Here is a 102,090-nt window from a genome sequence, read left to right on the forward strand (position 1 = left end):
CCATGCTATAGCAGCTCTAGTTCCACCCAACTCTGATATATGTATATGTTTAAGACTGAGTTCTTTCATTTCCTTGCAAAAGAGATGGTTGACAAGCGCGCCAATATGCAATAAACATAGAAAAGAAAAGAAAGTCAGGAAAATTGAAAAAAAAACGTAGCGAAAATCCATTTTTAATGCTTGAATTATGTATTTAAATGTAGCAAACTATATGAAAAAAAAACAAAAGTAATATGAATATATATATATGTATATGTATTCATTATATGTATGTGAATTTGTATTCGTAATTTTTAAAGTCTTTTCGACATAAATCGTAAAGTTTCTCGAAATTTGTAGGCGCTCAACTAGAAGCCAATTTCTATATCGTAAACAAAAACCAATTTCTTCGACTCTAAACTGTGCTGCTTTCTTATGTATGTAGTTTTTAATTATGTATATATATATACACATATATACCCATATATATACATATATATAACTAATTTAGCGTACGCTTAAAGACGATATAAAATGAAGGAAACGAAATATGAATTCAAACTTTCACGGAGATCTCATAGCAAAAGAAAACAAAAAGGAAAACGAAACGAAAAACTTGATGAAAAGCGAAAATCGGAAAGTCGTTTGCAGTAACTGTAGAACCATATATATATATATTTTTATCGATATATATATATATATGTTGTTCATGTAGCTTAATAACGACGATTTTTCCTGTTTTCAATTTTTCACAAAAAACTTTTGTTTATAAATAAACAGTTTTTTCTTATATCCACACACACAAACACACATCTATATATATATGGAGACAACAGTCTTTCGGTCACACACACACACATACTCGAATAAGGCACACACACACACATTTATATACTTTTAGTTTTCTTATTGTAAACGCAAACGAATGCAATGCAAAACAATTTATAAACTACTTTAGCAGCTAAGGATATTTGACAAACACACACACACACACACATGCATACACTATATATATGTATGTATGTAATTCGTTTGACTTGATGTAAGCACCGTGTACATAACATTAACACCCCACCAATACTTATACATTAATATATGTAATCCAACCTAAAGCATAAGCCGAAACTAGTTTTCATTTCTTTTAGTTCAAGAAACAACAAATATATAGAGATATATATATCTATATCTATGCATATATAACTATATAGTGAATCGTATACATGTACATTTTTTTTGCACAACCTTCACTACATATATATATATATATATAAATATAAACAATACAATAATTATGATAAACTTTGTCTATGGATTCGTGGCGCTTATGTTTCAATAAGTTTCAACAATGTCTAATTGTTAGTTAAGCTAAGTAAAAGCAGAAGCAAACTAAGAGCTGAGTATTCGACCTACATAGAAATACAATATGAATATGGATATGAATATGAATATGAATATGAATATGAATATGAATATAAATATAAATATATATGTGCTAATTATACAGTAGAGCCTACGTATGAACTACCTAATCTAATATGACGAGTTGACGTTGGCTGCCGAGAGTGAAATAAAAATCGTGTAAAACTGTTTGTATAAAAAAAGAAAAAAACCGAAGCTAACTTTTTGTTTTCTTTTTCATTTCCCATATCAATTTCCCAGTTTTTCTTTTTCCTTCACCTTTTCGTCGCCACCTGTAAAACCGAATGCATTTCCAATTAGAATTTATAGCTATAAAATATACATATATGCAATTCTCTCCACGAATATATACTATATGCGATGCATGCTATATATATAAATATGTATAGGCATGTGTGTATATATGGACAATATTTGCAGATCAACTGAAACTCCCGCTCGCTCTCTCTATAGACAACAGTTATTCAAGTATTACAGGTAAAAAATCTTCAGTTTTTGGCAAGCGAAAAACTGAATTGAAGAAGCATTTTTGAGGCAGCTTGAACGGCTGCGCATAAATTTTATAAAACAAATGCAAATTATTGGTAAAATATAACTACAATTTATAAACAAAATGAAATTTGTGCCAGAAGAAAGAGACAAATTTTTGGCAAAACAAAGAAAAAAACGTTTTCTTAACAGAAAAGAAAATTGCGCTCAGGTTATAAAAAAAGAAAGAAAACTATAAACAAGATTCGTAATTCAATGAAAACAAAAACAAAAAGAAAATATATTAACACAAATATTGCATACGAAAATACATAAATGTTTAACAAAAGGCTGTTTGTAGAAATTGTGACACAGTTTTTTAACCCCAGAACGAAACCAGAAACAAGAAACAAAAATAATAAATCAGTAACGATAAAATTCGAAAGTTTTTGATGTAAATGTGAGTAGAGAACACGCTTAATGTAGAGATCGCAAACCCCATTCGAATTCTGATTGTGAGTGTACTCGTAGTTGCTTAGCCCACTAGTGGAGCCTACTTGTAGCGGGTCCTACGTAGGATCAACCAGCGAGAAATCGTGTAAATACAAATACAAATACAAATACAATAATTATATAAAGCGTATATAACATATATCTATCTGAATATATATAGTAAACTTTGTGATTGCTTCTCATTGATGATACCAACTCGAGTAGATGTCAGATGTAAGCCGGCGTATGCATGCCTCCCTCCAATGCATGGCCACTCCCCAATGATACCAACATGTATAAAGCACTCAAAACACACACACACCCAACACGAATATTATATTGGCCACAACCCCCTACCCTTACCCCTGCCCACACCCGCTTCCCTTCCTACCAAAATTCTCAGATAAATTTGATGTAGAACACAAACCAATGTACGAGTAGTTAACAAGCCATAAACAATATATATATAAATATATATTCATTATTCGATAAATGTTGTAAAAAGAACAGGAAAATCCTATATACTCCATAAGTGTGTATGTATATGTGAAAATATATTAAACAAAAGAAAAACCGAAAATCGTAGCACATTTTGAAAAGCTAAAAATATATATGAAAAATCCATTTCAATTAGATGCTCTCACTACAATTTGCACGCGATCGATAAACTGATCGATAACTGTATATATGTAATTATAATATGTATACCTATTCACACACACACACCCAGTTTAACACTAACTAAATTGATACAACTTGTAAATTATATTCAAAGCGAGCAAAAAAAAAATACTTTTCAAGAATTACATAAAACATAAATACTTAACATTGATACCATAATACACACTAACCCCATTGTATTAACTAAACAAAACAAAATAATTAGACTTACTAATATTATAACGTAAAACTGAGAAAAAAAAACAAATCGAAAAAGAAAAACAGTAAAAAATGCTTTCAAACTAAATAAAGTTCTTTGGAATTACAATGCAAAACAAAAGATACGAAAACAAAAACAAATCACATTTTCTTTTTAATGGGAAAAAAAATCAAAACGGAAAATTCCAATATGATTTTGCGTAACTGCCAGAAAATTAGGTAGGTCAGTACAAATATATTAACATTAATGTATTATAATCTATGTGGAGTCCATTAATAGTTTACATCAATGCGAGTATATGCAGATCTATCAATAGCTATACAGCTTGCTGTAAAAAACACATTTCATTTACAAATTTTAAATTTCGAACCAACTCTATAAATGCGAACTGCTTTGCACTGCTTGCATGTGCAAACATGTAAATGTTATTAACAGCGCTAGTTAACAGCCAAATGTATTCAATGCCAGCATGTTAAGTTTAGTATCACTGCCGTACAATAGCTGGCGCCACAGAACACTGTGCTCAAGACATGAGCTTTCAGCTCTTCAAGAAAATAGAAAATTCACATTTTATGCATTCAGTTCTTGGCTTAAAAGCTCTCTTGTATTCAGTGCTTAAACTAGTTTTGTTATAATTCAAGTTTATGGCTACATATATAAAGGTATGCCCAAGTCTCTTGTACGTTGGGCGCTACAAAATTTGCTTAACACTAACTTTAGGGGCTGCACCTGCACTGCAGTACTTACAAAATATATATATGCATATATATGTTACGCTTTGCATCAGTCTTAAACAACACATGTATTAAAGGGGTTTCTTATAAAATTGTCCTCAGTGGAACCTTAACGGAAATACTAAATGATAAACTCTATAACTAGTTGTGGCTACTCCTTCTTGCCATAGTGGCTGTAGCTCTCCTCGACGAAGATCTGTATGGAGCGCTTGACGTGCTGCTTGTGTGGCTCGGGCAACTGTTCCAGCTTGGGCAGAATCTTCATGAGAAACCGAAAGTCGGGTGAGAGATTGATGTTGGTCTCAGTCTCTGGTAAGGGGGGCGGCTCCTTGATCGGCTCCATAGGCATAATGGAGACACTGGTAGGTAAACTAATGCCAGGTGATCCTTCCAGTTTGACAAAGTTTGTGGGATTTTTCTTGGGCGGCAGCGTTATGTGCGGCTTATGCAGAAGTGGAGCTGGTTTCGTTGCCAGCGGCTCCTGCTTGACCGCCGCCTGATGCTTGATCGTTGGCAGCTTGACCTTCGCCTGGGCCTGCTCCTTGCCTTGTATGCAGCTGAGTATCTCGGGCAGAAACTTTTCCAAATGCTGTGTGAGATTTGCCTGTGGCTTATCTGTGACAATCATCAACTTCTTGGCAGCCGTGTCCTTCTCCTGCTCCACGACCACAAACATTTTTCGCTTCTGCCCATTGGGCAACGTGTTGCCATTCTTCTCGTCCGACTTTTCAGTTATCAAGTAGAGTTTGCGCTTCTTCGCCAGCCCGTTGCCATTGTGAGCATGTGCATCCACCAGAGCGGACAGCGGCATGCTGGCCTCGTAGTCAGAGCTGATGGAGTGCACATCACTCGAAACGGACGAGGAGGAGCATATCGAGTGAGAGCGTTGCGGCACAGGTGTTATTGTGGTCACCGACTTCTCCTGCATTGGCTGCTTTAGTGAATTCCCACTGGAGCTCTAAGAGATCAAAGCAAATATCTTTATCGATTGGCATTTGACTTGGACTCAGAATTGCAATCATTCTACTCACATCGACCAGCTCAATTGTTGTGCTATCTGCCATCGGTTTGGCAGATGTTGCTACTGTTGTAGTTGTTGTTGTTGCTGCTGTTGTTGTTATTTTGTTTGGCTTGTTTAAACGCAACGGCGTCGTCTTGATGCGCGTCTTGGCCATTGCCTCGCCCTGGCTAAAGTGCCTCAAGCAGATGCGCAGCTTTTTCAGACCGCCAAGTTCCTGCACCAGTTGGTCGCTTACTCCGAAATGGCGTAGCCAATAGTTGCAGCTGCAGGAATTACAATTGTCGATTGTTCAGTAAATGGACAAGCTACATACAAGCGTAAGCTTTACATGTGTATACTATGTATGGATGTGTATGAGTGTGTGTGCATGTGTGTGTATTGGTTGTGCAGCACGATTCTCTAGTTAGTCGAACTGCAAGCTCAGCTTGGGTCAACAGCGCAATTTGTACACCAATTGCGAAAAGTTCTTTGCAGAGAAGCTTTTGAATCAAACAACAAATGTACAACAGAACACAAAACAGCACAACATACGTTATACTAACTCTCTTTTCTTAGGCCAAACTTTTTTCTATGGAATTTACCCGAATACTGCACTCTAGCGCTGCTCAGCGTTGCGATCGCTTCGGAAGTTCTTTGTTTACTGTAAAGAACTGCATTGAAGTTTCGTTCTTTTGGCGGTGCTTTTCCTGTGCAGCTTTAAAATTAGATCCCATCTCGCTCTCTCGCACGCACACACCCGTGAAGTTTGCACAAGCTAGTGAAAAGTTCTGCCATGGCCGCCAAAAGTTGTCGCTGAAAAAGCGCTTTTATGCTCATTGCACTGTTACTCTTTGTATCGGTGTATGCACGTTTTTGCATGTGTGGTGCTTTCGCCGCTCTTGCTCTCTTCATCGTCGAGAGCGGAAGTTTGTTGCGTCTTGTGCCGGCTTCCACTTGCTGACGCCGCCCTCCCGCACCATTTCAACAATAACAAGAGTTGTTGCTGCTTATTTGCGTTATGGATAGGCCCAGCCACAGCTGAGACAATTGGGGTGGGTCTGGTTTTATTTTAAATATATCAATTAAGAAATTTTGCTACGAGACTAAATATTTTTTTTTTTTTTTTTTTTTTTTTTTTTTTTTTCGTTTTTATTTCTTTATTTTGTTGCAGCTTATTGTCTTAGACTCTATAGCGCATTTAGCTCTAAACCTTAACTAATGGGAGGGCAGATATGCCAATTATTCTGCACTTGTAGCTACTATCTTAATTAGTTCTAATATTGTCTAGAGGATGCAATCTCTTCAGTCTTCGCCTATTGTTGTTTATAGCCAGGTTGCTTGCGAGATGGTTAGGATGCGCTGCAAGTCTGTCCGCGTATCTTGAACTGTGTCGCCCAATGAGTTCAGCAACTGTGGGAATTGCTAAATCCCTATGTAAGACTGAGTTTCTTACAAACCAGCTGGCTCCAGTCCATCTGCGTAGTGCTTTATTCTGCAGGGTCTGAATTTTGTTCCTTGTAGTCTTCGCCGAGGAGCCCCATAGAGAGATACCATATACGAAGGTTGGGACAACTATTGCCTTGTAGATGGCGGCCTTGCTGCTGTAAGACAACTTGCTTGAAGCTCTCAGCATCCAGTCGAGGGTTTTTAGCTTGCTTTTGCATTTTGAGGTTACTTGACTTATGTGCGCTTTAAAAGTCAGCCTTCTGTCAAGAGTGATACCAAGGTACTTTACTTTTGAGGCTTTGGGAATAGTGGGCCCCAATGCAACGCTTGGGCAATCTCCTCTTCTAGTGGCGAAGGTAGTATGTACAGACTTTTGTGCATTAATGGTGATACACCACCGTTTTGCCCAGCGTCCGAAAGAGTCCAGATATTTTTGTAGTGAGTCTGAAGCTTCTTGCGCAGATACGTGACGTGATAAGATGGCGGTGTCATCTGCATAGGTCGCTATGAGTACTGCATCTGTACTTCCTATATTTGGCTCGGGAGTTGGCATATCTCCTGTGAATAAAGTATAAAGTGTTGGGCCTAGAACACTACCCTGTGGTACTCCAGCCATAATTGGTCTAGTCAAGGATACTGTTTGCCCCCTTGACACTTGGAAGGTTCTTCCAATAAGGTATGAGGATAGCAACGCGAAAAATGGGGCTGGAAGGGTGGTCCTCACTTTCTGCAGCAGTCCCAGGTGCCAAACTCGATCAAACGCCTGTTTGATGTCTAAAAAGACGGCAGAGCAGTACATCTTTTCTTCAAAGGCTCCAAGGATATGGTGCACAACTCTGTGAACCTGTTCCGGTGTTCCATGCTGTCTCCTGAAGCCAAACTGATGGTTTGGAATGGCCTCCTGGCGTCCCAGATGTGTCAGTACTCGTTCCAGAAATATTCTTTCGAATATTTTGGAGAGTACTGGCAACAGGCTAATTGGTCTGTACGACTCAATTTCTCCCACGGGTTTGCCAGGCTTAGGAATCATCACAATCACGGCGCGCTTCCAGCAGGCTGGAAAGTGCCGGATGCGGAGCATGGCGTTGTACACCATAGTTATGTAGTCTATGGTGGAGTCAGGCAGTGCTCTAAGGACTCTGCCGTTTATTAGATCATATCCAGGGGATTTTTTTGCCTTCACTCTTCTGATGTGTTCAAGAACCTCTTCTTTTGTACATCCAGTTATCTGGTCTTCAGCTGGGAGGGGCGAGAGAACGATGTCTTCTGTTGCTTCGATTTCTGAGGCCTCTGCGGTAATCACCGGCGTGAATTGGTCTTGAAGGTGGTTTGCAAAAGCCTCAGCTTGAGCTTCGTCTCCAATGTGCCAGGAACCAGAAATGCTCCGAATGGGATGACGTCGTATTGGCTGCCGTTTGAGCTTTCTTGTAAATTTCCATAATTGAAACTCTGCGTCAGTGGGCGATTCAGCTCGTACCAGCGCATCGCTGATACACCTCTTTTGAAGCAGGGCGAGAGCAGCTTTAAGATGCCTCGTGGCTTCGTTGTACATGGATTTGGCATCAGGCGTGCGTAATCTTAACCAGCGTCTCCTGGCCCATCTTTTGTGTATTAGTAGGTGTTGGGCCTCCAAGGTGAGGGGGATGTTGTACGGAGACTGTTGTCTTGTTTGGCAAGATGGTGGGGCGGCTTGGTGCGCAGCTTTGACTATTTCTTCCTGCAGTTTGTTTGCTGCGTAGTCCACGTCTTCAGGAGTGTTAAGTTCCATTTCTATGTGCAAAGAGTAATGGAGCTCGCGCCTAAAGACTCCTAAATCTGATCCTGCTGGCAGTAGTTGTTTCCTAATGGGCAAGGGCTGTGGCTGCGCGTGGATTGTGACTATTAGTGGCAGGTGGTCAGAGGATAGGTCCAAGGATTCTTCAATGGTCAATTGCCGGTCACAGATGCCTTTGTAGACAGCGAAGTCGATTGCCGAGGGCCTGTGTCCATTAATTGGGTAACGGGTGGGGGCTCCAGTCGCCAATATGCTGAATTGTAAGTTTTGAATCGCCTCAAATATGACTTCTCCGCGACGATTCGCACTATTGCTTCCCCAAAATGGGTGCCATCCATTCCAGTCGCCGCCGATGAGGGTCTTATTCAACCTTTGGCCTAGAACCTGTTCCATGTGATGATCACACAGACCAGTGTTTGGCGGAAGATAAATTGACGCAACTTCGATCGCTCCAATAGACGTAGGCAGGGTGATGGCTGAGACCTGCATTGTTGCGTTGCAAATTGGCAGTAAAGGTGTATGCGGTATTGTTGCTCGTATGAGGATTGAGGATCCACCAAAGCAGTTTGCTCCTTCACCATGAGCCTGATAGTGTTCGTATCCGAAAATTTGTGTAGTGGGGCACTCATGAGTTTCTGTTATTAACATTATATCTATGTTTTCTTGTGAGAGAAACGCAGCCAGTTCCTGAGTCTTGTTTCTCAGGCCATTGGCGTTCCAGATACCCACACGTAAAGCCATTATTTGTAGGCAAGCTTGGTTATGATGGCCATTAAACTGTTTAGCATGGTTGCTTGTTGGGATTGTACTTCTCGCATCGCTTTGAGCTCGGCATTAATTGCGTCAAACTGACGTTGTTGTTGCTGAAGCATTTCAGTGAACAAAGTGTCACTTGTGGTATTCTTATTTGACGGTCCACCTCTAGCGGCCTGTGCGTAAGAAACACCACTAATAGGCGTTGCAAAGCTCGTGGCTTGGGTAATGCTCCGGGGCCTTGTAATTTCGGAAGCAGTACTCGGACCCGTAGACGGTGTTTGTGTGGGACTCCTTTTTTGTGCTGGGGATTGCAATTTGCGCAACCGCTTGTATACTTGGCAGCCCTTATAGTTGGCTGGGTGCTGTAACTCACAGTGCACACAAGTTGGTGCCTGGTCCTTTTCGCGGGTGCAGTCTTTGGATGCGTGTTTCCCGGCGCAACGCACACATCTGGGAGCTTTGTGGCAGTAGCGTTGTGTGTGTCCAAATTCTTGACAGCGATGGCATTGTGTCAGGTCGTTGTATCTTCTTGGCAGTTCCACTGTGCAGCGTTGCCTGCAGACAACTCGAATGTCCAAAATTTCTTTGTTGTTGGGGGCCTGAGCCACGTCAACAAAAAATATATTTAGCGGTGTTTTGTCCATACGGCTCAGTGGGTTGTGCACATTTGTAATTGTGTGGCCTTTGGTTTCCAATTCCTTTTTAATTAGTGTTGTATCAGTGCTGGAGTGAAGCCCTTTGAACACGACTCTATATGGTTTGTCCTCCTTAAGCTGGTAGCAGTGGAACTCCAATTCCAGCTTAGTAAAGTGGTCTATAACTCTGCGATAGTCCTCACTGCATTGGGTTAATACACCTATGTTATTCTTCTTTGGCTTAATTACGTATGATTTAGCATCAATTACTTTATCTATTATCTGTTGAAGTAGGGCCACAGACTTGATGTTTGGACACCATATGGGGGGCGGACGAGGTTTCGGTGTAGTTTGCTGGTCGGTCAATACTGGGGCTTCTGGAGCTACAGGTGATTCGCTGTAGTCTTCATCTTCTTCTACGAGCAGTGAAAATCGATTTTCTGATATTAATGCTGCATTGCTGGTGCTTGGTTCGTCGAAGATGAGCCTTTTCTTGATGGTTTTTGGTGAATTTGGCTGTTTACGTTTCGTGTTTTTGTTGTTAGTGATGCCTTGCACGGAGGCGATATCTATTTTTGAGTTTATTGGCATGATGGAGGCTTGCCTATTTGCCATCACAACGTTAAGCTGGGCTTGCATTTCTGCATTTACCTTTACAGCTGTAGCGAGGTTATTGACATTAGATGTCATCGCGGATTGTGCTTTTGAGTGCAGGCGCACTCGCGCCAAGCGACGAAATTTCGTAAATTGCAATTAAAGCAATTGAGTTACGCGGAAGCAAGCGATAAGAAAACGCTGCGTGTGCGGTTTTTGTTGCTGTTGCGTTGAAGAATGCACCGCAAAGTTCTATTTTTAGAACTCTGCAGCAGTAGAGCTTAAGCGAAGGCTGTTCGAATTCACGTCTTTACAGGTCGAACGACTGATCGCGATTGTGAGACTAAATATTGCTATAAGAATTTAAGTATTTGAGCTCTCAATATTATAGAAAATTGTACTACTACATGCATATTACACTTTTCAGTGTTTGCCAATTTTCAAATTCATCCCACATTTTATGTCCACTCTAAACGCCATGCTGATGGCAATAACTCCAGTGCACAAAATTGTTTTTGCAGCACAAACTTCACGGCCAACAGAGCGCGTTTTGTACGTATTACAAGAGAGCCAGAGAGCTAAAAATAAACCGATGGGGAATATTTCTATGCGTTTGCCTGCGTCCGGCTGGGAGTGTGTGTGGGACGCAGCTTCTTATGCTGCTGTCGCTGTTTCCCTCACACCCACAATGTGCATAATTGCAATACAAATGCATGCATGGCTCGTACCCCGTACTTGTTGTTGTTATTTGTGTTTTGTTTTTGCCATGGCATTGAAATTTTTCTATGAAGCTGATGCGGGCGCCGAAAGTTCAACAACCTTTGACTTGGCGGGAGGAGCGATGCCAATGCAAAAGCTCATTCTCAATTTGGTAAGCTTGCCTGGAATATTATTTGTACACACGCATGACATACACATACACACACATACTAATTTACATAAGTATATACATATACATACATACATGCAGCAGAGAATTTGTGACGCGCATCAAGCTTTGATGCAAGCCACAACAACTCCATAAACAGGTTTTAATGTTGATCGGCTAAATGCAACAGATATAATGAAATTTCGAGTATTCACTTACCGATTTATGTCGTGCACTGGAAAGCGACGCAGCTCCGCAGGGCTGGCCATGCAGCCTTGCATTAGGCATATCCTAGAGCTGATATTGATGAAATGCTGTTTCGCTTCATGATTCGAGAGGTTTGCACTGGGATGCAGCGACATGGCTTTGCAAATGCGCAAATTGCTCATTGTGAATAGATCAGGCAGAAAACTGGGGAAATCTAAAAGAAATTCAAAATTTAATGAGAGCGATTATAAAGTGTAGACTAATTTACTAAATACATTTACATGACTCAAGCATAATAATCAAGCACGAAAATCAGAGAGTAATAAAGAAAGACATAACACACACATACTCACGCACAAATAAAAGTGGAAAGCTTTCAGCGCTCTCTTGTGCAGCTTTCGGTAATAATAATTTGCCGCTGCAGTTTCATCTTTATTTTTTGTAATTTAAAAAGAGCTTTTCTGTGCTAGAACAGCGCTTACGCTGTTGAAAGCTAGCAGCTGCTGCCTTCCTCCGATTGCTGCTGATGTTGCAGTAGTTGTGGAGTTGTTGTTGTTGTTCTTTGAGTTATGCTCCATAACTAAAGTGCTACTGATATTTTGGTTATCTATCTATACGTACCTGTTGAGTTGAATAACCTTCCTGCACGCCACAGTGCGCGTTGTTATTGTGGCGTGCTTTGGCCTGACACGATTATCAAGAGCTCTTTGTGGGTCGTTTTCTTGAATTCTTCTCAAAAGCTTAGCAAATGTAAGGCGTTTACTTGTGCAGCTATAGTATAGGTGTCTCTCAGTTAGCTCCGCTTGTTTGGGATTACGTTCTGTCCAAGCTACGTCATGGTATCTCAAAGACTGCCAAAAGTTTCGCCTGCGTCATTTCAAGTATAATGTAAAACGTATTGAAAGCTGTCGGGCTGGCGCTTTTGTTGCTCTTTCAAAGCTCATAACTCGTGTTTTTTCTTTCTTTTCGTAAGCTTGGTTTCCATTGTCGCTCAGTAGAGAGGAAAGCTTCCGTTCAGCGCTGAGAGCGATATATATTTGGAGGGTGGCCTACAAGGTGAAAGCTTTTAAATTGTGGTACGAGATCGTAAATATTTACTACAAAAGCTTCACACATAACTTTCTGAATAAGGCTCGCAAAGCTTTGTAAGATACGTATGATATGAGTATGGTATCAAAGATAATTTATATATTAACTAAAAATTCAATTTTAGATTTAAATATTAATTTGTCTTATCATAATTGACGACCATAAATTACAGTGAGCATTCGTAAAATGTTAATTAAAAGTGTTAAAAGCTTTTCATAAACAACATTGGTCAACGACAGGTGTTAGGTGCAGCGTCGGCCCAATCAATTTTTGTGCATTAATAATAATTTGCTGGAAGCACGCTTAATACGCTATTCAAAAGCCAATCAATTGGCCATAAATTTCAATAGCTGCTCACCCAGCAGTAATTATAAATAAATATATAGAAAAACTCTTGAAAACTGCAGATAAGCAACTCGACTTGTGCCATCATTCATATTCAGTTTTTTCCTCTCCACAAAGTTGTCAATTAAAATTGTGTAAACAATTTTTGCGGCTTGTCAATTGTTCGGCAGCCTCTTTATGACCAGCCCCAATGCTTCACGCCTTGCGACCGTTAAACAACTTTAATAGTTGGCGGGGCTTTTTTTATGGACACCAGATAGTATTGTCGTAAATTGTGCTATTAAAAAAAAACAAGTTGGAATTTGAGACGACTAATTCGCAGTTCTAAGCGGCTGATTGCATTTTACGATCATAATTACAAATAGGGCTCTAAGTTGTTTTTCAGCCATGCCAATGCCTAAACCATTAAATACAAAAACAATTGTCAGAAACATACAAAAAATGGAATAAACTGCATTTCAGTTCAGTCCGCGTTTCTCTAGTTTGATTGAATGAATGATTTGTTGCCGACTTGAAAGTGTTTGCCATTGACGGCGTCTCGCGGCGATGCCAGACGTCGATAATAATCATCAGCTAGCTGGCTGGCTGTCTGTGTGTGTGTGGTCTTTTAACTGTTAGCCAGTCAGCCAACGAGTGCTGCTTGAAGGCAAAACGTTTGCCTCAGCCCGCTGATTATGTGATTAGAATATTGACAATTAAGCGCACATAAATTGATTTACTTGTAATTTTTAATGGCCTCTTACGAGTCCAATTGAAACAAGTGCTGTACATTGTCCAGTGAACACACAGCATTTAGATACAAATGATAAACTACTTTAAAAATGCTTGAACACAAAAAGAAGAATAAATTAAAATTAAAAAGTTCTTGTCAGAAGTGGGATTCGAACCCACGCCTACAGAGTAGACTGCGACCTGAACGCAGCGCCTTAGACCACTCGGCCATCCTGACTGTTGTTGTGGTCATGCTCAAGAACCAATGGCATTCTTTGTGACTGACAGCCATTGTCAGTGGCTCGATGGTGGCTTCTCTATTTTTAGCATATATTGTTACTACATGTGTGCGTGTTTGTGAGTGCGAGTGTGAATGTGAATGTGAATGTGTGCTGGCCAATCACAGTTGGCTCTTTGAACTTGGGCTGCCTACGCAAAGCGAATGAAAAATTGCATGTGGCGCCCGGAGGCAAAGACAAATTGCACTCGTCGCGTCGCGTCATGGAAAGGTGTGTACACACTGACAACGTGCAACAAAATGAAACAATAATTATATTTCGAGCGTGATAAATGCAGCGATGCAATTGATAACAACAATAATAATAATGAAAAGTAACTTCAACCGAAATCAGGTCAGAAGCATTCATCACATTGAATAAGTTCGCCGATTGGCAACTGTCAGTTTTTATATTTATTTTCATTTGTTATGCAACCGGCCAGACGGACAGCACCACCCACTGGAGCAGTGGAAACTGTTGCAGTTGCAGTTGCAGTTTCTGTGGCTGTTGCAGTCTTGCATTTTCAATGAGTTATGCAAATTAATTAAGTTATAAGCAAATGTCAACTCTGGCCAATGGCCAATGGCCAATGGCCAATGTTTTTTCGCGCGCCCTGGCCAATGCTGTTGACATTTCACACGCAGCTGCTGCAACTGCAGCTACTTGTTGTTGCAGCCACTTGTTGCTAGTACCGGTCGCACGCACTTTCAATGCATTTCAATTAGCTTCGACTGCTATTGCTGCTGCTCCACTTTGACTTTGAGCGCCGAGCTGGGGGCCTCGAGTGATATTTTCATTTTTATAGCTTGATTGTAGACATTTGATAGGCATTTATATATGTTAATCAGTTGGCTGACCTGACAGCTAAAGTTAATTAAAGTTTACGCTTTCAGAAACCATAAATTCAATGCTTGCCAAGTAACTACTCCACTCGACTCTACTCCACTCAACTCTACTCTACTCTACTCTACTCTACAAGTCGTAATATCCATTAATTCGCATGATTACTTTGCAGAGCCATCATGTCATGTCCACAGACATACACACATACATACGCACGCGCATGTATGTAGGTATGTGTCAGCATAAATTCATTGTGATTAATGGTAGACAAAGTTCTTAGACAACTGACCCATTTCCTATGCATTTGTGGCTCGTCTAATAAAGCGCGCAAGCAAAAGCAGTTGAAATAAAATTAGCAAATTGCCCGAATGTCAATCAAAAGTCATCAATCAAAATTTATGCTACTGTCAGCTTGACACAATATGTATATAAAAATATATGGATATAAAAAAAACATAAATATTATACATATATAGCGCAACGGGGCGCGGCAGTTGCAGTTGCAGTTGCAGTGGCACTCTGCTCCACTTCCAATTGCAGCAGGCAATGGCAGTGGGTGCAGCCCAACACGGCGGCTGCTTGTAAATTAGCATTACAATGGCCAGTTAACTGGGTCAACAACCATAAGAACAACAACAACAACAATTATAACAGTTGTACAAAACTTCCTAAACATCAGCAGTCAAAGAAGACTTTAAAGGGCTTGCAAACACCTTTCTTAAAAACTTGTTCTTTAATAACTTGGCTTAAGCCATTAAGCCAGTGTTGGGAGAGAATCTTCAATTATTTTTAGACTCGAAGTACTTGAGTTATTTATCTACTCGGCTTTTTTGGACTGTCAATAATACTAAATATTTATCAAATCTTATCTAGTCTTATTCACGATGCAATTTGTCAAGCAAAATTCATAATTCTATCAATCATAATCCAAACTTCTGCTTAATATGTTATTTTTATCTATTTATTATTTATTGTTCACAAAATTAACATTGACAAATGTTTTGATCACTTCTAGATACTAGATCTTCAATATATAAATAAATATATTTTTAGTTTTTCATATATAACTTACCCTTTATTCCATAACTCCTGCAATACTTATTCAATATTTTTTAAAAATTATAAACATTTTTAGAAAAAATCTTTGCAGCTTAACAGATTCTTATCTAATCATAAAATCGCTTATTTGTTCAGCATTGCCACGATTTATGAGCTGTTCGCTTGGACACCACCCGCCCAAGAGCCAAAAAGCAGAAGTCAACAGACTCTTTCAAGTTCAAAGTTGGGAGTCGTAGACAAACGCACAGCCAAAGCGGGCAGACAGACAATTGAAAGACCACTTTAAGAGCTAGAAGCATTAATCATTTGTTTTGGACTTATGTACATATCTACATACATATTTGTATATATTCTATATATGTTCTTAGTGGCTTTTCTCTTAGCGCAGAGTCGCGACATTTTATGCCAAATTTGAGCAAAGTTAATTAACAGGTTCATTGTTTCAGATGTTTGCCTGTTCTGCGCTCTTTTCATAACACACACTCATATACACACACACAATATGGGCGATTATGGGGGCGTATACGTAATGTTTAAGCGAGAGCTCTGAGGCACAAAGAAAGCGAGCTGAAATCAATTTGAAAACACGTTTAAACGCTTGTTTCTGTTTTTTGTTTTTGCCGCTTGACTAATAGAAATTTAATTAGCCATGCAATTTTGTATTTTTGCCTCTTCTCTTCACTTTTTTGCTGTTTATTTTTGTTTTTTTTTTTTTAGTTTTGTTTATGGTTTTTGCGCTTTGAGAGTTCGCACTGCACGTGCAGCTAAAGCTTTGACATATGAACGCCTGCTTGTGCGTTTGTGTGTGTGTGTGCTACCCACGCATGCGGGCTTGACGCTGCCTTTGTATCAGTGTATCATTGTATCATTGTATCAGTGTATCAGTGTGTGAAGTGAAGAAGCCAAGACAAATAAAAAGACACGAAATAAAAACAAAACTTTATGGCGCACCACACAGCAAGCAAATGCTGTTTACTCACTCTCACGCTTCCCCTCTCTCTCTCACTCGCGCTCTCTCTAATATGTACATATGCGCGCTATGCTTGCTCTCTGTCTATGCCGATCATTGCATGGACAGAGTGCCGAGAAGGTGATGCGCAGCGTTAACAGCGACGTCACAGCTGTGTGTGTGAGTCTGAAACGCACTGCACACGCTCCAAAACTGACTGCTGTGACGTCACGCGAGCAGAGATAGAGAGTAAGAGTGAGCGAGGCTCGCTGCTCTGCAGAATCTGCACTCTTCACGACGCTTTGCCATCGGCTTACTTTGAGGTTGTTTGCTGCTTGCTTTGCTGTTGCTGCCGCTGCAGTCAACAGCGCAAAGCGCAACGCGTCGGTTCGAAAATTGTTTTAACGGAAAATTACAGCTACATTTAGTCAGTTACGAGTTGTATTGTCGCAGCGCTTGTGCGTCTTATCGCTAAACTATAGCAAATTACTAGTGAATCCTCCAGTAGTAGTTGAGCCAGCCAAGTGTTTCCGCAACAGTGGTTGTCACACGCTTGCCAAAGCCAAAGCGCATTTCCTATACTTCTTGCGTGCTTTGCAATTACGAAATCTTACGTCGAAATTTTATGTGTGTTCCATGTGGCTATAAATACAACGCCAGCGCCAAAATTGATTGTACGGAACATTTGGTCGGTCGGTCGGTCGCTTGGTCAAAAGAAGCAAAAAAATTACAAAAATAACACACACAAAAATAACAAAAGAACAAGAGAAACTGACGGGTTGATTGACTTGCAGGAATTTGAGACACCAACGGCCGTCGCCGCTGCCACCGACGCCAACCAGCGGCCAACAGCTAACAGCCGTCAGCAGTCGAGATTGAACATCCCATATCCACATCCATAGCCTCGCCTTCAGCGGCAGTAAACCGCAGCTTCCGTTGCTTATCTGCCGCACGAGATTCTGACGGAACGGAACGTCTGCCCGCAGCCCCCTGTGATTGGGATGGGCCAGCGCATGAGTTGCGTTTTCTGTAAGTTGCACATTGAGTTTATGATTATACTCAGCATATTCACGAATCCAATTCTCAAATATTTATAACACACACACACAGACACACAGAATCACAATAATATTCATAAATACAAAGCAAAAGTAAATTGTATACAAGTCGGAGCAGCTGAAGCTGTCTGGCTTTTGTTTAATTGCAAATCAATAGGATGCGCATAAAAATCAACATAAGACTTGCGGCGTGAATAAGGGCAGACAGATCTGAGGCATTGATAAATGATTGAATATAAATAAAAAGCGTAATTAAATTGTTAAACACGGCAGACAGAAACAGCTATACTAATTGATTTTGGCACTTTAAATGGCTTTTCAAAACAAAGTTTAGTTCAAAAACAACTGTGCAGACGACTGGCAATACGTACTAATTCACGGTTCCAGCAGGGCTGTTGTTGTTCTGGTTGTGGTTGTTGTGGTTGGCGGTGGCTGCTGTTTTCCATCAGCCACACAGATGACACCCACTCACATTCGAAAAAAAAGAGAAAACAAAACACAGAAAAACATATGCGAAAAAAATCTGCTTTTAAGTGAAATGTTTTGCATATATTTGGAAAATAACATAATTTAAAGCTTTTCATAGTTAAAGGTAAAATTATAAAAAGTTGTTTATTTAAAAAAAAACAATAAAAAAATCTTGTCAGAAGTGGGATTCGAACCCACGCCTACAGAGTAGACTGCGACCTGAACGCAGCGCCTTAGACCACTCGGCCATCCTGACAGTTGGCATGAGAAGAGCTAAAGCTCATTTTGTATTGCTCGAACATGCGCTGTTAATACGCACTGTTAGCGACGAAGTGCTCATGTGGAGAGCTCTTTCTGTTAAATTTCTCTCAGCTGTTAATATGTTGGCATTTTAAATAACTAAAAAATTATTCAGTAATTCGCTGGGCTTGTTCAATTTATAAAATATATGATTTAAATGCATTTTCATGGCAATATAATTGCAAATTAAACTGATTCGATCTGCAACATAAATATAAACGCCGACAAAGTATTGACGGTGTCTTATATTCTTCTCTAAATAAATCTTATCTCTGAGTTATATTGTGGGCTGGGCCCGGAGACATCAGGGCATTCAGGCAAAACAACAACAAAATAATAAGCGCCAGAGCTGAGCTGAGATTAGTCATTAAAAAACATTAACCGATTTATTTGTAAAAAAATAAACTTTCGCCTACTAAGCCTGTCGCTCTGAAAAAAACTTGGAGTTTCGAAATTTCGGGACCAGCCAGAAATTGGGTTAACCCGCATTCTTGAACCCAAATCTTACAGGCGTTTCCATTTCTCTTTACAATCCTCTCTCATTAAAGTCGGCGGCAGCTTTTGTTGTTCGTTTTTCTTTTTTAAATACTTCAACAAATATATATGAATATTATTTATGATATATATTGAGGTGTTTGTTCTACACAGATATATTTAAATGAGTTTCTCGACATTTTCAGTTGATTTATGTGTGGAAAAGTTCATTCATTCAGTTGTTGTTTTTGTCACTTGTGCATAAATTAAAATTGGAATGCTTTCAATTTCAGTTCCGACTGGGGTATATATTACATATATATATTATATGTATATATATATAATCGTTGCAGCTGTAGTTGTAACTGAAGAATAGCAGAGCTTTGTTTATAAGATTTGAAAAGAAAAACGCTTTGACTTAATGCCGACAACTATTTTATTTAGCTATTTATAGATGTACATACGCATACATGCACACATACATACGCACACACATACATATGTGCGTATGTTTGCCTATGCATGCGCATTTCAAGCTAATTGTTTGTTTATCTAAGGGAAAAAACCAAATGGCATGAAATGTTTTGACATGCCGCGAATAATTTTCCGCATTACCATTGAACTTTTGCCTCAATCGAAGATTTTGTATTCTCTATAAACAAGTCTAAATTCATTTGCAATATTTTACTATCAGCTATATACTATGTAGACTGAGTGAGACTTAAGTCACGCGTCTCTCCTGCGTGATAAGTCGTTTTCAAAGCAATTTTTATATAGGTCAAACATTTTCAGTTCTAACAACGCAATTTTCTAAAATTCAAAAGAAATTTGATCGAGTTAAGAATATCGATATGGGAAATATAAAGCTGACACCATTTTCCTATATATATAATAATATATATATATATATTATTATATATCAAATGAAGTAATGAAAGAAAAGATGAAAAAAAAAAGTTGCATTTGTTTATAAACAAAGCGGGGCGATATGCCAGTTGACATAGTTGAGACTTAATTTCAGGGCACGAGCTCAATGCCATTTTCGTTGGGTCAGTTCTGCTGTTGTACATATACCTATATGTATATACGTATATATAGCATATTATTTTGCAGAGTTTGTTTTCTACGAGGCGCAAAGCAACTGCGTCAACAGAATCGAAATCAAAGCGTTTGGCGTACAAGGTCTGAACTGTTTTAATTTATATATATATATATATTTTTGTTTTATATTATCGATAATATTTTTATCTGGGCTGCTTAAGCAGCAGGTGAAAAATGTTATAAATAAATATAGCACATTTTATATACAATAATTTTAATAGTAGTAACTTGGCTTACACGTGTGCCTTATTATGTCACTTTATCAAATGGAGCTCAATAGAAGCACTATTAAGCCCCTGGCGAGCACGTCGAATGCATTTTAATGCGATGTCGATGGCTATTTTCCTCCATTAAACGTTCGCAACTTGAAAAAGATAAGATTTCGTCAGTTTTTATAGACTTGGTTAAGTGCTTGGTTTTTTATAGCAGGTTATTCAACTGTTGCAAAACATGGCCCATGAAATGCACATAAAGTAAAAAATAAAATTAAGAATAAAAACAAAAGTCAAAACCATAAAAAAATAAATAAAATAAATCTTGTCAGAAGTGGGATTCGAACCCACGCCTACAGAGTAGACTGCGACCTGAACGCAGCGCCTTAGACCACTCGGCCATCCTGACTGATGGCGCCCTGCTGGCAAAAGCAGTATACATAACATAGCAGCAGCTGCTGGGGCAATCGAAGAAGTGTTAATCTTTAAATAATATTTATTTTTTTTGTTATTCATTTTACGAACAATTTGAATCGATAGCCGAATGAATGCCAATGCTCAGAGATCGTAGATGTGCAACAGAGCTCTCAATAACTCGAACAGAAATAAACGGGTAGTTGCACGATCTTTGTAGATCTTCAGATGGGCACGAATAACCTGCTCGAACAGATCGATGCGCTCCATGGTGCAGAGGCGCAGGTTAACCAGAAACCGCGACTTAAGCAGATCCGTGGCCAGGTTGTGGAAGTCTTCGACGAATAGTTTCAGCACGGGATCCTCCTTGGTGTTGGCCATGTCACGATGCTTTTGAAAAATCTCGGTTACGTTGGACTGCTGAATGTTGCCCTGCATAATCTCGAGCCAGGCCAGTTGCACGTACGGATTGTGAATCTGTGACTGCCGGAGCACATTTGTCTCGCGTATAAACGGATACTTGGTATATAGTTTAGACGTGCTCTCCGATTCGGAGAAAAGCTTGAGTACACTTTTGTTGATTGGATTGTCGCGGCACAGAACAAACTTGAGCGCGAAACTAGTCAACTGTGGTATCTCCGCAGATATCAGATTGGCCAGCAGGTCACACATGAACTGGCTCAAGTGCTCCATTTTGGTGTCCTCGATCACATTCATGTACAGCACATGGTAGAACTGATGCATCACTCCACACAGGCAGCAGAGGACGGTGCTGTACTTGAAGTTCAGAGGATAGATGTCGTAGCAGAGAAAGCATTCGTTGTCCACTGGATCGGGACGGGCGCGTTTTTGAATCTGTGAAGTGCGCTTGACATATTTGTTCATGATGTGCTTGGTCTCGAGGGGCTCGTTCTTAAACATTTCATTGCAGCGCTCCTGATCTTCCGCCGTCAGTTCCATAAATGATTGCAGATTCTTCAACTGAACCCGTTCTGTACCCATAGCTGTAATGTGCCTTTAAATATCGCGTGCTGGCAAATCTAAGCTAAAACAAAAAAAAATATATAAAAGTCAGATTTAGACAGAGCTAAAACTGCCTGCTACAAAAAAACAAAATCGCCTCATACAATACAGTTGAAAAAGCAAAGGGTATTCGAGCCTGAACTTGACCTACAGCGCTCACTGGAGCTGACAAACGGCAAATGGCAAATGGCAAATTGGCATCGAAATCGTATGGATTCCCGCCTAATCATTTATCAACAGCCCACTTGACACGCCTCGTCAATATCTATAATTGCTAAACTGTGCCCAAGTAATCGCCGTGATTAATGTTTCCATTTTATTTGAAGATTTAAATGTACCGGTTCTCGGCTTGCAATTCTCAGACTTCTCGGACGTCTCGCAGCTCTCGCGTTTCTCGCTGCTCGCCTCATTTGCATAATTGCAATTTATTGTAAATCCGTGTGCAAATATGCCAGAAATTTCAGCTAAGACTCTGTGTAAGGCAACGTTTGTGCCGCCAAAGGCCGACGGCTTTTCACAAATCACATCTCAGCTGCCTATGAAAAAGATTTGCAAACTCATTAAAAACGTATCCATGCCCAATGCTGTGGCCCAAGTGTCGCACAGGCCATGTCTCTGTCGCACTTGACAATCGACTCAGACACTATCCATCATCTGTGGCAGTCGCTTGACATTCAATCAGTGCACTCAGCTGACATCGTTGCTAATTAGATGTCAGTTCGCAGCGATTGATTTGCTAACTATCAATGCAACTGATCAACTCTGATTGACAAGCAAAACTAATTCAATTCAATTTCTGGTTGAAACTTGGAAGAGCTCAAGAATTAGGCTGGAAAGTTAAGAATTTGTTGGACAGAAATGTTATAAAGAAAACTAGGTCTAAGAGAGAGAGAGAGAGAGAGAGAGAGAGAGGGAGATGAAGTAGGACTAACTCTCGACCCACCTCTACCTACAATCTCTTATCTAAACAGCTCTTTTTACTCTCAAGCCTAGCCTTTCTATGCGATTTTCATAAACTAAAATGTTTTCTAGATATTTATAAAAAGTAAACGAGTCACTGAGTATTTTATACAAAGTAAAAATGGGCCTTTTAACTTAAGAATTTGTATAACAAAAGAGAAAGAGCGAATGAGTTTGCATAATGAAAGGCGAAAGACGAATCAGAGATCCTTGATAAGAGCTAAGCGTTAAGTAAGAAACAGTTCAGTTCTAGCTGCCTATGCTATTCGAGATTCCTCTTAAGTGTCGCCTTTCTATGCGATTTTCATAAATGAAACATCAATTAAAAATAATTATAAGAATATTCTAAAAGAAATAATGGAGAGAGTGATACTATATCTAAAAAATAAGTTATTCAATAGTCTAGGCTGTCTGGCACACATACTTTCCTTACAAGTTCCTACGATACCTTTAATTTCTAGATTTTTCGAGGTCAGTTGAGTCAGTTGTTTGTGATCGACCGACGCACTTTTACATATAAGCACAGGCAATAAGATTCATTTACGATTCTCAGTACAATTAAAACTAAAATGGATTCTCTTTCCCTCTCTCCCTCTCTCTCTTCCATATATATGTATATATATTACAGATTAAACACGCCATTTAATGCCATATGGACTATTATGGCAGCTCCCACGCAAGTCACGAAAATTGAGCAACGCGACGCGATTTCTCAGTGCCAGAATCTGAGACAGTATCTCTCCGTCTTCGTCTCGGCCTTCGCCTGCCTCGCCGTGTCTCCGCCAAGCAATTCGCGTCCAAATTAAAGCCGACCACGTAAAGCTCAAGTTCAGACCGACGGCAATCGAAACAATAAAAACTAAAGAACATTAAAATACCAACAAACAAGTCAACAGCCACAATAAATTGAGCGTGTGCTAAAAGAAACAACAAAGCAACACAAACAACAACAAAAGCACGAAAAAGGTGTTGGCTGCATTTTGCTGTCGCCTTCATTGGCTGCCACACAAAGTGGGTCACACAGAGACGGTCGGACAGGCGGACAGTGGGACTCTGGCAGAGCCATCGAAGACGCCGCAGACAGTGTGACAGCAAGGGGCACGTCCCAAGGCAGCATGCAGCAGTTTAGTAATTCAAGAAAATTCGACAAATTGCGAGGCGCGCTGTAAGCTTTTGGCACATATATTGTTTACACATAATTCAGTAATTCCCTTGTTGTTGTTTATGTAATTATGCAACTGCTGCAGTGGGGCGTTGAATGAAAAGCCAGCAGCAATAATAACAATAGCAACTCGTAAAACAATAACAATACAAATTCAACACGAATTCATTGATAAATACGAAAAATATCGCGCATACGCCGCGCTCTCCTTCAACACACAAAATCGCTCTCGCTCTCTCACGGTCGCTCTCTCGCTTTCGCTCTCGATCGTAAACAAAATGAACTCACCACAGCTTGTCAATACAGCTGCGCAAGCTCACCACAACAGCAGCAGCAGCGCCAGCGCCACCAACAACAACAACAGCCAGACACAAGCGACGTCCGCTAATAAATTTGCGCCTGCACGTAGGCTAGCAGCGCGTCAGACTCTGCGCCTGGCCATACCCAAGCAACAGGGTGATTCAGTGACGCTGCCCCATGCCCATGCCCAGACGAGCAGCATTTATCGGCACTCACCATCGCAGCTGCCGCCGGCGCCGCTGCTCAAGCGTCACACATCTACTGCCGCCGCAGCTGGCAATTGCAGTGGAGGAAATAACAGTTTTATACCCAAATCTGCATCGCCGCTGGAGTCGCACAAGCTGCCGAATGTCACGCCCACTTGCAATGCCAGCCCCTTATTATACAATGGCAGTGGCAGCGCCTCCTCCATCGCAAGTAACTCCAGTTTCTTGGGCGTACGCAAGCCAAGTCTAACGCTCAACTCATCCGACATACGCAACAACAATGATTTATTTGCCTTTGCCAAGGAAATGTCGCCCGCATTGGAGCTGAGTGGTAAGCCCCAATCTTATACATTAAATTGTATCTGTATAAGTATTAAGTATACTCTACTCCACAGATCACTCGCACTCGCACTCACCAATGTTCACAGATATAACCACTGCCATATCGCCAGCAAATAGTAATGGCTCTCCTACACATCATCAGTTGGGTAGACTCTTCAGCCTGAGTCCTTCCAGCATGAGAAATTACGGAAACGTAAGTAAACCTTGAAGTATAAGCGTGTGTCGAAGTATAAGTAAATATATAAGTATAAGTATCTGTATTACTATGAGTATCAGTATAAGTATAAGTACGAGGCTGGGTATAAGTGTAAGTACAGCAGTACAAGTATAATTAGAAAAAAAACTACTTCATACTCTTATAACGCAAGAGCAACGTAACAACAGTTTGTTAAGATTATAACTTAATTATAAGAGAGAAAGTGTTAGTTCCGCATTTCGAAGTTCCATTCCCATATGTTCTTCACTCAACAAACTTACAGCTGTAATAAGCAACACTCACCCTGCCTAATGACTATTAATAGACGCTGCCCAAAGGTCAGTTAAAGTACATTTTTTCGTTCTTTTTCCTCACACTTTGTGCCCCTCTTTCTTCTTTCGCTTTTCGCTATTTTGCATGCTCTGTTGACCCACAGCCCGAAAAAAGCTTTACAAACACAAACAGAAGGTCCAATCGTCATTTCATGCCATATATTTAATCATTTGTAAAGCTCACACCTCACGCGACTACACCAAAAAGAGGCGCGGAGTTAAGGGAGAGAGAGGGGGACAGCGAGGTGGGAAGAGTTTGGTTGATGACACTCCCAGTTAAGTTCGTGAAACCGGCTGCCGAGGTAAATAGGCAGAAAATAGCGTCAACTTAATTAATAAATAATATTTAGCACGTTTTAAAAGGGAAGGTGCGGTAAATAAAGAATCGGGAAGCAAGAGAAACGCCTAACGATGAGTTTGCCAGATTTCTTGCTGCCGGGCAGTTGACTTGTTTATATATAAATGTATGTATGTGTGCATATATTTGTATGTATATAGTATATGCAAACGTTATGGCTATATGAATAATCGGCATTCAGTAGACTTGGGTTTTGATTTTTTAGTATGGCTCGTGCGTCGTTGTCTAACTCGACTCTGTATGCCCTACAAATGGGGCTATTGATTTTGGAGATGCACCTGCACCTCATAAATAGATTAGCTCGAGTGTGAATCACTCAGCGAAGCGATTGTACTTCAGACTTTTGATTACAAAAATATACATTGATAATACGAACAAGACGACAACATTTTCATTAAAAGTCATATGTGATGACCCATATAAGAGTAGTGCAAGGCATATGTGATAACGGGAAGTTCGGCTAGATACCAAAACATTACCTCAGATAACTAAAATTATCATATGAAGGATCTAATTGGAGTTGTGAGCAAGTGTCATATATCTTGAGTAGCTAATAGACGTTGGCATACCCTTACGAGTGAGTGTATTATAATTTTTAGAGTTTATTTTATATTCTAAGCCTTTCATAATTCAAAATTTATTATCTTCTAGAATTATATATACGTCAATCATCGAAAATAGTTATACGAAAAATATTTCGATATTTTAATTTATGCGAATGCTTTTTGTTGATCTGTGTCGAAATATAGATTGAATGTAGTTCGATTTTCGAACTTATGACGAGCTTTTCTAACTTCAATTTTTAAAAGAATTTGGCTTTTCTCTTATTCTGTTATTTGTATCTCCTTTTACTCCGAGCTTCTCTACTGTAGAGTATTGAGTATTCGGTAAAGCTTTCGCTAATAAGCTTTTTAACACCTCGTAGTTTGTTGCTTTTGTGTTCTTAGAAAACTATTTGACAAGCTCTTCAGCTAAGGCAAAACGTGAGCGTGAGTGACTCTTGCCGTTTTGATGAAGTTGGGCGTGTGGCTCTATAGCTACAGGTACCTACAGGTAGTACACATGCATAGAGTATATAGCCAGCTCTGGGCATATTAATGTGCTGGCTAGCTAGCTAGCTGGCGAGGTGTACGAGCGTCAACCGGTATGGAGCAAGTAAAAAGAACAAAAATCGATTAGTACGCGAGCAAATGTTCGGGCAAAAGGAAGTTTTCGCTGTTGAAACACAAACAAAGTTGTGCTGCCGATGACGCCGAGCCTCACACACACACACTCGCATATATATATACATATATATCTGTTTTTTTGTTTTCTTTTTGGGCATTATAAAGCGCGCATACCATACAAATAAACAAACACACACACACGCGCAGAGAGACGTAGCTGACAAACGTTTTTGTGTAGCATTTTGTGGTTTTCGAAAGAATTCCATTTTCAGTATTTGCCGAATTGAGATGCGCGCCGGTTGCCTCTGTTCAGCATAATAATACATATATGTGTGTGTGTGTCAGCTTATATATATCTATATATATATTGGAATCGTCGTATCAATGTAACGCTTTGTATACAGTTTCGATTGCTCATTGCTGCTTATCATAGACTCGTTGTGCCGGTATAAGCCTGTAGCATGGGCAACCGTTTGAGTGGCTTGTGGTGTAAGAAGACAACAACATTACATATCAACAGCGAGCCCAAACAGCAGCAGCAAAGTGAAATAGTTAGTGAGTGTAGCATTGGTAAGAACAATAAGTCAAATCGAAAGAAATCGAGTGCTGCTGGTGGCGGTGGCGGTGGCGTTGGTGGTGCTGGCACCTTTCGTTTCGGCAGCGCACGTCGCTTATCGCTAACTAGCTGTGTCTCCAGAGATAAAAAGTCGGCGAACAAAGCAACAACAAACCCCGAAATATCGACGCTTGAACAACAATATCAAGAGCTGCTGCAAGCCAGCAAACCAGCTGCGCAGCCCCTCGACGCGCAGACTCAGCCGCAGACAGCCATGAAGGTTAATGCTCAATTGCCCACAGTCAAGGTGAGTTCAGCCACAATCCCAACCCGAATCGGTAACCCGGCCTAGCACTGCCCCCACCGGCCAGGCGCTACAATTCGTTGCGCCTCAAACTACGTGCATAATTATTGCTGGCAATAATCGAGAGTGCGAATGTAACAAGACGAAGTCTGTGTACCCTTTCGAGTGGAGCAATCTATAGTAGATGACTTGTTGGCGTTAGTCTTTTTCCATAAATTCATGTTTTACATATCTTTAGAGAAATTTGAATATTTAAAGATATATATATAATATACAGAGATATATCTTTAAGCACAAAAGTTTTCATAAAACAACTGATTCTAAGAGCAAGCTGTCATATAGAGTTCTAGATATAGTAACTTGATATGATTCATAGAGTAAAATTCCTGAATTATCTTGAAAACAGAAAACATTTTAGAGTGAAATTTATGGTAAGTCTGACAATTTAGTTCGATTCTGAGTAGATATTGGTTATATGGAATGAGAAGTCTACTAAAACTGGTCGATGACACGAAGTCAAGATATCTCTATGATGAAACACTTTTAAAATAAATATATAGGATATAATGAAGTGCATATAGTATATATGGTATATATGGTAATGTGATACGCTACTCTAACTCCCATCATAACAAACTTGACATGCTCTCTAGAGTACAGAGTATAGAAACAACAGTCAAAAGAAACGCAGCAGTAAAAACAATTATGTCATTTGCTGTTGCTTCTGGTTTGCGGGTTTCTCTCTCTGCCTGTCTCCCTCTCTCTGCCTGGCTCGCGCCTCTCTCTCTCTCTCTCTCTCTCTTCATCTCTTAATAATCTCCTATTCGACTGCATGCTTCTGCCGTGACGTCGTTCAGGTTCAGGGTCAATTTTTGTTTATTTGTGAAGATCGTTGAGATTGGAACGGGCGGAGGGAGCTTTGGGTCTATGTCATTAGCATGACATAGAGTCGGAAATGTGACTTGCTGTAAAGGCGGATGCTTATTAACAATTGTTGCTCTGAGGCTGTAGGTATCAGGTGCGAAACCGTATGCATTGAGAGCCCAAGCTCAGTAGTCATTGAGCTGGGCTTAGAGCCGCGATTAATGGCAAATGACAACGAATAGATTTTGTTATTTAGTTGTTTGTGTCGTATAACACTAATTGACAAAGTGTTATAAATAATAGATAAGCTGTGAAATATGCGAGGGAAACACGTGAAAAACAGGAAATAGAAAAGTTAAGACTTGGGCATAGGCAAAAGCGTCTGTCCATATCATGATCCTTGGCATTGTGTATATACATTTTAATCCCCTAATTAAGTCAATATCAATAATCAATTAACGCTTATCAACATCATATCGAATCTTATCTCCGATTTACTATACGCTTGCGCTGTCAAATATATTTCTGGAATTCCAGCTCATGACCCAAATTTCAAGGCAAACGAATAAATCAAAAGGTTCAACAAAACGTGTTAAGCACGCTTTGCATATAAAAGCGGCCAGAAGGGAAATGCATCAAAATCAATTACGCATGAAAATTCAACGAAAAAACAAGAGAAGAGGCAGAAGAAGCCGTCGAAGAATGCGCTCGAAATACCAATGAAGCAGCGATGGGCGCGTCTTATGTGGCTCTCACGACTCTCCACTAAATTGTGTGAACCGACTGAAGCTAGGCTCCACAGCGACTGCTCGACTCAGTTAGAAGCATTTGAGCAGCGTGGAAAGCCCGTGAGTCAGCGAGCAAACCTTTCATTGGCCTCGAGCCTCAAATTGAATGCAACACATGTGTTTTGATTGCGACTTGATCTGATGACTCAGCCAGCTGGCTGAGGAGGCGAACAGCGCGAGTTGAAGTTAGGCGAAAGTCACTCATTCATGCCTCTAGAAGCAAAGATACAAATTGTGATTGAAGACAAACAGCGGCAGCTAGATGAATCAGCAGCTGGATCTGCTTATATTTGGGCTTTAAATGTGGAGCATCGGGCGAACCATTTGTTTATGCTAATCGGGCTAGTGGCAAGTGGCCGAAGAGCTGCTGCTGACACATTTGTGACTAATTTGCCTGCCACGAGGCGGATGCTGCTGTTGGCCTGGTTTCAGCTGAGAAAAAACGAAAGTATCTGACAGATTATGATAAATTAGTGTACAGGTAGTTTGTTGTTCTTTTTTTTCTTTTGTGTGTGACTCTTTGGCTAATTGCATAACAAATTGTTTAATTAGGTTTGATTATGGTAAAGCTGCTTCCTATAACTCAATTAAATGCAGCCCATTAGCCACGCTAGCAGCTGACCTTCTCCACGCTGTCGCTGAGCAGTTCAACAGCTTTTTGAGCAAATCTATCTGACAGATACAGATACTTTTTTGCTGTGGGTGGCGCCAGTTCATGGCAGCGCTGCCTTGTTGTAAGCAAAGCCAGACGCACAAAACACAAATTTGAAATGGTTAACACACACACACACACGCATACCTTGCATACTCTGGCGTTTCCTGGAAACATTAAAGATTTCAGCTCTTTCAGCTGCCAAAAAATGCTCGCACTGAAATGTTTAATAAACAAAAGCCCACAAAAATCGCAGTTTTCGCTTAACTAATTAAAAAACAAGAAAAAAATGGCCAAATGAAAGGAAAACAAATTTGGCGCACGTGTTCGTGTTCACAAATACATTTCAAATCAATTCGTTTCAATTTAATTCAATTGTTTTCAATCATCTGCTTCAACCTGAGCCCAAACGTCCGTTTGGGTAGTCAACAACATAAAGGCATTTGTTTATTTGCTTGGCGTAAATAAAAACAGGCCGAATGAAAATAGTGTTAGCCAAAGGCGTAAGGTAAACTATTGCGAATTTTGTTTATATAAATGTCTCATTTGCGGATTTCAAATGATGCAGACAGGCAAAGGTGAAGTTTTGTTTTGATGAAATGCAGCTCATATTTTCAAATTGATAACTCAACACATAACGCATGATGGGTTGTATTCACCACTGCAAAGTGCAGTGTGGGGCGCTAAGTGTAGAGTCAAAGAGCACATAAATCAAACAGAGAAGCTGCTTAGCGCAAGTGAGCGAGCAATATGTGGCGCGCACTCACCACAGCTCAAGTCGTTTCGCTCGCACGCACGCTTAGTGTGTCTCTCTGCATGGCTGCGCTGCTGGCTTGCAGTCGTCGCGAGAGTCTCAACTCTTTCGGTGCTTGAGTGTTTCAGTCTTGTGTCGACCACGCAACTGTTCAGTACAAGGGCGCGCTATCGAAGACAACGACGCGCTTCACTAAACAATCAGCAAATATTAAAAAGAATTTGTATAAATACTATAACTAAATTCACGTTACCGTTGATAAAAAGCATTTAATATTATTGTGAAATGTTGAGAATGCGCCCAAGCGCGCACCTAAATCAAACATAAAGTGTAAAAGTGCGTAAAGCCAAGCAAAATATTTCAATGATAATTCGAATATAAATTAAGCGACAAAACGAGAAAAAAATCGAATTTATAAATAAAACCCACAAATTTTCGAGAAATATCTCGTTTTATTTTGTTTGCTGTAACATGCAGACAATATGTGCGAATGAAATTTAAAAATAAGAAAAAATCTTTATTTTTATATAGTCTAAATTTACATAATACAAAATTCGATGTTTCTAGAGAATGAAAAACGAGTTTGTTAGAAAAGAAAGAGATAAAAAAAAAAACAAAAACAAAAATCGAACGGAAAAGCCAATTGCGTAGGTTGTTGGAATCAATCAGAAGAGGCCCAAAGTCGAAGTTGTAAAACGCGTTTGTTAACTAACCCAAAGACACACAGAATGGCAAAGCTTAGGTAGCAGAGAGCGGCTGCTTAACGGTTAATCCGTTGCATTTGGCCAAGCGGAAATTCAATTAGCCAGCTTGAAGCTTGCACTGCGACGACAATGCAAACGGAAGTGAGCAACAGACACGTGTGGGCGTGTCAGCCTGTGGGCGCAACTGAACTTGAGCCCACATATGGCTGGCGGATTGTGGTGTCAAGGCACCATCTAGATGTCATAATCAGAGCTAGTTTTTATGGCATTGTGTAGCTTGCTGTTGGCAGAGCCATTTGTCACAGCCCCCGAAATGCAAAACTCGTTTTCTGGGCCTTTCTCATTGTGCGCATCTCTCCCTCCCTCCCTCTCTTGTTCATTGTTGTGCACACACGCATATTTTCGGTTAACGGTTCCATCTCGCCTTGGCTTGGTGAAGAGCATGTAGAGAGAAAGAGAGAGAGAGAGAGGGGGGCGAGACGAAGCAGAAGTAAAACCAGATGCGCCATAATTGTTTATAACAATAACTTTTGGCATACACAAAAGCGAGACGTTCCGTGCGGCTGCATTATCAATGAATTCTGTGGAAATTGCCAATTGTTGTGTTTATTAATTAATGCAAACGAAATTTTTGTTTTTGTTTTTATTTTTTTCTCTCTCTATATTTGGCATAGAAAATGCAAAAATGTTAACGAACCCAGAAACAAAGTGATTCGAAAAGAAGCAACAGAAATCTGACATAAGCAAAGCAGGCGAACTGTGCGTGTTCCAGTTCCGATTCCAGTGTTCCAAAGGTGTTCACAAGTGTTGTAAAACTACTTAAAAGCTAATTATGGTCGTGACGACAACGCGAAGTCCGCTGCTCACGCAGACGCAGCCCAAAAATTCGGCCACAAACGGCAGCGGTCATACAGCCGCAATGCGTTCCCGTTTAATATTTCCCAGGCAACATTATCAGGTAAACTTCTTCCACACTCATATATGTATATATCTACAAACGAATTGAGAGATTAGACGAGCGCCAAGGGGGTTCAGCGTGTTGCTCGAAAAAAAACATCGTTCATTAACCCCGAGGCGCCGCTGTAAATGACCAAAGCAGACGACGACGACGTCGCCGCCTAATGGTTCCAGCTCTGTCCAGTCTAGTGCGAGTGAAAGGCAGACAAAAAAAAACAACTCACATAAGCACACATACACACATATATATGTATATATGTTTGCATATGTATGTGTGCATGTATTTGTTCTTTATGATTGTTATGAAGTCTAATTGTGTGCGTGCGACGTTTTGACCCTTGGCCAGACGCAACAGCTATTAAACTCTGCTGACAACAACAACACGTACTGCACATCAATTGTTGCTGCGGCCAAGGAATGTGCATAGTCCCTAGATCTTGCTTGAGGCTTAACCCTTTGGGAGCTCTATGGAAAGTGAACTAATTCTCGCCCTTGATTAGCATTCAGTGTGTGACTAGCTTGTAAATCTGCAAGCAGCTTTTAAACTCAAAACTGTTTTATGGCACATTCGAATTCTGAGCTCTTAAAATATACAAAAATACAATTTAAGATATATGCTTTGGAATTTGTTGTTTGTTTATACTTAGGTCTTGTTTAAGTAGAAACAGATGCTGACTTGTTGTAGAAGTCTTATCAGAACTGCACAAATATTTCGAATTTTACTGAATATTTAGCTACAGCTTTATCCTCTTGATTATACACTTCGAAGCAGTTTATATTATTATGTATTTTGTATTGGAATGATCATTTAGCATGAAGTTTATGAACTGGATTGTAACTTTGATAGCGGCCAACCATGTTAAAGTGTGTTTCAGAGCACAAACTAATTTGTAGAGCTTGCTGCAACACAATTAGAGACTATCCACTAATGTGACTCTATAAAAAAGCAGAAATTTCAGCAGAAAATCAGCTAACATTCTAGCTTGTAAATTTACAAGCTGCTTTTATATGAACTTGTTTACAGCACGATTTTATCTTGTAATCTACCTGAAATCTGCAAGAAATAGATAAATTTACAATGCGGCTTATGCTCTAGCTGAATTGAAGCCTGAAGTTTAGCCTCAGGTTTATTCCTTAGTTTATATATAATTGCTAGCAGTTACTATATCAGATCTCTAGCAGCTACTAAATTTGCAGCTGCCAGATCAAAGCGTTTGTTAATGGCGCGCGCGCTGCATGTTAATGATTATATCTTAATCATTTGGCTGAAAACGGAAAACTGAAACGCATTTAATTCGCTATATAGTATATAGACGTGTGTGTGTGTCTATAGTATAGATCTGTTGAAGAGTTTTGGCTGCTTTTGCTAACCTGATTCACAATTTACGATTTCGGTTTGTCCGAGTCTCTAATTTGCATAGGCGAACAACGTGCAAATTCTGAATAAAAGCCATTAAACTAGCCGGCATCTAATAAATTGTTAATGTTATTTTGTTTATAATCAATAATCATGAGATTTCGCTCATTTCTTGGACCTCCCTCCAAGCGTCAACTGCAGCTGCCACTCGCCCTCTCTCCGTCTCCCTCGCTCACTCTCTCTAAGTAGTTCCCCTTTGCTGGGCAGATGTGCTGTGTGCTTAGGTTGGGGCAAGGCTTTTAGCCATATACGAATGTGTTTTTTTCGCCGAGATTCGTCAGCGCAATTTTCTTTTGAGTATTTTGTGTGGCTAAGTGATCCGGCTGTTTTATTTCTGTTTCTTGAGTCCCGTCGCCTTTGTCTATGTATCTCTATGTACCACATACATATATAATTTGATTTCCAGAACGTGCCTGCCCCACTGGCTGATCGTCGGCGCCGTTGACGTCAATGGGGAAGCGACGCGTCGCTGTCTGTGGCGAGGGAATTGTTGTCGAGTCTGGATATTGGGGGAGCCAAACGAAGCTATTTGAAGAATTGTTCGTAGCCTTGGTGCTAAATTTAACATGTGCTATAAAACTTAAGCAACACAAACTGTACAAAACTGACTAAAACAATAGGTCTTCTTATCCTCAGTAACTAGTAAATTCTTGAAGAGTTATGTAAGCATTAACAAGATTAAAAGATCACCCAGTATATCAGAAACCTGCCGTTTCGCTAGGCTATAATTTATGAATGAAATCAATTAAGATAAATACGAACAGCGACTGGACGGCAAACCCGTTACAGTGAGACTTGTTCCACTAAATGACAGCTCATTTTAATTAAAAGCGCCCATTCAAAATGCAACGGAAAACGAAAAAAGTCGAAAAAAATGTGCGTTAAACTGACGTCTACACTCTGCAGCACTGCTCAGTGCACTGAGCTAGATAGTGAGCGTCCGGGGAAGAGAGGGGCGACAATTAAAGGCGCCAATGGAACGCAACCATTTCATAATGCAGTTATTAGTATGAGAGCGGCAGAGAGCGTGAGAGCGTCACCATAACAAGAGCAACAAGTTCGAAAAGCTCTCTGGCCTGTTGGCCGCTACGCACGCTGGCAACGCCAGCAGCAGTGTTCGAAAGTGCTGCGCAGCTCTATCCGTCTGTTGTGTTATTTTTTCCTTTAGTTTTATTGTTGTTTTTGAGGTAGGCAGCAAACCAAAGCCCTAGCACAAACAAGTTTGGCCTGACTGCTTCGCTCTCTCACGCTCTCTCTCTCTTTCGCTTTGAATCCGCTCGCACCCTGTGTGATATTTGTGCTTTTCATTCAATTTTCGTTTCAGTTGTGTTCGTTGCTTCCGCGCGTGCAAAAGCTAAGAAATCGAGTGAGAGAATAAAAAAAAATAAAACAAAACTCGCGCGCATAATAAACGCACGCGATTTCCGTGCGGCTTTAAACGCTGCGATCTTTTTGTTTTCGAAGAAAGTGTGAAAATTTGTGCGTCGTTTATAAAATGATTTTTTCTTGATAAATGTGAATACAGTAGGAAAAACAAAACTTAACATAAACAGATATAATATATGAGCTAAGGTAATAAAAGAAACGAAACATTAAAATATGGTAAAAACTATAAAGAAAAGGCATTAAAGCGAATGCTTGTTGTTGTTTATAGTAAAAATTCGCTGACGTTTGTTCTTGTTGCTATTAGATCGAGCTGTGCTGTCTCTGATTAGCGCGCGTGTGCGTGTGTGTATAGGAAATGCCGCGCCAGTGGCAAAACACAAATGTATCTCGCAGATACTTTTTGTGTTTGTGCTTCATGCTCGATTGCTTCGATTATGCTTTGATTGCACACACACGCACACACACATTGAATGTGAGAGTCATTAGATTTATATACTATTTGGCACTTTTATCTTTTGTACTAACCGAACCAGCAACCGAACCCGCTGGCTTGCTGCCAAACACGCTGACGTCTCAGTTGATTGCTGAACCGGTTTTATGCCTGTTGTTGTTCGCATTAACAATAGAGACAGACGCCTGGCAACTGTTTAATGTTTGCTCTGCCATTGTTTTTGCCCTTGTTTAATTATGGTTTATCTCTTATCACACACACACACACACACATGTGTGTAAGATCTGCAGTTGACCCCGTCAGATGCCATAACTGCGTCATTTGACTTAGGGGTTGCTTGTGCTGAACAACCCTCTACAACCCCTTTTAGCCACGCAATATTATAGCATAAACTATGGCAGCATATATCTTAGTGTTAATTTTGGCAAACGCCCATGCCCACGCCCACGCTGTGTGGCTTAGCTAAATGCAATGTCTAATTGCGAATGCATTCAAAATTAATCTACGGCTAATGAGACACAATTTGATGGCAGTTGTGGCTGCTAATTGGCAAAGGTAGCCAACATAGCTAGATTGCAGCTGCTTGTTGCACTTGGCTTGCCACAGCGCCGACAATGGCATTGACCTTGAACCTGTGCACATTCGATTTGCCATCACTGTTTCGCAATCTCACACACACACGCACTCAATGGGGCGTATGCGCAATGTTCGTTTCTTTTACAACAGATTTTCATGATTAACTCGAGCTGTTATTTGAAATTGAATTTGAAAATTGTTTTAGCAGCAGTTGCTGCAGTTGTTGTCGTTGTTGTTATTGGCCCTTTGCTGGAGAGGAAATGCCAATGGAAATGGCTCGTCATAGTAACTGCATTTCAGGTGTTGCATGTGTCTAGGCGCGCTTAAAATGCTATTCACTCAGTTTATTAATGACAAATTAAAGCGTGTTTAAGCACACACTGGAAATACTTTACTTAGGTCAGGTCAGGTGATCTTTGGTTGAATTATATAAATAAATGCTATAAAATGTAAAAAAAAAAAAAAATAATATATATTAAAATTAGTAAATAATAATAATTAAATAATTTAAATTATATTAAGTTGAGTTCACGTTATCTTAAGCTACTAGCTGAAGTCCTAGCTCTACTTCCAGCAGCAGCTCCAGTTCTAGTTCTTGTTGTAGTTTCAGCTCTAGCTATATCTCTAGCTGCAGCTCTGACTTCAACTTTATCTCTAGCTCTATATACGAACTTTAGCTTTAGCTAAGCTCTAGCTCCAGTTCTAGCCTTAGCGAGTAGCTTCTGCCTTAACTCTGGATCTAGTTTCAGCATCAGTTCTACCTTTGGCTTCAGCTCCAGCTCCAGCTCCAGCTCTTTGCTTTACCTCCAAATGCAGCTACTAGCTCCAGTTCTCACTTTAGTTCAAGCTTCAGCTAAGCTCTTACCCTTTGCGCTGCCTTCAGTAACTGCAGCTCTGCCTCAATCTATCAGGTCTAGCACGTGCTACTACTCGAACTTTAGCTGTAAGTCTAAAGCTTAGTTTTAGCATTAGTTCAGCTTCTTCCACTTGCTCTAGCTTTCAGCTCCAGTCTCTGTTTTACCTCTAGTACAAACTTCTGTTTCAGCTTCAGCTTTACCTTTAACTCTAGCTACCTTTGCAGCTAGCTCCAACTACTAACAGCAGCCTTAGCTCTACCTCTCCCTTAGTCTCATCTATAACTTGTCTTCTAGCCAATACAGCTAATGACTTCCATTTATAGTCTTTAAGCAGCTTCGCTTTTATGAGCCTGCGACGTATTTACATTAGCTATTTCGCAAGTTTGCTCAATATTTGCGCACTGACGCCCACTTTTGGCAGCTACTGTCACCTGCCGCTGCTGCCCACACACACGCTCACTGTTTAAGCCCCAACTTGGGGCGCTGCATTTAGTTTGAGCTCTGCCCACGCGTTTTGCATTTGCTGCTGAAATGGCGTCCAGAACAATAAACGTGGCTCATACGGCGAACAGACAATGCTCTCTCTCATGCGCGTTGGGGGCCTGTGGCAGGGCGAGGGTGGGGGTGGTGCTTGGCAGGGCTAATTAAACAATAATAAAACGCAAATAAAACATTAAAACATTTTATGGCCGAACAACAACAACAACAATTGTCACGCATACATTAAAAATCACTCAAGCGACGTCTCGTGTGCCATTTTTTTTGTTAATTTAATTTGAATTTTTGTGTTTTTTTTTTGTTTAATTTATATCTTTTATCTTATTTGCTGCTTTGCAAAAATGCGGGCAGCCGCCCTCGCCCCACCCCGCCCCGCTCCGCAACTCCCTTCACAATTTCATTTAAATCGCATAAAAACCACATAAAAATCTTTGGCTGGTTTTTGTTTTGTGTCACGTTTTTTATGTTAATTGATAAACATATTATTATAATTTTAAAGCTTTTTTTTAATGAAATTCTAAGCGCAAATCGAAATCAAAACCTTGAATTTTTGACATTTTTTGTTGGCTTCCAGGAATTCGAAATGAATTTAAGCTAGAAAGCATTCACAATGGGATTTGGGAAGGGAAAAACAATGCCAAAGCCTCTCCAGGCATTTTGTTAATAGAGATCTCACTTCGTTTAAATTATGCAAATGATTCTCAGCTTGCAGCGACAGCGGAATTTTGTTATTAATTTTGTTTTCTGGCTGATTTGTCAAATGAAATAATAACGCTGAAAATACCAGTAGCCCTCAACGAATGGAAATCGGCTATATTCAAGTAATTAATAACTCTTGAAAGGTTTGTAAGCTGTCAGCAAATTAGTCGAAAGACTGAAGATCTCAACGATTTCTGGGAAAGCGAATTGAATGAAATTTATGCATGCATAAAGAACAGTTAAGTCAACGGCAGGCAGTCAAAACAAACAATAAAAAGCGCATAAAAATACCAAAAAAAAGAAGACAGCGAATTTGTGTCACGTGTGAGAGGGCGAAAGTTCAAGAAACTTTTCATTAGTTTGGCATGCAAAGTGCGTCCAAGCCAAGGGACGAAGGTTAGCTTAATTAACTTTCAGGTGCTGCTCTCCAAGTAGGCATGGGTCATGAGCGAATCGCGTGTCGCAGCTGAACTCAACTGCCGCACCCAACACACTGGGAGCCGTGAAATATGGAGCGCGCGTGGCATGCCACCATCAGAAGCCAAGGAGGACTGTAAAAAGGCAACCGACTGACGTTGCGACCGCCCGCCGTCAGCAGCTCAAATCCGGCTAAAATCAATAAAAAGCGCAAACACTTAAGCCATGCTCAGACATGGCCAAAAAGAAAACAAAATAAAAAACACAAAAAATTAAGAAAATGAATCACAGGCGGATTTCAAAGATTTATATATAAGTATATATTATGTATGTAGTATATAGTATATATTTGCATATTTGTGTTTATAGAACTTCGGGCAACAACAAAAATTCCACTTGTTCCAAATATTTGCATAAATGCGTTCAAATAAACGTTACAAAGCCAACAAGACGTGGACGAATGGCTGTCAAACTGCGCGCGATTACAGTCTGACAAGCACTGACAGTTCCCCTGCTTCACCTTCCAATAAAGAAAAATGCAAACGCTCAGCTTAAAGCAATTACATGTAATTTATTACATTGATTGTGAAGTCCTATCGCTATATACACACATTAACGAAATATACAAATATATCAAATACAAATAAGCATTTGTTAATTGCAATAATAATACTAAATAATAATAAAAACAGGCTATTAACCGAGAGGTTGTGCATATATCACATAAGTAAAAAGGAACGAGACACACGCATAATTACAAATATACAAAATACTCATAGAACATATAAACAAAAGTCAGCAGTAAAAAATATCCAAGTACATAATGCTTGTATATAGGACTATATAGAAATACAAATTCATATATATATATATATATATATATGTATATATATGGAGGTATATATCACACACAATCTATATGAACTAACACACATACACACAAACATACATATATAAAGTGTCTTGTCTAGGTTTTGATCTTGCGGCCCAGCTTGGTAACCGCATATTTGTTGCCCTCTCGGCTGCCGGAACCGCTGCCCTGAGAGCTGCTGTGATGCGCTTTGTTGCGCTTGCCAATGCCATTGCTCTTCGAGCGTGTCTCGAAGAGCACATCCGAATCCGTTTCCGATTCGGTAAGCGAAGTATTGCGCGAATCTGTAAATTGGACTCAGTTTATATTTATGATGGATACAGTCTGGTTTAGTGTTACTTACAATTGGCAGCCTCTTCGTCCTGCGTGCCTATTAGCGCATATTTTTGCACCTTCTGGCGCATGCTTCTTGGTTTTTTGGTTTGGCGACAGGCGCAGGCAATGCCCCAGAAGATGCCCGACAGCAACAGACAGCCAGAGATCACGCCCACAAACACATACAAAATGGACCAATCTGTAAAGCAAAGACTGGCTTAGTCGAGAGTCAAGTAAAAGAGTCACTTGCTTAGCTACCGCAGTTGGCCTCATCGTTGCTAACGAAGAAGCCTGCCGAGGGCATCCAGAAGGCCTCACAAATACATGCTCTCGTCGAGGGATTGCAGCGGCCGTGTCCCGAGCATTTATTCTGACAGACTGTGGTGCGTATGTCCACGTAGAGTGCGCCCAGTATAGAGGCATCCTTTTGCAGCTTGGCACGCAGCACTCGCTCCACATGCAGCCCGTTTACTGGCGTTGATTGTCCTCCCTTCGCGTCGCTGGCCAATACAAAGAACACCAGCAACGCTGCCTCAGTGTGCAGATCCTGCTTCAGTTCCCTGATTTGTATCTTGTTATCATCGCCCAGCAGTAGTTGCAACTTCTGCACAGTGGAGTCCAATTCGCTTTTAGTAAGCACGGATAAGCTCATGGGCAGCGTCATTTGCACCAGATACATAAGCATGGGATCCGCATGGACATTAATGCTGACTGTATCCGAGCTGGTTAAGCCTTGTTCATCGCTCACTGTAAGCTTGAAGACGTAGCGCCCTTGCACCACATTGGTGAGCTGCAACCGTATAATTCGTATATTAATTGGAATCGCTTGAGCTGAGCTCTGTTTTGCTCTTACAATCATAACTGGCTGCTTGTCCGTGTTGTCAATGATAACGCCAGCTGCTTGGCTCGTGTCCTCACGTGTCCACACATACTTAACCACAGCCAAATCATCTGAAGATTGCGAGCCATTCAAATAAATCGCCGTGATGGGCAGAGTAATGGTGCGATCTCCGCCTGCATTGGCAATGGGCGCTGCATTGCGTTCTATGGATAAAATGTTATTAGCCAAGCTTCAATTGGTTCTTAGGTTCATCTAATACCCTGCACAATCTTCACCCAGGTGCTGGCAGTAGCTGTATTGTTGTTCTCATCCGCAACGCTTAGCTCGAACTCATAAAGCCCAAGCGTTAGGCTGGTCGCATTGGCAATCTATTCAAGAGTTCGATATCAGAGAGAGATTAGATATAGTTTTCTATATTTGACTTGTTCGACCACTTACAGAGGTATTTGACTTGAGTATGACCGCATTGTTGGGTCCGCTTAGCTGCTTCCATTGATAGCTCTTGATGCCAATGTCGTCTTTCGACTCGGAGCCATTTAAAGTGGCCCAATTGACGGGCAGGCTGGTTGTCTGTGTGGTAAGAAAGAATGACATCAACAGAGTTCCAAGATAAAGCTAATTTACAGCTTACCACGTTGGCGCCCGCGTTGGCCGTGGGCGGTGAATTGGTGGGCGGCTTGACGAAGACGTGCACCTTGGCGGTGCTCGACTGCTTGCTGCTATCGGTGACTTTAAGGACGAACGTGTACATGCCCTCCTCTAGATTGGACAGCTGTACATAGGGCGTTCTGGTCCTCTGCATGTCTACGGCCTTTGCCTCGTCGCTGGCATCCTTTGTCCACTCCCATTCAACGATTTCGTGGTCATCGGAGCTGGCGGTGCCATTCAGAGTTACATTGTTGTTAGGCAAATACAATATGACAGCATCTCCTGCGTTGGCCACCGGCGCATAGTCCGTCTCCTTGAGCACCGCTATGGTGGCTGTGGTCGAGTTGGTGACATTATTTGAATCCGTCACGGTCAGCTTGAAGGTATAGTTGCCCGGCGAGGTGAGATCTAGCTGCAGTGTGCTTACCTCCGGCAACTGTGGCTGATAGCCAATGGGTCCCGAGATGACCTCCCAGTGCCAGTTGATGATTTTGTCGTCGTCGGTGCTGGTGCTGCCATCGAGCACCGTATTGGATGTGGGCTGACGTATGATTTGTTCGGGCGGGGAGATGATTACCTGCGGAGCCTGATTGATGCGCCGTTCGGGCAGCACAGTCACGTTGGCAGCTGCCTCGCCAAAGGCTCCACTGTCGCCGGTCACGGTCACCTTGAATGTGTACAGACCCTCGGATAGATTCGACAGCTTCACCTTCGACTTGCTCTGATCTGAAATGGTGCCATTCATCGGTCCCTTGGGCTGTGATATAAGTGTCCACAGATATTTGTACTTCGAGCCGCTGGTCTCCTCATCGGGCACCGTGAAAGCGGCCAGTGTCACCTCCTGCTCGGGCAGTTGCACCTCCTTGGACATGACTGAGACCGTGATCTTGTTGATTTCTTGTTTCATGGGCGGCGGCGCCACAACCTCCGGCACAATCTCGCTTGCTGCTGCGGCTTCCAGTGCGATTCGGGAAGACGCCTCATTGGGCAGATAGGCGCTGTAGGCCACAGCGGGCATTACGCACTTGCGCTGCTTGTTGCGCATGAAGCCATGCTTGCAGTTGCACAGTCCTGTGACCGCATTCGCTTGCAACGGCACGCACTGCTCCTGGGGCGGGCACGGCGTGTCCAAGTCGCAGGTCATGAATTTGGCATTGTTGGGCAACTCTGCGGCGCCATAGTAACTGAGATCATCATCGTTCTCATCGGGTTGCTGCATCAGCAATTGCTTGACGCGCTTCTCCGCCATGGGGAACTCATCTTCATCGTAGGCATTGCTGTCCTGTAATGGATTCGAGATTAGTTATGTTTGCTTAAGTGGGATCTGGCGCGGCTCACCTGAAACTGCAAGCGTCGTGGCTGTTTCCAGAAGTTCAGCTCCGATTCGTAGGGCAATATTTCGGCATTCTGTTTGGTGGCCTTTAGTAATTGTGTCCAAGTTTCCGGCAAATCACCCACCGGGTTAACCAATACCATTTGCACCTTATCATTTTCACGCTCCCGCGACAGAGACTTGGGCATGCACGCCTCATTGCTAATACAATGAATGTGATAGCATTTGCGCTTAAAGACCAAGACTACGTTGCAGGTATTGCGTTGGGTCTGATTTTGGATTTGTGATTTCTCGCAGCACGCCTCCAGGCAGCTCCATAGATACGTTTCCTCGTCCAGCACCTGGCCCACCTCTGGTTTATATTCCTCGAAGACGCCAGCCTGCTGCTCGTCCCGTGGCGTCGCATTCTCAAAAACATGGCGCAGCATGCGTGAGCAAACGGGCAATTGTTTGCTGTTCGCTGCCAGCTCCTGTTTGCCAGCAGCGAGCAGCGCGTTTTGCGTTGTTGTTGTGCCAGCTCCCCCCACTCCTCCAGTTGCGGCCGTCATGACGTCGGCTAAAGCGTATGTTGCTGACGCCATACAGAGCCACAGCCAGCAGCAAAGCCAGCCACGTTGTGCGTAGCCCGAGCGTTCCATTTCGTTGTTCTACGGCGTTAAAAACTGCCTTAAATTAAATTTAAGCCGCTTTTGTGCACTTTTTTCAGTTAATTTGCATAAATTAATACATTCTTTAAGAACTTGTGAAGAGCTCCAGCAGCCAGTGTGGCCAACGCACAACGCTTAACTAATGAAAGAAAAAAACGATAAAAAAAATACCAACATACTGTTAACAGCTGTTTTAGTGGTTATGCCACTGTGCGCCAGTGCTGTAAACGACCGTCGCGGCAATATACGTTAAAATTTGAAGCTTACACTGGACAAAAGCACACATTAGAGCGAAAAGCTCTGCCAAGCTGGCAACTCTGCAGACAGTTAACGCGCTTTCTTTGCGTGCTATGGCGTGTTGTTTAATAGTTAGCGAATAAAAAAAATCATATAAAATCGCAACGTCTTATATTGTAACATTGCGAATATTGATTTCAGAACGCAAATTGCAAAACAGGTCGCGGCCGCCCACACACTCATACACAGGGAGAAACGAGCTCCCACGCGTAAATGGAATTTTAATCGAAACGCTAAATCAAAACAATATTAATTATGTACATAAAATAACAGCAACTGCCAACGTATAATTTATATATCAATTATAGCCAGATACCAAATCAAAACTAATTTTATTTTGTTTTTGTTTTTTTTTGTGTAAACAAAGATATAGCAATTATAATAACAAAAGATTTATAAATCAATGCATAAACTTTAAAAAAAGATACTCTTGTTGTTGCTATTATTGTTGTTGGTTCGACGTATGTTTTAGTTGCGGGCTCTGTTTTATCTAAAGCACATTGCATTACCAAGCAGGCCGCGCGGCGCCACAGTTGGACAGCCACTGCCAAATACAGTACAGAGTACCATACAGTTTTAGATGCGCGCACACAAAAATTTATCAATATAAATGTTATACTGTGCGGCAAATAACTGAAAACATAATAGAAATCACATTAAATTTGAATCTTTTTGTCCACGCTTCCAACTCGTTTCTGTGATGATAAAATAGATTTGATTAAATATTTACCCACAGCAAAGCATTCAGATGCCATTTGAGTCATCTCTGAGCAGACCTGTTGACCATATAAGGCAAAGTCTGTGCAGTAGATAAGAGTGGCAAATGCAGCCTATTATTTTGTACTTTACTACAATATAAATATCTGAATATTTAACTGATAAGATTTAATTTCCCTTTTCTTGCAGATGACAGACTTCTCGGATAGTTCACAGAGCGGCATGTTGAGTCCGGCGACAACGCTCATTGAAAGTTTCAACAAGAAGAGCGGCTCGGCCACAACGACGCCCCTGCCCAGCTCCTCAGCCTCAGCCTCGGCCTCGGCCTCGGCCAGCAACATGTTGTGCAATACGCCCACGCTGAATGGAGTGGCAACAGTGAATGGAGGGGGGCCGCTCAGTGCTGGCAGCACCACAGTTGCCAATCTGGGCGGACGACAGATCAATACGAGCTCAAGCTCTTGCAGTAGTCTTAAGGAAACCTCACATCAATCCACATCCACATCGCAGCAGGTAAGCCAAACCCATTCAAATGTAGAGTACATTAATCATACGCGAAGTTGTCAATTGGTTAAAAATAATGAGATTAAACTGTTATACGCTGAACTGTTATACAAAGATAATTTGGATGTTTTGACAGTCTAAACTGGTAGCCCGAACTAAAAGCTGTTATACTGTCAAAACCATTAAATTGCCTGAAACAACATTACGCATACGCAATGGTGTCAATTGTTTAATAATTGATATAATTACGTACGATATATCTCTATATATGAAGCACTGACGTAGGGCACATTTGCTATGCAGTCGCGTCTATTTTTAAACAATTACTTGAGCTGAAGGAATGTGAGGCCTACATGGCTATAAAAATTCCTAGTCCCTAACTGAACTGATAACAATAATTCCCTTGGCCACAACACGTTTCACGTTTTTTTTCCACTGGCAAAGGGTTCAAACAGTTCGATACGAAGCGCGTTCTGATTAGATTATTGCAATTCTGATTGGCGTCGCAGCGGCTGCTGTACAGAAATCAATTACTGCGAATACCTTGTTTGCTATATTTGGCATATTCGATTTGCTATTTGTTGCGCTATTGATTGGACAAAAGCCATAAAATTAATTGCCCATAGCCAGTATGTAAACATTTACCTATTGTTATTCTTGTTCTTGTTGTTGTTGTTAATATTTCTTCTAGAAAACGTGCCGCTTGCCAAAGCTTTTGTTTAAACATACAAATTTCCCACCATAGAAATAGATTTTTGTTTTCGTTTAGATAAGATTGCTTTAGCGGCATTTACATGTTATAGTTCCGTTTGGAGTTTATAATTTTATCTATTCACAATTTCCGTCGCGTGATAAACAGAGCCGTCAAAACACGTTGACAATGTTTAGTTATACCTATTAAAAATGTAGAAGAGTACTTGTGTTTAGTCTCCCAAATAATAATTACAAACCTCAGATATAGATACAGATATAGATATTTTCGCATTATATTTAGCTAGCTAAGCCAATTTACAGGGTATTTACAAGTCGTGTCTCTTCTAGCTGCTACTTAATATTCTGTTTATCAATTCATTGACTTTTTGCATTGAATCACTTGCCTTCAAAATAGTCGCTTACAGGGCATATTTTGACGCTGCCTTGGTCAAGTTTTTTGTTGTTAATTAATGCGTCCATCAAATGTGTTTGGTTATCAAAGTGGGTGACAAATACTTGAGCTTTTAAATAGTTGCTCGTGTAATCATCATTCATGCGTACAAAGCTCAACGTGCCTTCAATTTACCGTTCATTTGAGAGCAAGTGTATTTTTATTTGTCCCCCCACCAAGTATCATTTTATTTGCGCTGTCTGCTCAGCTTCTGCCAATGACTCATTTACCGGTAGATGTCGCTGCCGACGTCAACGTCTTCGGATCGTCACGCGCGCCAATGGCTCGTGCTATAGCCCTACATTGAGAGGGTGGGGAGACAAAGAAAGAGAAAGAGAGAGAGAGAGAGAAACAGAGCGGGAGTGTGCCCGCTTAGCATTTGTTTGTCGTGTTTTTACATAAGATAAAGCGCAGCTTAAGCTTTTCATTGGCAGAGCTTTGATTTATTAACCGCAGTAAAAGACACAGAGCAATTTGTGTGCGCAAGCTCCCTTACTAAGTGCTTTCTGCGAAACAATATTGTTGGCCTATTGCTGTCGCCTAACGCTTGACATGTGAAATTCTAAAGAAAATGTTTTCATGTTAGAATGAGCCAAAGATTAAAAATATTTAGTTTCGCAGAAAATACGATGATTGCAACTAATAATAAAATTGAAAGGAAATAAAAAATATGAACTAAACACATTTTAAATAAAATATTAACAAATGAATGTTTTCTTAAGCAAATATATAAATATATATGTATGTATAGTTGCGTGATATTACGTGTTGCGGAGGAGTATGTAGATAATAAGAGTTTTATGACACATTGTGCGATTGCGCGTAGTGTGAATAAGTTAACAAAGGTTGGTTAAAACTTGAGATTAACAATTGCAAGAAACAGAAAGAAACCTGAAACAATTTATTAGACTTAATTTAATAATAACGTTGACAAATTTGATATCAAATTGTTAACAGCTAATGGACTTTATTTATGAGCAGTAAATGATTTATGGCCCATATTTTATTAGTCATATAGGAACTTTTAACTTTAAAATTTTGGAATATTTATAAAAAGATATTAAAATCTAGTTAAGATGTACAGCTAAGCTGATTATGCAAATTCGAACAAAAAATCAATTGTTTAGCAATTGTATATAAATTAGCATACAAATACCTGTAAATACGCACTCATAGGTGTGTGTGTGTGTTCATAATCAGCTAACTGATTAACACTAACAAAGATTCACAAAGAAATTATTAATATAAACACACAAAATAAAACAAACCACAAATCACAGCACGCTGACACACACACACACATGCAAGCAACAGCGCACTCTCCTCTCTGTCCCTCTCTCTGCTCATCGCTCAACTGGTGTTAATACAAAAGAGCAGCACTAATCAAGTAAGTCAACAGCACATTTAGATGCTACTAAGTGAGTTGGAAAGAGATACAGATACAATCTGAAAGCAGGCTTCATAAAAACTTAATAAATGCTTTGAGCCGAACGCGTTAATTAGAAAACCGTTTGGTATTTGGTATAGGAAACGTGAGGCGAGCAGACAGAATTATGCACAAATACACTGCATAAATTAGATAATAGATAAATATAAGCGAAGCGTTCTTCTAGTGGTTATTCTCGTTGCTGTTGTTGTTGTTGATTTTACACAGTTGCCGGGAATATTTACAATATGATTTCCTAGAATTCTCAGTGCTGAGCTCACGTCAACGCCAACTTTGTGCTATTCGCAGTCTAGCCATCCCGCTTGCACCCACAGCGAAGCGATCACACACATTTTAAAATGACAATCGACGCTGGCGTCGCCGCCGGCAGCGTTGAAAGCTCTAGTCGAGCCACGGCGCCCTCGCTAGAAATTTGCTCATTTTACTTTAGTTAACGAAACGAACGAGAAGCGAGCGTCGCGCGCAAAAAAACATCGCAGGAACTGAACAAAAACGTCGCAAAATCCTTTCTTTTATTGAATTTTAGCCAAACGTGCAATGATTTTTTTACGTGTGACGGCAACTCCTCATATATAATAAATATTTTTAATAATTTTCCAACGAATTTCGAACGACAAATAAAAACGAACAATTAAACGAACTCTCCGTGTTATCAGTATTTTCTATACAAACGACAAAAAGGCAACAACGAAGAATACAGTAACAATAGAGAAGACAGAAAGAAGAAAAAAACACCCAACGATTATTTTTCTTCTTCTTTCATTTCGGTGCTGTTTGAATGATTTGCGGCAAGCGTGAAAAATATTAACTCGAAAGCTCAGTTCAGTCTACGAAGCGTCTTGGCAGCGTGTGAACCATTCACAAAAAATCTGCGTCGCTCTACTTAAAAAATAAAGTGGGTCTAAAGCAAACAACGAAACGAAATACACAAAAAAAAACGAAAATAAATAATTATTAAAAATATTTGTGCACATAAATCTTTGAATAGTGCGCGTGCAAAACAGAGGGAGATAGTTTATATATATACATAATATATATATGTTATTTAACAAATTGTCTGTCCATCTGTGAATGTGTGTTTTTGCTTGTGTATGTGTGCTGATAAGCCCCCCGCAAGCAACATTTAGTTTAAAGTACATGTTGATGCCTTACACTACGTAGGCGTATACGTAATAAGAGCTACAATTGTGGTTAGTTCAAGGAATTTCCAGAAACAGCCAAGTTGAGTGTGCTAGCCGACATAGGTTAGTATATATGTATGCATTGTATAGTCCACATAGACATAATAATGATAAATTAGTAAATGACGCAGTGTTAAAAGCGTTAAGGTTTATCATATCTAATCAATTGACTCCATGTCCAAGTAATGTTAGGCCCAAACACTTGCCCCTCGTACAATACAATATTTACTAACACACCGCCAACAACAATATATACGTAAGAAATGTGAAAAGAAAAAAAGTGAACGTCGATCACTTGGCACTTGGGATTTTTCTTTGCCTCTGGCGATTGCGATAAGTCGATTCGTATATACCTCGTATTATGCCATAGAGCAGCATATATATATATATATATATATATATATATATATATATATATATATCTGTATATAGCACATTGATTAAGTATTACGAACCAAAACACGCCTCTCTCTACCTGGCGACCTGGCGTATGCGTTATATGCAAAGCGCTTCGACTTTTTGACTGATTTCTGAGTCAACGTATCGAGCTTTATAAAATTTTTGAATAGTTAAGAATTAAGCGACGCCCACACACAAGTTTTGTTGATTTATTTTGGCGCTTCTGCTCAAGTCTTTTCGCCAAAATTGAGAGCTGTCTAAAATTAGACTCGATTCGTAATGTGACCAAAAAGAAGCAAAAAAAATAAAAATATAAATAAAATAAATAAAAGTCTTGCTCGCATCTGTGGGTTGGCGTCTCATTCTTTTCCTCGTTTTCTGACAATCTTCTAAAATGCTTAAGTGCCAAAAAAGATTTCGCAGACCATTCAATTGTTTTCTTTTGTGATGATTCTGAGAAAAATCACAAAAGGTATTCAGATTGCTGTTAGAAATAATTGGCTCGTTAAAGAATTTTACGTAAGTGATTTTATATGAAGGGAAACTTTCAAAATATTTAAGAATTGTTCTTCAGTAAACTGTTTACCGGATCAATCAAGTTGTTATCTCCCTCTCTCTCTCGATCTCTTTTTGTACTTTTCTTATTCGCTTGCATTCTACCCTCTCCTCTAATACAAGTGTTTTCCCTTTCTCCTCATATAAGTTTCATTCACGTTTGAATACGACTGCATATTTATCGAAAAGTATTTTTGTCTACTTGCATACTCTTAGACTCTCATAACAGGCTCTCTTATTTGCTCTCGTCCCTTGCTTTCTCGTTGTCATATTTCTTGCATCCTACACTCTTCTCTGCTACAACATCTGAGCTGTTCGTAAGTCTCTGTTTCGTAAGTCTCTCTTTTACGCTTTCGACTTCTCTTAAAATTTCACGAAAGTTTTGCTCACATTTAAAGCCGACTTCGTACTCTCTTAAGAATCTCTCTTTAGCGCTCTTACCTCCTTGTTGTATCCTACACCTTCCTTTTTTTCTTCTCTTCGCTCTCGCCTTCTCGTTGTCATATTTGACGAAAGTGTTCCAAGCATCTTACACTTCTCTATGCTGTAGCTGCTCTCCTTTTCTCTTGCCATCTTATACGTTTCATATTTGTCGAAAGTGTTTTTGTCTCTTTTTCTCATGACAGTCATCACAATCTTTCTTTTAAGCTGTATTTAACGAACGTGTGTTTTGCTCTCTGCATATCCTTATCTTCAATCTTCAGTTCGCTTTAAGCATTCGCCTTTCGCTTAAGTTGTTGACTTTTAAATATCAGGCGACACGTCTGAACTGTCCATAGGCTGTCGTCTGATATCAGGCAGCGCACTTCAGCGGCTGATGTGTATCTATAAATATATATATATTCATATATAGATAGAATAGATATACGTTTTATGACTTCTTATCTGCATTGCGACATTCAAATGCTCTAAGACTTATACACTTGGAAAAGGAACATCCGATGTAGGGTATATTGTGTGCGAGCTAATCTATGTGACGCATATGTTGAGAGTTTACGACTATTCTATACCTCGCCGAATTCTAATCAATGAGTATTAGCAAAGATGAAGGATCAAAATAGGTATCTTGAAAGGTCGACATTCAAAAGGATTCAGAGTATGAATCAGTCGGCCAATCCTAGTTAAGGAACTCTTACCTGTTTCTTCTTGAGTTTTGAATATGGCCAGGCCATAAATCATTGGACATTTATCACATTATTTGCTTATCAGGGAAGACACGGTGCCAAAATAAAACCATCTATCAGCAGTTTGGCAAATATACAGTTATACGCTGCCATTTGAATCCGAATACAACAAAAAGAAACCAAAACAAAACAAAACTTGTGATTTATAAAGGCGGGCGGGCGTCGCTAAGCGCCTGCCATAAAGGCGAGCAGATAGCAAAAGCTACATGAATATGAGATATGTCATATACAAATACCTATATATATATATGTGCTCTATATGAGCAAAAATTTAGTCAAAAGCGTCTCAGTCGCATTCGCATTCGCATTCTTAGCATTTTTGCGAGTTGATTCAAAGTGAATTTTTAGTCTAAATATGTCTGTGATTATTAACATGTTTTCTATCTATCTTACTATATCTCTCTTCCTCTCTCTCTCTCTCTCTCTCTCTCTCGTAGGTTGTCAATAGCAGCAGCAGCAGCACAACGACGCGCGTGGAAAAGAAATCCCAGCGCTTGCATCACATAACATCATCATCATCGACCACACAAGCGTCATCATCATCATCGTCGTCGTCTTCCTCGTCATCGACGTCTTCGGAAATGAAGGCCGCCGCCGTTAAGCGGGATCTCACTGATATCAAAGTCTCCATGTCGGAAATCGAGAAGCTGACAGCGGCGCCAAAGCCAGCGCCAACGCGCAACCATCCATCGATTGATGACCTCAAGGGCCTCAACAGCGAATATACCATAGAGAAGCTGAAAAATAAGTGAGTATCGCTGACAGCAGCCAGCCAGGTAGCCAGTTCTAGCCTTAAGTCCACAATCGAACCTGATTTGCTTTTGCAGAATTCGCGCCTCGTTCGAGAATCTGGTGGACGGCAACGACGATGGCAGCTGCCACGGCATTGTCACGACACCCGATGGCGATGACGACTGCACACATCCGCACTTTGGCAGCGGGCTGGACTTGACGCATCCGGCGGCCGCCCAGCTGAGCGCCAGCAGCGGTTTAAGTGGCTCGAATAAAACCATCGATACCATCAAATTTGAGGAGAAGCGCTCCAAATCGATGGCCACCACCAAGGTGGTAGCCGACGGCTTCAGCTCCGAGCAGGCGACCAGCAATTCAGCCGAAATGAAGCGCCTGCAGACCGGAGACATCGACTACAAAGAGGCTAAGGCAGCGTCGGCGGTGCGAAGTCGTCTGGAAATGGATGGCGTCAAAACAGAAGAGAATGCAGCCGTTATGCAGGTGAGCACAGGCCATCAATCAATTAATCAATCAAACCCAATGCGTTGCCTAGCTGATTACATGCTTTAGTATTGCCATTGAACTCAGTTATTAAATCGCCGTCTAGCCGCCAGCAAAGCTCTGCAAAAAAAAGCTTTCTGCTGGCTAGTGACGCAGCGCTCGCTCGAGCCACCCCCGCAACCTCCCCGCGCACTAGACGGTGCGGCGCAACCCCTGGGGCAAAGCTCGAGCGTGCCCAACCGTTAGACCGGGCCACTCCTTTCAGTTGAAGTTTGTCGCGTGCATGTTAGAGTCGCATAAGGCACACGCGTCGCCTAGAGCACATAGCCAGAGCGGGAGCTGTAGCTGTTAATGGCTGTAAAATATCCAGTGAAAGTTGCTTAAGAGACCCAAAAATCGATTGTGTTGCTATATGTTTGCGCGGCGCCAAAAAGTAGGCAACAGTCTGCTGCGGAATACCATCGCGTATACGTAATATGTTTCTCTACAAGTGCCAGCGCCCGTGGAGTCCACATCTCGTGCGACATTTGTGCTCGCCAAAGGACACCGAAAAGGTCTCGATGCTAAGAAAAATTCAGGTACTTACCTGGCTGCAAGTTGTGCCAAGCTACGTTGCCAGTGGCAACGCCGCCGAGTTCCAGCCTTTTGGCTTATCTAATCAATGCGGGGAGACAAGAGTGAGCTGGGGCGGTGGCGAGGTCGGCACTGGGGCCCGTTGCAAATTAGCATAAATGACTTTATGATGCGCCTCATTAAAGGTTGTCAGCAACGCAATTCCGCCGGCTGATGAAATTTTATTGCACCTATTGCATTAAATAATGTTTCAGTCACAAGTTAACGACTGGCTAATATACAGTTTATGTATATAAAAAATTTTATTAAATATGTTAAAAGTCAAAGGTCAGCCCAGCCGAAAAGCAATTGCAGTTCATTTGTTTTAAGCCTTTTGCATAACTTGAGCTGCTTCAAGTTTGAGCTCGTTGCGTATACTTAATATTTGGCTATTGTTGTATTTTTCAAGAATTTGCAATGTAAAATATGATTTGATGAAAATATGAGCTTGGATTTCAGTTTCAGCTTTTATTTTTGGTAAAATATTCACAATATTTTTTGTTACTAAATATAATTTTGATTATGAACACAGTTGGGCTCATAGACAGTTCTTATGTTTCTTATACTACTTTATTTATTTATATTAAAATACAGTATATTCAAACATAGACCCCATGCTAAGAAAAAGAATCTTAATCCACATACCAATTAGTTGAAATGCCTCTAAATATATTTTACAATATAGATTATATTAAATATATATTATAATATATATATAATATTATATATTATTAAATAATATATATTATATATTATTATATATTATTATATATTATTAAATTATATTAAATACATATTATATATTATATTAAATATATTATATATTATATATATATGTATGTATTATATATTATATTAAATATATTTTACAAAATATATTTAATCAAATCAAATGCAAGTTTCCCCAGTTCCCTCCTCCACATATCCCAGAGCCCATAATGAACTCTATTTATTTTATATTTTCCCCTGGCAGTTGGCCAACGGTCGACACGCTCCATGCGGGGCAAACAGTTGCTAATTGTTTATGCCGCGTTCATAAAACCCAACAGACTTTGTGATATTTGCTAAGAAAACATTTTTATATCAATTTGCTCAGTGGAATTAAAAGTTTTTCCAATTTCGATCTGGAACTTCAAACAAATGCCCTTCCAAACAAACGCATCTAAATGTTAGCGAACTGATATTATATAGTTTTTCCGTTTTTGATATATTTCGCTGTTAGCTCTCAGAAAGTTTCTATAGAATTTCGCTTGTTGTTGGGGCCAAAAGTTGTATTTTATTTTCGAACATTTTTCTTTTTTAAATAAAATGGCACTGAGTGCCGCTCAGTTCTCAGTATCAGACAAGCGATCGACGCGAGCGTTACGCTATATAGGCGAGAACTTTTCAATACATATATAAATACGAAATACATATATATACATATATAAGTATATATAAGTGTGCATATATGCTTAGCCATATAGAAAAAAGCTGTGCAATGTGATTTGTGTATTGGCACCAAAGACAACGACAACGACGACGACGACTTCCTAATTATAATAAGAAAACACAATTGAATGACTCGTGTAGACAAATACCAAAATAATCAAAGAGTCAAGAAGAAGACGTGGAAGGGAAACAAGTGTTCAACTAACTGAATAACACATAATTAGAACCTGACCTTCGCAGCGACTCATTTCGAAAAATGTCTATGTCGTATAACACTTGCGCCGACTGATCGAAGAAGCAACAAGTTTCGAACTTTTCACGCGTGCTGTGATGAAATTCTCCCACTGAACGCGAAATGTGTGTTATGATGAACGTAAAACTTAACGAAACGGAACAAACTTGACGAAATTGCAAAATATGCAGCATCAAGTTTTTGTCACTAAATAAACTTGGCTCCAAACTTAACGAAACTTCAAAATAGTTGACGAAAAGTAACTAAACTGCAAACTTAACGAAACTTCTCCAAGTCTCCATGCAATTTTATTAAACTTTAAACTTAACGAAACCTTAAACTTAACGATTCTTCGAAATAGGATTTTTCAAAACTTGACGAAAGTTTTCTAGCGAAACTTCAATTTGTGAATTAAATATCTTTAATACTTGCAAACTTAACGAAACTCGAAATTCAACGAAAATCAGCTTAAACAACAATGGGCTATCGCATGAGAAAATATGTGAGATATATATGATATACATTCGTTAAGTCTTGGGCATATAAAACGCGTTATGCCATACATGTATATATCTGTTATATCTGTGTGTGTGTGTCTATATATCATGCATACATCATTTGCACATTCGTCAAGTCTCGTTAATTGCTCTTAGGCTCAACTGTAACAGCTATTTTGCAGTGTTGTAAATTATCGCAGACCTAAATTGTCGGTCAGTGTCACCCACACACACACATGTATGCACATAGATGTGTGTATGTGTCTGTTTGTTAATGCGAAGATTCGTCGAGCGACATTCTCTCAACACACCACCAATCACACTCTCTCTCACACACAGACAGAGCGAAAGCGTCAGCCGATTTGTGCGCTATTTTTATGTGAATCAAAATAAATAACAAACTGTATTTAATCGTATATACACTCGTATAACAGTGAGAACATCATTTTGCACGTTCACGCTGCTTTATACTTAAAATATTTCGAAAACAAGAACAGCGAATTGTTCGATCGGCCACTGAGTCAGTTCACCTCGGCCGCCTGTCATTGGAATACGTATTCCAGTACGTCTGCCACGCCCCACAAAGCCCCACTCCTCACTGGCCATGTCGAATCAACAGAACCAGGCGCCTTGGCCCGTCCGCAAGGGTATTTTTCGCTCGAGCGGCCAGTCGGAGTTTGTGCCAACGCGTTCGCCCAGTCCCATCGTGGAGATGCCATTGTCGCCGCCGCCCGTAGGCTCGCCCGTTGGCCGTTTCGCTGCGCACAGTAATAATCCGCTGTCGCCACCACCGCAGCCCATACAAGTGGTGGGTGGCGGCATACCGCTGACGACGGCAGCCACAGCTAGCATGTCCACAACGTCCGCTGCCCGAATGTCTGGCGCTACGAGCAGCTGTGCCTCGGCTGCCAGCGCCTCGTCATCATCGTCTTCGAGCTCGAGCTCCAGTTCGAGTTCCCAGTCTCATACAAGAGTACGTAAAAGTTCTAATCCCCCTTTGCAGCCAGTCACCACCGTCTGCCCCCTTTCGCCACCACACACAACCACAACAACAACGCCCAACACCAACAACAGCAGCAACAACAGCCACACAACAAACAACAGCAACAACAACAACAAAAATATACGCGAAATACCCATTGAGGTAGAACAAAGCAAGGTATAACAACTGGCATTGTCCAAGTTCAGTAATCTTAGCCCAGAAACCACAAAACCAGCCAGTATAACAGTTTTTTGCAACTGTTATACTCAGCAAGTAGAGCATGTAATTAGCAACGTCAGCAAGCATATTTATAACATAAAAACTGTTATATTTTATATAATATATGTATAAGAATAGTATAACAGTTCTGTTATACTGCAATTGTTATATTCAGCTCGTAGAGAATGTAATTAGCAACGTCAACGAGCATTTGTATAACATATAAAAACTGTTATATTTTATATAATATTTGTATAAGAATAGTATAACAGTTCTGTTATACTGCAACTGTTATACTCAGCAAGTAGAGCATGTAATTAGCAACATCAACGAGCATGTGTATAACATATCAAAACTGTTATATTTGTATAAGAATAGTATAACAGTTCTTTTCAACTGTTATACTCAGCTCGTAGAGCATGTAATTAGCAACGTCAACAAGCATTTATCTAACACATAACAACTGTTATAACAATCCCATTCTAGCTAACTTATATAACACTCATTAACTGTTATACTCTTGAATCACCCCGTGTAGGAGGCACTCTCACTGCGCACCGGCGACATCACACAGCAGGCGAGCAACAAGGTGGCCGCCGCCAGTATTAAAGTGCAGAGCGACAATTTCTCCGCCGACAAGAAGGCCATCTCGCAGTCGCAGCAATCGCAGACGATGACTTCGAATGGCATCATTAGCCAGGAGAAGCACGTGTCGTCGGCCTCGCAGGCCAACTACTCCATGACGCACAAGGGTGTATCCAGTACGGGCAGCAGCATGATCTCTTCCTCCTCGCAAATGTCTGCCACCAATGGCCAGCTGGTCAAGCTGAAGGATCTCAAGCTGGACGATCTGAAATCCCTGACAGCTGGCAGCGGGCAACAGGAAATCGAGCAGGCCATCAACAAGTATTCGAATGTGCTGACCTCGTTCGTTAGCTCCCTGCAGGACGACGACAGCAGCGTGGCCGCCGGCAGCGAGAAGTCCGTCTATCTGCAAAAGATCAACGAGGTGATCAAGCGCGCCTGGGAAGTGCCCACGCACGGCCACGAGCTGGGCTACTCCCTGTGCAACTCGCTGCGCCAGAGCGGCGGACTCGATCTGCTCATGAAGAACTGTGTGCAGCACAACGATCTGCAGTTCTTCTCCGCCCAGCTGCTCGAACAGTGCCTGACCACGGAGAATCGTTCCCATGTCGTGGACAATGGACTCGACAAGGTGGTCAACGTGGCCTGCGTCTGCACCAAGGAGACCAAGAACATGGAGCACTCACGCGTCGGCACTGGGATCCTGGAGCATCTATTCAAGCATTCCGAGGGCACCTGCTCCGATGTGATCCGCCTGGGCGGCCTGGACGCGCTGCTCTTCAAGTGTCGCACCAACGATGTGGAAACGCTGCGCCATTGCGCGAGTGCCCTGGTCAATCTGTCGCTTTACGGCGGCGCCGAGAACCAGGAGGCGATGATCATGCGCAACGTGCCCATGTGGCTGTTCCCGCTGGCGTTCCACTACGATGACAACATCAAGTACTATGCCTGCCTGGCCATTGCTGTGCTCGTTGCCAACAAGGAGATCGAGGCGGAGGTGCTCAAGTCTGGCTGTCTGGATCTGGTCGAGCCGTTCGTGACGACCCACGACCCGTATCAGTTTGCCAAATCGAATCTGTCCCATGCCCATGGCCAGAGCAAACATTGGCTGGAGCGGCTGGTGCCGGTGCTCAGCTCGAATCGCGAGGAGGCACGCAATCTGGCCGCCTTCCACTTCTGCATGGAGGCGGGCATCAAGCGCAAACAGAACAACACAGACATCTTTCACGAGATTGGCGCCATTGAGGCACTCAAGACAGTGGCCAGCTGCCCCAATGCGATCGCCTCGAAGTTTGCGGCGCAGGCGCTGCGTCTGATTGGCGAGACGGTGCCGCACAAGCTGTCGCAGCAGGTGCCGCTGTGGTCCGTCGAGGATGTGCAGGAGTGGGTGAAGCAAATCGGCTTCCACGGCTACTTGCGTCAGTTCGAGGAGTCTCAGGTCGACGGCGATCTGCTGCTGAAGCTCAACCACGACAATCTGCGCAACGATATTGGCATTGCCAATGGCATTCTGCTCAAGCGTTTCGAGCGGGAGCTGCAAAATCTGAAACGCATGGCCGACTATTCGTCCAAGGATACGGCACGAATGCACCAGTTTCTGGCCGAGATCGGGCCCGATTATTGCACCTACACGTATGCCATGCTGAACGCGGGCATCGACAAGAACACCCTGCCCCATGTCAACGAGGATATGCTCATGACCGAGTGCGCCATCAAGAATGGCATACATCGTCTGCAGATTCTCAGTGCGGTCAAGAACCTGGAGAACTCGCTGCCGAGCTCATCCGAGGAGAATATGGCCAAAACGCTGGACGTGTTCGTCAGCTATAGGCGCTCCACCGGGTCCCAGCTGGCCAGTTTGCTAAAGGTGCGTTTGCCTGCTGGACCAATCGCAAGGGCGTGGCTAATGTTGCTCCTTCTTCTTCTCTGCCGCTTTGCAGGTTCATCTTCAGCTGCGTGGCTTCTCAGTGTTCATCGACGTGGAACGTCTGGAGGCAGGCAAATTTGATAATGGTCTACTCAACAGTATTCGTCAGGCAAAGAACTTTGTCTTAGTATTAACGCCAGACGCACTGCATCGCTGCATCAACGATGTCGACTGCAAGGACTGGGTGCATCGCGTAAGTACACAGTGATCCTCTCCTGCCCCGCCCTCACACTCACACTAACTGAGGGCCTCTCTTCCCTGTCTGATAGGAAATTGTGGCTGCCTTGGAGTCGAACTGCAATATAATACCCATTATGGATCAGCAGTTCACGTTTCCGGACAATCTGCCCAACGACATGTGCAGCGTGGCCCACTTCAATGGGGTCAGCTGGATACACGACTACCAGGATGCATGCATCGATAAGCTCGAAAGGTATATAACCGGCGCAATTAGGACTAAAGGAATGCTGACCAAATAGTGCCACAATCTCTCCTCTCTCTAACTCTCTCTTAGTTAGCATAGCTACGTAGTTAATCATTCGACTAGTTTTAATGCAGTTTATTTATATCGTTAAGCTCAATCTCAATCTCAATCTCAATACATTCCCAAACTTAATTTCGCCCTCTTCCGTTGCGGCAGATTTTTGCGCGGCGAAAAGAATGTCGATCGCATTGCGGCTATGGCGCCTGGTACGCCCGGCGTGGCGTCTTACCAAAGAATGCACAGCAATGATTCCGACTATCAGCAGAGTGGTGCAGGCGGAGGCGTTGGCGGCGGCAGTGGCAGCGGCGGCGGTGGTGGCGGCGGCGGCGCAGGCAGTGTGGTGGATGGCCTAATGACGGCCAATGGCAGCGGACAAGGTGGGCCAACGAGTACAGCAACTACTTCAAATCAGAATCAGAGTTCGAATCCGAATCCGAGTTCGAATCCGAGCTCGAATGCCAGTTCAAATCCGAATTCGAATACGAATCAGACCCAGCTACAGCGTAGACTAGGCCATCGAGACCACTTAGGCTAGCCTCGAATATGCAGCACATCCAACTAAGTTTAAGCAAAGCAGAGAAGATGAAGATGAAGAAGAAGATAAAGAAGAAGATAAAGAAGAAGAAGAAGAAGAATCCTCAAACGGAAACAACCTCAAGCGGGAGTGTCCAGAAGGCATATGTCTCTCTGTCCCTCTCTCTCTCTCCTTCTCTCTCTCTCTGTCTCTAGCTTTAGTATACGATACACTCACACACACACACACACACTCACTCACTCACACACATACCACATAACTCTCTCTCTCTCTACTCTACTCTAATCTAAAACAAAACAAACCAACTTAATTATTAATTAATTTAATTTTGATTGCAAACTCGAAACTCGATAATTCACGAGCAGCTAATCACCAGGCAAATAGATACCGGCAGTCCCCCTCACCGGCGCGCCAGCGCGGCAGCACCTCCCTCTTGAGCTATGGGCGTGGCCAGCCGAAGCGCTCCAACATTCTGTCACCGTTTCGCACACAGCAGGCGGCGCTGCTGCACAAATCCGGCGCCGGCTCCGCTTCGATGCAGAACATCATGCCGCAACCGTATGTGCCGCCGCGCCGCAGCTCGGCTGCCGGCCTGGTGCACAATGCGAGCGTTGCCAATGGCTATCGGTCGCACAGCGTGGACGGGCTGCTGGACCAGGCGGCGGCTGAGGCAGAGGCGGCCGGCAGCAGCAGTCAGGACAGCCTGAGCACGCCCGAGCAGCGCATAGCAAAAGCCGCTGCCATGGTGGCTGCAGGCAGCACAGCGCTGACCAATGCTAGCTCGACGTGCACGCTGCAGCCGGAGGAGGAGTCGCCGGCCGAGGAGGAAGTGTGTCCTGTGACGCGACGCGAGAAACAAAGCCTGGCTCCGCCCAATGTGCAGCAGCATCGCAAGTCGCGCAGCCTCGATCACATCTTGTCCAAGCAAACGCTGGCCGAGCTGCTGCCGCCCAGCAGCGAGCCCACCGACGAGACCCAGAGCATGCAGAATCTGGCGCTGCCTCCGACGCCGCAGCCGCAGCGACGCGATACGAGCAGCTCCTCGAAGTCGCCGACACCAGAGCGACCCATGCAGCGCACTGTCGCCAATCGTCAGAGTCCGGACGGCGTTAGCTCCACGGAGAGCGAGCGCGAGGATGCGCAGTCGCTGAGATCGCAGGCGGGGCAGCATGGCAATCAGCAGCGGGCGTCGGCGCATGTGCATCGCGGTGGCAGCCAGAATAGCAATAAGACGTCCAACTCATCGCTGGGATCGAACAATAGCGCAAGCAATAAGACGATCTTTAATCGTACGATGAAAAAAGTGCGCTCGCTGATCAAAAAGTAAGAACAACCAACAACCAACAAGCCAAGCAAAAGCAAGAGCAAATGCGAAAGATGATTCGCTAGTTCTACTAGTTACTCGCTCGCTACTTCCATTCGTTACTTCCTAATACACATGCTAATGCACATACTCTTCACATCACTTCACTTCACCTGAATCAAACTGTCTGATAACGTCTTTCACACACACCAAAGTTAACTTCTTTACGCGCTACTCGCTACTCGCTACTCGCTACTCGTTACTCGCTGCTCGTTACTCGTTACATTTGTGCCATTTTTTAAAAACGAATCTCATGCATCATTCATAACTTAAATACACTCCTTACACTTTCTTCCCACCTGGGCCCAGTTACACAACTCCCTCGGTCTCTCTCTCTCTCTCTCCCGCTCTCTCTCTCTCTCTCTGTCTCTGTGGTGATGGTATTCGTTCGCTATCTTTACTTATCTCTCGTAGCTCGTTGTTTTAAGACTCGTTAAGCTTAGCATCCACTAAAAACTTGCCTGCGTTGCCCCCGATACAAAACTTCTTGAACGCCCCTTTTTGAGTCCAAAAAAAAAAAAGCAAAACAAAGTCTAAATCTATTTGCCTTGTGATTAGTTGAAAAAAAATACAAAAAAAAACGAATTTAAATTGCAAAAAACTAATTTATAAACTACTCTTAACGACTGCGCACTTAAATTAAAACATAATTTATATATACATAAAAAACACAAAAACTAAACTAATTTTAAATACAAGAAACAAAAATACAAATCACTCGATTAATTTTAGTTACGCCTAATATTTATTATCAAAAATTGTAAAATTTCTATTCAAAATGCAATTTTTTTTTCTTGTAACCGTCCGAAAAAATTTCAAAAAATCAAAAAAAAAAAATATTTAAGTGATATATAAAAATATACAAAAAAAAAATTGATTTTTAAAAAATGCAAGCCGAAACTAAATGCTGTACAATATTTTATAATTTTTAGCAAACGAGACTTAAGGCATAATTTTTATTGATTTTTGCAATATATACAGTTATATATATATATACTTAATAACGAAATAGTGCCTACAAATTGGATTAGTCTTAAATAAAATGTGAACCATTCAAAGCATTCTTGTGTCTTATTGTCTTTGCCCCACTCATGTGATCTATGCGCTCCGCTTTAACAGCCATTCCCAAAAACTATATCATACGCATGTTCATCTCTTACTGTTATATATATGTAGTATATATATAAACTAATGTCTTCTTTGTTTTGTTCTTGTTCTTGTTCTTGTTCTTGTCTAATACTCGTTGTTTGTCAATCAGTTATGCGGAACTTTAATTTTATTGGGTTTCACACATATTTTTCTCTTTTCTTTTATTTTCTTTTCTTTTTTTTATTTGATCTTTTATTTGTAGACCATAAGAGCGCAATTTGTTGTACTTGTTGTTATTGTTGTGGCTGTGCCCCCGCCCCCGCACTTAACCGATTCGAATTCAAGAACCCAAGAACTCATCATTCTACACATCCAAGAAACTGTCAACGCATCACAGGGTGATTCGTCGTCCGCGTCCGGCTGTTGCGACCAAGCAAAACATTCATTGTTATTTATTACAAAATCAATAATCAATAAATGTGTATATGTTCATATGCACAAAACAGACTAACTAACTGTTTCTCATGTCAATCGTCCCTAAAATAAATCAGTAAAAATATGTATATATTATAGCAACGAACTGGAGGATGCTGAACTATCCGAAATTATCCTGTCCAAGGCAACATCCCCCAACGCTGGCCGCATGATATTTTGGTAGTTAGACGAAACATATTCAACTAATTGAAATACTCGATAATTATCTATAAATGTACTCGAAAAAGAGCAACGAAACGAGCAACAAGTAAAAGTGATCTGTAAGGAAATATCCCAAGTCTCGCTGTTTCAATCATACTTAACAGATGATAAAATATATATATTTTGAATCCTTAACTTTCGTCGAGTTATCTACACATTTGCGCAAGCCAATATACACCAACTGTCAATGTCTACAGAGAACTCCCTGTTGGCGACGCAGTAGGCCTTGCGTTCTGTTTGCTGTCAGAGATTTCGGTATGCTTGGCTTGTTAGTCGTGACCAATATTTCGTAACGTTGAGATACATTTTGGTGGAAATAAGAAATTAGATCTTTTTATTTTTATAGGAGTTGTAGAGCTTGTAGTAGGCAGGACATCATTTAAATTAAGTGCCATGTTGATCGTGGAGCCAGCCGACGAGCTAATTCTCGAAGGGCCCTTCAATCGAGCCGTTTGCAAGAAAATTATGGTTTTCAATCCTAGCAAGCAGAAGCGCGTTGCGTTTAAACTGAAAACAACAACGCCGCGTTTGTTCTTCGTGCGGCCCAACGTTGGTCTCGTGCAGCCCGAGGAGAAGATCGCCATTGATATATTCGTCCATCCGGTCTCAAATGACATTTATGCGCATCGCCACAAGTTCATGATGCAGGCAGCCGATGCGAGCGATCCGATTTGTGATTTGCACGAGTTCTGGAAGAATATCAGTCCATCAACCATCTGGGATACCAAGCTAAAAGTCAAATTGATCGATAGCCAAGTGGAAGGTGTTCAAAAGTCGTATTCAGACAAGATACAAAATATTAGTGAGCATCAGGATAAGGATAACTTGGATCCGTTGACAAATCTACTGGAACAAGTGAATGTGCTAGAAGAAGACCGCCAACATTTGATGCAACAGGTCGAGACGATCACCAAAGAAAAGGACGAGCAGCGTGAGTTATTAGATATAAAACTGCAGAAGCAGAAGGGAAGTGGATTCTGGATATTTGTGGCCACAGTTGCTATGCTGCTTGCTGCCATTGTAGGTGGATGGGTCGCTAAAAAATTCATGTAAAAAGATTCACGCATGAAATGTGCCATTAACGCAATACACAATACTTTAAATAAAATGTACAGCGCGCCAACTTGTTGAGATGTTTGCAATCCAACAGTTATTCAACACTGGTTATGGCGTCAACTCAATTTAGTTGTGTGGCAGCGCTGGCAAGCCAAATTTGGCAGTCTGGCAACACCGTTGTTTACTTGCATCTATAGCAACGAGCGCTTGATACGCTTCGTTTCTGTATTTAAATGTTTTGCTATTTAATTCAAAGTTAATTATTAATCATGTTGTGAGTAATGAGTGATACCGATACGGACGATACTGATCTGTTGCTGCTAATACCGCCCAATTACTATACAACGCGGGTGGCCAAGATGAGCGCAGCTGCTGAGGCAGATGCACTCGCTATGCCGCCGCCGCCTCTGCCGCTGCCAGCGTCTACAACAGCTGCGTATCAGTTTTTGTTGCCCGGCAAGAAGTCGGAATTGAATCACATAAATGCGCGTTTACAAAACATGGAGCTGGAGCAGCTGGAAGAACAGCGACGCTTTGATGCGCCCTCTGATCTATCCACAATTTCGTCAAGTACAGTGCGCACTGCCTTGGGCAGTCGACCGCACGGCATGGTACACTCGACGCCCAAGGGCGATCCTCGGCTGGAGGAGAATATATTGCTGGAAATCGATAATTATCTGGAGGACAACAATGCCTGGCCCCAACAGCAACAGCACGAACAGCAGCAGCAGCATTACAGCGATGATCATTTGCGCATGCGTGGCTATTCGATGCAGGCGCAGGACTCGCAGCAGACAGCGACTTCATTGCCCAGCATACGACTGGGTGCGTCCGTATCTATGGGAAATGAAAACAAACTCATCAGTCTAAGCGAGCTATGGGGCAAAAGCAATCTGGCAGGCACTGTCATACCAAATAATATGTCTGGACAGCAGGGCAGCACTTCTCTCAAGGAAGAACAGCTACGCCGTCAGCACTTGGAGAAAATGGTACAAGCGTTGCAGACACAGCTGCTGGAGTATCAGCAGCGCATCTCGGTGGCCATAGAGGTCGATCGAACAAAGGACAGCGCCTTGCAGCAGGCAGAGCAACAACTAAAGACGCTTAACTTTGAGGTTCAGCATATGCGCGACTCGGTGCATAGGTTGGAAACAGAGCGCAATGACAATCGCGACAGATGCGAATCGTTGCAGCATGAGCTATCTCAGGCAGTGGGCCTGGCGACCAAGTTCCAAGAGAAGATAGACAAACTGGAGGCTGAGCTAGCGCGCTCCAACCAACAGGCCAGCGAGACACTGCAGAAACTAGAGCAAGTCGAGCTGCAGCTGCAAAGCAGCAAACGTGCCGAAGAGCTATCCCATGCCGAGCAGAATAAGCTGCGGGATAAGTTCGCCAAGGCGGATTATCAGCAGGAGAAGGTAAAATCGAATCTTACTTTCTATTCGCTTCCTATCTTTAAAGAAGTTTTTGTGCCTACAGCTGAAAGGCCGCGTAGAAGAACTAGAAAAGGATAAGTCCACGCTACAACATCAAAAGGAAATGTTGCAAGAGTATCATCAGAAGCAAAAGACGCGCGCAGATAATCTGGAATTGCAGCGCAAGTCCATGCAAGAGGCCCTGGCGAATCTTACCGACATTGAGGTAACTATCAAGCAGCTCATTTGAATGACTTCAATGCTTCATTTTGGTTACTTCCTTTCAGGCAAATCTCAAGAAAAAGCTGGAAGTTCAGCAGAAATCTTTGAAGCAACATTACCAGCAGCAAATGGAAAATGTGGTGGCCAAAAAGTTGCAAGAATTTCAAGCACAGCTGGACAAATCGGAGGAGGTGCTGAAGGCAGAGGCACGCGAGCGTGAACATCTGATAGCCGATCGAGCTGTCAAGCAGTTGGAGATGATCAACGAGAAGAACAACCAGGAGTTGAATCTCATACAGGAAAAGCACAATGAAGAGGTGGAACTCTACCGATTGCAGCTGGCAAATGCATCTAAGAAAATAGACGAGCTGGAACTCAAGCTCAGCTGCTACAAGACAAAGCGGTGAGTCAGATTATATAGATGATATATATTACATATATAAATATTTATAAATATTTCATTCTGCTGACAGTGCGGACATTGCGGAAAAGCTGCATGGCGTAATGGAAGCTCAATGGCAACAGGCACTGGCCATACTCACCTCGCCCAATCACACGTTTCAGACGACAAGTGGCGAGACGGATAGCGAGTCGCCGGATTTAAACAATGCGCGTCACTCTGCCGATACGCCCAAGTCAAGTAAAACTCAACGTAGCAACAACACTGAGAAGAACAATCTGGATTTGGCGGCCAAAAAGGATCCTCCATCTCCCATGGATAAGCTGCAAGCATACATTGAACTGCTGTTGAGCAAATCGCCAAGTGATTTCGATAAGCTTGATAAGATTCTTGCCATGAACGCCAGGCAAAACGCCAAGCCACAGAAGCGAAATTCCAACAGCGGTTCCAAGCCACCGCCCTGGAAGTCCTGATAATTATAAAAATTAGAATTAATTTAACCTGTAGTAAATAGTTTGATAGTCTGATTTTCAATGTAGCCACATGGAATGGCTTCTATTTTTGTACCCCTTTTTACTTCGAAGTTGTGAAAGTAAATTGTTTTATATTTTCATAAAATTTATTGCTCTTTTATAATTGCAACGTTTTAAGGCAGCGTAGCAAACTTTGTAAGCTGCCAGAACAGATAAAAGAAAACAAACCAAAAATTTATAAATTATAAAAATTGTTTGGTAGAAAAATGTATTTTAATAGCTTTATGTACCTATGGCTATAAAACTAATATGTGTGTATATGTATTTAATTGAGGCCAGTCGCTAGTTACTGAATTGAAATCCATGTGACCCGGGCTCGATATCATTTTGATTCATCAGCTACTCTGGTTATGTGTCTGTCATTGATATGCTTTGAGTTTAATTGTAGGTTTAGTTTTGTGTTATTATTTATAAACAATTTGAGGAAACTTCGGTGCGTTGCCGTAGAGACCCTCCGATTCCCAAACCTGGATGTGGGAGTCCTTGGTTAACACCACCAAATGCTGATGTGTGGAGTAAATGATGCTGCAAGCAAAAATACTTTAATCCGCTGTCTATTTAAGACAAGAGATTAGCTCACCTGTGTATGGGCGACGTGCCTGTTGTTAGTTCGCTGACGAAGCTCAGATTCCAACTGGACCAGAAGCGGACGAAGCCGCCCTCCACAGCGGTGGCTATGACATTGACGCCAACGCCTTCCTTGATGTATGAATAGCATACAGCTTGGATGCGATCCTCGTGCACCAGATGTTGCACGTAACGTGCGTTGACTGAGTGTAGGCGCAGTATGGATTTGCCATTGGGATTGATATTGACGTTGACAAAATCATCCAGGCTCTCCTCCGTTACCTCGAAGCATTCGTCCGCTGCACTCTGTTTCGCAAGAGATGCAGCTACATTAGTTGGTTGTTGTGGCATTGTATGCACGGTGACAATGTCGCCCAGGGTGGGACTGATGGCGACATGCGTGATGGGCGACTGATGAATCTCCGCAGGACGTGCAATAGTTCGAACATAGCTCCAGCTAAGTAAGGTAAGCGATTAGTGGATGAAATCGTTTAGATGCCGAGCAACTTACTCATTGAGATCCCAAATGACGGCAATGCCATCACGTCCGGCGGTCACAGCAATCTTAAACTCCACGGAAAGTGCAATACAAGTGATCTCATCTGAGTGCCGTACCAGAAACGTGGGACCCAACCAGGTTAGGTCAGCACCATCGCGCTGCAGTGCATCGCCGTTGCACGAAACGCCTGAGGAGGACACAGAGACAGACGAGTTTGTGGGATGCAAATTGCCCAAGTCATCGGATGTTTCAGCACCCGATCCAGAGCCTGTGCTCTTGGTGGTCATCTTGCGAAATGCTGAATTGTAGGATAGACGCAATCCACGCACATAACTCTGACGACTCTTGGTGGGCGCACGCTGCTGGCTATCCATGCCGCTGGCGCACTTGTAGACGCTAATGCGACCAGATTTGTGACCAAACCAGAGCTGATTAGAGTTCACATCACAGCCACATGCGCTGATGTCATCAAAACTGTCATTATATAACAGATTCTTGGGCTTCGCCTGCGGCTTGTTCAGTGGCTGAATGCGCACAATGCGATCGTCGTAGCCCCAGGAAATCACATTGTAGGTATCCGGTTCAGCTCCCTGCATGACACCGGCACGCGCCGGCAAGGCATATACCACATTAGTGTTGTTGAAGCTGATGAGATTTTCGGTGCCAGGTATTTTATGTATAATTGCCCACGATGGCACCTTCAGCTGTGGCGAGCCCACGTAGACACCCCAACGCAATCCCTTTACACTGGACACAATGGGCGTGTCCACTAAAGCATAGTCCAGCGCTTTGCTGGAGGGATGTGGCAACTTGAATAGTTGCCGTGGCATCTGGCCATATGTCTTCACCATGGTCTTGACTGCCTCACGTTCAATGGGATCGCTAATTTCCGAGTCGAGGAAAACGGCATAGGTCTGGAAAATAAAAGAATTATGATATATGCATGGAATATATAAGATTCTCTAACTCACCGCTGGATGGAACACATTAATGGCTTCAACAGCGCTTTCTCCTGTTTGCTTGAAGCCAAATATTAGATCGATCCAGTGATGCAGCTCATTGCGAACCAGCTCTGATTCTAGTGCCTGTCGATGGATGAGCACAAAAAGACGCGGATCTCGTTGACACCACACTGGCAGTGTGACATCTTCAACCCTTTCGCCATTTTGTCGGCAGCCGAAATTAAAGCGCTCAAAATTCTCAAACATTTCAGGCAGGCAAAAGAACTCTGGTATAAGCTCCTTGACATCCGTGGAACTGTCCTGGCTGGCCAGGCAATATGTGGTGTTCAGTGCATGGAAAGTGCGATCCGGTAGGTCAAAGTTGTTATCTGTTTAGGTGCATAATATGATTAGTCGAAGAGCGATTGCTGGTTAAATAGGACCTTACCTTGATAGCGCAGAAAGTAGCTGGTAAAAGGCGGCACGCGCACCAGAAAGTGCAGCACGGTGCCAGAGTTTGAGTAGTGGGAGCTATAGTGATACGGCTTCAAGATCAATGAGCCCATATTCGTATTCGTGCTTTCGATGTACTGTTAAAAGCATATACAGATGAATACATGAATAGTTAAAAGATATTTCCTCGACCTGCTTAACTTACCGCATAATTGTTTATGTAGTGCTGCTCGTTCTTCTCCAGCTGCACCGCAATAGGTCGCGCCAGTCGTCGAAAATTTTGCGCTAGGCGCAAATCTAGGCACTCGGAGTTGTAGTTGGCCAGCACCCAGGGAAAGACTGGGTACTGCATGAGATCGTTGTAGGTGCGTCCAGCTATTTGATTGAGTGTCATCAGATACTCCCAATTGGTTAGCAGGCCTTCGCGCCACTGCTGCGTTATGGCCAGCACTTTGGCATTGTCCGGCATGGTTACAATTTTATCACAGAATACCTCGCGCATAATCTTCCAGTCGTCGGCATTTTGCAGCGAAAAGAACAGCGACTTGTTGCTGTCGAGCAATATTTCAAATGCCTTTTCCTGGTGCTGGTAGCGCTTCAGCCAGATTTCAGTTATGTTTGATATATCACAGTTCACATTAAAGTATTTACAACGATATGTGGCCAGAAAATAGAGCTTCAGATCGGTTATAATAATCTCGCCATCGATCTCACCATCAACGGGCAAAAATTTTGCCGCAAAATTGTAGAGTATTTGCGAGTTGAGCGATATGTTCAACTGCTGATCGTAGCTGGCTATCAAATAGTCCAGGGGACGCATGTATTGATCCTTCTCCTCGCGCTGACCCTGCCCTGGGCAGTAGTCGTTCATAAAGAATCGCCGATCTATATCCAAATGGCAGCGCCGTAAGCGTGTGTGAACACGCGATGGTCCCTCCGTGTCATCCAGTTCCCAGGAACTGCATCAATCCATATTAGTTGATTTAAGATATGAAGCGAAGTCATTCACTTACCACTCAGCACGCTCGTTGCAGTGCCAAGGCGCTCCTTCGTGGGCCATGCGGCGTATAATTTCCAACCACTTGGTGTAGGTGGTAGTGTCATCATAGTCCTTCATGTGGCACATCAGCAGCTTGCGTTCCGCATTCTATAAATAAATAAAACTTAAGCAACTTCACTACCGAACCTAACAAGGCATCTCACCTGCAGCTCTGCCACGCGCCTGGTGGTCACCATGGAGGTCTCAATGCAATGCTGTACGAGCGGTTCAAACTTATAGAGCGTCTTCTCCAGCAGTTGCTTCTGCTTGGCTGCCAGAGTGGTGCGATTTAGCTCCAGGCGCTCCAGCTCATGCTCCAGATTCCAAGTGGAATCATTCTCGTTGATGCCCAGCGCCTTGCATAGGCGTGGCAAATTCTCTATGGGTGGTTTCACATCCTCCATCAAGCTGAGCCACAGCAGTGCTTTGATCATCTTCACATCGCATATGATTGCGGGATGAAACTCGTCCTGGCATGTACGCCACAAGGCATCCACGATGTAAGCGCGTAAATCTCGTGGCCGCGACGGCTGCAGACCCCAAGCAATAAAGTTGTTGCAGCGCTGATTGTTGGCTATGCCAAAGGATACGAGCAGCTCGAACAGAGCCAGCTCCTGACTGCTGGCCACATAGCTGCTGCCATTGGACTGGCTGCCACCTGTCGTAAAGAATTGAGTGCAGCGATCAATAAGCAGCTCCATGCGCGTACGACACTCCGTCTGGCTGAGTGAGCAGTCGGACAGGCTGCTGCGCAAGCGATAGCCATTGCTGCAGCCACTCCCAGTGCAAGCCTCGAAGAAGAGGTTGAGCCATTGGAACTGCAGCTGAGCCTGCACCGTACGGAAGCTGCGCACAATCAGCGGCGGCTGTTTGTCCTGATAGAAGGCCAGCATATTCAATATGTCCCAGACGAGCTGTTACATTAGAATATAAAATTTAGATTATGGTCACAGTTGATTTGAGCAGCAACTCACATTGATTTGTCCTACAGATTTAAGCGCTCGCTCGCCAATGCCACTCAGCAGCTCCACAATGGATTGATCCATATTGGGCTGACCTAGGCGCAGCGTATAAAGCTGGTGCAGCGCTTTGACGGTGCACTGTAGCAGACCTGCTTCCACGAGCCCAAGCTGCTCATCGGGGTTCTGTAAAGAGATGAAGAAGTATGAGCACAACATTTACGTGGACTAAGCAATGCACTAACCTGCAGATAGAGACGCAACAGTGCCTTGAACACACGTTGCGGTTCTGAGCTCCAGCTGCTGTTGCCTAGAGCCATCGAAATGGCTAACAAGGATTGCAGACCAAAGCGCTGTCGTATGCCTAAGGCGACATCAGAGCTAATCATATCTGTGAGATTGCCATGCAGATCGCTAATCCAGGAGAGACACGCCTCAAACATGGCCACATCGCTGCCATGAATGGTCAACTGATTGGCCAGATGCAGTGGATACAGTTGCTTTGAAGCAGCGGCCAATTCTGCTGGAGCCAAACGCTTGGTCAGCACCGCAAGCAGCTGAATGATGGCGGTGCGCACCGAGCAGCTGCGTTGATTGGCCAGCACCAGTAGAAATTCGAGTTTCACATAATGACGCAGCACCTCATCCACGGCAGAGTCGGGCAACAGGCACAGGAAGTCCTTAAGCAGCATGAGCAATCGCTGCTGCAGCGTCACGATGCCCATCTGATCGTAAAAGTCGGTTTTGCGACTAGGCAGCGGCGATACGTGCGTAGAGCTAGGCGTGCTGTGCACCGAAGGTTGCCAGCACTTTGCATGCGCATGGGCACGTCTGCGTGCGACCTTCAGGGGGCTTCGTTTGGGACTGCGCTTGGGACTTTGGCTGGGGGTGGGAAAGCGACGCTTAAACTTGACTCGCCAGCGTGTCGCCTCCGCCGGGTTCAGCAGGCGTAGGGCAGCTTTGTTGAGATTTGAGCAGTCGGCTATAATCTCCAGCTGATCCTCCATTTCAGTGAGACCACGTCTGTAAACGGAAGCAGCCTGGTGTAGTCGACGCAGGCGGCGAATCCGTTCCGCGCGTTCTGGATCAGCTTCTTGGACTGGCGGCTGTGTCTGTCGCCGAAAGGATGTGGTCACGCGACTCAAATTGGCAGCCACCACAGAGCGTTCCTTCACTGGCATCTGTGGCGTCAACAGAAAGTAAAAATACGTACGATCGTGCGTGACATAACACTCGCTGGGTCGATGAAGCAACAGCAGCAGCTTCATCATTTCGTCTAACAATGAAGGCGCCGGCGGAGAGCCAGCAAACACGGCCAAGATCTGGACAAAGCACTCGGCAGCATAGGGCGATATATGTACCGGGCTGGGCGATTCAATGACATAGACTTTGCATAGATTGAGTAGCGCGCGCAACAGACCAGATTTTTGCAGCTGCTCCATGTTAAAATCCCGCTGCGGATGCTTGTCTCGGCTGAGAGCTAGTAGGCAGCGAAACAACATGTCCAGCACATCCGAATGGGTGGCACCAGAGCGATGCCAGTCCGAGTAACGTTGCAGCACAGCAAGCAGCAGGCGCGGATAGATAAGACTGGCCGTCGTATTATCATTCACGTGCAGCACGTCGCCTTTGCGACTGATCACAGGCTGAGAGCAGGCATTGTTAATAATGCTGCGCAGTAGTTGTACATCCTTGGAGCAGCGTTCCGATTTGATAACGTAGCCAATGAGCGCCAGATAATCCTGACGCTGAAACTCGGTGTATAGCTGCGCATCCGAATGAGCCAATTGGAGCAGCAAGTCCAGCGCCAAGGCTTGGGTGCTGGCTGTGCTAGAGATCTCCACAATCTGAGGGATGTCAAATGAGTGGATTAGTTATACTGAAACTGTTTTAATAAAAGACGTTATAGCTTACTCTGGCAAAAAGATACAGCATGGTCGACAGCCCGCCACTGAGTAGCACCGCAGTTTGCAGCGTCTGCGGCTGATGCTGCAACAGCTCACCGTAGAGCATGTGTCCCTGGGGTTGTCCATAGCACGCCATGTCTAGTTCTTGGCTGACATCGTGGCACATGACCAGATGCGGCTGCTGAGCTGCGTAGACCAAAACGCGCGCTTGTCGTAGCACCTTCATGCAGTCTGTATGGCTGCCAAAGTTGCAAGTAGACAGCTTGCCAACCTGCACATGTCCGTAGTTCGGCTTCCAATTGGCCACCTGACACTGGGTGAATTCGGTGAAGTCCGGTCCCATAGCTGTTAGATTGAGCAGCAAATTGTGATCGTCCAGGCGACGTTTGAAAAGCACCACATTGGACAGCGCATAGCGTGGCGCACTTCCATCAAGTGTGGACCGCGATGAGCTGCTGTTGCTAACCCCGTTTTTCGCAGGTATGCCCTCGCCCAGAGCCAGCATCTGGAAGCTGTGGTTGCGCGAGGCAAAGCGCAAATTGTGAAAGGGTAGACTCAGAGTCTGTTGCTCTAGGCCATCTACAAAGACGCCAACTTGCAGGCCATCTGCCTGCTGCTGCAGCGCAAACACCAGATGCGTCCATTTGTTGCGTGGCAGTCGCGGCTGTTGGAGCTGCACACTGGCGCCATCGCAGTAGCCGCCGCCCTCGTGCCCCGTCTGATTGCCGTTGAGCAAGTGCATCTGACCAAAGCTGCTGAGCAGCGCCATTTTTGTTTGCTTCAGAGCATGACGGAAGCTGCCGCTGTTCGACTGCGGCGGCAGTTCATTGCTGCTGGCCTCTATGTGCTCCTCGACGCGTGCCGGCAACGGTTCATTAGGTCGCACCAGCTCGAACATTAGCTGCAAATTGTTGCTTATATAAATACTAAGCATTGCCGCGCTGCTGCCTAGCGAAACGAGATGGCATCTCTGGAAGGAATGAAACTCATTAGATCAATATATGAAGCAAATAGAAGACTCTACTCACTGTTGAATCCTCGCCAGAGTAGCGCGTCTCATCATCGTTCAGTTGTGTGAAGCTGCGATGCATTTGCTGACCCTTAACCTCAAGCCAGAGCGACAGCGTCAACCCATCCGGCTGCCAGAGGCGCGTCTGCGTCACTGGAATAATGCAGGCGGCGCGCGTAAACAAAGTCGTTGCTTGGCAGCGCTGATGCTGCAAGCGCACGCGCTCAATTTGCTCGCTGACGAACGGATCCGCTGTGATGACAATTTTCCCATCGATTGTAATGGGAAACTCTAGCTCCATGCAGGGTTGAGCACGACGCAAGCCACCAGCGCAAATGTGATGCATGTGCCGCATCAGCAACTCCACCGGCGGCTGCTTGCTGGCCAGAATCCCAAAGTAGCAGTTGAGGACATCTGGCGTATTCAGATGGCTGATGAGCTCCAATATCGATTGCTGCAGCTCTGTGGAAGTACTTTTTATGAAAGGAGATTATATATATGGATATCCACTCGCCCTCACCTCTCAATTTGGGATCACTGCTGCTGAGCACAGGCGCAAATCCTCGCAGAAGGCACAGAGGTCCGCCCAGATAGTCGCGAATGACAAACAATCGATTGGCCAACTGTGTTAGACTGTCTGTCCAGCCGGCTGGCTGACGCATGCAGATCAGCGACAGCTCCACCAGCATCTGCACCACCAGCTGGCTCAAGCCTTCGTGCATAATGTGGCTACGATAGCGCGAAGAGGGTTGGAAAGGTGTCCACGATTCATTGGCCACCGGGCCTCCGCCATTCAATTCGCATTCGGATTCGCTTAGTTCGGCTATTTCGCCATCTGCCTCGTAGCCCTCATCAGCAGTCAGATAGAACTCCTGCTCGTTCTCGCTCAGCTCCAGCTCGCTGTCGGCGGCACAGCTGAGCGAGGCGCGTGTGGAAAAGTAATCGGCATCTCCCATGGCCGCATCGCTCGAAGTGGGTCGTCTTCGCGGTGTGGGCGGAGTGGCCAGCGAGTTTTTGGCCGGCAACTTAACGGTCTGCTGTCTGGGCAACTCGACGCAGCCACTATTGAAGGAGCGCGCACGTGGTCGTGACTGTGCGGACGCGTCTGTTGGGCTGTTCGCCACAACGCCTGCTGGCTCGTTATGTGTGCTTGAGAGTTCGGCTATCTTGAGCAGCGTTTGCAGCGTCTGTATGACAGCATTGTCCCGGGCATGCTGCTCGCCGTGCTCCGTCCAGTCGTTGGAGGCATTGCTCAATATGATGGCTTTTAGCTTGCGCAGGTGCTTCTGCATCTTCTCAACTGCAACGACGAAATGAAAGAGAATCGCCGTTGATCAAGAGATACGAGATATGACAGCTACTATTAGATAAGAAATAGCCAGATTCTTGTGCTCGCGCTTATCTTGTGAAAACATCGACAGAGATCGCTGGAGATGACGACTTCGTCAGCGTTGGCCGAGCGCCAAAGCAAAAGTGCTGTCTGCTGTTGCCGGAGCGTATGGAATGCTCCAGTATCCATGTCAATACGTCTGTAACGTGTGCAACCGCACGCACACACACGCACCCCCACTCACTCACACATACACACACACACGCACGTATACTGAGAGATAGAAATTCAATCTCGTCGGAGGCCAGATACACGCGTTGTAAGCGCTCGTATTATGGCAAAGTAACTCAGGGCCTGCCCGACTGACTGACTGACTAACTGGCTAACTCGACTGGCTTATAATTAACTCTTGGAGGAACCACAAAGCACCGTTATGAGGTTTACAGTCATCACGTCTCACCTCTTCGCTCTAAGCCCGCGTGTGTGTGAATGTGTGCGCTTTGTTCTCGCCTCATGGGCACTGCTAAGGCTTCGCTAGCCTTAGTCAGCGATGTCGATTGCATTGGAAACGCATTAGCCGCGGAATGTGAACAGCACCAGAGCCAGAACCAGAACTGGAAGAGCTAGGTAGCATAACTACATGACATAGAGCTACCTAGATGACGTGGACTGTGGCATATAAATCAAAACTACAAACGGGTTTGGAATTATTCAAACAAATTAGTTCGAATTTCTAAGCTGCTATAAATATAGAAATTTCTAATTACGCAGCCAAATCATATTCACATTTGATCACATGTGGCTGGAGCTCACTTATTTACCCTAGAGCTGTAGGGTATTCTAAGCACTTAAGCGCCCATTCCCAAGTTCACACTCTTTTGTGGTGTGTGGCCAACTCACCTTCTTCGTTCTGAAAGCCCTTGATGCATATGGCCATGGTCGCCTCGAAGAGTTTTAGCAACAGTTTCTTGCACTCCCCATTCGGCTCGTAGAGGCAAAACAAATCTGCATCGATGTCCAGGCTTGGCTCCGGTGTGGCACGTTGCTCGGGGGAGGCCGTGCTCCCTCCGAATAGCGAGCCGACAATATTAAACAGCTTGCTAATTAGTCCCGCTGCAGCTACCTCATCCTCTGCTACAACGCTGGTTAGTGCCAGTGGCACTGATTCAACTTTGCTGTTGTTATTGTTATTGGGTTGGCTTCCGCGTATGTCGAAGAGCACAATACTCTCGTCGGGTTGGCTAGACTGCAATTGCTGCAGAAAGGATGGCAATGCTGGCTGCTTCGCGTAGTTATTGATGACTGAGGCGTAGTCCAAGGAGGAATCAGCATAGTCCGAACTGGCTGCAGTCGTCGCGGAGGCTGACATCAGACTGAGCGGTAGCTGTACGTGCGAGACGAGCGCCTCCAATGAACTTGAGCCACGAATGGACGGCATTGTTGGCGTCGCTGGGGTTGTCGCTGCGGTTGAGGTTACGGCGACTGCGGCTTTCGGCAGCATTAGGAAACAACTTAGTGCATTGTAGTTGAGCTTGAGTATGTCAATGATTGTCTTATCGCCATGCCGCAACTTCTCCTCCTGCTCTAGCTGGGGCAGCTGCTGTTGTTGCTGCTGCTGCTCCTCCTCAGCGTCGTCGTCATCGTCAACAGTCATTTCCACGGGTATCGAGTATATTTTGGCAAACTCATTGTAGAACAGTTGACTGGTCTTGAGTAACTCATAGTTGAGTGTCCACTGGAGTGCGGTTATATATAGAATATCTACTGGCTTATGTCCCTCTAACAGCGATGTATTGGCCGACTCTTCCAGCCAGAATTTGACATTCGAGCGCTTGGCGCATCTGTGAAGCAGCGCTTGGAACAATCGCGAGGCGCGATCGCTGCTATTTAACTGCAGTTGTATGAGACGACGGCTCAGAGCGATCTGCTCGTGGCTGTTGTCGCCTAGAAAGGCAATATTATCGATGCCCACCTTGATGAGATCACAGACGCCGCGTTGCAACTCCGGCACACACAACAAGTCTTGCATATAGCCAATGTTCTCCTCGTTGTAGAAGGCCTTGACAAGTCGTATGTCGCTGAGGTACATCACAAAAATGCTGAGACATTCGTGTAGAATACGATAGTTTTCCAGCTTGCAGGGCAGTTGCAGACGCGGCAGTTTGTGCACTGGATTCGTCTTGGTCTTGCAGTCACTGAGCTGTTTGTATTGCCGAAAAACAGGCAACGCCACCTCAGCCAGAATGCCAGCTGCGAGATCATAAGATAGCAAATAGGCAATATGTTTCAGATGCTTCAGGAAGAGCAGCATCGAGCCGCTGTTTAACAATGCTCGGTAGCTATCCTTATAGATGCTCAGAAGTTGTGTGTGAAATGCTGGCGATTTGAGCTTTTCCTCGCAAACGGCGCAATGCTGTGGCGAACGCTTCACGAAGATGGTGTGCAGCACGTTGTAGTGGAGAAACTTGTAGGCGCATTTCTGATAGCTGCCGGAGAGTTGGGTAGCCAGACGCAGACAAGTGGCATAGTTGGTCGCATTGTAGTGGCAGCAACAACTGCCGGTGCGTAGCAGCAAGCGCACGGTATGCTCCTGCAGCTCCGGCACTAGATTGGGCAACAATTGATATAGTTTGCCTTGAAAGTAACAGGTGAGCGAACGCTCCGTGCAATGCAGCTGACTGTGACGTAGACGCTTGTAGCGTGGTGGCTGATTTTGTTGCTGTTGCTTGACCAAAGCACTAGATGTGCTGCTCTCCATAAGGCACTGCAGTTGCTGTTCCTGGCGCGACAAGTGATCCGTAAGGCGCAGCAGCAGCTTGTAGATGTGTAGAAAGAGCAATGAGGTGCAGGTGGTGGATGCAGCCGCCTCTTGTAGCACATCGAAACAGGTGTCGAAGTGTTTCACATCGATTTGAGTCAGCTGCTGAGCACCGAACTCCACCAGATTGTGCAGTGTGCCAAACATAATGTAGAGCACAGCATGTGAGAGCATCGAGCTGCTGCGATTGGCAGCCAACGCATAGAGCAGTTGACTGCATTGACTGTTGAAGTCCAAGGAGCTGGGCTGCTGCTCGTGTATATAAAAATTGTTGACACACTGCGCAATCAGCTGCAGCAGCTCAAATTTAATAATCTCATCGTTCTTGCGATCGGGCAGGTCCAGCTCCAGCTCCTGCTCTCGCTCATCTACGCAGCTGCTGCACAAATGTCCAAGCGCAAAGTTGTGCACAGTTACACTTAGCTGCGGCTCCTGCTCTGCATCGACGCAGCGCGAAAGCAACTGAATGAGCAGCAGTGCCAGTTCATCACTTGTTTTAGAAGCATTTTTAAATTCATCGAAGCTGTCAATAATTTCAATAGGTAGCTGCACTTGTTGCTGCAACTGTTGTTGCTGCGGCTGTTGTTGCTGTACCTGCTGCTGCTGCTGTTGCTGTTGCTGACGACGCGTTTTATTGCGCTGTGAGTTCAGGTGAAAGCTGCCTATGAACTGGGAAATGCTGGTCAGCGGCTGCAGTGGTACATTTTCTGCGCTCCATTTGCAATTGGGAAACAGTTTGATGCACAACTGGCAGAGGCTCTTTTGCGAAGCGATATGCTGTAAAATACAATTACTGATAACAATGCTACATGGAGGCTTACTATACTTGCCTTAATTTGCACGCGTAGTAGAAAGGCGAGCAAGTGCTGACCCAAGCCGTTGGTTAGAAAAGTTCTCAGGGCCAAAATCTTATTGCAGTCACTGGGTGTGCTCAAAATAAGCTGCAATGAATCATTTAAAATGTTTATATACATATATTATATTCATATATATAAATATTCACCTGTGCTAGATTATGCTGTTTGCGCAGCTGCATTATGCATTTGTCTGATTGCTCGGATTCCTGTGAACGTTTCGCTGCACTGATGATTTGATACACCTGCTCCAGCAAATAGGAGCACAGCTCTTCGGGCAGCTGATTGAAGTTGCTGCAATGTAAAGCAATTCAATTAAAGTTGTGTTATCTTCCATTGCATTCTACTTACCTATTGAACTGCGCATCTTGCAATGTTTGCTCGTCCAAGTATTGAAAATTATACAGCAATTGCCAGAGCCAGTGTTCCTGCAAGCGAAGCTGATAATGTGAGCGAATGCACACATTAAATTGATATCCGAGTTTCATACAAACCTTGACACTCGCTGCCTGCTTATCAACTGTCTCAGAGTCGGAGGGGTGCAGATAATGGCTCCAAAGTCTGTTCAGCGTATGCAGCAGCAGTTGACGTTGCTCCTCCTCCAGCTGCTGCTCGTTGGCCATGACAGAACACACGATCCCTGCTGACTTCTGCTTCTACTGCTGCTGCTACGGCTACTTCTTCTGCTGCTGTCTTCACGAGCATCGGACAACGTTGTGGCCGCAATAAGCGTTGGAACAGAACTGAACGAAAGGCTGCAAAGTACTAGCGATTGCCTGCCAGCTGTAATTAAACAAGTAAATTACGAATATAAGTATTTAAGTGCATTTGTGTGTAAATATGCGTGCGTATGCGTGGGAGAGGGGCGAAATGGGGAGGGGAAAAAGCATCGTTTGCTTGCGGAGATTATTAGTAGTCAGCAGCAGCAAGACAGAGGCCGGTGAAGCTGATTATTTGGACGAACGACAATGGAAACTTTTACAGTTGTTGTTGTTGTTGTTGCTGATGCAGGAAAACTATTCGATTTGCTATTTATAGACAAATGCCACTGCATTCGGTTGTCAAGCGAATTCAAAGCCGGGTACTCAGTGGCATGATTTGTATGGGGAAGGGGGCTGGCACATATCACATACAGCTTGCCATCAGAGTAAACAGCTGGCAATGATGCGTGTCTTTAACGGTTAATGTAACGGTTCATGCACGCAGAATGGACGATAAGCGAGCCAACTAGAAGCAGGCTGCACGCGACGCCTACTTCAGCGCTTGATCAATAGACAACACATAATTAATGAATTGACCGCTTAGCAATTAAAAAGATGCGCTTATCGGGCAACGACAGCATCAACACCAACATAAACAACAATAAAAACAACAGCTGCGATGTAAACATAAAAAACAATAAACAATGTTCACACCGAACATGTCCAATTTCTAAACTGCGTAAATTCTTTCTGACGCTGGTCATGAAATAGACACAGTCATATACGAGTATTTGTACATTGATACATAGTATATAATAGCACAAAATCAACAGACCTTGCACAAAAACAAGAAAAAAAAAAGAATAAAAACAGTCCGGAAAACCACAGGCAACAAAAACAATTTAATACGCCATTTTGGTTTTAGGTGTAAGCTCAGTTGATTTGGTTCACAATTATCACAATTAACTTGATTTTTTTTGTTTGTTATTAAAGGAATCTTTGGTCTGAGGCCGTGTATATGCTTGCGTTCGTGCGTACTTTTGTTATAAACAAAAGTGTTTTGAAAACTGCTTTGTTATTGCAGAAATCAGCTGTGGTCGATAGTTGCTGGCTGTGCAGCAACGATGTATTACGATGTGTACAGATTAATCGATAGCAGCGATTGCGCACTGTTAATAACATTTTGGTGAATGTTAATGTTGTTGTGTCGGTCCAGAAATGTCAGTGTTGGGCTCTGATTGATCGCGGCTGGTTTTTATGTGAAATTCGCGATTTAAGCGACAAGTTTATTATTTAAGTGGAAAGTTTTTTTGTTTAAATCTTAATCAATTACATTATGTTGCGTGGCTTAGCTGCGTATAACCGCCTGGGCAACAAGAACCCAACGTTCAAGGTGAGCGAGACACGGATAGACAATGCAATAACAACATATGTTGATAATTCTTATGCTAAATATATTTTGTAAAACAAAAACAAAACGAGTATTAAGCAGGTGTTTCCGAACCACATGCTGCTTTATTAAAAATAATCACAGAACCCTGCAGGTCGGACTCATAAAAATGTTTTAGTTCAGATTGATAGATAAGCTCACTTAGGGACAGCTTGGCTAGCTGCCTGGCTACGTTGATAAGCAATATGATTGCTGTCGCCCCACACGAACTAGTTCCCCCCACCACACACGCGCCTCTAATTTATTAAAATGGCTTTGTTACGTAAGTTTCGCGCAAATAACAACATAGAACATGAACACAATCTCCATGAACTAATCGTGGCAAACAAGTATGCAAATGACGTGCTAGAACTGAATGTAATTTAAACACCTGATCACCCGCTTTCCACTTTCAGCTCGTTGCCTGCTACTCGACTGCGGGCCAACGGCGCCAGGGTAAAATCTACGAATCGGCCAGCGATGCGGTGGCCGACGTTAAGGATGGATCTAAAATACTCTTTGGAGGTTTCGGCATTTGCGGCATTCCCGAAAAGATGATTGAGGCACTCAAGCAGAAGGGTGTCAAGAACATTACTGGAGTGTCCAACAATGGAGGTGCGCAAATTATAACAGTATGACAGCTGTTAGCAGGCAGTTGCTGAAACTGGTTCGCAGGCTAGCTAGTTCGTGAATGAATAAGTTGCAACAGCAAGATATTGGCTCCTGAACCAATATAAAACAGGGGCGACATGTATATTATAACATTGGCACTTGTTAGTAATTGGTTTTCAAAACTAGTTCTTTGGTTCATTAACCTATTCAAGGTGGCATGCCCAATAGGCTATAGAGTTGCCAGCCGTTATGAAAATCTGATAACAGCTTATAGTTCTTGTAAAATCTTTGCATAAACGTTATCTTTCTTATCTGTAGGTGTTGACGATTGCGGCTTGGGCGTGCTGATTAAACAAAAGCAATTGTCCAAGGTAATTGGATCGTATGTAGGCGAGAATACCGAGCTGGTGCGTCAATACCTGGCCGGCGAGCTAGCTGTTGAGCTGACTCCACAGGGCACTTTGGCAGAGAAGATACGCGCCGGTGGTGCCGGCATACCCGCCTTCTTTACACCCACTGGTTATGCGACGCTGGTGCAGCAGGGCGGTGCACCCATCAAGTATGACAAAAATGGCAAGGTGACAGTGTCGAGCGCTGCGAAGCCTGTGCAATCATTCAATGGTCGCAACTATGTCATGGAGGAGTCCATTTTCGCTGACTTTGCCTTTGTGAAAGCTCAAAAGGCGGATCCTCTGGGCAATCTGATCTTTAACAAATCTGCGCGTAATTTCAATGCGCCCATGTGCCGTGCTGCTAAGATTACGGTCGCTGAGGTGGAAGAAATTGTGCCCGTGGGCGCCATCTCGCCAGATGAGATCCACGTGCCTGGCATCTATGTGAAGCGCATCTTCAAGGGCACCAACTACAACAAGCGCGTCGAGCGCTTGCGCATAACAGAGCCCAAGCAGAATGGAGAGACTGCTGCAGAGACCAGCCCTGGCCAAGCTTTGCGTGAACGCATCGCTCGCCGAGTGGCTCTAGAGTTCCGCGACGGCATGTACGCCAATTTGGGCATTGGCATTCCCGTGCTTTCCTCCAACTACATACCGCAGGGCATGAACGTCATGTTGCAGTCGGAGAATGGCATCTTGGGACTGGGTCCGTTCCCCACCAAGGATCAAGTCGATCCGGACTTGATCAATGCGGGCAAGGAGAGCGTTACCGTAATGCCAGGTGCTGCCTACTTCGGCTCCGACGAAAGCTTTGCCATGATTCGTGGCGGTCACGTAGACCTCACCATTCTGGGCGCCATGGAGGTATCCGCAACGGGTGACTTGGCCAACTGGATGATACCCGTAAGAGAGGTTAAAACCAATCTATTTGTTTGTTTTCTAATGCTGTTTTTTCTCTTGCAGGGCAAGCTTGTGAAGGGCATGGGCGGCGCCATGGATCTGGTGGCGGCACCTGGCACCAAGGTCATCATTACCATGGAGCACAATGCGCGCGATGGCTCCCCCAAGATTCTCGAGAGCTGCTCATTGCCGCTGACCGGCAAGGGCGTCATCGATTTGATCATCTCGGAAAAGGCTGTCTTTCAGGTGGAGAAAGGCGTTGGTCTGACCCTATTGGAATTCGCCGAGGGCTACACCGTGGACGACATTGCAGCCTGCACAGGAGCCAAGTTCAGCGTCTCGCCAAACGTCAAGCCCATGGCACAAATATCCGTTTAACACGCGGTTGCAATCAGAAAGAAGGCTATTTAGAAATACTGTTCAGGTACTCAGGTGATATATTTGTGCATTTATTGTTGTTAAACGTGAAACGATAATCGTTTTTAACCATTAAAGTGTAAAATTGTTTACAATTGTTGAAAATATTGGTGCATTCGCAACTCAGCCCATGGCCTTGGCCATGTTCTTCAATGCGGTGCGATGCGCCACTCGCATCTGTTCGTTGAGTATGTCGAAGGTGCGATTGTATTTGCTGCCGGACTCGTTGCGGCAGATCGCACAGAACTGGGAGGAGAGGACGTGAAGTGGACTGCGAAAATATAGGTTCTTCTGCATGGTCAGGGAGTTCTTGTAGTGCGACATCATGTGCAGCCCGATCTCCAGCAGGGAGAGCAAACCGCACAGAAAGAGGTTCCACGAGAAGAGTGTGGGTATCAGAAACAGCAGGAAGGAGTTGTTGCGTTCGTAGCCCAATATGATGTTCTACAGATAAAGGCAGGTGTTAGACAATGTTTGGCAACATTATGAAATTCCATGTTCGACTTACGCTACTCACGCCATCCATTTTGATGTAATCCTCGCGCTCGTAGCCGGGCGTCGTTTTCTTTTCATTGGAGGCGCTCTTTGTGGCTTTGCTGCCGATCACATGCTTTGCCCAATCCTCGTGATGCTTGTTGGCCAGCACCTTGTCCACCTCGTCGCAAATGGTGCCACGCAAATAGCGCTTGGGCACATGGAAGTTGCCATGCTTGCGGTAGCGGACTTTCATTTGATCGTAGACCGGTTCGCCGGTCTCTTCATCATATTTTGGCTGCTTGATGCGTGCTGAATCGGTATAGAAATACTCAAACTCACCAGTTTCACTGTTCTAAAAGGAAAAACATTGAAATTAGTTAAATGTTCACTGAACAGAGAATAAATATTACTCAATTTAGTTAATGTTTCACCCTAAATCAATAGAGGCGACTCTTCAAAAACCTTTATACTGAAATTTCTCTTCATAGACCGATAGAGCAGCTAGCAAATTGAAAGTATTTTGCAATATTGTTTGTTTGTTATTGTACCAAAAATAGACCAGACTAGCTTTTCTGATAACCGTACCCCCTGGGTACCGAAGCGAATCGCATGATTCATTATATATAAAGAGAGATAGAGAGATTGGAATTTCGCGTAATATTTCCAATGTAGACGAAATAGTTTCCACTGTAAACATCTTACCACCATCATGTTTAGCTAGCCACTAACCTTAGGTAGCAATTGTATGCCACGGTCTAGCCCGACGACCATAAAAATAATAATAATAATAATAATAATGTTTATAATGACTTATCGCTATCAGCGAGACTTGAGATACGGCGACTGGTAGCTTATGAAATGTTTGAGGCTTATCATTAAGTGTGCAACTTATAGTATGCCGATGCCGGAGCAGTTGAAGAGAGTGCCTAGATCTCTAAGGTCTACTTGTGCGATGTGCTACGCCCCTTAATTGACAACTTGGGCAACTATTCTATGGATCAATCAAGCGAGCTACCAAAATCGAGTCTGAGAGATCGCGTGCGACATTAAGCCAAGTTGAAAGGGTCAGCAAAAAAAAAAGCAAAAAAAAAGTGGGAAATAGGAAATGAAAATCACATTTTATACTTGAGCTCACGATTCTGCCCTAATGGTAGATACTATTATAATAATTATTTTAGTAATAATAATTATTATAATAGGGGAATTATATATTAGCTGACATGTTTTGTAATTTTTTTATTTTGTATCTTAAATTGTTTTTAGATCAACTACTCAGTAGAGCCTCGAGGAAATCTTGTAAATGTATGAAATAAGTTCCATGTTCTAAATATTATTGATTTGGTTAAATGATAAACTATCAGGCGATAGCCAGAAACTGACATTTAGAGTCAATCAATCCGATTGTGAGGGCAATGCATACGTCACAGTAAATGCTCAATATGGTGTTCAGCCAGGTAAAGCGAACGAATGGTAATTAACATGTCTGGCATTCGCTTGACTAAATAATTACTAGTAATATTTATTTATAGGTCGGATTGAATTGTTCTAAGGCCTGTTTACATAGAAAGAGCGACCGTTAGCTATAACAGAAGCTTTATTTGTAATCCCTTGTAACAAATGGATATGAAAAGAGTTTTAGTACAGGAAAACTTTCATCCTAAGTTTATACTTGGATGGAAATTGTATTTAGAGTCGCTCTGATCTATCAGGAGTTACAGGTACTTCGCTCTAGTAAATATGTTCGAAATTTGATCAAGATATCATAAAATCCCAAATAGTTTTTCATACATGAACTAAGTTTTAGTTAGTTTCTTTGTAGCTTTTGGAGAGCTACATTTCAATTCCTTTCCAGGGCAGTTATACTGAAGATAAATGAATAAGATTTTGTTCATATATAGGGATTATGGTCATACACCTATATGCCAAATTTGATCAAGTTATTTTGAAAATCTAAAAAGTTGTTCATACAAGAACTAAAGTTTTTATTGGTTTCCTTGCCAGTTGAACTTGAAATTAAATTCTAAAAATATGTTGCTACTGGAACTAAATGTACGTTGGTTACTCTGGCTGCTATATTAGTTGATTTTCTGGGCAGCTATATAAGAAGCAAAGTTTCGCACAACTGCTGCTAACTAACTACTTAGCGTACCATCTCAGCAATATTAGAAATGAATTCTTTAAGCAAGCTTGCTAAAAATTTTGTGAATATATCTTAAAAGCTCCAAAAGTTCGTACAAGAACTAAATTTGTGTCGGTTTCTTTGTCAGCTTTAGCTGAACTAAAAACTAAGCCACCAAAGTGGTTGCTGTACTAGACTTAAATATTCACTGGTTACTCTGCCAGCTACATAAATCACTCACATCCGAACGGTATCCGTCATACATATACACTGCACTGTCCGTGATAGACACTCCTTATGAAACTGCTTTGCATATTTGCAGTCACCTCGGTCATTAACTAGGCGCCTGATAGATATCTGGAATATATCTATATAGTATAATGGGCTCGGCGACATCTCGCAGCTGTTTCATAACAAACAAAGAGTGCCCGGCAAGTCGCTTACATTGAAGCATCTTCTTTCACTCGATCTATGGTCGGCGACAACAACGAGTAAAAGTCTAAAAACAAGTTTAGTCTAGACATCGTCGTTTTTGGTCTAAATTTTAGCAACAAGTTTTGGGCATGGGCGGGGAACAAAGAAAGGTGACATATTTTTGTTTTAGGCTTTACCTTTATGGAATAAACCATAGTTTAGCTTTTCTCTGTTGTTTGTTGTTGGTTTATTATTACTCGATATTTATTTTCCTCTTCGTTTTTATCTATTTATTTATTATTTATTTGATATATCATATTCAGCAAATAAACAGTTACCACACATATACGCATGCACATTTATGTAAATATAGTTTGTATATATGAAATATAAACTAATTTATGTGCTTAACAAATTTATCGCCGAACCTTTTACTTCACGTAAAAAAATGGGAAAATTTAGTTATAAAAACCGGTTAAGATTGAATAAAATTGCACTTGAAACACATTTAATTAGTTATGGTGTATTATTATAGTATTATATATGAATATAAAAAAGCATTTTCTCTGCCCGCCGGATAGCTTTTTTTTAGAAGAGAGACGAGCGAAATCCACGTCTGCTTTGAACAGCTTTTCGGTGCGGAATAAAAACAAAAAATAATATATGAGCGTTATAAATATATGTGGCAGCAAGCAAGAGTGTGTAGAAGAGCGACAAGCGCAAAGAGTAAGCTTTCTTCAAACAATCAGATCGCTCTAAAGCTTTAAGAGGCCGGCAACACAGTTGGTTGAGTGCTTCAGCAGTCAGTTTTTAGTTAAGCAGTAGGTTTGTGTCTACACTAGAATGCGCGGCCAGCTTACCCAAAAGATTCCATTGGTAATGCTTTTAAGGTTGCTGTCTAGACTAAGTTCGAAAGCTCTTACACAAGTATAGGCAAGTCGTACCTGGTCTAAAATGTTCTAAGCAGGAGATTGTCTGGTTGTTCTCTCGGTTAAATGCACTGTCTTTACTCGCTTTGATCACAAATCATGTAACTGAAACGATCTGATTGCAGTAAACGTTCATACGTTTGTACGCAATTATTACTTCATACATACTTCTTTCAGTTAAGCATTGGGTTGATATCTAGAATAACTTTTAATGCCACTTAAGTATAAGTAGCTAGTAAATGTAAATGATCTAAAAAGAGCTGGTTGTTGTCCCGGTTAAATGCCCAGTCTCTGCTCGTATAAAGCTTTGATCGCAAATAATATAGCCGAAACTTTGAAACGATCTCTAATTAATCTTCAAATTCTGGATATACGAGTCAGACGAGTATGACACGTTGTCGAGCACTTCATAAAATATAATATACATATATATAAATTATATATAGTATAGCATTTTTTGCTTTCTTTCTATTGTAATTGTTTAATAAATTGACTTGGGATAATAGGATTTTTGTGGTTTCTTAGGTGTTTCATTTGTTTCGGGGCTCTCGAGCTGAATTGACGTGCGTTCACTGTTTAGTAGCTGCGCGGTGGGCATATCGTTTGGTTGTGGCTCCCACAACAAAAGAGTAGAAAAGTAGAAAAGAGTAGACGTAAATCCTATCTTTTTATCTTAATAGCCTTCCGTGTGTGATAAACGATTTATGTTTTAGCCTAGTAGCTTCCACAAATAATCTGTCGCTACCTTCGCCTGACAATGCAGTGAGTAAATTAAACAATCTAACTTTCCGAATATACAGTCGTCAGCTCTTAGCTAACGGATGAGCTCACAAAGCGGCATTAAATATGCCCAATAGTAATTTTTTGTTTATTTATTTTTGCTACCATAAATTATAAAATATGGTTTAAACAAATTTAACTTTATTTTAAACTTGTTTGTTTGTTTTTTTTGTCTTGTTAAATTATCTCTTGAACTGAACTTGAGGTATTTTCATACTTCAGTTTTCTCTTCATAAAAAGACAATAATGATAACTGCTTTATAAACAATTACCACATTTATTGAGTTCATAAAAATTTATAACTGTTTTTGTGCCTTGTGGCCGAATTTATCAGCTAATAAACGCTGACCGAGTCATCGGCGATGGCTGAACGGCATTATAAAAATCACTAATTTGATTTGAACTTCTCTTAGAAACGATAACAAAAATGATTCGGTTGTGCCAACGACCAAGGCAATAATTGATGACTACGATCCTCACATGCATCGTAAAGTTAAGAATCCAACCAAGTGAGTATCGACAGAGAGAGAGAAGATGGAGCAATTACATGCACATTTACAATAAATGTTATTTTTGGATAACTCCAGCAACTGGCAAACCTTTGCGCACTTCCTGAAAGCTTCTGTCGGCACTGGAGTGCTGGCCATGCCCAGCGCCTTCGCGCATGCGGGCTACGTGAACGGACTTATTCTGACAGCTGTCATTGGACTGCTGGCTCTATATTGCCTGCACATATTGGTGAGTCCCGCATATTGCTGATCATTTATCAGCTAACTGATCTTCCATATGCAGATCAACAGCATGTACATACTCTGCAAGCGTCAGCGTGTGCCCTACATCAGCTTTTCGGAGTCCATGCGACTTGGCTTGCAAGAGGGTCCGCCTATGCTGCGCTGCTTGGCTCCAATTGCTGCGTAAGTTTATCGTTCCGTTATGTATGTTATTTTATCAATATGTTAAGATGTGTAAATGAATCTATCCATCATCAAGATAACTGTCTTTCTATCTATTTATCTGTTAATCTATCGTATATTATTCATCTGTCTATTTAATATTCTTTTATCAACCATTTTTCTATATTTTAATGTGTTTATCTATCTATCTATCTATCTATCTATCTATCTATCTATCCATTAATCTATAAATCTATCTACCTATTTATATCTTATTGTCATCCATATTTCAATCTATATATTAAGTTATATATTGATCTATCTATTAATCTATCAGTCTACCAATCTATATTTCAGATACATAGATTTATAGTTTAATATATTAAACATCTATGTATCTGTAAAATATATTCTCTCTATCTATCTGTCTATCTATTTATCTGCTTACCCATATATCAGGCAACTATAGATTCATCTATATTTGTATATATTAATCTATCTATCTATCTATATATATCATATATCTATCGCCCTATTTATCTATACACATTGCTTCCTATATTATCTATCTCTATCTATCCATTTATACTATTTTTAGCTACCTATCAATAAACATATATTTATGCATTTGTCTTTCCTTTCTTCTATCCGCAATCTATCTAACGATTCCTTCATCTATCTATTCATCTTTATATATATCATTCTCCAATCAATCTTTCTATCCACCACGCTTCTAGTCCTTTTGTGGATGGCTTCTTGGCCTTCTATCACTTTGGCATCTGCTGTGTCTATGTGGTCTTCATAGCGGAGAGCATTAAGCAGCTGGTGGACGAGTATCTCGTCGTCCTGGATGTGCGTCTGCACATGTGCTTCCTCATCATTCCGCTCATGCTGATCTTCAGTATACGCAACTTGAAGCTGCTGGCGCCCTTCTCCAGTGCTGCCAACTTGTTGCTCTTTGTGGGTAGGTAAAACCTCTGCTACTCTCTAGACAACTCGTGTTAACTGTTTTCACTACTCTGCAGGCTTTGGCATTGTGTTGTATTATATATTTGAGAACTTGCCGCCGCTCAGTGAACGCAATGCATTCGTGCATTACTCAAAGCTGCCCACATTCTTTGGCACTGTGCTCTTTGCTCTGGAGGCTGTGGGCGTGGTAGGTGTTTTTACGATATATGGATGTATATATATTTATATATTGGATAATTATATATTCTTTAGATCTTAGCTATAGAGGAGAACATGGCCACGCCGCGTGCCTATGTGCAGCCCTGCGGCATCATGAACTGGGGCATGACCGTCGTCCTGAGCCTCTACATATTTCTAGGCTTCTTTGGCTATTGGAAATACGGCGAAGCTGCTTTGGGCAGTGTCACGCTCAATATACCCGAAACGGAGGTGTATGTATGAGAGTGTATGCGTGCGCGTGTGTGTGTATAATGTGATATATTTTGTGTTTCAGTCTCGCTCAGGTGGTCAAGATCTTTTTCGCTGTGACCACATACATATCCTATGCGCTGCAGGGTTATGTCACCGCGCACATATTGTGGGGTCAATATTTGAGCAAACGCATTGCGAACACCAAAAAGCATACGTTCTATGAGCTGTGCTTTCGAGCGTTAATTGTGCTGCTCACCTGTGAGTTAATCAGCAGGTGATGAGAGGCGAGAGGCTGATTGATTTATGTATCTATTGCTCTTTCAGTTGGCTGCGCTGTTGCCATACCGGATCTGTCGCTCTTCCTCTCGCTGGTCGGCTCCTTCTGCCTGTCTGTGCTGGGCCTCATCTTTCCGGCTCTGCTGCAGATCTGCGTGCAATACGCGACGGGCTATGGACCTTGTGGCATTAGACTCATAGTCAATCTGCTGCTGTTGCTCTTTGGCATCTTTGGCGGCGTGGTGGGCACCTATGTGAGCATTGTGGACATTATCAACTCGCTGTCGGGCAAGCTAGCTTAGCTCCTACCATTAAATACTTTTACCAATACTAATACACATAATTGAGTTGCTGCGAGCAATGTTTGTACACTGCGGCGTATGCGTAATCTAGCGTAGCCTCTGCGTGTGGCTTATGCAAATCATGTTGCGGCCTGTGTATGTCATCTGGGTGGCTGGTTGGCTGGTTGGCTGGCTGGCTGGCTGGCTGGTTGGCTGGCCTCTGTGTGCTGTTTGGTTTGCTAATTATGGCCGCCTGCGCACACATCGGCCGATAGAGAGAGGGTGGGCGGTCGAGGTTTAGGAGCTCAAGTTGAACCAGGCCGAGCTCAGAAGTTGGCAGTCGAATTCTTTGTAACTTTAATTAAAAACCTTAGTGTGTGGCACGTGGCACGTGGCAGGGGCAGGAATGTAAGTATATGGCGACGCTCGCTGCCTCCACTCAGGTAGTCAGACAGTCCAACATGCGGCAAATGCAACGAACTGTAATTAAATGCAACCGCAATTAACACAAAAGCACCCGCAGGTCAGAATGGCAGACACATTGCATTCCCTTGCAACACGCTCAAGCGAAGCCCGGCCAGAGTTGCCCAGAAGCTGCTGCATTGCACTCACTCTGTGTCCATCTCTCTCTCACTCTGTGCCTATCTCTCTCTGTCTCTGTAGCCCTTTTCATTTTATTTACAATGTTTTGCGTTCCTGTCGACATGCTCCTCATGCCTTCAACATAGACGTTGTCTTCTGCAGACCACAGCGCCGCAATGTCCGCCGGCCATAAGAAAAGCCAACTGAGCGCGGGTCATTCGATGCCTAATGCCAGTTATTAAGTTGTTTGTTTGACAACTAATTGAGCTGCCCTCGCGTGTGTGTTGCATTGCCGTTTGCTTTGTCCGTTTAATTACTCTTTTGACGGAAATAACACAAGATTCGTTTTTAAAACTGGCAACAAAATAGAAATTGCAGTTAGTTCGCCATCTGGCACCACTCGAACCGCCTGCACCACCCCGTGCGCTCCACTCAAAGCGCCCCGAAAGCTGTGTGAAATGCAACACTTTTCAGTCGAATACCCTTTAGCTTAGATTAAGGGCATGCCAGTGGCTCTATGGGCGGCAAGTGATGATGCCATAGGACAAGATTATTATGAATCCAGGCGTAGAAATCTTCCTAAATGTTCATATTATAGATATTGTGGAACATCATCAAGAGAGCTTTTCGAGGTCAAAATTTGAGAAAATTCTTCAAATTTGAATAGGGTGTTGCAGCACTTTAAAAATAATTTATATATTTTTATTATCACTCCTTAAAAAATTTACAGGACTCCAAGAAGAAAATGTGTAGGGAAGGACCTTAAGTTATTTCTCTCGAAAATGTAGAGTTCCTCTTTAAGCTTGAAATGTGGAATTTATCTAATGGATAAATTTGAAGGCTAAGGTGTATCCTAATATTGATAACTTTACTATAATTGCATACTTGCTTATTTTATGAATACAGGGCATTCAAAGTTCGTCATGTACAAAAGCAAATTTTCTAAGATATTTTTTCATTTGGCGCTTAAATTTGCGCAGAATTTAAATAGCGATGCGAATCAAAGACTTGACCATAGTTTGATTGGCTTATTTCAGCTGGCTGAAATGCTTGGCCAACAGCGGCAGCAGCAGCAACAGCAGCAACAGCAGCAGCAGCAGCTGCTTTTTCTATAGAATCGTTCACTTTGAGCTCTGGCTGGCAAATTAAATGACAAGTTTACTTGTTTGCGCGTTGAGTTTGTTGTTGTTGTTGTTGTTGTTGCTGTTGCTGTTGCTTTTGCTGTTGTTGTAGTTGCCCCTATTGCCATTACGTTGGCATTCGAGTCATTTGCCGTTTGAGCATTTTAATTATATTTGTGCAGGGCAGCGCAAAGTTGGAACTCGACGCGGGCTTTTTAGTGTTTCCGGCCAGTTGTCTTTGGCGAGTTGAAATTGAATTACGCACAATGCTAGGTAAACACATGGTCGATGGCTCAGCTCTGGGCTAAAGAGATCCGCATAATATGCGCAAAAGTTAATTAGAAAATGGCATGAATGTTAGCATAAATCTCATTCTCTTACCCCAGCCAGGCTGTTTGCTGGTAATATGTGAATTCTTTCAGCGCGCAGCAAAAGTGATAAACTATGAGCACAATGCGTGTTTGATCAAGCTGTTGTGCAAACAGACTCACTTAATATAATACGAGTATCTATTGAGCATATACATACATATAAACAGACATGTTGAGCTGCATATGCGAAATATTTGCCATATTTTATACTCTATATATATAGCGAGAGGGGGAGAACAATGTCGAATATTGCTTGCATTTTGTATAAATTTGCTTTCAGTCTTTGTTTGCGAATGCGCTGAGCAGACTTTGAAAATTTGTTGCATACTTTTCGGCTGCGGCGACCTAATTTATGTATATTGAAATCATTATTAAACGAGACGCATTGATTTTACTTTTTGCATAAGCCATAAATTGGCGGTTAGGCTTGGGGTTTTAGGCATTTAATACCTGAATTTAGGCATTTTTGCTGCACTTAATTAAGTCCAAAATGTTGCCCAAATTGCTTCCTTTTTAGTATTATAATAATTAAAACATTACCAAATTACCAACAAAATAATTTAATTATTTTATACTAAATTTCGGTGAATGTAAGAAAAAAATTTAGTTTTGACATTTTGAAATTTTATTAAACAAGAAAAATGAGTGATGGAATAGAAGATACTCTAGGCTTTGAACGAAGCAACTCTATGAAACATTCTGTTTATAATTTATATATAAATGGATAATGTTGATTTAAGTATATCAGCTAGACTGACTACCATGTTGTCTTAAAAAGAATGTTTATAATAAAGACAAGCCATTGAAACTTGTGAGATTAGTTTCTAAATCTAAATCTAGATTTAAACTTGTAATGATCTACTTTGAAGGGCAAACCTAAAAAAGAGAATCCAAGACTTGAACTTAATTTTGATTTTACATATTTATCGTCTGCAGTTCTTTGCTCTCTGTATCTGAGAATTAACATTTGTGTACCACATAGATTTATATTCCTTATCTTGAGTATTTTTAATATGCATTGCATCTCCATACCTGAACTAACCTGTTCACAAATATCTATGCATTCTAGGCTGCATCACAACTCTATCTCAGTCTGTTACATACAGTTACAAACAATATACCCACAAATCCCATTTGAAATAGTTTCATTAAAAAAGTAAAATTCAATTTGTTTTGCAACAACATTTTTGGTTGCAAAATTGTTTAATAATTAAAAGCTAATTAAGCTACAAAGTTTATCAAAATCGAGCAACTTTTATCAACAGCTAAATTAGTTTGAGCAGCCTCACAGAATTGATTTGCTGTCAACGCAATAAATTTAACATACTTTTTAAGCCAGAACCGAAGTTGGGGGCATTCGGGCTTACCTGCTTCATAGCCACTGCTAAGCCATCGGAATTCATTTCTGTAAATCAAAATTAATTACTTGAAATATTCTGCTTAAATTACCTTTCAATAAAACAAATATAATATATATATAATTCATATTTCTAATGAATTGCTGTTGTTCTGAATGAACTTAAAGATTCAACCTGTTATTAGATCTTTCTAAATCCGCTGTCAATTGGCCTGGAAATACAATTTCCATGGCATATTTATGCTAAACAGCTTACAATGTTCGAATGGCTCAATTCATTTGGGACTCAGTTGAGTGAAACTAAGCCTCGAGCTTATCCCACTCGTAGCTTCATTCTAATTGCCCGAGATTCAACCTTTTGCACTCATTTCGGGCTGTTTGCAATGTTCTTAGCTCATTCGGCATGGCAAGCGCTTAATATTCCTTATACAACTCATTTTTATTCATTTAAAACACTTGTTTTGCTCTGGCATTTCTCTCTTTGGTGCTTTGTCAGTTGGCAATTTGCTTGGCTGCTTGTAACAACTGAACGAAACTGTGTGAGCCTCTGAGTGTATGTGTGTGTGTGCCGCAATAAAATGATTTATTTTACGCAACGCTAAGCACACACACGTAGCTACCTACAACAACAATGAAACGAGAAGGCAACAATGCCAACAAGCGTCGCATTGTTTTGCGGCTTTTGGTTGATTCGCTAAGGCTTACTGTATTTATTTTTCGGTACATTCCGTGCAACAACCAAACGTCTGCCACCTAATGCCATCAGCACCTACAAACGGGAGGCAGAGAGAGCGATGCGAACGTTTGCTATGAATAAATAACGAACACACCGGCAGCTACTTCAGCGCACTGATGAAGGACTCGAAACACGAGTAGATTTTTGGGGGCTGTGCTGCATGTGATTTATGCTGGGCGCAACGTGGCAACTAAAATAGGCGCGGTCTGCCACACATTGATTGTCGCTAATGCGGCCAAAAAGGCTGCTCTGCTCAATTGTGGACGTCACTTTAACTTTGCCAACACGATAACACACATGAGAGGGCGCGTGTGTGTGTGAGTGTGATAAAAGGGTCGGCTCGCTTCCATTGGCAAGCGTAGAGGCAGCTGCTGGCTTGTGGCCGTTGCAGGTGCGTTAAACATTTATGAGAGCCAAAACGCAGATTTTTTTATTGAGGCAGTCGTCGGGTGTACCGCAAAAATTGTTGTAAAGCCCATGCATAATTCATAATGTTAAAGTGTACCCGTTGCGTATACGCAATAATCATACGCCACATCGCACACCGACTGCTTTGTATGCTCGCTGTTCGCTGGGCTATAGAATGAATTGCCGCCGTGGGAGGCTTATTAGTTGCATACCAGATTCAGACCTTGACTGAAGCCAGATACAGAAAGAGATAGAGAGAGAGCCAGAATGAGAGAGTTCTTTTTGAATTGCATTTTCTATTTGGTTCTTTTAAAATTGTTAAAAAGCCTCTTAACTTATTTAAGGCAATAAATGAAAGAATATTTCCATTATAATTCGCTTTTGGCATGCTAACAAATTATATTTGGCCCATTGCATGTCTGCAGCCACAAATATGCGCACGTTCTGGCCAAAAGCTTCAATCGTTTCGCTTTGGCATTTGCAGCCTAATTGCGGCTAAAGCGTTTAGCCAAAAATGGTTTTTTGGATAATTGCCAAAGAGATGTCAATATGTTGTATTTATGAAGGCATGACCATGTGTGTGTGTGTGTGTGTGTGTGTCATAGTGTGGTAATAATATTATAGCAAGAGCTCGACTAGTGAAATGCTTGAAATGTTCAAATGACAAGCAATGAAAGTTGGCGTCATCATCAACTTCATTAACGTTGTGAACATCATCATCGAGCAGCGACATTGACGAGCTGCGATGGGTAACTGTCATGTCATGGATAGCTGGATAGCTGGATGGCTGGATGGCTGGATAGTTGGAGCACTTTTCATGTCAACGCTTGCTCCGGCTCTGCACTAGCTTTGACATCAACTCCCAACCTCTGTCTGGCTGCTCTGGTGTCAAGCACTTTGCCTAAACCCATAATTTATGCCGCATGTTTGCCATAACTCAATGGCTGCTCGCTGCTCGCTGCGGCTGGCTGCGAATTTCATGAGAAGGATTTCAGCTACGGCTTTAGCTTTCCAATCCTACATTGAGCTGGCAGACTGCGTGTGTGTGTGTGTGTGTGCATGGGGGTGTGCTTGATATAAAGCAATCGATAAATACTCGTACGACTACATTGTAGTAGCAGCACGCGCGTGTGCTGCGTCGTTTGCGTTTTTGTCGCCGATTGAGCGAACAATTGCTAGATGGCAGCCCAAGATGAATGGCCTGCAATTGTGCGCATTGCTTGCCATTTGTTTGGTCGCGCCAACAAGATTCACACCATCAGCCTCTGGTCTGATAAGCATTTGACAATCCTATCAGGCAACTCCCCAGCAATCAGTCCCGTGTGGGTGGCTCTCTGGCTAGCTGGGTGTCTGACGCGGTGGCATGCACTTGCCCTCAGCTGCACATCGACATTATCGCAGCACATTAATAATTATGGTTATGGGATTTGAGTGCATGTTAATGGCTGTTCAGTGCATAGTTCATATCGATTTTCATATGATATTTTACATGTGGCCTTCTGATTGCATTAGCATAACATGCTTTTGCATATGCCAATTCGGTTTGCTTTTTGTTTGTTTCTGCGGACAGTAATTAGCCATTGACAAACACACACACGCACGCACGCACGCATGCACACGCACACACACAAATACACATTCCGGATATGGCTGAAGTTGTGGGTGTGCAGCAAACATACATTTTATTGCAATGTACGCCTGCAACATTTGGCAGCGATAAAAAGATGACCATTATATAAAAGCACCACAAAATAATTATAAACAATCTAAAAACATAAGTTTTAGTTCATGAAAATCGCATAGAAAGGCGGTAAGGGAGGGAGGTTGTATAAGTTTGTTAGGCAAAAATGGCAGAAAAAGTCAAAGGTTACGAGAAAAAATTTTTAGGCATGAAGAAGTAGTAGTACGCAGATGACAGAGATGGGGAGAGAGAGAGAGGAGGAGAGGATGAGCGATGGATAGACAGAGAAAGATGATAAAACAGGGGAAAGCAGGGCCTGCAGGAGGACAGAGAAAGATGGGAGAGATATTGTGAGAAAGAGAAAGAGAGAGAGAGAAACTCAGAGAGAAAGAGGGATACAGAGAGAGCGAGAGAGACGTTAGGAGAGAGAGGAGAACGAAAAGATAGATGGAAAGCGAGAGATAAGAAAGCGAAAGAAAAGGGAGAAAAGGAGTGAGGGACAGTTAGGCAGAGAAATAGAGAGATAGCAACAAAGAAGGAGAAATATAGAGAGAGTGGGAGAGAGAGCGAGGGGGAGAGAAAAAGGAGGAGAAATATGGAGAGAGTGATAGAGAGTGAGAAAGACAGAGACAGATAAAGAGGAAGAGAAAGTGAAGAGCAAAAATATATAGAGAGATAGAGAGAGGCACAGAGAGAGAGAGAGAGAGAGAGAGAGCGAGAGAGAGGGATATGCAGGAAATGTGAGATTTATAGACAGAAGGAGTGATAATACTGTGAGTATATGATGGAGAAAGGGAGATAGATAAGGATAAGGTAGTGCTTATGATGTTAAAAAAGGTTTGAGACAAATTTTTGAGCTGTGAGTGAGAAAGAGAAGGAAAGACAACAATCCGAAATCAGTTAAAGATAAGAGATAACTATAAAATAAACTTTGAGGAAATCAAAAGAATATTTGAAAAGCATTTTGACAGCGGCTACGTTGATGTATTCACACATCTGATGAATAATAAGCATGCTCTTTGTAGGCCGCTTTTAATTTGTTATTTAATTATTTAGTAGCATTAAAACCATGTTACTAAATTTTAATTACAAATAAGCAATACACACGAACATAGACCGGGAGAGAGGGTGAGGTGTTAGGGGCTGTGGCTGTGTGTGCGTGTTCCAATTTGTAACTGTAATTATAATGGTTATGTGCCAGAATACCAAATGATATGCCAAATGTAAGTAGAGACACACACACACGCACAGTCACACACACTCACACACACACACATTTGTTGCAGAGATATATAATGTTTTACTATTTGCTTAGCACCTCACGCTAATTGAATAATGCGCAATTGTTTTTACATTTTGTGGTCGGCACATGCAAATAAATATTTACGTAATTTCAATTTAATTCTGGCTGCTGTTCAAAATGGCGGCAAATCGAATGCCGAAACGTTAAATGCCTTTTAATGAGCCATGGCCACGCGGCCAGCGGGGCTAGGCTGGAGCCTAATGAACTGTGCTGAAATATGCGTAAGTCCAGGCCTGATAAACTCTCACAGTTTATTGCAGGTCATCTGGCATGCGGCATGCGGCATGCGGCATGTGCATTAGGATATGGTCTATATGGAGTATGGCATTGTAACTCTTTACAAATAAGCAGCATTTCCGTGCCAGGCTTGTGTTTGGCATAAAGCCGAAGATAAATGGCAGCTACCGAAATGCCAGCTCGAAATATAACTAACCAAATGGAAGGTCAGCAGGGATAGAGCGAGAGAGAGAGAGCGAGGCGAGAGCAAGAGCAAGTCAAGGCAGACAATGGGAGACACTGAATTTGTTGGCCATACAGAAGAAAAGTGTAACAAATCTTGTGCCAGTTATTTCAGTTATAGTTGTTGCTTTGCCGCTAAATTTATGGACGCGCATGTCGCTGCACACACAAAAAGTTAAACAGCGCGCAACGGAAATGCGACAACAAGGGGCAGCACAGAGCGTGTGTGTGTGTGTGAGAGAGGGTGGAACAACAGGACAGGACAGCGCAGCAGGACAACAGGAAACACAGGCTTTGCATTGCAATTTTTAGACGCCACTGTGACAAACTGTGAAATCAGAGCATCAAATTCCACACGTCTCGCTAAAAGCCAGCGACCAGCCTAACTCCACCCACACACACACACACATAGGCATACGGCATCATTATCATGAATCACTAACTAAATATAGCAAATACGAATACATTTGAAACAGGCAACTAACAAACTCTGCGACAAATGCGCGCTGATGGAAGTCGACTTTTGAATGTTCTTCAAATTAATTCAGCTGAGGTGAGCATTGCAGACGATCTTCAGCTGATCTAGAAGAGATCTTCAAGAAGGAAAGGCGCTCAGATCAACTACTTGAAATATCGATCGTAGTCGTTGAGATCAGGTGAAACTAAATCTAAGCTAGATTATAAATTTGTTATATATCATATCAAATCAGAATTACAAATGTTCGCTGTCACTTGCAAAGCCGTACATGCCCCATTAGACTACTATGGCTTAAGTATGTCAACTAGTTTTATCTGGCCTCCAGCAGAGGCAGCGCAGCGTTGCTTTCGTCGCTAACAACATTAACTAGCAGTGCCTACGGGTCGTATGTGTACGGCGAGCGCAATTGGATGAGTGTGTATGTGTGTGTGTGTGTGCTTCTCTTCTTTTTCTGTTTTTTTTTTTTTAATGCTGAAGCCAACTTCCGTCGCTTGTTGACATATTTCCACTTCATTGGAATGAACGAAGCAGCCAGGCAAATGAAGATACAGCCACGTCGGCCGCGGGCAACTGCCGGAGCCGCGATTCATTCAGGTGTGCGAGGAAAAAAAGAGAGACGAGCAAGAAGCCAAGCCGAACTGGAACTGAAAATAATGGCAAAGTCGGAAGCTGGCGTATAGCCCGGCCTGCAGGCAGCTAACGACAAATATTTGACACATGGCAGGAGGCGGTGCTAAAATATGCCAGACATGTGCCCCCAGAGATAGAGCGAGAGAGAGTGGGGATAGGGGGGCGGGCCAGCTGGTGTGCCAAGGGTTCGTGCGTGGCTACAGCGCTGCAAGTGGCAGACATTTTCTTATCCTTTGCACATTTTAATTTGTGTCAAATTGTTGCTAAAATGCAAAACGCATTGTTTGCCAACCGGGTGGCAGTTCAGCAAAGTCCCATTCGCATTGTTGTCCCTATTCGTGTACAGCAACCAGTTGTTGTTGTTGTTGTTGTAATTTCTTGTTCGCCTTGTTAACACAGTTTCATGCTTTTGTTCTGCGGGCTCTGCCTCTGTTTTTTTATTGTGCCATAAGAAAAACATTGCCAGACGCCGCGCGTAGCGAGCAGCTGGAGCTCTAGAGGTTGGGCCTCATCTGCTCCCAGCATTGCCCACTCCACAGTTCGCTGGATGGCAAAAGCACAACAATAAAATGTTGTTACAAATTCATTACCGAAGGCGTTAAATTTGACACAGTTTTGCATGCAAAGTGCATTGCGGGCGCAGAGACAGCAGCGAAAAGGGCGAAAATCAAAGGGAGAGAGAAAGAGAGAGAATGTGCTAAAGCGAAAGCAAAGGAAACAGAGCAAAACATGCTAAAATGTTCAACAGTTACAATTCTTGCTCTACATATTGTGTGTGTGTGTGTGTTTGGTGTATGTGGGCCGGCAAAGGCGAGACCAAATTGTCAGCTGGTAGGCAGCTTCAAGAGTTGGGCAGATGTTAGATTAAATATGAGCTTACTTTGAGGCAGCTTAGATCTTCTAGATATTTAGATGTATTATCTAAGCTGCATCAGTAAAGATCTCTTTTTTCTTTTATATATTGTCATCTTATCTATCAATTGCTTTACGTTCAAATATAAACTATCTTAAGCCATTTGTATATGAATTCCAGTTGCCAAAAAGTAGTTGACTAATGTCAGACTGATGTCTATCTTCTATATATCCATAGCTTTGATATCATAAACTATTATTGTCTCTTCATCTTTGCAGCTATCAGCCAACTCTCCCCTCATCTAAATACTTCCAGCCAATCTTTCTCCTCCCTTCAACCGCTGCCCAGCTGGAGCTGACCACTCTCAAGAACTTTTCGCATTACCCACTTGGCTGAGAGCATCTGAAAATGTCGTTGCATAACATTAGGCGCAGCGTTTGGCAGCCTTAGCTGCCGTTGGCCATTTCCGCTTTTGCCTTTTTTTTGTTCCTCTTTTTGTCGGCTGCCGATGCGCCTCGTTTACGTAATCCATATAATTTTTGTTGCCTATTTTTTATTGCCATTTGCATTATTCACATATTTTTATCGAAGATTTCCCGGCACAGTCACAGCTGAAGTCGAGCTATGTGGCTTCGTTGGCTCTTCTCGCGTAAGCAAAAAGGATTATTATCTTTTGACATTTTGCTAACGCGATTTGCTGCCACTTTGCATCTAAATCGAAATTATAAGCACACGACACACACACGCACTCAGGCACACTCGAATGCACACACCTACACAGATTTGAAGACGGCTATGGAGTCATAAAACATGAAGGAGACATTGACTTCCGCCCAACCCACACTTCGCTGCCTTTGTAAACGGCGCCTGCTGTTGCTGCTGTGGCATTAACCTTAGGGTTTAATTTGTAGCAACTTCCGTTTGGAGTTTTGGCAATATGCAAAATTACTTAAATTGCGATTTCCGACCATTTCCGCTGATTTCTGCCTGACAAGGCGCGCTGTGGCGCCTAATTGGCTGTGCCACCTTAGCGACCTACTGCTGTTCTGCTCTGGCCGTTACGCCTACTTAAACGTGTTCGTCTAAAAGTCAACATGTCCCAGGTCATTGTTTCGATTCGCAATGGCAAATATTCAAAGTCACTTCCTGTTTGTTCAGCTGTGAAAATTACTTCTGGGCAAAAGTCAAAAACTTGCAAATTTTAGCAAGTAAGAACAAGCTGCGTGCGTGCGCGCGTCTGTGTGTGGGTGTGTCTGTGTGCGTGTGTGTGGAAGGAAGAGAATTCTATTTCACATTTAACCTTTGGCAGCCATTATATGTTCGCTGTGGCAGCCCGCTGCAATGGACAATATCGATTGACCCCAATTCTGTTTTCGATTGCAATTCGTTTCAGTTTCATGCACTTACAATCGAAGCCAGCAGCAGCAGTGCTAGCAGGACCTATTGCCACGCCTTCCGCGCGCCCATTCGAGCTGAGAGTAAGCATAACTTATTTCCGAGCGAACGCATTTGACTTTGAATTTCATTTAGCGCCGAGGCTATCAAGTGTGTGTGGCTTGGTCGATGTTTGCCATGCGGCTGCTGACGATGCTTAAATGCGGCTCATTTATCAATTGCTACTTAGCATTGTCCGTTTCAACTATCCACTAGTTGCTGTTGCCAT

General features: G+C 42.6%; 10 protein-coding genes and 3 non-coding genes across 25 annotated transcripts; 5 read left to right on the forward strand and 8 right to left on the reverse strand.

The window, feature by feature from the left end:
- Positions 1–3,815: 3,815 nt before the first annotated feature.
- Positions 3,816–12,086, reverse strand: LOC111603057. 3 transcript variants are annotated; one of them, XM_023320514.2, is made up of 4 exons: positions 11,874–12,086; positions 11,265–11,466; positions 5,004–5,256; positions 3,816–4,930 (listed from the first exon to the last, which is right to left on the reverse strand). In XM_023320514.2, exons 2-4 carry the CDS (start codon positions 11,432–11,434, stop codon positions 4,124–4,126), a joined length of 1,230 nt encoding a protein of 409 aa, XP_023176282.2. In that variant the 5' UTR covers positions 11,435–11,466; positions 11,874–12,086; the 3' UTR covers positions 3,816–4,123. The 3 variants fall into 3 exon arrangements, with proteins under 3 accessions (XP_023176282.2, XP_023176283.1, XP_023176284.1); XM_023320515.2 differs by lacking the exons at positions 11,265–11,466; positions 11,874–12,086 and adding an exon at positions 5,575–5,641; XM_023320516.2 differs by lacking the exons at positions 11,265–11,466; positions 11,874–12,086 and adding an exon at positions 5,536–5,615.
- A 1,466-nt stretch (positions 12,087–13,552) lies between these two features.
- Trnal-cag lies at positions 13,553–13,635 on the reverse strand. Its single transcript has one exon. It is a non-coding gene; the product is annotated as a tRNA-Leu (tRNA).
- A 4,590-nt stretch (positions 13,636–18,225) lies between these two features.
- On the reverse strand, positions 18,226–18,308 carry Trnal-cag. The gene has a single exon. It is a non-coding gene; the product is annotated as a tRNA-Leu (tRNA).
- Positions 18,309–20,465: 2,157 nt separating this feature from the next.
- Trnal-cag lies at positions 20,466–20,548 on the reverse strand. Its single transcript has one exon. It is a non-coding gene; the product is annotated as a tRNA-Leu (tRNA).
- Positions 20,549–20,697: 149 nt separating this feature from the next.
- Positions 20,698–21,555, reverse strand: LOC115483458. The gene has a single exon (XM_030225522.1). The coding sequence runs from the start codon at positions 21,553–21,555 to the stop codon at positions 20,698–20,700; it is 858 nt and encodes a 285-aa protein (XP_030081382.1).
- A 2,195-nt stretch (positions 21,556–23,750) lies between these two features.
- On the forward strand, positions 23,751–62,516 carry LOC111603043 (sterile alpha and TIR motif-containing protein 1). 7 transcript variants are annotated; one of them, XM_023320481.2, is made up of 11 exons: positions 23,753–24,535; positions 24,600–24,739; positions 44,337–44,660; positions 50,999–51,309; positions 51,389–51,794; positions 56,306–58,219; positions 58,293–58,472; positions 58,549–58,712; positions 58,920–59,140; positions 59,664–60,621; positions 62,324–62,516. In XM_023320481.2, the coding sequence occupies exons 1-11, from the start codon at positions 23,977–23,979 to the stop codon at positions 62,406–62,408; spliced, it is 5,262 nt and encodes a 1,753-aa protein (XP_023176249.2). In that variant the 5' UTR covers positions 23,753–23,976; the 3' UTR covers positions 62,409–62,516. The 7 variants fall into 7 exon arrangements, with proteins under 7 accessions (XP_023176252.2, XP_023176249.2, XP_023176250.2 ...); XM_023320482.2 differs by lacking the exon at positions 62,324–62,516 and adding an exon at positions 62,013–62,257 and having other exon boundaries at positions 23,756–24,535; XM_023320483.2 differs by lacking the exons at positions 23,753–24,535; positions 24,600–24,739 and adding an exon at positions 31,924–32,178 and having other exon boundaries at positions 62,324–62,515.
- On the reverse strand, positions 39,421–43,270 carry LOC111603045 (dyslexia-associated protein KIAA0319-like protein). Its single transcript, XM_023320489.2, has 8 exons — positions 42,492–43,270; positions 41,137–42,435; positions 40,944–41,075; positions 40,765–40,873; positions 40,518–40,708; positions 39,923–40,454; positions 39,693–39,863; positions 39,421–39,633 (listed from the first exon to the last, which is right to left on the reverse strand). Exons 1-8 carry the CDS (start codon positions 43,122–43,124, stop codon positions 39,446–39,448), a joined length of 3,255 nt encoding a protein of 1,084 aa, XP_023176257.2. The 5' UTR covers positions 43,125–43,270; the 3' UTR covers positions 39,421–39,445.
- A 184-nt stretch (positions 62,517–62,700) lies between the features above and the next one.
- On the forward strand, positions 62,701–63,586 carry LOC111603054 (vesicle-associated membrane protein/synaptobrevin-binding protein). The gene has a single exon (XM_023320511.2). The coding sequence runs from the start codon at positions 62,840–62,842 to the stop codon at positions 63,497–63,499; it is 660 nt and encodes a 219-aa protein (XP_023176279.1). The 5' UTR covers positions 62,701–62,839; the 3' UTR covers positions 63,500–63,586.
- Positions 63,587–63,697: 111 nt separating this feature from the next.
- Positions 63,698–66,128, forward strand: LOC111603050 (golgin subfamily A member 6-like protein 22). The gene is made up of 4 exons (XM_023320504.2): positions 63,698–64,920; positions 64,982–65,143; positions 65,205–65,542; positions 65,613–66,128. The coding sequence occupies exons 1-4, from the start codon at positions 63,784–63,786 to the stop codon at positions 66,010–66,012; spliced, it is 2,037 nt and encodes a 678-aa protein (XP_023176272.2). The 5' UTR covers positions 63,698–63,783; the 3' UTR covers positions 66,013–66,128.
- A 29-nt stretch (positions 66,129–66,157) lies between these two features.
- On the reverse strand, positions 66,158–80,265 carry LOC111603049. Of its 2 annotated transcripts, none has more exons than XM_023320503.2 (19): positions 80,188–80,265; positions 78,943–79,231; positions 78,800–78,876; positions 78,598–78,742; positions 78,425–78,535; positions 75,677–78,371; positions 73,967–74,746; positions 73,466–73,908; positions 72,445–73,407; positions 70,776–72,377; positions 70,546–70,716; positions 69,736–70,485; positions 69,546–69,679; positions 68,738–69,491; positions 68,528–68,669; positions 68,110–68,468; positions 67,151–68,052; positions 66,653–67,096; positions 66,158–66,597 (listed from the first exon to the last, which is right to left on the reverse strand). In XM_023320503.2, the coding sequence occupies exons 2-19, from the start codon at positions 79,069–79,071 to the stop codon at positions 66,477–66,479; spliced, it is 10,722 nt and encodes a 3,573-aa protein (XP_023176271.2). In that variant the 5' UTR covers positions 79,072–79,231; positions 80,188–80,265; the 3' UTR covers positions 66,158–66,476. The 2 variants fall into 2 exon arrangements, with proteins under 2 accessions (XP_023176271.2, XP_030079703.1); XM_030223843.1 differs by lacking the exon at positions 80,188–80,265 and adding an exon at positions 79,985–80,155.
- An 84-nt stretch (positions 80,266–80,349) lies between these two features.
- Positions 80,350–82,994, forward strand: LOC111603051 (succinyl-CoA:3-ketoacid-coenzyme A transferase, mitochondrial). The gene is made up of 4 exons (XM_023320505.2): positions 80,350–80,542; positions 80,995–81,193; positions 81,509–82,485; positions 82,546–82,994. Exons 1-4 carry the CDS (start codon positions 80,486–80,488, stop codon positions 82,858–82,860), a joined length of 1,548 nt encoding a protein of 515 aa, XP_023176273.1. The 5' UTR covers positions 80,350–80,485; the 3' UTR covers positions 82,861–82,994.
- An 18-nt stretch (positions 82,995–83,012) lies between these two features.
- On the reverse strand, positions 83,013–86,195 carry LOC111603053. Of its 4 annotated transcripts, none has more exons than XM_023320508.2 (3): positions 86,107–86,195; positions 83,408–83,728; positions 83,013–83,343 (listed from the first exon to the last, which is right to left on the reverse strand). In XM_023320508.2, the coding sequence occupies exons 1-3, from the start codon at positions 86,122–86,124 to the stop codon at positions 83,023–83,025; spliced, it is 660 nt and encodes a 219-aa protein (XP_023176276.1). In that variant the 5' UTR covers positions 86,125–86,195; the 3' UTR covers positions 83,013–83,022. The 4 variants fall into 4 exon arrangements, with proteins under 4 accessions (XP_023176276.1, XP_023176275.1, XP_023176274.1 ...); XM_023320507.2 differs by lacking the exon at positions 86,107–86,195 and adding an exon at positions 85,737–85,775; XM_023320506.2 differs by lacking the exon at positions 86,107–86,195 and adding an exon at positions 84,106–84,162.
- Positions 86,196–87,386: 1,191 nt separating this feature from the next.
- LOC111603062 (proton-coupled amino acid transporter-like protein CG1139) lies at positions 87,387–90,519 on the forward strand. The gene is made up of 9 exons (XM_023320519.2): positions 87,387–87,600; positions 88,032–88,127; positions 88,206–88,356; positions 88,411–88,532; positions 89,249–89,475; positions 89,537–89,667; positions 89,733–89,911; positions 89,974–90,149; positions 90,216–90,519. The coding sequence occupies exons 1-9, from the start codon at positions 87,596–87,598 to the stop codon at positions 90,467–90,469; spliced, it is 1,341 nt and encodes a 446-aa protein (XP_023176287.1). The 5' UTR covers positions 87,387–87,595; the 3' UTR covers positions 90,470–90,519.
- The last annotated feature ends 11,571 nt before the right edge of the window (positions 90,520–102,090 follow it).

Source organism: Drosophila hydei, unplaced genomic scaffold, assembly GCF_003285905.1.
Source record: "Drosophila hydei strain 15085-1641.00,03,60 unplaced genomic scaffold, DhydRS2 tig00000001-arrow-pilon, whole genome shotgun sequence".
In the NCBI taxonomy this organism is placed as follows: Eukaryota; Metazoa; Arthropoda; class Insecta; order Diptera; family Drosophilidae; genus Drosophila; species Drosophila hydei.

Coding starts and splice junctions, on each gene's coding strand:
- LOC111603062 (XM_023320519.2), top strand. Junction 89,476..89,536: donor CAACTTGTTGCTCTTTGTGG/GTAGGTAAAACC, acceptor ACTACTCTGCAG/GCTTTGGCATTGTGTTGTAT. Junction 89,668..89,732: donor CTCTGGAGGCTGTGGGCGTG/GTAGGTGTTTTT, acceptor TATATTCTTTAG/ATCTTAGCTATAGAGGAGAA.
- LOC111603043 (XM_023320481.2), top strand. CDS start 23,977: ATGAACTCACCACAGCTTGTCAATACAGCTGCGCAAGCTCACCACAAC. Junction 24,536..24,599: donor GCCCGCATTGGAGCTGAGTG/GTAAGCCCCAAT, acceptor TCTACTCCACAG/ATCACTCGCACTCGCACTCA. Junction 58,220..58,292: donor AGCTGGCCAGTTTGCTAAAG/GTGCGTTTGCCT, acceptor GCCGCTTTGCAG/GTTCATCTTCAGCTGCGTGG.
- LOC111603050 (XM_023320504.2), top strand. CDS start 63,784: ATGAGTGATACCGATACGGACGATACTGATCTGTTGCTGCTAATACCG. Junction 65,144..65,204: donor CGAATCTTACCGACATTGAG/GTAACTATCAAG, acceptor ACTTCCTTTCAG/GCAAATCTCAAGAAAAAGCT. Junction 65,543..65,612: donor AGCTGCTACAAGACAAAGCG/GTGAGTCAGATT, acceptor TTCTGCTGACAG/TGCGGACATTGCGGAAAAGC.
- LOC111603054 (XM_023320511.2), top strand. CDS start 62,840: ATGTTGATCGTGGAGCCAGCCGACGAGCTAATTCTCGAAGGGCCCTTC.
- LOC111603051 (XM_023320505.2), top strand. CDS start 80,486: ATGTTGCGTGGCTTAGCTGCGTATAACCGCCTGGGCAACAAGAACCCA. Junction 80,543..80,994: donor ACAAGAACCCAACGTTCAAG/GTGAGCGAGACA, acceptor TTCCACTTTCAG/CTCGTTGCCTGCTACTCGAC. Junction 82,486..82,545: donor TGGCCAACTGGATGATACCC/GTAAGAGAGGTT, acceptor TTTCTCTTGCAG/GGCAAGCTTGTGAAGGGCAT.
- LOC111603045 (XM_023320489.2), bottom strand. CDS start 43,124: ATGGAACGCTCGGGCTACGCACAACGTGGCTGGCTTTGCTGCTGGCTG. Junction 42,436..42,491: donor CACGACGCTTGCAGTTTCAG/GTGAGCCGCGCC, acceptor AATCCATTACAG/GACAGCAATGCCTACGATGA. Junction 40,455..40,517: donor ACAAGCAGCCAGTTATGATT/GTAAGAGCAAAA, acceptor ATACGGTTGCAG/CTCACCAATGTGGTGCAAGG.
- LOC111603053 (XM_023320506.2), bottom strand. CDS start 84,147: ATGGTCGTCGGGCTAGACCGTGGCATACAATTGCTACCTAAG. Junction 83,729..84,105: donor GCATACAATTGCTACCTAAG/GTTAGTGGCTAG, acceptor TTTTCCTTTTAG/AACAGTGAAACTGGTGAGTT. Junction 83,344..83,407: donor AAATGGATGGCGTGAGTAGC/GTAAGTCGAACA, acceptor CTTTATCTGTAG/AACATCATATTGGGCTACGA.
- LOC111603057 (XM_023320514.2), bottom strand. CDS start 11,434: ATGAGCAATTTGCGCATTTGCAAAGCCATGTCGCTGCATCCCAGTGCA. Junction 5,257..11,264: donor CCAGTGCACGACATAAATCG/GTAAGTGAATAC, acceptor TAATTCCTGCAG/CTGCAACTATTGGCTACGCC. Junction 4,931..5,003: donor CAACAATTGAGCTGGTCGAT/GTGAGTAGAATG, acceptor TTGATCTCTTAG/AGCTCCAGTGGGAATTCACT.
- LOC115483458 (XM_030225522.1), bottom strand. CDS start 21,555: ATGGGTACAGAACGGGTTCAGTTGAAGAATCTGCAATCATTTATGGAA.
- LOC111603049 (XM_023320503.2), bottom strand. CDS start 79,071: ATGGCCAACGAGCAGCAGCTGGAGGAGGAGCAACGTCAACTGCTGCTG. Junction 78,877..78,942: donor AGCAGGCAGCGAGTGTCAAG/GTTTGTATGAAA, acceptor CTTCGCTTGCAG/GAACACTGGCTCTGGCAATT. Junction 74,747..75,676: donor GGGCTTTCAGAACGAAGAAG/GTGAGTTGGCCA, acceptor TCGTCGTTGCAG/TTGAGAAGATGCAGAAGCAC.